The 144,179-nt window shown below is 42.4% G+C and overlaps 1 protein-coding gene across 1 annotated transcript; it reads right to left on the bottom strand.

Moving 5' to 3' along the window:
- Positions 1 to 47,170: 47,170 nt before the first annotated feature.
- On the bottom strand, positions 47,171 to 120,414 carry LUZP1 (leucine zipper protein 1). Its single transcript, XM_075264610.1, has 5 exons — positions 119,921 to 120,414; positions 76,800 to 76,864; positions 54,418 to 57,480; positions 49,690 to 49,863; positions 47,171 to 48,313 (listed from the first exon to the last, which is right to left on the bottom strand). Exons 3-4 carry the CDS (start codon positions 57,343 to 57,345, stop codon positions 49,717 to 49,719), a joined length of 3,075 nt encoding a protein of 1,024 aa, XP_075120711.1. The 5' UTR covers positions 57,346 to 57,480; positions 76,800 to 76,864; positions 119,921 to 120,414; the 3' UTR covers positions 47,171 to 48,313; positions 49,690 to 49,716.
- Positions 120,415 to 144,179: the final 23,765 nt, after the last annotated feature.

Here is a 144,179-nt window from a genome sequence, read left to right as displayed (position 1 = left end):
ATTTTTGCTACTGCTATACAGTGCCATTGTCTCACTGGGAATTCAAAGAATATATGGGGGTTATGTGCACCCACAATTTTTAATACTGGTATACAGTGCCATTGTCTGACTGGGAATTCAAAGAATATATTGGGGTGACGTGCACCCACAATTTTTGCTACTGCTATACAGTGCCATTGTCTCACTGGGAATTCAAAGAATATATGGGGGTTATGTGCACCCACAATTTTTAATACTGGTATACAGTGCCATTGTCTGACTGGGAATTCAAAGAATATATGGGGGTTATGTGCACCCACAATTTTTACTACTGGTATACAGTGCCATTGTCTGACTGGGAATTCAAAGAATATATGGGGGTTATGTGCACCCACAATTTTTACTACTGGTATACAGTGCCATTGTCTGACTGGGAATTCAAAGAATATATGGGGGTTATGTGCACCCACAATTTTTACTACTGGTATACAGTGCCATTGTCTGACTGGGAATTCAAAGAATATATGGGGGTTATGTGCACCCACAATTTTTAATACTGGTATACAGTGCCATTGTCTGACTGGGAATTCAAAGAATATATGGGGGTTACGTGCACCCACAATTTTTGCTACTGCTATACAGTTCCATTGTCTCACTGGGAATTCAAAGAATATATGGGGGTTATGTGCACCCACAATTTTTAATACTGGTATACAGTGCCATTGTCTGACTGGGAATTCAAAGAATATATGGGGGTTATGTGCACCCACAATTTTTAATACTGGTATACAGTGCCATTGTCTCACTGGGAATTCCACAAATAATTTGGGGATTCATTCACCCTACATCTCAGGCTCTTGCCATATTCACCCAGGTTGTCAGTGCTGCACCAGCTCGTTCCCAGACAGCTCGGCCCGAAAAACACGTTACCTATATAGAGGATTTGGACAATGAAGACAACATGTTCTAAATCTAATGTCTGCACCTTCTCCAGAATTAAAATAAAGGCAGCGTTTAACTTTCAAATAGCACTGCACAAAGGAAGAGCTTATCAGCTTGTCTCATGACATGCTACTGAAAAGTTTCATTTGTGTATCTTAATGTAAATATAGTTGTATAAGCTTTTTGGGTTTTAGGCACTGCCAAGTTATTTATTACCACCCGCTCCCTTATAATGATGATGACGCCAAAGTCACTGTGGGTGTTCAGAGCTCACAGCTTTGGGTGACATTTGTCTTGCTCTCTGTCGGTACCAGCTGTCTTTTTGGATACCGTAAAGTTATGTTGACTTTATTAACAGCTATAGAAGCTTTAGCCAGGTTGTGACGGTGTGTAACCCTAACAACACTAAGTGGGATACACATTAATAGTCAGTCTATGTACGCTAAACGTATCACTGAAGTAATTTTTTTTCCCTCTCCCCTAATATAAGAAAGGAACAGACATTAGACCTAGACCGGGGTTCGAGGCTTGAAAAAATCCAGTATTATTTGTTCTTCATGATGTGAAATATGTGTTGAAAAGCAACCCAAGATGAAGTCAGCCATGTGTGCCAGTGTGTTACTTGGCATGCCTTTGCTGGCCCCAACTGTAAGGGTCACTCTCCATTTCCTCCATTTTCCACTCCCCTTCACACCATTTGTGGTGAAGCAATGGGATGTACTGAAGTGCACCCTCTAGCCTCGTGTGGGATAGGGACATCAGATGCCACTCCAACCCCCTCGTCTTCCTCCGCCAGCCAACGGTGCGAAGATGAGAGGAGTGTGCTCTGAATGTTTTCTGCCTAGCAGAGGCTAGTTCTCACTTACGAAAATGGCCCCACTTTGACCTGTATATCAGGCACAATGGTGTAGGTTTCAAAGAAACATGGCACCAACAAGTTGGAAAACGTGGGCCATGCGTGGACCGTGTTTGAGTCTGGCAAGCTCCAGATCTGCTACCAGGTTCCAGCCATTATCACAGGCGCAAAAATGCCAGGCCCCAGGTGTAGCAGGGAAAAAAAAATGCCATCTCAGCCAGGATGGCATCCCTGACCTCGGAGGCACTGTGCTGTCTGTCCCCCAAGCTGATCAGTTTCAGCACGGCCTACTGACATCTCCCCATGCCAGTGTTACAGTGTTTTCTGCTAGTAGCTGGGGTGGAGGTTGCAGCTTCGTAGGGTTTCAGTCTACTCCTGCCATGAATTTTGGCCTGGGAGAGGAGATAGGCCACCCCAGTTTGCACCCGGGGAACAGACTCCACCACATTCACCCTGCCTGTCATTAAAGATAAGCACTGCAGCATCCCTGACCACAGGCGCTTGTCCATGTGTCGGTGGTCAAGTGGACCTTGCAGCAAAGCGCAGAGCTCTGGGCCCGACTGATGTTATGGGACACATGCAGGCGCAAGGCAGAGACAGCACACCAAGAGAAGTAGTAACGGCTAGGCCCAGCATAGGGAGGTGCCCCAGCTGCCATCTGCTGACGGAAGGCCTGGGTCTCCAGAAGCATAAACAAACACCAACATCTCCAGGGCCAGCAGTTTATCGATGAGGCTGTTACAGGCTTGGGCATGGGGGTGGGTTGTATTGTACTTCTGCCTGCAATGAAAAGCTTGGGAAATGTGGAGTGGCTGGGAAGAGGCGCATGATGGTGCAGGCCAAAAGGGCGCATGAGGGTGAACTCCCCAATGTGTCAGAGATAGGTGTGTAGGTGTCCTTACATCATATACTTGCACCATATTTGGCTTTGGAAGTTAATTTTGTGCCAAAAAGTGGTTAAGACAGCGATCCCTCAGCTACTCCCGTTACACTGTCTATTGAAGTTACCATCTGTGGAAGTGGACCACCATTTCTAAGATCCCAAAGGAAGCAGGCAAGAGATGTGCAGTTCAGAAAAAAAGATGAGAAAATAAGTTTAGGCTGTAGAGCACAGAGGGATCGGAGAGGACAGAGCTGGTGTCGGCCAGGTATTCCCACAACATGCGCCTATACTTGTCCCTCCTGGTGACACTAGGCCCCTGAGTGGCAGTAATTTGTCCAGGGGGGCCATTAACGTGTTCCAGACCTAGGAATAAGTCTTCCAACAGGGTAGAGTTTTGCATGCCTTTGCTTCTACCCACTGTTTTTGCTGCTTAGCTTCCCTCCACATCTACTCTGCTTTCACCCCTAAACATCACCCCAGTTTATGCCTTTGCTTCTACCCAGGTTTTTTGTTGATTTAGCTTCCCTCTACATCTACACTGCTTTAGCCCCTAGACATCACCCCTGTCCATGTGGGGTCGGTGGCCTCGTCATCCACCAACTCCTCTTCCAATTGCGCACTGCCCCCTTACTGCAAACCGCACATGACCACAGCTTGCCTTGATGGCAACTGTGTCTCATGATCCCCACTTAGGTCCAGACAAGTCGGTGGCGGGTCCAAAACCCCAAAATTGGAAGGAAATGGCAGATGCTGCAGTATTTCTAACACCTGTTCCTGGTGCTCGGGCCTGGTCTGTGTTGTACCCTGCACCCTGCTTAACGCATCTGCCATATCCGAAGTTGTGCTGAGCGCATGCTAATGTTTCGTGTCCAGTGCAATGGATGGGATGGGATTTCACATAAGTCTGCCACCCATGGCCACTCATGGTTGAGCAACTGAGGGAGTTGACTTTGACGAACCCGAGGGTTTTGGAGTTGGAACTACATCAAAGGTCTGTGCTGCTCACACACTCTGCTCAACACATGATATGTTTAGTGCCAGCAGTGTGGAGACGTCGCACAACAGCCGTTGTTCCAGCAGGTACAGGCGTTGTAGGAGTGCATAGAGGCTAGCAGCGGCAACTATACACTTTAAAAACTATCCGCACAAGCGCCACACTTTCACCAGTAGCTCAGGAACATTGGGGTACCTTTTTCAAAAGATTAGCAGCAATGAGTTAAAAACGTGGCCCAGGCATGGAATATGTTGCAGGCTGCCAAGCTACAGAGCCAATCCCAGGTTACGGCCATTATCACACATGACAACATGCCTGGGCCCAGGTGCAGTGGCAAAAACCACATTGCCGTCTCATCGAGGATGGCATGACTCACTTTGTAGGCAGTGTGCTGTCTGGCCCCCAAGCTGATGAGCTTCAGCACGGCCCGCTGACGTCTCCCCACACCAGTGTTGCAGCGTTTCCAGCTCGTAGCTGGGGTCAATTTAACAGCGGAGGAGGGTGGTGTTTCAGCCCTCCTCCCAGGAATGTTGTGTGGGGAGACAAGTCAGGCCACCACATTTTGCGACCCGGTCCACGCCTCAACTACATTCAACCACTGTGCCCAAATTGAAAGGTAGCGTCCCTGTCCGCATGCACTTGTCCATTCGTAACTGGTCACATGGAACTTTAGGGCTAAGCGCTGAATTTAGGGACCGCCTCATGTTTGGGGGAAAGTGCTGGTGTGGACGGCACAGTGCGGTGGCGCAGTAGACACTCTGCCCAAAAAGGGCAGAGTGTCCCCCAGCCGGGATTCCAACATCTCCTGGGCCAGATTTCTTGAGATGAGGCCGTTGAAGCCTTGGGCATGTGGGTGGGTTGCGCTGTACTTTAGCATGAAATGAAAGGCTTGGGAGATGGGGAGTTGCTGGGAAGAGGCGCATGATGGCGCGGGCAAAAGGAGAAATGGCAGGAAAAGGTGAGGATAAGGGTGAACTCCCCAAAGTGTCAGAGGCAGATGTGGAGGTGTCCTGGCTCCTGGTCTGGACTGCAGCGCCAGCCCTGTCAACAGTGGAAGAGGCAGTGGCCGCCAGGCCAAACGACGATTATCCTGCGCTTGCTCTCACCCACTGAGCCCAGGGCTTGCCTTCCAAATGATGGCACCCGCAAGAGGTGGTGAGATTCCTCTCCGCAGATCTCCAAACCATCTTGGACTTGCAAATTGCACTAAATTTGTCATGTAACTGACATGTATATGATGAGTCTATCCATTGTCTGTTCATTTTGGTGAAAGTCAGCCTGTCAGCTGACAGACAGCTGTGCTTGTCAGTGATGATGTCACCGGCTGCTTGTACCCCCAGTTTTTGCTGCTTAGCTTGCCTCCACATCCACACTGCTTTTGCCCCTACACATCACCCCTATCCATGCCTGTGCCTCTAGCCATAAGTCTGCCACCCATGGAAACTCATGGTGCAGAAAGTGAGGGAGCTGACTCTGAGGAACCCTTGGGTTTTGTAGCTGGTACTCCATCAAAGGTCTCTGCTGCTCACACACCCTGCTGAACATACGGTGTCTAGGGTTAGAGCGTGTGGTGACCTCGCACAACAGTAGGTGCTTCAGGCAGATGTAGGCCTTGCTGGAGTGTATTGCGGCTAGCTCCAGGTACTGTAGACTTGGGAAAGTGGGTGTCCAAGTGCCGCACTTTCACCCTTAGCTCAGCTAATTTGGGGTATGTTTTTAAAAATCATTGCACCACTACATGAACATGTGGGCCAGGCATGGAACATGTTGGAGGCTGGCAAGCTCCAGAGCCCTCCAACAAGCTAAAAAACCTGGCCCCAGGGGCAGCGGGGATAAACAAATTGCCATCTCATCCAGGATGGCATCCCTGACCTCAGAGGCAGTGTGCTGTCCGTCTCCCAAGCTGATGAGCTTCAGCCCAGCCTGCTGACGTCTCCCCACACCAGTGTTGCAGCGTTTTCAGCTCGTAGCTGGGGTAAATCTAACAGCGGAGGAGGAGGAGGGTGGTGTTTCAGCCCTCCTCCCAGGAATGTTTTGTGGGGAAACAAGTCAGGAAAATTCTTGAAACGGGAGAGTTTTGCATCTTTGCCCTTGCTGCCTATGGACATCCCTTTGCCTCTAGCCACCATTTTCCCTGCTTTGCTTGCCTCCACATCCACACTGCTTTTGCCCCTAGACATCACCCCAGTCCATGCCTTAGCTTGTACCCCCAGTTTTTCCTGCTTAGCTTGCCTCCACATCCACACTGCTTTTGCCCCTAGACATCACCCCAGTCCATGCCTTAGCTTGTACCCCCAGTTTTTCCTGCTTAGCTTGCCTCCACATCCACACTGCTTTTGCCCCTAGACATCACCCCAGTCCATGCCTTAGCTTGTACCCCCAGTTTTTCCTGCTTAGCTTGCCTCCACATCCACACTGCTTTTGCCCCTAGACATCACCCCAGTCCATGCCTTAGCTTGTATCCCCAGTTTTTCCTGCTTAGCTTGCCTCCACATCCACACTGCTTTTGCCCCTAGACATCACCCCAGTCCATGCCTTAGCTTGTACCCCCAGTTTTTCCTGCTTAGCTTGCCTCCACATCCACACTGCTTTTGCCCCTAGACATCACCCCAGTCCATGCCTTAGCTTGTATCCCCAGTTTTTCCTGCTTAGCTTGCCTCCACATCCACACTGCTTTTGCCCCTAGACATCACCCCAGTCCATGCCTTAGCTTGTATCCCCAGTTTTTCCTGCTTAGCTTGCCTCCACATCCACACTGCTTTTGCCCCTAGACATCACCCCAGTCCATGCCTTAGCTTGTACCCCCAGTTTTTCCTGCTTAGCTTGCCTCCACATCCACACTGCTTTTGCCCCTAGACATCACCCCAGTCCATGCCTTAGCTTGTATCCCCAGTTTTTCCTGCTTAGCTTGCCTCCACATCCACACTGCTTTTGCCCCTAGACATCACCCCAGTCCATGCCTTAGCTTGTACCCCCAGTTTTTCCTGCTTAGCTTGCCTCCACATCCACACTGCTTTTGCCCCTAGACATCACCCCAGTCCATGCCTTAGCTTGTACCCCCAGTTTTTCCTGCTTAGCTTGCCTCCACATCCACACTGCTTTTGCCCCTAGACATCATCCCTATCCATGCCTCTTCCCCTAGCCATAACTCTGCCACCCCTGGAAACTCATGGTGCAGAAACTTTGGTTGCTGACTTTGAGGAACCCTTGGGTTTTGTAGATGGAACTCCATCAAAGGTCTGTGCAGCTCACACACCCTGCTCAAGATATGGTATTGTAGGGTTTCAGCGTGTGTGAATGACGGACAACAGCCTGTGTTTGGACAGATGTAGGCCTTGCTAGAGTGTTTTTAGGCTAGCAGCGACTCCTGTGCACTTGCAAAAGTGGGCGCACAAGCGCCGCATTTTCAACAGTAGCTTCGGTACATTTGGGTATGTTTTTAAAAAACTTTGCACCACTAGGTTAGACGTGGGCCAAACATGGAACGTGTTGGAGGCTGGCAAGCTCCAGAGCCGCTACCAGGTTCCAGCCATTATCACAGGCGTAAAAATGCCAGGCCCCAGGTGTAGCAGGGAAAAAAAAATGCCATCTCAGCCAGGATGGCATCCCTGACCTCGGAGGCACTGTGCTGTCTGTCCCCCAAGCTGATGAGCTTCAGCACCGCCTGCTGACGTCTCCCCACACCAGTGTTTTAGCGTTTGCCGCTAGTAGCTGTGGTGGAGGTTGCAGCGTCATAGGGTTTCAGTCTACTCCTGCCATGAATTTTGGCCTGGGAGAGGAGATAGGCCACCCCAGTTTGCACCCGGGGAACAGACTCCACCACATTCACCCTGCCTGTCATTAAAGATAAGCACTGCAGCATCCCTGACCACAGGCGCTTGTCCAAGTGTCGGTGGTCAAGTGGACCTTGCAGCAAAGCGCGGAACTAAGGGCCCACCTGATGTTGAGTGACACGTGCTGGTGCAAGGCGGGGACGCCACACCGGGAGAAGTTGAGACGGCTAGGGACGGCATAGTGAGGTGCCACAGTTGCCATCAGGTCCGGGAAGGCGGGAGTTTCAACAAGCCGGAACGCCAACCTCTCCTGGGCCAGCAGTTTAGCGATGTTGGCGTTCTAGGCTTGCGTGGGTGGGTGGTTAGCGGTGTATTTCTGCCGGCGCTCCAATGTCTGAGAGATGGTGGGTTGTTGTAAAGAAGCGCCTGATGGTGCCTTTGATGGTGCAGGAGAAGGAGATAAGACAGAAACAGGGGAGGATGAGGGAGAAGTCAACAAAGTGGCGGAGGCAGATGAAGTGATGTCCTGGCTCGTCCTCTGGAGTGCATCGCCAGCACTGTGAGCAGAGGCAGTGGCATGAACGGCGGGCGACGTTTGTCCTGCCGTTGCTGCCTGCCACTGATTCCATTGCTTGGATTCCAAATGACGGTGCATTGAAGTGGTGGACAGGTTGCTCTTCTCAGGGCCCCTACTCGATTTCGAGAGGCAAATTGTGTAGACGACACTATATCTGTCCTCGGCGCATTCCTTGAAAAAACTCTACACCTTCAAGAAACGTGCCCTCGATGGGGGAGTTTTTCTGGGCTGGGTACAAAAGGGAACATCTTCGGACATTCCGGGTCTGGCCTGGCTTCGGCAAAGCAGCTGACCTCTGCCTCTGGACATGTCTCTGCCTCTAGCTACCCTTTTTGGTGCTGCACCTGCCTCAACATCCACACTACTTTCCCAGCTTGACATCTGCCTTGTCCAGGTGGGGTCGGTGTCCTCGTCGTCCACCACCTCCTCTTCCAACTCCTGTCTCGCCTCCTCCTCCTGCACAATGCGCATGTCAACTGGCTGCCCTGACAGCAACTGCGTCTCATCGTCGTCGATGAGGGTGGGTTGCTGGTCATCCGCCACCAAATCGACCGGAGATGGAATGGAGGAGACTCTAGTGTTTGAGCATCTGGACACAGATACTTGTCTGTTAGGTCCGTGGAATCGCGAAATGGAGGGGCAGGTTGCGGTACAGTCAAAGGAAGGGAGAACAGCTCTGGGGAGCAGGGACAGTTGGGGTTATTGTTCTGGGAAGATTGGGAATTTTGGGTGGAAGGAGGACAAGACTGTTGGGTAAGAGGAGGTAGAGGCTGACTGGCTGGTGGACAATGTGCTTTAAGCGTTATCCGACAGCCATTGCAAGACCTGTTCCTGGTTCTCGGGCCTACTAATCTTTGTACCATTCAGCCTAGTTAATGTGGAACTTTTGTGCAAAGCGCAGAACTTAGGGCCCGCCTGATGTTAAGGGACACACGCTGGTACAAGGCTCAACTCACCCTAAGTGCCAAAAACACTGCTGGTGCAAGGCTCTACTCATGCCAAGGGCCTCAATCTCTGCTGGTAGCTCAGCTTAAGGTCATGTAACTTTGTTTGGAAGGGCTCATGTTAAGGGCTAGAAAAGTGAATTTTGGAAGGTCTTACCACATCACACACACACACACACACACACACACTCAAAATGACAGTTAAGGGTGAGGGCTTTTGGAATTCCCATTGCCTATTCCATTTGTGGTTGTCATGGGGAACGTGATTTAAAGGGGTGGTTGTTACTGTTTGTTGAGCTTAAATTGGGGTTTGTGTCCATCCATTTGGGGAGTAAAGAAGGTTTCCAGGTATTTTCCCATTTTGATAGAGGTTTTTTTGAATGTGGAAAGTGTGTAGTTGTTAGGCAGTGATGTTGGGGTAATAGAGGGTCTTTGGTGTGTTAGATGCCCCCAGGCATGCTTCCCCTGCTGTCCCAGTGTCATTCCAGAGGTGTTGGCATCATTTCCTGGGGTGTCATAGTGGACTTGGTGACCCTCCAGACACGGATTTGGGTTTCCCCCTTAACGAGTATCTGTTCCCCATAGACTATAATGGGGTTCGAAACCCGTTCGAACACACGAACATTGAGCGGCTGTTCGAATCGAATTTCGAACCTCGAACATTTTAGTGTTCGCTCATCTCTAATGAGGACGTCAAAGGTCCTCTTTAAGGCAATGCTTCCTGGGAAAGGTATGCAAAATTAGACTTTCTCCACAAGATGGCACTTGAGAGACAGTTTTCTTTCTTCTGGAGGGCAACTATTTTGCATGCATTGACCTCATTCCTGCTCCTTTTTGAAGATTATCAAGTGAAATAGTCTCAGGCTTGCTTTTGATCCATTTTCCTTAGTCAGAAGTGTCTGGCGACATGTGCAGAGGAAGTTGCTTGATTATTGCTGATGTGACATTATCCTTGGGCAACTGCTGATGTGCACCAACATAAATCCTGGGGGATTGCTGTTCTGCAACCTTACTCCTTCAGCGTGTATGTTCTCTGTATTTATTCATCATCACACAGTGTATAACAACAATCAGCCATGTATCCAAATCCCGCCAGCACAAGATATTAGATTTTAGCATAGTTATTAAGATCTCTGTTATTTTGTTTCCTAGAATGATATAATAAAACTGAATTACAGCACTATATTTTGGGATAAAACAGATAATCGAACAGATCTAAGTTGGTTTTACACTATAGTTTTTAGGTCTGATTTCCTGATCCATCAGAAGAACAGACATTAAAACTGCAAGACATGGATGGATTCAAACGGAATACTTTCCATTTGTATTTCATCACTGAGTGCAATGTTAAAAAAAAAGATGCTACGATCCTTTGGTTTTCATTTTATACGTTAAAAAGTGGAGCATGTTGAAATTCAGCCATTGGATAAAATGTACTAAAAAGTTGTTGATTTATTAAGAAAAGAGAAGTGGACTCAAACAGTCCAAACTGTGAAGTAAAATTAGTGGGGCATTAAGGGAGCGTTCACACTACCGTCGGTCTCCGACAGGCAGTGTCCGCTGCTATTGTCTGTTCAAAATCTTGTGCAGATATTAGCAGCGGATACTAGCTGTGTCCGTGACATTTTGCATTGATTTAAATGGACATGGGGTGTTCATCCTATCATCTTAGGATAATCAATAGCACAGAGGTATCTGAACTCCAGAGGGTCCAAATATGATAACCATTGGTTCCTAGATGTACCTCCCTGTGTGCAAGATACTGGTATCTAGAAAAGACATGAGGTGGAAATCCACAGTTGGTATAGCAGAAGTGCAGTAGTTGGTCCCTAGGTGCTGATATGGGGTCTGTGGGTAATTAGACCACCAGACCGTAATAAACCACCCTGGATCGTTAAACACACCCTGCTGCCCTTATGTCAAATCACAGCTATCAGAGAAGGAAGTGATCATCTATCTCTGTTACAGGGAGCATTTAACACTTAAAGGGGGATTCCCACCTCAAGGATCCTATCTATACTGGTAGCTGATGTAAATTGAAGACTTTTCCTAAATATGTTGCTTTTGCAATGCAGCTTTGTTTTCCTTCTATAGGAAATTATTCCTCCCATTGTTTCAATAACGTTGGACCTGTGTGATAAGCAGGACAAGTGACATCGTTCACTTCTCTCACTGTTATCTACAGTGGGGCAAAAAAGTATTTAGTCAGTCACCAATAGTGCAAGTTCCACCACTTAAAAAGATGAGAGGCGTCTGTAATTTACATAATAGGTAGACCTCAACTATGAGAGACAAAATGAGAAAACAAATCCAGAAAATGACATTGTCTGATTTTGTAAGAATTTATTTGCAAATTATGGTGGAAAATAAGTATTTGGTCACCTACAAACAATCCAGATTTCTGGCTCTCACAGACCTGTAACTTCTTCTTTAAGAGTCTCCTCTTTCCTCCACTCATTACCTGTAGTAATGGCACCTGTTTAAACTTGTTATCAGTATTAAAAAGACACCTGTGCACACCCTCAAACAGTCAGACTCCAAACTCCACTATGGTGAAGACCAAAGAGCTGTCAAAGGACACCAGAAACAAAATTGTAGCCCAGCACCAGGCTGGGAAGACTGAATCTGCAATAGGCAACCAGTTTGGATTGAAGAAATCAACTGTGGGAGCAATAATTAGAAAATGGAAGACATACAAGACCACTGATAATCTCCCTCGATCTGGGGCTCCATGCAAAATCTCACCCCGTGGGGTCAAAATGATCACAAGAACGGTGAGCAAAAATCCCAGAACCACGCGGGGGGACCTAGTGAATGAACTGCAGAGAGCTGGGACCAATGTAACAAAGTCTAGCATCAGTAACACACTACGCCGCCAGGGACTCAGATCCTGCAGTGCCAGACGTGTCCCACTGCTTAAGCCAGTACATGTCCGGGCCCGTCTGAAGTTTGCTAGAGAGCATTTGGATCATCCAGTAGAGTATTGGGAGAATGTCCTATGGTCTGATGAAACCAAACTGGAACTGTTTGGTAGAAACACAACTTTTCGTGTTTGGAGGAAAAAGAATACTGAGTTGCATCCATCAAACACCATACCTACTGTAAAGCATGGGGGTGGAAACATCATGCTTTGTGGCTGTTTCTCTGCAAAGGGGCCAGGACGACTGATCCGGGTACATGAAAGAATGAATGGAGCCATGTATCATGAGATTTTGAGTGCAAACCTCCTTCCATCAGCAAGGGCATTGAAGATGAAACGTGGCTGGGTCTTTCAACATGACAATGATCCAAAGCACACCGCCAGGGCAACGAGGGAGTGGCTTTGTAAGAAGCATTTCAAGGTCCTGGAGTGGCCTAGCCAGTCTCCAGATCTCAACCCTATAGAAAACCTTTGGAGGGAGTTGAAAGTCCGTGTTGCCAAGCAACAGCCCCAAAACATCACTGCTCTAGAGGAGATCTGCATGGAGAAATGGGCCAACATACCAACAACAGTGTGTACCAACCTTGTGAAGACTTACAGAAAACATTTGACCTCTGTCATTGCCAACAAAGGATATATAACAAAGTATTGAGATGAAATTTTGTTACTGACCAAATACTTATTTTCCACCATAATTTGCAAATAAATTCTTACAAAATCAGACAATGTCATTTTCTGGATTTGTTTTCTCATTTTGTCTCTCATAGTTGAGGTCTACCTATGATGTAAATTACAGACACCATCTTTTTAATTGGTGGAACTTGCACTATTGGTGACTGACTAAATACTTTTTTGCCCCACTGTATAGCTCTGCTGGGAGGGCAATCAGTTCAGATAATTACAGTTTGCTGATAAACCATTGGCTTAACATGTATGGAAGCACCATTCACTTTCAGGGGATAGAGCACATACAAAAATCTCCTAGAGTGGGTGATTGGGATTGTGTCATTCTTCAGATAGAGGACCAATGGATCTTTCATTTCAGATCCGTGAAACCTGGTGGCCTGAATGACGCGGTTTCTTTGGCCCCCTATCTTTGATAGTTTTTTCCTTCATCAGTCCCACATTCGTGACCAAACAATGCACTTTTATCAACTACTGCTTCTCTCTTTTGCATATACAGGGTATCTGAATGCAACCTTTCTTCTATTTCTTGATTTTTCAAGAATCTACATATACATAACAGTATGGTATCTGGGTGCATCAGTAATATACATTGAGGATATAATTATTTATAGTCCAAGAGTATGCATGCATGGTTGTTTCCTATATAGCTACACGTTATCTGCAATATATTTGTGGGTCATCATATGTATGCTGGAGTCTTGGTAACTATAGATAGAATATAGCCTGGGTACCTGGGACTGTTATGTGGATCTGCCCAATGTGGATGACATATATTATGATACCAAACTCTTGAGATACATTTGGCATGACAGTGGAAACCTGTATTACTCCCGTGGGTCTCTATTTTTTGATATTTAGTCTCCATCCATGTACATTGTACTTGAACATGTCTCTCCTCCGAAGATTGGGACTGATGTCAATTTATTAAGTGGTTATTTATATACTACTACATCAGCGGTGCCCAATACGTCGATAGCGATCTACTGGTAGATCGCAAAGGACGTATGGGTCGATTGCGGGATGCAGGGATCCCCGGTGTCTGCTTGTTCACAGTGCACGCTGAGAGTCATCTCCGGACACTGGCTGCCGCAGCCCCAGCCTGCCAGTGTCCAGAAATAACTCTCAGCCTGCACTGTGAAGAAGCAGACAGCGGGGATCCGTGGGCAGCCACAGAACGCCGCTGTCTTGCTCTCGCGATCTGACCAGCCCCGCCCACCCCACCCACAAGCCTGTCCGGTCCCGCCCACAGGCCCGCCCCGCCCCCGCCCTAGTAGATGTTTTGCCTTGGTAGCTAATAAAGTAGCTCACACACTGAAAAAGTGTGAGCCACCCCTGTACTACATAGATCATGTCTGTGATGCTGGCAGATGCCTCATCTTTCAGATTCCACTAAATATATATCCATGTACCCCATTGATCAGGTGTTGCCAGTCAGCTTCTGCTCTGGACATGGAGAACTTGTTTTTTGTTTCTCCGATATACATCTGCCTTCTTTTTTTTTTTTTTTTTTTTTTTTTTCTTAAATGTAGATTGTGAGCCCCACATAGAGCTCACAATGTACATTTTTCCCTATTAGTATGTCTTTGGAATATGGTATGGGAATCCATGCAAACACGGGGAGAACATACAACGATGTTTCCACTATCCTGGAATTCCCTGGACACTCCCCCTTCCATGTGTCATATGAAAAGGAGAGACCAATGGATGTGATTGGTCCAGCTGTGATGACGAAAGCGGAGAGGAACGTGGTGCTATGCGGCTCTGAGTTATATAATGCTGCACCATGCCAGTGCCTGGCGTCAGCTATTAAGTATCAACATCATGGCTCAAGGAACTGCAGTTTTGACTGTATACATGTAGGCAATAGGGCAGGGGTCTGCAACCCCTGGCACGCGTGCCGCTCTTGGCACACGTGGCATATCTCACTGGCACGGCAGACAGGAGCTGGAGCAGCGGAGCATCCCTTCAGTTCTCTCAGGACACTCTTCTTTCTCTGACTGCTCTCTGCCCACCAATGAGAGGAGAGAAGTGAGCTCAGAGGCGAAGCTTATCACTGCACAGCTCCCGAACCCTGCCTGCAGTGAGAGCTCCTGCCATGTGTATCCTGCACACAAGAGAGGAAGATGCAGAGGAAGATCCCAGCAAAGTGAAAGTAAAAAAGAAAATACCAGGTACCTACATGCTGGACTTACTCTGCCTATTAATATCAGGCATTTGGAGTTATTAATTTAGTTTTAGTAACGCACTGTGCCTCACATTAATAGCATTTAACCCCATCATATCCCTCACATTAACCCCTGTGTGCCCCATATAAGGGTTACTAACAGGGTCGGACTGGGGTGTCTAGGGCCCACCAGTGGAATTATTTCTAGGGGCCCACTGCCAGGACCCTGCAGATCAGCAGTACCAAAACATGACGACTAAAGGTAATAACATGTTGGGAGCCATGCTGCTCACCCACTATACCATGTGCACTACCTAAATGTACTGCTACACCTTGTATGGCAAGTGAACAGCGCGGCTCCTAGAAATGCTACTATTCCCTGTAGCTGCTTGGTCCTGGAAAAGGCTGATCTGCAGAGGTCCTGGCTGTTGTATCATCGAAGATGTAATATTGATGGCTTATCCTAAGGGCAGACCATCAATATTAGAACGATGAATAAAATCCTTTAGGGCTAGTTCACACGGAGATACATGAACTCTGCATGTGAACATTCTGTCGCAGATGCCAGGCATCCCGTTGTGGCATTCCGCTCCGGATTAGGCCCAAATGAATGGGCCGGAGCCTCGTGCCGCAGATGCTGAGACTGATTCAGCTGCGGAATCTGCGGCAAGATAGGGCAGCTCGCTTCTTTTTTCCGCTACTAGCTAGCGGAAAAAAGAAGCGAGCAGCTCCCATTGAAGTCATTGGGAGTCATTTTTGGCAGCGGATTTTGAGGCGGATTCCACCTCAAAATCCGCTGCCAACTTCGCCCGTGTGAACTAGCCCTTAAAGTGGTTGTCCAGGAATTGGAGCAACTCATGTCCCGGGTGGGATGTGTAAAATGAAAACCAAATAAATAAAAAAGCATACTCTCCTGTCCCCGGCGCTTCGTTGTGCGATGCCAGTGTCCATTCGGTCTCGTGCTGGCGCCTCCTTGCTGGAAGTCCTGCATCTCATGTGATCGCTGAGACTAGTTAGGTAAAAAATTTCCAGAAATGAGACTGTGAGACCGAACAGACACAGACGGGTGACAACAGGGTGCTGGAAACAGGTGAGTATACTTTTTTTTTGTTTTTTTATTTTTACACCTCTACTGCATGTATTTTTCTGCAATGTGTGGATGGGACTGCACACACTATATACCTACAAACTCAGGCCTGGTTCACATCTGCGTTCAGTAATCCATTTGGGGAGTCTGCATGGTGACCCCCGAACAGACTATTGAAAGCATTAGCAAGCGGTGTGCAGTGAAAGCACATGGACCTCATAGATTATAATGGAGTCCGTATGCAGACAGAAAAGTACTTCATGATCTACTTTCCTGTCCACATGTTCCGTACAGAGACCGCGTGGAAAGCACACGGACTCCATTATAGTCTATGGGGTCCATGTGCTTTCACTGCACACCGCTTGCTAATGCTTTTGTAGTTCATTTGGAGGGCCCCCATGCGGACTCCCCGAACTGATTACCAAACGCAGATGTGAACCAGGCCTTATACATATACCATATATACATTATTATAGCATATATACACACATATACATTTATATACATTCATATACCATATATGTCATATATATACTTATATGAATGTATGAATACTATATATACTCACATATATATATACACTCACCCATAAACATTATTATAGTATACTGTATACATACCTGTATACAGTATACATACCTGTATACAAACATACAGTACTCACAAAATATACAAGACACATACAGTAAACAAATGTACACATATATACATATTAAATAGACAGATTTTACCAAAATGATATACTTACATTTTCCAGAAGAGTACAGAACTGCAGCGGTGTAACACTCTACTAGAAAGCCAATAGTGTGCTCAATTTGGCTTTCCAGTTCTGTGCCCCCAGTGAAGAGCTATCGGTGCCTATACCGTAGCTCTTCACTGTCAGAAGGGCGTTTCTGAGCGCAGTAAAAATTACACGTGTATCACATTGAAAGGAATAGGGAAAAAAGCAGCCCATTCATTTCAATGGGGAGCGCACGTATGCCGGCTCCCATAGAAATGAATGGGATTTGCTTTGTACGCACTCATGCTGAACGTGTTTTATGTTCAGAAAGAGCTTAGCTTATTCTCAGTGTGAATGCACCCTAATACTCTGTCGGTGCAAGGCTCAACTCACGTCAAGGGCCTAATACTCTGCTGGTGCAAGGCTCAACTCACGTCAAGGGCCTAATACTCTGCTGGTGCAAGGCTCAACTCACGTCAAGGGCCTAATACTCTGCTGGTGCAAGGCTCAACTCACGTCAAGGGCCTAATACTCTGCTGGTGCAAGGCTCAACTCACGTCAAGGGCCTAATACTCTGCTGGTACGAGGATCACCTCACCCCAAGCGCCTGAAGCTAAATTTGGGAGGGCTCACCCCAAGGGCCTGAAAAGTAAATTTTTGTATGGGTCAGCTTAATGGCCTATAACTTAATTTGGAAGGGCTCACCTAAAGGGCCAAAAAAGTAATTTTTGGAGGTCTCACCACATCATACACATACATAATGAAAGTTAAGGGTGGGGGCTGTTGGATTTCCCATTGCCTATGCCATCTGTGGTTGTCATGGGCAACATGATTTAAAGGGGTGCATGCTAATGTTTTGTTAGCTTAAAATTTGTGTTTCTGTCCAGCACATGTGGGGCGAGCATGTCCAAATGGGCCCCCCAACTTAGGCCCTATTCACATCTGCGTTCAGGTTTCCATTCGGGGGGTCAGCTTGGGGACTTCCTGTACAGAAACCTATACACATTAAAAAGTGGTTATCTGGGAAACCCGCAGACCCCATACACTCTGGGGTCCATGTGGTTTCCGCTCGGTTTCTACACAAAACATGCGGAGAAAAAAAAGTCCTGGAAGCAGCACTTTTTTTCAGATGTTTTGTGCCGAAACTACACGGACCCCATTATAATCTATGGGGTCCTCTGGTTTCCTGAAGATAACCGCTTTTTAATGCATATAGGTCTCTGTTTGGGAGTCCCCAAATGGACTCTCCAAATGTAGATGTGAACCAGGCCTGAGATATACCAATATTATCACCATACGGTGACCTCGTAGTGGTATATATCCATACCTCCTAACTGTCCCAGATTCTGCGGGACATTCCCGGATTCTGGGTTGTGTCCCGCGGTCCCAGTCCATAGGAGGTATGTTCTGATTTCAACTGATCTGCGTTCGGAGGAAGCAGATGTGTTGAATTCATTACAGCGGTGGGAGCCATTATACTATGTTTTGGGCATAAAGAGGGTCATTATAGCGTATGTAGGCCATTTATGGGCCAAAATTCTGCCATGCTGCCGTCTCACTATCAGCTGAGCCCCTGTCATCTGCCTCAGTCAATAAACATTTAAAAACTTATTAAAAGCTTATGATTGTAGTTCACCCTCATCAGGACTCATATAAGAAAATTTAAATATTATATATACATTTGTAAAAAAAAGATGGTGAAAGTTTTTTTGTCCCTCTCTACACCCCCAAAATAAAAGGCAGACAATAATATACTGTATATCTACCACAAAATAGTTAATAGTATCACTTGTCCCACAAAAACAAGGCCAATATGGCTACATCAATGGTAAAAGCAAATAAAAATGTGTGGCTCTTGGATTTTGGTGACATCAAAAAATATTTTTTATTTGAAATGTGCTCTTATGTTGCAAAAGCAGTGAGACAAAAAAAATAACTTATACATATTTATTAATATAATTAATGTAAATGTTCCGACCCATTGAATGAAAGATAGTTAATAAAATATGGTCATTTAGTAATATGTATCTTATGCTGCAATAAACAAGCCCTCATACAGCAATATCTGTAGAGAAATAAATAGACCTTGATGCTAAAACAGTATTGGTGCTTAAAGGGTTAAATCTTCAGCTGCATTTGTCACCATGTCAACTACAGCCAGCGACAACCAATAGGATTGCAGGATAGGAATTTGAAAAAATCAGTTGGCTGTGGTCAGTTAGTAGACGGTGAAGAGAGAAGAAGATCACTGCAGAGGTGATGTCTTTGTGGTAAGTGACCGCGATCTAATCCTAATACCGAAAATCTTAAAATATGACCGATCATTGTGCAGACTTTATTACAGATAACAGCTAGGGGGCGACTGTTTATAAATGACCAGTATTAGCCTTTGTTCTCATGAGCTTTTCTCTAATCTCACACATCATTTATATAACAATAAGAAATATTTCCATGAATGTCTCTTGTCATTGTTAATAAAATTTCTTCCTATGTCCAATGGTATCAGTTGTCATCAGTTGACATATGCCAAGAGCACAGCTGCCATATACTTGCAAGGGGCCGTTCACATTACCGTTGCTAATGATTGTTGCTATTACCTGTCATTATTACTAGCTAACTCACATGGTTTTATCTTTGTTTCCATATAGGATGAACTGCATGAATATGTCAGAGTTATCCAGGTAACATGAATGTAAATGTCCGTGTGAAGGGTGACCACAAGTGTGGTAAGTATGTCTATACATAGTATGTGTAAGGGGTACAGGAGAAAGATAAAAGGTGCAGAGGGGTAGAGGAGGCGGTAGAGAAGTGAGAGGTGTGGAGGAGTAGAGGAGACAGTAGAGAGGTGAGAGAAAGGAAGGGTAGAAACAAAATGCATTGAAGGAGCAAGGCACAAAGGGGTAGAGAAGAGAGGAAAAAAGTGAGAGGAGAGACTGGGAGAAGCGTTGTGGAGGGTAAAGGAGAAAGACACAGAAGTGTAGAGGGGAGAAGTGTAGAGGTGAGCGGTGAGAGGCATGGGGAGAAAGAGGAGACAGGTGCCAGGCACTGAGGGTTAGAGGAGAGAGGTACGAGGTGTAAAGGGGGAAAGGAGAGAGGTTCAGAGGAGAGAGGCACAAGTGTAAGAAAAAAATAGGAAGGTATAGGAAGAGAACAGAGACTGGTGAAGAGTGGTAGCAAAAGAGGAGAGAGGCACAAAGCCTAAAGGGGTAGAGGAGAGAGGTACAAAGCCTGAAAGAGTAGAGGAGACAGATGCAAGGAGCAGATGGGTAGAGAAGAGAGGTGTAAGATAATGATAACATAAGGTTAGGTAGACAAGCATGGGACGTGGAGAGGTAGAAGAGAGAAGAGAGGCCAAGGTACAGAAAGTTAGAGGAGAGAAGCAAAACTAACAAAGGTGTAGAGGAGTGAGTAGCAAGGTGCAGAAGATTTGAAGAAAATTAAAGGAGAGAGATGCGAGCAGTGGAGGGATAAAGTAGAGAGGAATGCAAGGCTATAGGACAAAGGTAAGGGGCATGAATGGGTAAATGGGAGAGGCTTAAGGCATGGAGGGGTAGAAATATAGAGGTATGGAGTGGTAAAGTAGAAGAGACGAATGATGTGTGGAGGGGAGGATAGAGGTGCAGAGGGGAAGAGATAAGAGGTATAGAATGGAGAGAGGCATGCATGGATAATAGAGAAATGGCCATGGGTGGGAGGAGCAGTGGAATAGGCGAGAGAGGCTTGAGGTACGATGGAATAGAGAAGATTGGAGAGATGTGGAGGGGTGAAGGATAGAGGTAACAAGTGCAAAGTGGTATAATAGAGAGGTGAATAGCATGGAGGGGTGGAGAATTTAAGAATGACATAACCCCTTCTTTAATACTTCATACTATAAAACATGTAGAAATCTATGTAAATAGTGTATATATGTATATAAATATGGGTGTTTGTGCTCATTATATATGTAGACATGTCAAGTGTAAGTATAAGAGGTGTAGAGGAAAGAGAAGAAAGGTGTGAGGTACGAAGGGAGAGATGCCTGAGGTGGGAGGAGTTGAGGAGATTGGAGAGATGTGGAGGGGTAAAGGATAGAGGCAAAAAGTGAAAAGTGGTATAATAGAGAAGTGAATAGCATGGAGGGGTTATGAAGATAAGAATGACATAACTCCTCTAATACTTCATACTATAAAACATGTAGCAATCTATGTAAATAGTGTGTGTGTGTATATATATATATATATATATATACATATAATGTGTGTTTGTGCTAATTATATATGTAGAAATCTCAAGTGTAAGTATAAGAGGTGAGAGGTGTAGAGGGAAGAGAAGAAAGGTGCGAGGTACGGAGGGAGAGGGAGAGAGGCACAAGGTGTGGTGGAGTAGAGGACAGAAGCATGAGGTGCGGAGGGATAGAGGAGAGAGGTGCCAGGCCCAATGGGTAATGGAGAGAGGTGCCAGGTGCAGAGTAGTAGAGTGAAAGTGGAGAGTAGTAGAAAGGAAAAAGCATGGAAGAGTAAATGAGAGAGGCAAGACATGAAGAGATGTAGAGGAGAGAGCACATAGGTGACACTCTTGGAAAGGGAAAGGTGCAGAGGCATAGACAAGAGGGGCACAAGGCACAAAAAAATCATGGAGAGAGGTGCAAGACACAATGGGATAGAGGCGCAGAGGAGAGATGAATGAGGTGTGTAGGGTTAGATCTAGGACACAATCAAGAGTTACAGAGGTATAGAGAAGATTGACGCCAAGGGGGAGAGATAAGAGGAGCAGAATTGTAAAAACAGAGCAAAAATCAAGGAGGGGTAGAGTAGAGAGGGGAGAGGCATAAGGTCTGGTGGACTATAAGAGAGTGAAGAGAGGCATGGAGGAATAGAGGAGTGATTTGCCAGGTGCAGACGGCTAGAGGAGAGAGCCACAAGGTACAAAGGGCTAGAGGAGAGAGATGCAAGGTGCAGTGTGTAAGAGGAGATAGGTGTAGAGTGGTAGAACAGAGTGGCACAAGGCTTGGAGGTGTATAGTAGAGAGGCCAGAGGTGTAGAGGAGAGAGAATATTTGTGCAAAACGCAGAGGGATAGAAAATAGAGGATTGAGTCGTGAGGTACAGCAGGATAAGGAGAGAAACGCAAGGTCTGAGGGAGTAGAGGTCAGAGGCATGAGGTGTGGAGTGGTAGACAAGCGAGGTGCCAAGCCCAGAGGGGCAAAGGAAAGAGGTAAAAAGTATGTGCAAATGCACATACCGCTGAAAGCTGTCAGTGCAGGCTGTGGTCGCGCGGCCCACGGCCTGCACTGACTTTAGAGTGACCTCTGCCCTGACGCAGTGCCTGCCAGCGACTAACGTCATCAGCGCTTGCAGCCAGAACATGGAGGAGGACGCTGGCTGCTCTTCATGGGACATGTCATGTGGAACTTCAGGTAAGTATAATTCTCGGGGAGTGGGGGCCCTACTGTGATGCATATGATACTGAGTGGGGGTCTACTGTGGTGCATATATTACTGAGTGTGGGGCCCTACTGTGGTGCATATAATACTGAGTCTGAGGGCCCTACTGTGGTGCATATAATATTGAGTGTGAGGGCCCTATTGTGGTGCATATAATACTGAGTGTGGGGGCCCTACTGTGGTGCATATAATACTGAGTGTGGGGCCCTACTGTGGTGCATATAATACTGAGTCTGAGGGTCCTACTGTGGTGCATATAATACTGAGTCTGGAGGCCCTATTGTGGTGCATATAATACTGAGTGTGGGGGCCCTACTGTGGTGCATATAATACTGAGTGTAGGGCCCTACTGTGGTGCATATAATACTGAGTGTGGGGGCCCTACTGTGGTGCATATAATACTGAGTGTGGGGGCCCTACTGTGGTGCATATAATACTGAGTGTGGGGCCCTACTGTGGTGCATATAATACTGAGTTTGGGGGCCCTACTGTGGTGCATATAATACTGAGTTTGGGGGCCCTACTGTGGTGCATATAATGCTGAGTGTGGGGGCCCTACTGTGGTGCATATAATACTGAGTGTGGGGGCCCTACTGTGGTGCATATAATACTGAGTGTGGGGCCCTACTGTGGCGCATATAATACTGAGTGTGGGGCCCTACTGTGGTGCATATAATACTGAGTGTGGGGTCCCTACTGTGGTGCATATAATACTGAGTCTGGGGGCCCTACTGTGGTGCATATAATACTGAGTGTGTCGGCTCTACTGTGGTGCATATAATACTGAGTGGGATACTATGTGAGGGTCTACTGTGGTGCATATAACCCTTTGTGTGGGGGCCCAAAGTGGAGCATATAATACTGTTTCAGGGACTAAAATGGAGCATATAATACTGTGTGAGGGGCCACTGTGAAGCATATAATACTGAAGAGGGGATGAAACTGGGGGCAGAGATGAAGGGGGGACATGAAACTGGGGGCAGAGATGGAGGGGGACATTTAACGGGGGGCAGATGAAAGTGGGCACTTAAAATGGGGGTGACATTAAAGAGGACCTTTCATGGGTTGGGACACATGCGGTTTTATATACCGCTAGAAAGCCAGTCGGCTTTCACGATCTGTGCCCCAGGTGAAGAGCTATTGGTGCCGGTACTGTAGCTCTTTACAGTCAGTCAGGAACGTCCTTCTTCACAGCAGCATGGGGAGGAACGCCCCCCCAGTACTCGTCCATAGACAAGTATTATCAGGAGGGGAGGGGGCGTTCCTCCCTTCTCTCACAGTACAGTGCTATAGGTGCTGCTGTGAAGAAGGACGTTCCTGACAGAGGCTTGAGGTGCGATGGAATAGAAGAGATTGTAGAGGTGTGGAGGGGTAGAGGAGAGAGACAACACGTGCAAAGTGGTATAGTAGAGAGGTGAATAGCATGGAGGGGTGGAGAAGATAAGAATGACATAACCCCTTTATACTTCACACTATAATACATGTAGAAATCTATGTAAATAGTGTATATATGTATATATATGTGTGTGTGTTTGTGCTAAATTATATATGTATACATGTCTAGATGTAGTTCAAGTTATGTAATTTATATCTGTTATAGTCCACTTATGTAATATTGTAATAGATCTATATGCACATTTATAGTAATTGTCAGGTGTCTGTACGGTATATCTACATATACACATAGTAAAATATATAACCTGTACAATATATATATATATATATATATATATATATATATATATATATATATGCAGTTTACTCCGCACAAAGCACAAGGGCATATGAATGCCCTAAGGGGCAATACAGTTGTAAATAAAACCACCTAATATGATATAAATTTAGAGGTTGTGATACACATTTGATCAAACAGTAAGAAGCCCACCTACCATAACAAGGTTACCTCATTTAGATGGGAACCTACACTAAGTAAAATATCTCTCTTGAACACAGGGTAAGTAGGGTCCAGAGCACACTCCTTTTCAAAATAGCCTAGGGTAGATGTATATATACATACTCTCTATTCCAAGGATCTTGTGCAAGTAGAAGGGAGTACTAGTCAAACCGTGGAGGTAACATACACAGACATACAGTAAAGATGTATTATATAAGTGGACAGCAGTTACAGTCTATTAAACTTGACACTATACAATTTTTATAAATTAAGAATGTGTAAAGTGTGTACTGTATGTATATATTTTTATAATTCGCTAGGGATATATCTTTGAGTCGTGCAATTTACCTAATAAGTATCTCTATATACATGAAATATAAATTGTCTACTGTGTATCTTTAAATATATTGTATTTGATTAAATACATTATATATGTTATAGTTACTTACTATTATTAGTATATTATACTGTAGTATATTAGTTTGTTTTAGTTATAGTGATGTCATAGCAAAAATTTTGCATGACATGTTTGAGCCCATCGACCACTTTGTGGCCTTATTATGATGGGTCCCTACACTAACACTTTACATATAAGACAGGAAATTACATTCTTATAGACTTAGGGCTAGTTCACACGTGAGTATAAGGGGAGGTTTTTGACAGCGGATTTCGCGTCCAAAACCTCCCCTTATAATGGTGGTCTATGGAGACCGCCGGGCTTCTGTTCTCCGCTAGCGGCGAGCTGCTGCTAGCGGAGAAAAGAAAGGACATGTCCTTTCTTCAGGCGGAAGCCGCGCAGTCTCAGCCGCGCGGCTTCCGCCCCCGGCAGCTCCCTCCTATGTCGGCTCATTCATTTGAGCCGACAGCAGAGGGTTAAGCCGCGACAGCGATGGTCGCGGCGGGCGGGTTTTTGACAAGAGAGAGACGCGGCTCGCCGCGTCTCTCTCTGTGTCAAAACCCGCGCGGGCAGTTCACGTGTGAACTAGCCCTTACTGTTACAGAGTAGTCTCTAAGAACTTGATCTCCGGGTCTTATCTATGGGTAGTTGGGTACAGCATTTATTAAATAAAGTCTTAGTGTAGGGACCCATCTGAATGAGGTCGCCGTGACGTGGCAGATGGGCTCGCACAATTCGTAAAACTGTGCGCTAAGAACCTCACAATTATATCTGTAGTCAGCAATACATGTAGTTCATGCACTTTAACTTTTAAAACTCTACACCAGATGTATCAGCTCCCTAAGCTAGGATCTAGTCTGTGTCTAGAGCTGGATCTAGTCTACAGTATGTGTCTAGAGCTAGGTCTAGTCTATGTGTCTAGAGCTGGACCTAGTCTATATGTCTACAGCTAGGTCTAGACTATGTATTTATGTTGACTTTACGTGACTATGTTTCACTTTCCATAGTCTTTTTTCTCATCCTAATAGAGATGTATTTTGAAATTTTGATGAGTATATAGCCCTTCCAGGCAGAGATTTGTATGAGTACCTATATTCTAAAACAGGGGTTGGCAACCCCTGGCACGCGTGCCGCTCTTGGCACACGTGGCATATCTCACTGGCACGGCAGACAGGAGCTGCAGCAGCGGAGCGTCCCTTCAGTTCTCTCAGGACGCTCCTCTTTCTCTGGCTGCTCTCTGCCCACCAATGAGAGGAGAGAAGTGAGCTCAGGGGGTGGAGCTTATCACTGCACAGCTCCTGAACCCTGCATGCAGTGAGAGCTCCTGCCATGAGTATCCTGCACACAAGAGAGGAAGATGCAGCGGAAGATCCCAGCAAAGTGAAAGTAAAAAAAGAAAATACCAGGTACATGCTGGAGTTACTATGCCTATTAATATCAGGCATTTGGAGTTATTAATTTAGTTTTAGTAACTCCATGTGCCTCACATTAATAGTATTTAACCCCATCATTTCCCTCACATTAACCCCTATGTGCTCCATATAAGGGTTACTAATATGTGAGTCATATGGAGGTAATAATAAAGGACCTCAACGATGAAGATACCTAATTATTACCTACATATATCTCACATATCAGTAAATCTTATGTGAGGTACTAAGGGGGTTAATGTGAGAGACATGATAGGGTTAACTGCTATTAATATCAGGCACATGGAATTACTAAATTGTAATGCACATGACCAGACTTTTTATCCACAATTGTAGATAATATTGTGGACTATTATATTTTAATGAGCTCATACACACGGCCGTTGCGGACGTGTGTCTGGGCCAAAATTGAAGAGCTGCAAATTATGGAGCAGGTGCTATATGTGTCTGCATTTGCAACCCTGTCAATTCATTTTTCATGTATAAATCAGTGAAAACTACACTCATCCCATTTTTTTTGTGCGGGAGGTTTAAGGGGTGCAGCACACGACCGTGATTCACATGTGAAACACTGTATGTCAGCCAGATTTACCGGCTTGAAATTCATGCTGAGAGCAGGACTCCTGGCAGTGCAGTCATCTGATACTAGGACTCCCTACCTACTAGTTACATACTGCCGCGTATCAGTTACAATGCGGCACAGTATGTTGCTGGTTTTGTGCTGCTCCTGTAAGGCTGAGGCCCCATGTTGTGGAAACACAGCTTTTTTTGTTTCAGATTTTGCATCAATTTTTTGAGCCAAAGCAAAGAATGGCTACAAAAAGAATGGGAAATATCTAGGAACCTTCTTATATGTCTCCCTTCTGCTCAAGCCACCCCTGGCATTGGTTCAGAAGAAATGCAGCAAAATCTGCAACAAAAAAAGCTGCATTTCTGCAACGTGGGGCCTTAGGCTTAGGTTGCATTTACACAGAGGAAAATGACGCTGAATTTGATGTGTAATCCGCATCAGATTCAGGAGGATTTTTTTCAGTGCTGAATCTGACGCTGATTACACACCAAATTCAGTGCCATTTTCCTCTGTGTGAATGTACCCTTAGGAAGCCTTCATACGGAGTATATGCTCCGCTCATTCTAAACGTAAAACTCATTCAGAATGAGCACGTAAAAACCAGCTCCCATTGATTTCTATGGGTGGCGGCATACGTGCGCTACCCATTGAAATCAATGGGAGGCTTTTTTTCCCTATTGCTTTCAATGTGATATGCAATCCGACGGAGCCTGCTTTCTTTTTGCACTTGTAAAAGGCAATTGTAAGGCCCGAAACGCGTCGTGCTATGTGCTGTGCTGTTTGTTATCCAATAAACAATTTAAGTTTGGATCTTGGTCTACCGTCCTCATCTGTAAACCAGAGAGCGTGGTTCTTCCACAATGGACCTTTGGTCCTTCTTCTCTGTGAATGCCATCTTAGAGCCAGCCTGCCTATGTCTCATTTTGTCACAGATCTTGGTCATATGGTAGAGCCGTATGAAAAAACTCAAATTGAGCCTTCACATAGAGTTACGCTCCGCTTATTCAGAATGAGTGTGTATAAACCAGATCCCATTGATTTCTATGGGTGCTGGTATACGCGCGCTCCCCATTGAAATCAAAGAGAGTAGAGATGAGCGAACACTATTCGAAACAGCCGTTTCGAATAGTACGCTCACATAGAAATGAATGGACGTAGCCGACACGCGGGGGGTTAAGTGGCCAGCCGCTGGCAAAGTCTGCATGCCAGCCGCCTCCATTCATTTCTATGGAAGCGTGCTATTCGAAACGACTGTTTGAATAGTGTTCGCTCATCTCTAAATGGGAGGGTTTTTTATCCTATTGCTTTTAATGTGATACGCACGTATCACATTGAAAGCAATAGAGAAAAAAGCCTCCCATTGACTTCAATGGGGAGCGCGTGTATGCCGGCACCCATAGAAATCAACGGGATCTGGTTTTTACGCGCTCATTCTGAACGAGTTTTACGTTCACAATGAGCGGAGAGCAACTCCGTGTGAAGGCTCCCTAAGGCCTTATTCACAAGACACTGACATTTTTAATGGATCTAATGGCTGTTAAAAAAACAAATATACATTTCCATTTTTGACGGTCGAGTGTCATCTGTTTTGCATCAGTTTTTAACGACCAGAGGAAAAAAAAAATGACATTTTATTGGTCTTTCTTTTTTTGGACCCAACCAACTGATCAATTTTCAATGGATGTAACACGGGCGTTAAATTATTTAACCTAAGTTTAAAAAAAGACCTATTGATTTCTATTGGGTCCACGTGTTTGTGAAAACATATAAAAATGGAGCATCTCAGTTTTTCGGACGGTCATGAAAAACGGTAAGTCACAAAAAAGGACGTGAATAGACTCATTGAAATCAATGTGTTCTCAAAACGGACATGTGCCGACTGCTGCTATTACTCAGAAGTTTTTACTTGTATTAATGCATATGCTGCTTTTTTTATACATCAATGAAAATAACTTACACTGATCAAAAATGCAAAACATATGTGTGGTTTCAGAAAATGGCACGCTGTATACATTATAGGACTGCAGAGCTGTGAGGAAGCATTCTAGCTCATAAATCACTATGATGCTTGGAGTCCGGGTCTCCACACTGGGTTTGGGCCGGGAAATATAGATACTGTACTGCATATACTGTACTGGACTATATGTATATATGTATGTATGAACTGTACATATGTATTGTGGCAGTGTGACTGCTGGAATAGCATGTTTGTGCCACTGGAGGTACAGAAAAATATAGATTTGACCCTGGGAAAGCAGGGTGGAAGAGAAAAGTCTCTGGAAAGTTGGGTAATTCATTTGATCTGCAGAAAAGTCGGTTGTTAATGAGGTTAATTAGCAAACAAGTGGAGGCTCTACAAGTAAATTGTTAACCCTTCTCATAGTTCTCCAGACAGGCTGTGGGAGCCAGAACCATGTCAGTTGGTGAGAACCACTATGTTTGCAGAGGTACTGGATAGTAGGCCCAGGGTCTGATAGTGTGGGACACTGAATGTGCTAGTAGCCCAATGGCTGAGGATTTATTCTTGTGATGAATATGCTGTTTTGCGGTGAAAACAGAAGAATAAAGCTGGCTGAGGTCAGTTTTGAACCAAATCCACTGTGTCAGAGTGAGACTTTTTGAAGGTTTTTGATGTGCCAACCACCTTGATGAAGAGATGGCGATCCCATTTGCTAAATTAACCCCTGAGTTGTCACATATGGTGTAGGTATGCTTTGGCAAGAAAATGGCGCAAGAGCCTGGTTTATGAGAGATTGCTGTGATGGAATTTAAAGGGCCAGAAGCCTGGATTTGAGAGACTGTGTTCCTTGCTGATACTGGAAAAAGAGTCTGTCTCTGAGGGAAGAGAGACACCTGATCTTGTGTTTCTTGATTAAAGGTCTTATGGGTCTCATGCAGAGTTGTCTGGTTACCAAAAGGTTATAACCAGGTCCTATAAAATTGGATGTGCTGAGGAGCATGGGTACAGATACTAGATGCAACTAACCTCAACACTGTATGGCTGACACTAATGTTTTGCATAAGGAGGTATTGTTGGAGGTCCCGACAAGAGAAAGAGGTGCAGCTGTTTGTCCTTTGGTCTGGACTGGAGACCAGAAGAATTGTCAAGAAGATCTGTGTGATGTAAGTGGAAAGAATGTCACTAATTTCTATATCTGAACTGTGACCTCACATGTCCATTGGGCATTCAGACATGTTGCCATACATTCAGAAGAGCATGGAGAGCGGTAAGACTGTTCCAATTACTTTTGGAAATGTGCAAAACAGACTTCTAATATCTGAGGAACTTGGTGCAAGATTTGTGCTGGACAACGACTTCCCTTCTGGCAGTTGTCGGAAAAGGCTGCTCAGGTTCCTAAAAAGGGACAGGCCCCTATAGAGACTGCACATGATGAATAAAAATGGGTTTTGTGAAGTTGTACATCCTAAAAATGCCACCCATGTACTTGATACACACTTGCCAACTGATGCAGTGAGTGTTGTGTGGGGAAGGTAGCTCGGTAGCAGTAATGGTGCAGACCCAAACAGTCAAAAACCGGCAAAAATAAATAAACCTTCACAGTACCCACGGTCCAGACCCGCCCTGGAGCACACGCATGTCAGAAACCAGGTCATATATACCATGACTACAACACTCTGCCTGTCACCTTCTCACATACTCCCCTTTCCTTTGTTCGGACCTGTAGAGATGGACACTTTTAGCCAACATACAATAGGTCCTGGATAGGGCATCAGTATTCCCCTACAGCTTGCCTGCCCTGTGTTCCACAGTGAATTTAAAATTTGGTAGAGTCAGAAAACATTTGGTGACTGGTGTTTCTTTCATTGGCGCGGCACATCCATGTAAGAGGGGAGTGATCAGAGATCAGCTTAAAGTGTCGGCCCAGGAGGTAGTACCTTAGGGACTCTAGGGCCCACTTAATGGCTAAACACTCCCTCTCCACCATGCTGTAGTTTTTTCAGGTGGTGTAAGCTACCTACTCAGGAAGGTGACTACATCAGAGGCCCAACTTGCAAAGTTTCTGGACCTCCCTGACCTGGTTCTCCCAGACTGGTTGGACTATCCATTATCGTATGCACCACCTGATGGTCATTCCTCCTCTACCTTGCCTTAGCAGCAACGTTGGTGGAGGGTACTTCGCAGTCCCCTCCCTGAAAAGGTGTATCCTTTTACTACTGACTTTTAACCAGAACTCTTTGCCATTGTTGACTTCTGTTGTGCCTTATGTCTTCCTCCTTTACCTGTACTCTTGCAGAACACCATTAGAGCGACCTATCTCATTCCATTTACTCTTCTATTTGAAGCTCTCTGTCCTAATGGAGGCCTTTGCTAGTGAATCCTACCCCCATGCTGCTGTGGTGAAACCTTGTGGCTTTCCCTACTGTTGAGGTGCTGGTGCTCGTACTTGTTGGCCCCTCCTGAAAAACTCTGATCCCTATCTTCATTTACATAGCAGCCCCCCCCCCACCCCCACTTACCAATGCAATTCATCTCTACTGCTCAGGGAATGGATAGCTACACTCTGTTCTACCTCTTCCCTGATAGTTTTGATTTGGCAGTTCTCTGGGTGTATACTGCGGTGTGCATCTGAGACCTGCTTAAGTGGGTTTTCCCACTGTTAGTGTTTTACTGTTCTTAGATTAACTTTGATTGGGACTAGCTGTTGTTTTCTTCTCTGTTTCTTCCTTCCCTCTATCCCCCTCTTTTCTACTCCCTCTCCCCCTTCGACCTTGTGTGTATGCTCCACTCGTACTTTCACTATATCATTTGGCGTGGACTCACTCTAAGGCTAAGGCCTCACATTGCAAAAACGCAGATTTTTTTGTTGCTGAATTTGTTGCGTTTTTTTTTTTTTTTTGAGCCAAAGCCAAGAGTGGCTACAAAAGGAATGGGAAATATATAGGAAGTTCTTAGACTTTGACCTTTTGCCCAATCCACTTCTGGTTTTGGCTCAAAAACCGCAATAAAATCTGCAACCAAAAAAGCTGTGTTTCAACAACATGGAGCCTTAGCCTAAGGGTTACTATGGCTGGTATCATGCTGAGCTCCCTCTAGTGGTTGCAGCAGTCAGTGACAGGTTAGTCACTCACATGGAACGGGTGCTCTCTACTGGTGACGCGTTCACGCAATAAGTTGTTTTACATTATGGAATTAGCTCCCTCTGGTTGTGATAGTGGCGTTTTACTATATTCTATAGAATAGGCTCCCTCTAGTGGTGCTTGTGGCTTGCGCTATGTTAGGCTCCCTCTAGTAGTCACCACAGCCATAGGTACGTTACTATCTCATATGTCATAGGCCCGTTGTATGAATAGGTTCCCCCTTGGGGTGTCTGCGGCCGCCGGCGGGTTACTGCACATTATGACATAGACAGGGTCTTTTTTTTTAGCTCTATTTTCACTCTACTTTCTGCTTCTAAATTTACCACGAGTGCCTTACACCTTGTCCTTTTGTTTGTTTGTTATTGACCCTCCTTAGTGTGGTTTAATGTCTCCTGTTTGTTTGGAGATTGGCTTTATATTTTTTTGTATTTCTTGTGTCTGTGTTTGCTTTTTTGCTTATAGGTGTAATCAAGTTTAATTGAATCTTTACAAATGAAACAAAACAAATGCAAAATGTAGAGCTCAGGAAAAGGTGTGAATAACGTCATTAACAGGTGCTTTTTTTGCTTATAAATAAAGAATTTATAACAAATAAAAAAATAAAAAAATAAAAAAAAGAATCAGAGGATTGGGGCAATTTTTCTAAAAAGGGTGCACTGCCTTTTGAGGACATTGGATTCTTGGTGAACAACCTAGATAGGAAAGCTGATGCGTTTCTCTGGCACTCCTGGGAGGCTATGGCAGGTGGTCTTAGACAGAGTATCTCAGATATATGCATGGCTAGATTAATGAAGGTCTGTCTAGCTCAATTGGACTCTCACATTAAAGACAATACTCTATGGAGCAGCTCTATTCTTTCGCTTATGAAGGGCTCAATCTTCATGGCTGATGCCTTGGCAGACTCTTTCTACCAGTTCTTTGTTGTTTTTTTTTTGTTTTTGTTGTTTTTTTTTTTTAACTCTGCATGAAGAGCCCTATGGCTAAAAACCTGGAAAAAGGGGAATAATGGATCAAATAATAGGTTGTTTGAGATTCCAAGTGATGGCAAAAACTCTTTGGCTTTTGTCTAGATGACCTACTTGACAAAACCTCAGACAGCAAGAAGGGTTTCCCAACTTTTTCAGCTTTCTCCTTTAAGAAAAATCAGAGACCATTTTTAGAGGGTAAATGTCAGGGGAAAGAAGAACCCCCAGAATAAAAGTAGTAGGAGATTTATTTTTTACCAACACAATAAGCATAATTAAAGAACCATAGCAATGACGCCAGGTCCCCAGTGGGAGGGACATTGTCCCAGTTCCTTCAGGCCTGGAGGGACATTTCGGGTTGCCCCTGGGTTCTAGAGGGTATAGCCCAGGGTTTTATTTTATTTTAAATATGATTTTTATTGAAAAGAAGAAAACTTTTACAATATAATAGAAAAACAGTTACAAACATAAGAAGAATCGGCACAAGTCCAATCAGTGGAACAGGAATTGCAAGTTGGAACTTCGGGCTACGACCCAAACACATGGATGACACAAACATGACCAAATAAACATAGACCAAAGAACCAGATATACAAACTCTACAAAGACACCAATTCTACGAGAGGGAAATGAAAGAATGAAGAAGGGAACACAACCAGAGAGGTACAGGAAGGGAAAAGGGAAGAGAAAAAGTAGAAGAGATGGAATAGGGACAGAAGAGAACGAGAAAACCAAACAATAACATAAACAACATAACCACATACCTGAATACAATACTGAAGAAACACATGGTACATCCAAAAAAGAAAAGAAAATAAAGCCACCTGGGATACCAACATAGTAGGTAAATAGTGATCAAGGAGACCCCACGGGAACAGCCTGAGTCCGAGGAGAAGGAACTCCCTTATTAGACTCCACATACGAAATCCAGAGGGACCACTGGGATCGAAACTTGGCGTAAGTATGGTTTTTGTTAGACAACAAACGTTCCAAGGTACATGCCAAGTTTACATGGTGGAATAATTCAGCTACGGTCAAGCAGAGAGCGGACTTCCACTGACGAGCAATCATGGCCCGAGCTGCGAGCACAATCTGACCCAGAACGACCTGCGACTCTGTGGGAAAACTACCAACGTCTAAGAAGCAAAGGGCGAGACCAGGAGAAGGACTGATATCAAAACTGGCTATGGTGGACATGAAGTGAAATACCGCTATCCAGAAGGCTCGAACCGGAGGGCAATCCCACCACAAATGCAAGAAGGAACCTACTTGGCCACATCCCCTCCAACAGAGTCTGGAGCAAGAAGGATCAATATGCGCCATTTGGGTCGGAGTCCTATACCACCTCAGCATAATTTTCAAGGCCGTTTCCCAATGAGACGCCCCCCTAGATACACGCTTAACAAACCCAGCTGCCGTATACCAGTCAGACAGAGGGATGGTTCTGGCAAGATCCGTTTCCCAACGGAGCAGGTGAAGAGGCTTGACCCGCTCCGGAGGGACAGAGAAAAAGCCATAAAACACAGATAACCCACCTCTAACAGGCGAGGATCTATTCCACAGCTTTAAAGCTAGTCTGGGAAAGGTCAATCTAGAAGGCTCGTAGGAATGGAGAAAATGACGCAACTGTAAATATTTAAAGAAATCTGTTTTAGGGAGCTGAAACTCTTCTTGTAACATGGAGAATGACTTAAACCCATCATCAGAGTACAGATGGGCCACTTTATAGAGACCCCTAGAGACCCATCCCCGGAGTCGCAGCTGGGGGAGAAAAGAGGTCAGATATAATAGAGGTAACTTCGACAAAGGGACCAGGTCTTCCCTAGAGGTATATGACAAAAAGTAACGCCAAGCAGACACTGAGGCCCTAATACTCAGCAAGGGAGGGGAAGTAATGGGGGGGCCCAAATCCTTAGGACATAAAATACTCAAAAGTGGGGCATCTAGAAGGCTTTCCTCAATTTCAGCCCAACGCCATTTAGAAGTCTCATCCCACCCAACCTTAAGTTGATCAAGGATAGACGCCATATAATATTTTCTAACATCTGGGACACCCGCACCTCCATGGGACCAAGGGCGTGTCATCACCTTATGTCGGACCCTGGACCTCTTACCCTCCCATATATAATTGGAAAGAATAGACTGAAGCTTAGTAAAATATGAGTCAGGGAGGGGGATGGCAACTGTACGAAACACATACAAAATTAGAGGTAACATCATCATTTTGACAATGGCGATTCTGCTAGCCCAAGACAACATCGGTTGTGAGAAGGAGGCAAGGAGAGAAATAATTTTGCTCAGAAGGGGGATATAATTGGCAGAGAACAGATCCGAACTAGGGGCCGTCAGAGAGATGCCAAGGTAAGCTATACAGGAATCATTCCATTGGTAGGGGAATTGAACACTAAGGTCCCGTCTCAACGAGGGAGAGATAATAACAGGCAAGATTTGTGATTTGGAGGAATTTACCTTATAGTACGAAACTTTACCAAATCTCTCTAGGACCTCCGTAGCAGCACTCAAGGAGGGACCAGGGGAGGTCAGGGCCAGTATGACATCATCAGCGTATAGGCCAATTTTGTGCTGTTGGCGGCCCACAGTAATACCCTCAATATTTTCCGCCGACCGAACGGACTCCGCCAGGGGCTCCATCACTAGCGCAAAGATAATAGGGGAAAGAGGACAACCCTGGCGGGTACCATTCGAAATCCGAAAGGGCTCAGACAAAAAGCCCGATGAGAGCACACGAGCGGACGGGTGGGAGTACAGAGCTAGAATAGCAGACTTAAAGACTGGCCCCATACCAAACCTATCCAAAAGGCAGTCTAAGTATTCCCAGTGGACCCTATCAAAAGCCTTCTCAGCATCCAAAGCCAGAAGCAAAGAAGGCGCACCATCTCCTTCGGCTTTTTGAATAAGGTCTATGAACCTCCGTGTGCCGTCTGGAGCCTGCCTACCGAATACAAAACCCACCTGGTCAGGACTAACCAACTGGGGGAGAAGGAGGAGCAACCGCTCGGCAAGGATTTTAGCGTACAATTTAATGTCTGTGTTTAGAAGGGAAATAGGTCTAAAATTAGCCGGGACAGTGGGAGATTTGCCGGGTTTAGGGATGGTCACTATAGTGGCCGACAACATTTCTTCCGGGAAGCATTGCTCCTCCGCCGCCTTCCTAAACACAGCTAAAAGATGAGGGGATAAAATATCTGCGTATTTCTTGTAGTAGATCCCTGAGAAGCCGTCAGGGCCAGATTTATAGCCCAGGGTTTTGGATAAAATTTTCCTCCCTACTAATGTAGAGGTTTTTCCCTACACGTTGCCTAAAGGATCCCAACAGTATACAGGCACTTCAGGAAAAAGTGAGGTGCCTTATTCAGAAGAGGGTGGTTGTCCCAGTTCCAAAGGAGTAGTTGGAGATAGGTTTCTATCCTCCTCTATTTATGGTCAAGAAACCAAATGGAAGATTGAGGGTATTCCATTAATTTATTTTCCAGAAATTACTGCATAACAGAGAATAAAATCACTTCCTTATACATCACGGTATAGGGAGGTGATATACCAGGGCAATTAAATTCTAAAAATAATAATGCATGGATGTGTGGTACAGTTTGAAGCACTCCATGCACAGGCCAGGTTTTTCAGGACAGATGTCACACTGATAGGGGGTGTCTTTCCTTATCTCCCTTTTGAAACACACTCTGCACCCTTTTTGGGTCTTCTTTTTCTTTTGCAGTTTGTGGGAATTTACTGGGGAAGTGTTGACCTGGTACAATACGGGTACCTCCAATTCCAGAAGTACTGGGGCTCTGCCCTTCCTGGTCCCTAAATACAAGTCTTAATAACTTCCTCCTAACACTCAAGAAAATTTCCTGTCTTGCCATCTTATCAATTGTTCTGAGGCACCTCCTTTAGGGTTTCTTAAAACTTGATGAGGATGAGGAAGGGAAGGAGAAAAAAAATAGAGAAGCGGGGCATTTTCCTCTTTTCTCTTGCTGACTGTATTAGTTTCAGAGGCCAGTACAACAAACGCCTCTGATGCTGAATACCTTTTTGGGACGTATGGGAGCTGTGGGACGTTTTGTATTTGCTGTGTTTTTACACGTGTATATAAACTTTATTTTTTGAAACCTTAAAGTGTGGGTTGTATGTTATGCTTCTAAATGTGTATATGTAAAGATGTCAAAATAAAGAATATAAAGGGACCTAAAATTTAACTGTACATATATAAATTAACTGTACATATATATAAAATATATTTAGTATAAAAATAGTATATACACAACAATTGAGCACAGATATGATCAGTATATGTCACTGACCAGCGCTCTGTGGTGACAGAATGTGCTAAAAAGATAAGTTGTGCAGTAAGAGATGAGCGAATTGAAGTTCACGAATTCCAGAGATACCAAATTTATATAGTTTTATTTACATTCTAACCCCTAGACCCCAATGCATTGTATAGTATTGACCCTTCTATTACAAGCTCCATAGAGCACCCTGCAGTAGAAGGTAATGCCAGACAAGCCTGGTAGCCTTCAATAGGCTACTGGCTGTCATGGTAATGGTACGCTAGCACTGGAGCTTGCTCCGAGTGTCTGTGTTCCTCAGCAAAATCGCGATGCCTGTGCACCACCGACAAAATGGCACCTCAGTTGGTTGGCATTAGTGCTGAGCCTCTGCTGTATAATACAGCAGACACCCAGTGGCTATGGCAGCCATCATATTTAAATACCCGATATCCGTTCCGTCGTAATAGTTTAATGAAGAGTAAACGGGTTAATGAAGCCCACCTGATCAGTATGAATCAGGCCTGGCATCAATGGGAATAGCTGATTAATGATGACCTGATGAGGGAAATTGGTTGGTAACTGGCACAGCTAGTAGCATATTTACGGGATTTCAGAAGGAATTTTAAGACCTCTACTGTTAAGGGAACAGATCTGTACCAAAGCCATGTCTAAGGTAGGGGACAGTTGGAGGAAGGAAAAATATATACGAATGGCAGCAAACACTAGGAGGAAGACAGACAAAGCAGGACAAGCATTAAAGGAGGGAATAACAAAAACCACTAAGTGGGCTGAGGAAAGGAAAGATGGTACACAGCAGCACAAATACCTCAATGGAAGACGAGGTTTCTAACGGCAGAGCTGCTCCGACCCTGGGCCAGGCTGATGAAAAGACTGAAGAAAAAACAAAGCAGCTAACCAGTCTGAGAACATAATAACACATAGGTATGTATTACTAATATTTAGAGAAAAAGTTGAGCTAAAGAAAATAAACGTGACAAACCACTTTTTTTTCAGAGTGAAGGAAGATGGAGATGGATATTAAGGGGGCATAACAACACCCTAGGTGTGTAAAGAAATGTTGATGACTATCACTACCCCAGGTGAATTCAGCGGGCCAAAACAGCAACAAGCAGTTTCGGCCATTCTCATCCACCTACAGTATTTAAGGTGGGGAGACCTGAAGTTCCAAAGGCTGATCACCCAGGACAGGGGTTTGGCCACGTTGGCGACATCTAGGCGGTGGGTGCTCCAGGCAGAGAAGGCCAGTCTGAGATAGCCAGAGAGGAGAGGTCAAGGGCAGTTGTGAAGGCAGGTACATCACTAGGTTGAATGAACATATTGAGGCAGCCCTCACAGCGGACTTGTGCCTTGAAAAAATCCCCAAGAATAGGAGATGTAGTTTTGAATCAATATGTTCAGGGCTTTAGGGCTCTCTGTTTAGCCAAGATGAGATGTGAGAGGTCAGACAGAAGAGATATCAGGTGACCTTGAAACAGCACTTGGTCAGAATCGCAGGTTTTACGCTTTATAGCTTTTTTTCAGCTGGAATCTGTGAACTTTGCTTATGACGTCCCTGAGGTTATTATGGTCAGGTAAGTGAGGGCATAGAGAAAGGTCAGATATTGAAGTTTAAAAGAATGAGCCAGTGAAGTAGATTCCTGTGTGGAAAGGTATTTGAAATGGTATTAGAGGAAGCCTTGATGGCGTTGACTCTGCCTTCTAGCCTTCGATCGTTAGCGCATACAGTTCATACTTGTATGACTGCTCCAGGCGGGTAACATAGGCCTCCGTATTGGCTTTGGTAGGTGCTGCACTAAGCTGGGCGCTCAAGCTACCTAGTTTCCCCAGGGTGTCAGCTAGAGGAGCGGTGGGGAGTTCATCAAAGCAGGATTCTACTGGACCATGGGATCCCACTGTGTCAGGAGGGCTGTCCTATAGGCTTGTAGCAGTGCCAGGAGGAGTTATCTTGATGATCTGGTAGTGCACAGGATTAATATTGGCACCACCTTGAGGAGGCCATGCAGTAGGAGCAACCGTTGAGTTGTCCTGGAGCTGGTGCCTTAAGTCCATTAGAGCTTGTGGGTGCTGAATCTGTATGCTATGGCCAGATGGTGCAGGCATCCTGGGCATAGAGATGGCCAGAGACAGTCATTCTATTCCAAGACTGCTGTCACTAATGTCACTTTTTGAAAATAAACTATTTTCCTAGGATCACCATATTCTGATGCCTATAACTTTTTTACTGTTTTGCTGACTGAGATATGTCAAGGTTCTTTATTTGCGGGGCCAGTTGTACTTTTGATTGGTATCAATGTTTGGTATGTATGACTTTTTAATCACTTTTCATTGCTATTTATTGGGGAACGTGAGGTGATCAAAATACATTATGGCTTGGCCTCCTTCTGCCATGGTAACACCTCAGACCCTGAAATCTTATAGTGGGAAATCCATCGTGTGGCAGGAGACGTGCAATCTTGCCCCTGAAACCATGTTTGCTATTGATCATGTCATCCAGAGCAATAATCCACTGGAGTCGAAGCACCTTCTGACTCTGACAGCTAGGCCTGGGCTAGAAGAAATGCCAGACACAGCTCCTGTTCCCACGGCATGACAGTGCCGTACTATTACGTCGTTGAGAGTTAACTATACGCTCAGCACGAGATAATAGTACGGTGCAAAGCATGAAGGGGTTAACATTTTTACCTCTATTATATGTTGTAGGTTTTTGAAGTACGGAAGTTAAATGTTAGAACTTATAAAGTAGGATGTGTATATTTGTTCCTTTAAAGCCGTCTCACACCAACCCACAGCCCCCAGCCCTTTGCCAGCTCTGTTATATAGCTAGTAATTACAGTCTTGCTGATTGCCTAAACTCTGCTGACGTTTCTACATAGCAGATGTGAAAAATACAAGAACTAGCATTCTCAGTAACATAATGGAACTGGACTTCTCAGTTACCTGTTCAGACATGCTTGCAGACATAAGACTAGGTTATGCTTGAACATGACATTCCTTACAGCTGAGTAACATCTGAAACCTTCTTCCACGTCAGCGCAAACTTGTATTTGCAAAAGAAAAAAAGGAAAACGAAAATATATATATAAATTACATAGGCAAAAATCATAAAACAGATAAAATTCTACAAGGTCCACAGTAGATTTCAGCCACGTGGAAACTGCATCTTATCCATTAATCTGATCTTCTAAATTTTTGATCAAAATGTCTCCACATAATCCAAAGTAATGTGTTCCTTGTGTTTGTGTGAATCTCCTTCAGGTTCTCCATTTTGATCTTGGACATAAAGCCTGAGATTGGGACACCTGTATGTCTGCAAGCAGGCTCTTTTACACAGTGTGACTGTGTAGCACAGCAAGTTGTTTCTGTAACTTGTATTCTATTCTATGACGTTTAGAAAACCACGTAAAGCAGCTCACTCGACTTTACCCATAGTTCTAGCCACCTTAGCCTGCCCCAAACGGATGACTATTTCAATTTCAGACATGAAGGACTGAGATAAGAAAATTCCTTTAATTAGATTTCTATAAAATTGGCCCCAGTGCATGTACAATCATGAGAAAAAACCCAAAGCCTTCCTTCATTGAAGTCTATGGTTTTATGTATCAAGATAAAATAAAAAAAAATAATAAAAAAAAAAAATCCTTAGAAGGTCTTAACCCATCATGGCTAAGGCCCCACATAGTGCCCCACAGCAAAAAAAAGCGCAGTGAGAAAACCGTGGAAGCAACGCATTGCGGCTCTTTCCACAGCGCCTTGCAAAGAAAGTTCACAGAGGTTTCCTCTGCGGACTTTCTGCTTCCATTATACCTATAGAGAAACCACTGGGGTTTCTGTAGCTAAAATTGACAGGTCTCCGCTGTGCATATTTTACTGCATAGTGGGGATGGGATTTGTTAGAATCCCATCCAATTTGCAGTGACTGTAAAACGTGGTAATTTTTACACCACGTGGAGCCCCAGCCCCAGCCTAATGGGCTTGTCTAGGCTAAAAAATTTTTTTTTATTTAATTCAAATACACACATTTTTCCCAGTGTGATCTGGTAGTGCAGGTCTCCCTCATGTAACCACTGAGGCCAATCAACAGCCTCAGCGAGAGGGGCCTGGGATGTCACAGCCGATGAGGACTTCAGCCACAATAAGGCAGCCAATAAGCAGGACCAAATCGCAATGGGAGGACACCTGAGCACTGGGGACAGCTGAGTGGTTTGTTTTTTTTTTCACCTTCCAAGGCCAGTGTCATAAGTACCTCCACAGCGGCTGCCACAGGGCCTGGTTCTCCCCCCCCCCCCCCTTTCTTTTTTTTGTATAGGCCATTACCTTCTGGAGTAACGGACCCATCTTCAAACCCCAGAGTACAATAATTGGAGGGCCAGGGGAGGAGAGCAAACATAAAAAAAGTGTTACTCAATTCTAGGCTCCAAGGCACTCCCTGCCAGCTTCGGGCCTCTTTAGTGATGTCACATGGGCCAGGACAGCATTCCAACGCATAATGATGCTGGCGTAACACACGTCTATGCCAACACTGAATGCCAACATCGAAGAGGGCTGAAAACAGCAGGAGCTGGAGCCTAGGAGAAGATTTTATGTTCACTCACCTCCCCTGGACCTTTGATCATTATACTATGGGGTCTGAAAAAGACCCCAGTGTATAATAATAGTTTGCGGATGGTCCATTATACTGTATTGAGGGGGCGCCATGGGACATTATACAGTGTGTAAATGGTGCGATATATTGTGGGAGCCAGGAAAGAGGGTGCTAAAAGTTCGCTATGGGGCCCAGTCTTTTCTAGTTACACCTCTACCCCCGGTATAATTAAATATTTTAACCTGGACAATCTCTTTAAGAACATAGCCAAAAATTGTCTTACACACTGATGACAGCCGCTGCCACAGCTCCCCAAGATCTCAACGATCCCATCAAAGATGACAAATAACATCGAAACGAGATCATCCTGTCTGAGGTATCCACTGCCAGGTGATCTCTACCTCCTGCTTGTTCATTGTTAGGGTCCATTCACACGGAGTAAACGAACGCTCATTTTGGCAAAATACTCGTGTAAAAATAAGACTCCCATTGACATTTTACACGCGTATTTTGCCAAAATGAGCGCGTGTTTACTCCGTGTGAACGGACCCTTACATTGTTCTTGATGACTCAATTGGCTATACCTCACTCATACTGTCTCTCAATGCCTACACTATTACCAAAGTTTACTCACCCAGCACTGTCCAGGTACCTTTCCTTCTCTCTACCTTATGTAGAGCCAGTGCCAGTAAATTGGAAATCCTCAAAGTGACCCTATTTTGTATGGGTAACTTTAGGGTCTCTGCAAAAACAATATGGAGTGTCAAACGTGACATGGCATCCAAAAACTAAACAATCTAAAAGCCATATAGCTCCACTTCATACATGCACCCTGTTGAGTGCTCAGAGGAGTTTATGCCCACTCCAGAGGCCATTGGCTCAGTGAGCAGGTAGAAGGCTTCTGCCGTAGCAGTATGGCAGTTTGCCTTAAGCCCTTGTTGGCTGTGCTCTTACGACCACTGTCACTCAGGGGTTAATATTGGTGGCTCAGTTATTAGCACGGTTACCTTGCTGGAGTCCTATGTAGGTTTACATCTGATCTAAGACCAAATCTGCAAGGAGTTTACATGTCCTCCCCATGTTTGTGTGAGTTTCCTCCCACAATACAAGGACATACTGATAGGGAATGTAGATTGTGAGCCCTATAAGGACAGTCTGCAAAATGCTGGCTAGATGGCCTCAGATTTGACTCTAGAAAACTTTGAGTTTACCCCAAACTCTCCTATACACCAAAGACTGCAAGGTGCCCAGGTCCAGTATCTGCAAAACAAGCTCAATTCATTACTCCTTCACCACCATGTTTGGCCGTTGGTATGAAACGTTTATGCTGATATGATGTATTTTTTTCTCACCAAAAAAATATGTTCACTTTGGTCTCTCTAAAGGACATGGTTTCAGAAGCCTACTGGTTTATTCTGATGCAACTTTTCAACCATGCTCTCGTAAAATGAGGATTTTTCCTGGAAACTAGATATTGGGGTCTTAAAATTTTTGAGAATTGCATGGTCTGGAAAATTTTCAACTTGCGTGGAAATGATCTAATAATCCTCCCCAGATTAATGGGCAACACAAACCACTTCTCCAAGATCACTGCTGATATTATTTCCTTCATTGTGCTGAATGCTGTAGACCAGCAAACTATCAAAACTTCTGCTTTTATAGAGGTGGTCACACTTGCTGATGATCCATTAATCAAGCATTTTATTAACAGCACCTGGCTGCTGCGTACAGTCATAATTCATATGGAAACCATAATGGGTTAATTCCTTACACAATTCTGCATTTTGGCCTAGTTCTAAAATAATGGCATGTTGTAAAAGGTCATGAGTTGTTTAATTGAATGCATACTTACCTAATTTTAAGACTTTCTAAGGACCAGATTTGTTTTTATGTCCTGTGTAAAACTATAGAATTCAAAGAGAATGTACTTTGTTTGCTGACCACACTCAGCACATGGGAATACAGCTTCAAAATTTACATATTAACATTTCAACAGCTGACATATGCACATCAGAAGCATGCTAGATCACTACACATGTATTTCAGTGACTGCATAGGCCAAGAAGCCGCATACACTAAAATGTGAAGTATAAATCACAAGTTGTGATCACATGTGGCAATGAAAACACTTTTATTGTGAAAAGGTAAAACAAAATAAAATGCCGGCATCACTATAATTATTTCAATAATATGTTCACTTAGCCCTAAAATTTACACATTCATATAAGATAAAGGGAGAAAACACATCCACAATGTGTTACAATATATCTCCAGAGAGAAGGAGCGCCGCTGGGCTTTTGTAGGGCAGATTTTCAAGTGCTATGTCTCATTTGCAGAGATACTAAAGGACCAGTACAACGGAACAACATTGTTCTGTATCTGCATTCACACGGAGTTATTTAGTCAGGAAACAATCAAATTCCTCCTCCAAACAGCACCTCACCATACAGTCCTATGGTGAAGCATTTTTAGGAGGAGGAATTTGAGTCAGTTTCCTGACCAAAAACTCAATGTGAACGCAGCCTAAGGGAGCCTTCAGACGATGTAATGCTGCGCTCATTCTGATCGTAAAAACACGTTCAGAATGAGCGTGTAAAAAGCAGCTCCTATTGACTTGAATGGGAGCTGGCATACGTGTTTTCAGTGATACGTGCTTTCAGTGTATTAAGCACGTATCACATTGAAAGCAATAGGGAAAAAACCTCCCATTGATTTCAATGGGGAGCACACGCATGCCGGCTCCATTCAAGTCAATGGGAGCTGCTTTTTACACGCTCATTCTGAACGTGTTTTTACAATCAGAATGAGCGCAGCGTTACATCGTGTGAAGACTCCCTAAAAAGAAAAAACATTTTCTTTCTAAGAAAATGTGACTAAATGCTTGTGAAAATGAAAATTCGGGGCTAAAAGGGAGGAAAAAAAAGGCACTCAAAACTTTATGTAATTTTTCCTGAGTATGAAAATACTCCATATGGAGCTGAAAACTGTTGGGTGGGCATATGGCGGGACAAGGAACAGATAAAGCATTATTAAGATTTTGGCAGGCAAAATTTGAAAGTCCTGCAAAACCCCTTTAAGCTGAGGCCCCACATTGCGAAATCGCAGCTTTTTTTTGTTTCAGATTTTGTTACGGTTTTTTGAGCCAAAGCCAAGAATGGCTACAAAAGGAATGGGAAATATATAGGAAGTTCTTCTACCTTCTGCTCAATCTGCTCCTGGCTTTGGCTCAAAAAACCGCAAAGAAATCTGCAACAAAAAAGCTGTGTTTCCACAATGTGGGGCCCCACGTTTAAAAAATGCTATGTTTTACATTACCTGCAAAGTGGATTAAATTCTGGCTAATTCCATCCACATATTGCAGAAAACAATTCTGCAGCGGAAATAGCAGCATGTCAATTACACCTATGGAAATGCTGGCATTTTTCCAAATCTGTATAAGCGGGGCAGACAGGCCGCAGAAGAAAACGGCAAACTGTGAAAAATGCTGCAGCAAAAACAAAAAAAATGTGATTAGTTACCGCTGCTTTTTTTTTTTTTTTCTCACTGCAGCTAGCTATGTGGGGCCTTAGCCTGAAGCCATTTGTATAGTACAAATTAGTTATGCAAAGAAAACCACATATGTAAAAACTATTTTTTTTTTTTTATTATCAAAGATCGATAATGGACATCTGTACAGGAAAATTCCAGAGAAACAAACAATAAGCAGAGGACACTGGTTAATAGAGATCTTATATGAAAATAGAGTTTTATTGTTTTGTATGGAATACATATGGCCATCACAATATTGAGCTTCAAGATGCACCTGGGTGAAATGATGAGTGCATGTGAAGTAATGAGGGGATTTATTTGATAATCTATGGAGATACATTTCCTAATAGAAGCTTAGACAGAAATCACTTGGCAATCACTTGATGTGACACATAACCAGAAGCCTTGTGCATAAAGTCCAAGGAAGCAACGTCCAGGTTTCCTTCAGTAACTGTTAGTGGAAAACCACAATAAAGTGTGCAGTATACAGTTTAGTCCATAATACTTAGGTATCAGAGATCATGTGCAAGAATAGAAACGGTGTGGGTAAATGATCCGAATGCTAAGCACCAACCGGTAATATTTATTTTACTTGTATCGCACCATCATGTTCTGTAGCAGACAACCAAAGACAAAAGTGGAGAAAACCCCCCCAAAAAATCTCCACATAATGGTAGAATAATTTGTACTGCACTGGCAATGCTTTGCGTTTGCCATCGATGTTATTGTTGGGCAGCCATTGTTTTCTGGTGGGGATTAGATTACTGCCCAAGGAAATCATTTACAATTACAGGAATTTTCCACTTTTCATATCACATATCTGTCACAGCTTCCACCACTTCAGAGTTTCCCCTTTAGAAGAAAAAAAATCCAAAACCTGCAAGATTCTACTTCTTCAGTTCTTTATAAAAATATAGTGGAGATACAACACTTCTATATGTACAGAGTAGACTTTAGCGCTTACATTTCCAAAGCAACAAAAATAAACCGCCCTGACAATATAAAGCAGCGCTTACAGCAAGTAACACTGTCATCTGAAGGTGCCGGACCCCTCAGATATGATCAGGAAAGACTCCCCCCCCCCCCCCCCTTACATGACTGATATTACAGCTGGAGATAAATTATGCTTCTATACAATATAAAAAGGGGAGGGGAGAGGTTGGATTTTTTCTTTTACATTACGCTAAGACTAGAACATTTTTAATGTAAAATTTTTTATACTAAAGATATATGTAGGTTGAAAAATGTAAGCAACACCAACACTTTATGCATGCGACATTACTACTCCATGATCACATACAATTATGTACTCTATTACTAATGTTTAGATGTGCTCTTTAACGATGATCCGTAAACATCTGCAAGGTCCAATGGTTTGGTACTACAGGACAGTTTCTAAAGCAATAAGTCATCAGGTATTGACTGGTCAAATTATACATTTACATTAAACAAAATTGAAGTTTGCCGAATATATCATAAAACCCCTTACCAAGCTCTAAGCAGGAGGTTTCCTAACATAAGGAAACCATATAAGAGTGATCCTTTGCACTAACTAGATGGGCCACTTAAGAAACAATGGTTGCAATGGAGACACTGCCTAAGCATTCCTAGTAACCAGCCTCTCTCAGATTAATATTCAGTCCTAAGTGAATTGTAACTGGGTTCAGGGCCGAGACAGCTTGGCAGTGTATTCTTGGTCCCACCATTTGGGCAAAGGCCCCACATAGCAGCCTGCAGCAAAAAACTGCAGTGGAAATGCATTGCAGTTTTTTTCCGCAGAGCTTTTCACAGAAAGTCCACAGAGTTTTCGTGTTATATACCTATAGGAAAACTGTTGGGCCGGGTTCACATGGAGTTTTTTTGGTCTGGAACCTAAAAATGGGTATCTGCGACTGAATGCCAGTGCACTGCACCGTCCGGCATCCAGTCGCACCCTCCGCTCTGGATTAGGCCCAATGAATGGGCCTAGTCGGGAGTGTCTTCAGGCCGATTCATGAGGCGAATCGGCTTGAAGAATGAGCATGTCCGTTATTTTTTCCAGGAGCCGGAACAAACGGCTCCCGGAAAAAAGACCTGACTGGCTCCCATTTCAATGGGAACTGTCTTTTTGGTCAGGATTTTGAGGTGAATGTGACCTCAAAATCCTGACCAAAATACCCCGCGTGCACTTGGAGTTTTTATATATATAATTGACACGCTGCGGTTTCCAAAATCACAACGTTTTGGAAATCGCAGCATTTGCGCTATGTGTAATTTTCTGCAATGTGTGGATGGGATCCGCTAGAATCCCATCCACTTTTCATTGACTGTAAAATGCTACGATCCTAGATTCCTAACTTTACATGATGAATAAATGTAAGAGGAACGAAAAAGAAGATATTTGTCAATAAAGCAGAAAAAAGAATTCTAAATTTCTAAAGACAGATAATAAATACCCATTTGATTTGCCAATCTTTTGTAATACAGTTATTAGAACTGATATTGTACAAATAAATACTGCATATATTTTCTTAGCAAAAATGTTGTGTAATGACACTTAAGACTATCTGCTGGTTTAAGGGAAAGTCTTTTTGGGCCTGTGTGAGATGACCCATCCCTTTAAAAGCTGCATTTCATGGCTCAATCATCAGTCATGAGGATGTGTCCATCCAATTCTGTAGGAATTAATGACCTCTGTTATTATATTCCAAGTCACAAAACTGCTAATATCTAATATGTGCTAGTCACTCAAAACAAAAAAAACATGATCAGTTTTGCTATACACCGTAATCTCTAAGTGCATAGGACGCGAACTTTGCGATTCCTTTGGTTTCTTTTCCCACTGCGACAATCTTAAATATTGGTACATAAGAAAGAATACATTTTATTTAGTAGTCTCGTATACAACTTCGATTTTCATTAAAATAAACCAAGTTTAAAAACAAAAAAATTCCTTTTTAAAAACCTTTGAAGACAGTAAGACCGCATATAGACAAAATGTAAAAATGCTGGATGGGGATCAATACAAGGGATTTCACATGCTCATGAGATTCAGTTCCTTTCTCCTATATACATACACAATGTGCTGAAAGAAACAATACATTTACCTGCTATTTATACAAAAGTTATACATGCTTAGCGTTTACTTACACAACCAGAATGTACAGAGAAAATGCTTGCACAATTACCTACTAGCCCTGCACATTTTTTTTGCTTTTTGCTTTTTTTTTTATAAGTTAAAGTAGATTTGATAACATTGTACTCCAAGTACCTACACAAATAGAAGCAGTAGCCATGCAAGACAGGTTTTCAATATATAAAATTATCTCTCTATAATATATTTATATATCCAGCAAAAAGCCATTTCTGTACTTCGTATTATATACAGCTGCAATATATGTGCCCTACGTTTTACCCTGAGAGATCATGCATTCATTCCCTTGCCAATTTTATGAATAAAGCTGAAAAAAAAATAGGAGTGGGCAGAGCACAATCAAACAAGATGGCTGAGGTCTTTTTTTAGTGTTAGGAAGTGCACATTGATGGGAAACCCAACAGGTATACACAGTGTCATCTTCAGACAAAGTCCATTTCTTGTAGAACGTAGACCTGAAATCAAAAGATAGTAAAGATTAGACAAGGACGTACAGAGTGGGGCTATGCAAAATATTCATTCTTTAGCCTCTCTGTATTGGCCCTGGCCCATAAAAGGGTGAATGTAAGCAGGTTCATTGCCATGATCAGAACAAATTTCACCTTGAGAAGTTTCTCCAGTTAGTTCATCACTTACAATGGGAAGATTTAAAGCTATGGAGTATTATAGAGTTGAGACAGGAGTGGGAGGAGGGGATTCTGTCTTCTAACAGCTAAGGGCTAGTTCACACAGGGCATGGTTTGGCTTATTTCGGTCCTGATTTTGATGCGGAAAGCCGCATCGGAATAGGGCCAAAATGCGCCTACCATGACTGTCAAAGGCTTCTGACAGTCGCGACTTCCCGCTCCGGAGTGGACCCAAATGAATGGGCCTAGTACGGATGGTGCTGCCGCGAAATGGATGCCGGGGCTGAATCAGCCGCGGAATCGCCTGAAGAAAGGGCAGCTCGCTTCTTTTTTCTGTGAGTGGCATGTTGTCGCTCACGGAAAAAAGTAAGCTAGCAGTCTACATAGACCTCTATTATGAGGGGGTGGATTCTGATGTGGATTCAGCGCCAAAATCCGCCCCCTCTTGCCCCATGTGAACGATTGCTAATATCAGAGAAAAGTTGGGAAGCCCCATACACATTAGTTGGTCAGCCAGTCTTACCAAAATCAGCAGTTTGGCTAACATGCATCTAACCTATGAGGCCACATACAACTAACAGAAACAGGTACATGGGTAAACATTTCAGCATGAGACCTGATGTAACCAATAAGTTGACCCCTTAAGGACTAAGTTTAAGACTTGGGCAGAAAATAGAGTGGAAACCTCGGCAACGTCAAAGGGTCTATCAGTGCGATTCTCTAAGCCTGGTTTCTTTGGAACAAAATGCCACCCCAGTTTCTAATGCACTCTTGTTGAGCCAAGGTCAGGATTTATGTAAAATGTCACCGTGTTCCTCCCTCTGGAGTTGTTTCTATCAAACCACCTTAATAAAGCTACACTTGTGACTAATTGAATGCAAAAAGCAATCCCCAAAAGAGAATCTGGTAGGTAGCCACTAGTGAACTTCTTTGCCTGATCAACAAGTCTGCTCAGTAAAATGACTAGAATGTGATAATTGTACTGCAGTGAAAGGGTTACATAAAAGTCAAAGAAAGAATTCCATTCCATTCACAATGTAATGGCAAAAATGCTGGCCAGCCAGTTCATGTAACAATATAGCTTACAGGAACCAGCTGACATAATAGATTAAACATTACACATAACCTCTGGTAAATCATTAAGCAGAAAAGACTAAGTTTAGCCTAAAATGTATTGTGTTTAAGTTGAATATAAAGTACCATACCTTCTCATTCCCTTACATGTAGATAACTTAGTGCTCTAACTGTCGGATCCGTTCCTCCACCATGCTCTTTTGATGCCTCTGGTTGGTAGTTGCATTTTGCCTCCATCCTGTAGAGTCTGCTCTATACAAATTTTCACTGGAATATTTTCTTCTAGAATTGAAATTATCATCAACCTGAATAGAAATAAAAACCATCATTACCAAAATCTTGAAAAGACAGCCTTGGAGCTTCCAGACATAATATAGCAGTCAGTAATCTTAGGCTGAGGGCCCACGTTGCGGAAATGCAGCTTTTTTTGTTGCAGATTTTGTTGCAGTTTTTTCAGCCAAAGCCAAGAATGGCTACAAAAGGAATGGGAAATATATAAAAAGTTCTTATACTTCTCTCTTTTTGCTCAATCCATTCCTGACTTTGGCTCAAAAAAACGCAACAAAATCTGCAACAAAAAAAGCTGCGTTTCCGCAATGCGAGGCCTCAGCCTTACACATGAAAAGAAATCCAGGACTATGTGGAAATCACTGTAATCTAGGGGCCTGCAGATATTCCTTCTTTTGCAAGTCATCCTTAAAGGGGTTGTCCACTTTCAGATCAATAATGAGAAACCTATGTTATTGTTTGTATAATAAAAAGTTGTACAATTTTCCAATATACTTTCTGTCAATTCTTCACGGTTTTCTAGATCTCTGCTTGCTGTCATTCATTCTACTTACCTCTAGTGGATGAAATTCTGACCATGGTCATGTGATGAACATATAGGTGCACAGATCTTCATAGTCACAGCACAGTAATCAGACATCTGCCTGGTAACGAAATGTACACCCGTGTATCTATCACATGATCTTGGACTGTAAATCACATGGCCATGGTCAGAATTTTTTCCACTAGCAGTCCATGAGGGATTGATACAGAAAATATATTAGTGTTTGTATAATAAAAAGTTATACAATTTTCAAACATTTGTCTCTCAATACTGGTCTGAAAGTGGCCAACCCCTTTAATCACTTCCTGCTCTGTGCAGTACTATTACATTATGCTAACTAAGGGGGCATTCACACGGAGTAACGCCGGGCGTGTATTCACTTCAATGGGAGCGCTCGTAACAGCGGCGTTTACGAGCGCTCCCATTGAAGTGAATGGGAAGTGTTCGACAGTCTGCCGTAACGCCGGCGTGTACAGCTGTGATACACGCCCGGCGTTACGCCGTGTGAATGCCCCCTAATAGTACGACATTGTAACGCCACGGGTATAGAAGAGGCGCCTGTGGCATTACTTCTGGCACTCTATGTAACACAGACCCAGGACTGGCTGCGGGAGTCGGGAAATACAATAGCAATCATTGCATCTAGGGGGTCTGGTGGCAAGACGGACAGTCCCCCGAAACCCCGGTGATAAGATTGTGTGGTCTGAGTCATACATAGCAAACATTGCAACCAATAAAAACTACTACTTGCCCTGTAATTAAAATGTCCTTACATCTTCATCAACAAAAGAGTTCAAAAGTTATACATGGTTATCCCAAGAAAATAGTTCATTTTCGAAAAGTGATGTTTTATTTGTAAAAGTTTTAAAACCTGATAAAACCAATATAATTATGGTATCACTGTAATGGTAGTGACCTGCCGGACAAAGCTGCCATGTTATTTCTAACGCAGAACAAATGCAGTAAAACCAAAGTGCAAAAAAAAATCATGACAGAATTGTTGGGTTTTTATTCACATGGACCCCCCCAAAATAATAAAAGCTAATCAAAACATTCACCAAATATCCCCTAGCTAAAACTTAACATTTAATAAATACTATTACAAGATGGCGCACAGCCAAAGTGGAAACCAAAAGTAGAATATGTAATATCAGATAGTAGTTATAGCTGTGGGCATACTCCCTGACAACTAAAAAAATCTCAGTTCCCCGTGCTAGCATCCATGGTATCTAATAACTGTTAACAATTGTCTCAAAGCACCCACCATCCCTATAATTCCCATAAAGATGGGGCTCATGGGAACAAAGATAAAAGAGGACAAACCTACAAGTGACAGATGATAGTCACGATACTACAATTCTAAAGACCTGACTCAGTCCTCAAAGGAAGCAACTAAAAGTATCAGCCTGCAGGAAATTCAGCACCATTGATCAAGGGGTTAACACTGTTGCATGTGTATCCCTACCCTATTGCTCACAATATCTGCCTGCCTGTGCTAGGTAATAAAATATAAATTTGTCAGAGTCACTGCTTATATGGCCATGACATCTAATGAAACATCAGCAGTGTCCCTTAAAGATTCTTGCATGTGATTAAACTGCAGTATAATAACTGCCCACATACACACCACTGCCAGCTCAGTATATTGACTAGGCTAGCAGGCACTGACACTAAAGGAATGGATTGCATAATTAAACTGGAAAGAGGCATAGCCCAAAAGAGAGCTCATAATTCCTCCCAGCATAAATTCACACCGCTCAACGCACATTTCACCGGTTAGGATTCTCAAGAGCGCTATAACAGGATAACAAAGTTGCAGTAATAACTGCATTTCCCTATCAACTTTGTTATCCTGTTATATCGCTCTTGAGAATCCTAACCGGTGAAATGTGCGTTGAGCGGTGTGAATTTGTATTGTTGGATTATCTATTTATCAAAAAAATTGATAAGTCAAATAGTCAGCATGTGATCATGGACATCTAGCCAGAAACTGATAAGTTGCTTGGGTCAGAAAAGATCAGAGAAACAAGATTAAAAGGGATCCTATCATTTAAACACTTTTTTTTTTTCTAACTGACATGACGGAATAGCCTTAAGAAAGGCTAATCCTCTCTGGCCCACCGTTGGGTAGAAATACTGTATTTTACCGGTATGCAAATGAGTTCTTTCGCAGCACTGGGGGCGGGCCCCAGCGCTTATTCAGCACTGGGGGCGTCCCCAATGCTGCCAGTGAACTCTCTCCAGCGATGCCTCCATCTTCAACAGCAACCCCGTCTTCTTCCGGCTGGGGTCACACTCTGCTTTTGCGCACATGCGCAGTACGCTCCTGTAGTTCTCCGTAGAACTACAGGAGTGTATTGCGCATGCGCGCAAGAGCGGAGAGTGACCCCAGCCAGAAGAAGACGTGTCAACTAGAAAAAAGAAAAAAGTGTTTAAATGATAGGATCCCTTTAAGGTTTGGGGTATATGCACAGAGCTGAATTCTTACTCAATTTCTTCAAATTCAGCTTAAGGAAATAATCAAGTCCCACTGCAGATTCTGCATTGAAGTTTGCAAATTCGGCACGGACCAGGCTATATTTTTCCACCTCCCATTCACTTCAATGGCAGTTATCAGGCAGTATACAGTTGAGGATCGAGCACGAGAATCAAAGATTGAACATGACCCCTAAGCATGAAAAAGAAAATCAGATAGCGGTAAAAACTGCTGTGCAGTTAAGCACACAGAGACCATAGACTATAATGGGCTCCGTGTGCTTGCCACGCACTGCCCGCACAATTCATTCGTGCGGGCAGCGCGTGGCAAGCACATAGAGCCCATTATAGTCTATGGGCTCCATGTGCTTTGCAAGCACATCGCTTGCAATTGCTATTGCATTCCGTCAGGGGAGAAGTCTCCATGTGGACGGAATACAAGCGCTAGTGTGAACCAACCGTAAGGCTAAAGCCCCATGTTGCAGAAAAACTGCTTTTTTGTTGCAAATTTTTCTGCAGTTTTTTGAGCCACTCCCAGGCATGGCTGCAAAAGTAAGGGAACATTTACTCTTCTCCTGTCTGCTTAATCCTGGCTTTGGCTTTAATAAACTGCAGCAGAATCTGCAACAAAAAAAGAAGCATTCCGACATTTTGGAGCTGGTTAAAATACTAGTCCAAATGGGTCTAAACAGTATCTTAAAATTTAAATCAGTTTTTTTAACGCATTTATTTGTAGGTAAAAACACAACAGTCAAACGTTTTCTGTGATTGTATTGAAATATATAATGGGTCCAATTTGTAGTATTTTTTAATACATATTCACACACAGGAAACATTCTCTAGCTATAGCATTTTAAAGCAGATATTCTCTCCTCAATTTTAAGTAAAAAAGGCCTGGGATTTTTCTACCAAAGACATTTGGCATTTTCATTGAAAGCCCTGCCTATATGTCAAACAGTGAGTTGAGTCCCCTGAGGTTTGGCAAGGCAAGCATATTGAAAAACAAACTTGGATGTTTGTATAACTCTCAAAAACTTGGAGAGAGTAGAACAGCCACCTTTCCAATTGGTCTGGGTTCATTAAAAAGTATTCTTCCAATAGGTATGGTTCCCAAAGGGGGAAAATCTTACTCTAAATGGTAAAATATTTAAAAACAAATTCTGTAAGGACAAACTCTATGTATGCTCCTTATACGGTTTAACTGAATTATAGAAAAAAATAACAATAATTTTACAATTTTGCAATGTCAACAATTTAGATCAAATATCATTGACACTGGAATATTGAGGTTTGTTCATATTTGGAATGTCCATGGAGAAGGCATGCACTTAAAAGAACTCAATGTTGACCATAGGGTTTTTTGACCATATTCTCGTCCCCCCAAAAATGTGAGATTTGCCTGCTGTTAGGTTGTAACAGTGAAATCAGTCATTTGGTTTGAAAGTTAATTTTGGTGAATTTTTTAAAAATAATTGGCATATAGACACTTCCAAGTTTCTAATATTAGTATTTTATAGCGTTAGCAAAATACAGTATTTAAAAAACTACCTACCTCAAAATTAGAACGGGTCCAAGAGGCTTGTTTTGAAGTTACAGATATATTTGGGGAGTTTCTTCTAGATATAATTTCTGTTGCGCTTAAACTACTTTGGCTCCGTTTTGAGATAAATTCTGGGGTAGCACTATAACTGTTCATGCTTGAACTCTTACTTCTTGAATAAAACTCATTAGTACGTATCCTTGATGGATTTTCATCATCAAAACAAGATTTTCGTCTAATCTTGGAATCCAGGTCATCCTTTTCATTACCAAGTATATCTAGTTCCTCTGTGGACCCAAAAGCTCCTTTCCTCCAAGAACTTTTTTTTGTATAACGTTTACTTTCAAAATGATTTGTTCCTCCAATGTCATGACTTTTCCATGAAACTGCTACATCATTTTCCTTGATGTTCTCCTTTTTCTTACTTTGGTCTAGATTTTTACCCACTTCCCTTTGATTCAACGGTAAATCCTTATCTCCCACCTTTAAGATCAGGTCATCTTTGTTCAAAGAGATTTCAAGTGGAATACTGATGTTGTTTTTCAGCAGTGGCTGATCATTTGCCGACAGTCTAATATTACTTGTGGACGTATGTCTTTCTCTTGTGATCTCATCTGTATTTGTACGAGAGGTTTCAGATGGGTAAATTTTTATACTGCTCACTTTGTTGGATGTTCTGTTGACATCGGAGCTTGGCCTTGCTCTATAGTCACTCATAATTTCTTTCATATCCCTTTCAACTATAATGGGCTTTATAACCACAGTAGACTGTAACGCTTCGCGTGGACTGCATGATCTTGGTGGTACTACAATGTGAGAATTTGTTTCTGTATTGTCAAAGCCATCAGATGACATTTTCCTAGAACTACCTGAATCTTTTTGACTGGAGTAAATGTGATTCTCAGAAGAGAAATGTCTAGTACTATCTAAGATTTTTTCTCTAGAATTTGAATGTCTCTTGGTATGTAGTCCTGAAAGTTTAGTCCTTTTCTCAGGATCTCTGTGGTCTGGCATTTCTAAAATATGAGGCTTCTCAGCAATCTGTGGTTTTGAGGCTCTAGATCTGGTTTTGTCCCTACTATAGTAAGATCTGTGGGTGCTTGAGGACTGACTTGTTTGTGGATCAGCTTCCTCACGATTTGAAACTGATGTTTTGGGGTTCTGTTCAACAATATTTGTGAAACTATCATCTCGACTTAAAATACCTTCATATCTGTACGGTGTATCCTTAGAGGATGTTTTTTCCATATCTCCTGAATTCATCTGTAACTTGGATTCTAAAACCATATCATGGTTTGCTTCAGCATTAAGTTGTGGGCTGAGGTTACTTGTTTCTTGGTGCAGTGCTGAGGTAAACAAGCTGTTGTCAGATGGAACAGTATCCTCATTAAACACTGTATTTTCTGAAATGTCACCAGAAGTTCCCTTTTCAACTTCGTTTTCCAATGTAATTTCCTTCTTTGGGTAAGCTTTAACAGAATAATCTGAACCAAAAAATCTCATAGATCGGTCTGTCTGCTTTGATGTAGGACCTTTCCAGGACTTTTGGGGGGCTTGTTCTTGAACTGCTGGTGGATACCGACTTAAAACTGATGGCTGGTCTTTCACTTTTTTAGCATCATTATGCACTGTACTTAAATCTTTACCACTTGAATAATAAGAGGACACTAACTTCTCCTCTTTCTTTAAATTTCCTGTTGTATCAAGAAGAGTGGCCCTTGAGCTTTTTCTACTGTTTGAACTAGAATTAGAAAGTTGTCTCTTAAATTCTGAATTTCGAACCCTTTCACTTCTCAGTTGTTGCGGTGATAAATCTTGTGAAGTATACTTTGAAATCGAAGCTCTGTCATTTTTAATTCTACTTCGTGTAATTAGGTCTTCACTTTCAAGAATCCCATTTTCAATCTCTTTATACCGATTAGCTTGCCTTTTTAAAGTCTGTAGTTCTTCAGTGACCAGTTTGTTTTTATTCTGTTCACTAAGATAGTTTTCTTGTAGTTCACAGTGTTTTTCTTTAAGCTGCTTCAATTCTTCCTCAAGTCCCTCATAATGTTTGAGCTGATTCTTAAGTTTCTCAATTTCTTGGTTAAGTTCTTTTATTTTGTTGTCTTCTTGGTACTTGTTTTTCTCATTTTCGTTGTTGCTGCTTGTCTGAATTTCTGACTGTTTAATGTAATCAAATCCAACTCTTTGCGTTGACTTAGATGTTAGACCATCTTCAATTCTAAATTTGTTATGCTCTACATGTTGAGCAGGAGATATTTCCAAGGCATTTCTACTTTGTTCCCCTATGATTTTCCCATTAATTTCCAATTGTTGTTTAAGTTCCAAAATTAATTTTTCATTTTGCTTTTCTCTTTCTAAGAAGAGCTTCTTTTCATTAGCAAAACTAAGGCCTAATGATTTAACTTTCTCCAGCTCACTTGTTAAAAACTGTTCAGCTTTGTCCAGTTTGCTTTCCGAAGATTCCAGTTCTTTAACTTTGGCTTTAAGAATTTCCAGTTCAGATGATAACTTCTTTGACATATTTTTTTCTTCATTCAAACTAAGACTTAGTTGAGTACAGTCACTTTTGCTCTTGTTGAAAGCCTCTTCTAGCTTCTCAAGCTCACCCATTCTTTTTTGGAGCTGCTCGATTTCCAGTCTAAGCTCTCGAGTAATATTTTCCTCATTTTCCAGCTTCTCTTTTATCAGTCTACACAAATCTTCTGCTTTCTTCACTTCTTCATCTTTTCCCTCAATCTTTAGCACTCTTTTTCTCAAAGCTTCTACTTCTGCCAACATGCTTGAATTACTCCCCTCTGCTTGTATAATTTTATCTTGGAGGTCAAGAACTTCATCTTCAGCTTTTTGAAGATTTTTGGTCGCTTCTTCCAAGTCATCCAAACGTCGACTAAGGCTTTGTAGCTTAAAACGTAAATGACGACTTGAATGCTCCATTTTTTTTTTTCACCAAAAAGGGCTCTAAGTAGGCCTAAATAGTTCCACAAATAAATTTAGGTTCTACTAGTTCCAGAATTATCCTTTTTCTTCTTGATAAGCACACTTTGTGGGACATCCAGTGACCATCTTAACCTGTGGTACAAAATAAAAACAAAACAAAAAAGAAAACTTTGTTATGAATCAGGTCAATAGTACATATGTTTTATCTAGTATCATATAACCAAAACTTAAGTATATATTAAAAGAGTAGCTAATACGTTTTAAAACTAGAAATATATATATTTACATGGGATGCGTTTAAATGATCAAGTTTTCGTTTGCCATAGTAGGAGCCATTCTTTGCCATGGCTTCATTATGGCTCACGGAGGGAGAGGGAGTTTAAAATAGCGCTATAATGTGCAATAATAGAGTATATGAATATTTGATGCAACACCCACTTTTAACCAACTTGTGGGAAACACGATGGAGGGAATTTATTAATCTACCTACCCCGATTTTTCACATTACTTGCACCAAATATGTGCCACATCCCTAGTTCTGCGCGTTGCTCACCACCTTCTGAGCAAGTGGATGGAGCAGGGATACCTCTGTCTAGCAAAAGGATTATACCTCATTCCAGAAAACCTGTAGTTACAGAAGAATACTACACCAGTTTTTAAGTGGCAAAAAAGTCATTTCTGGCATAAGGGAATACACCTCTTAATAAATCAGGACAGTGGCTCTTAACCCTTTCTCTCCCATACATGCCGACAGAGAGTTACTCCAGAAACCATCTTAGCTACTAATGCTGATTTCTTGAGATCAGTTAGGGCTATGAAGAAGATCTTAGATTTGTTTTAAAGATTAGAATCACCTATCCCTGCTTTTCCCTGGAAAATAGTACTCCACAGCGCATGATGAAAGGTGAATATGTAAACTGTGCACATTCACATCTGGAAAACTAACTGCTCACTAAGTTCCTTGAAAAAATTTTGAGGGGTGCAGTCACAAATTAAGGTCACTTTAGGCTTCCACTTTATCTAAGGTACCTAAGGGACTCTGCAAACACGTCCAAAATATCAAACATCTAAATCCAAAAGCCATATATTGCTCCTTCACATTAACGTCCTGCTGGGTGTCCAAAAAAACAGTTTATGTCTACATGTATCACATTGTTGGACCCAGGATAACGTACTGTGTGTCAAATGTGCATATAAACTGCTGAAGGGAAGGTGTGCGATTTGTTTTTTTTTTTAGCACAGACTTAGATTTGGTTTGGTTCACAGACAACATGCAAGTTTTGCAGAACTCCTGAAATTCCAGTAAGTTGGAGTCCCCTGACACGTGAACCCATTTTATTATTTTCGTTCTACTTCACAATTATGTGCTACTTTGTGCTGGTCTATCATTTAAAATCTCAATAAAATACATTTAAGTTTGTGGCTGTAGGGTGACACAATGTGAAAAAGTCCAAGGGGCATGCATACTTTTGCAAGCCACTATAGGTGTAGAAAATCTTAACTGGCCTACACAGAGCCCTGATCACTGCCTCAATTAACCATTTTGTAAGGAACAACTACCAGCAAAAAAATGAAAAACAGTTAACATGTAACTTTTAAAAAACAATCATCACACTAATAGAAATAACAAAACAAAAATTTGGTCAAATTATATAAAACAAAAAGAAAAAAAAAACCCACACACAAGAACTTAGTCATATCCAGCTACAATAACTAACATGTAGAAAAATTGCTACATAGTACAGGAGCCAGAAAGCAATTAGCGCAGCAGTAAATAAATATGTCTGGTCTTAAAGGAGTTTCAAAAGTGGAGATCAGCCCAGGTGTTGCGGTTTGCAGAGGGCAGATAGGTCCCTTGTGGATCTTCTATTTCTCACTCTGAACTGTGCCTAAACCTGATGTCACAGTCCAGGAGATTCCTTTATTGAGCTGTGGGCAGGTACAATTTGCTGAATCACATATTGGAAAGGTGTGACCGTAACCATCGACAAGTGGAAGCAGCAGCCAGAACGAAGGACAAATAATCAATTGTTGATTACTTGACCTTTGTGTCAGCTATGGGCAATTTGTCAAAATGACCCTCCTGTTTCCTCCAGTACAATGATACGCTCCTTATCAAAGTCTATTAGCCGAGTAAAATGGCTTTCAGTGCAGTCTTGCAGTCTACAATCTCGCACCAAGAGGTCCCACCCAAAAATAGTCTCGGAGGACTATAGGGCAATGGGACAAGTACCTTTACACCCTATTGTGGCAAGACCTAACCAGACCACACCAGCTATCATTTACATATCTGCCTGAAACATAACTGCATAATGGGTTTTGCAGAAAAACGTTACATCTGATTAGAGATGAGCAAACACTACTCGAAACAGACGTTTCGAATAGCACGCTCCCATAGAAATGAATGGACGTAGCACGCGGGGAGTTAAGCGGCCGGCTGCCAGCAAAGTCTGCATGCCGGCCACTTCCATTCATTTCTATGAGAGCGTGCGAATTAAAACAGGTTCTAATGTATTTTTTTTTTCTCAATGCGAATATATTATCTATATAACAAACATATGCATATCTGTGTATTAAAACATATACACACACACACACAGTTTAGAATTGGATTTTTTCAGTTACAGCATTGCCTGCAAACGAACATTTTGTTAAGTAATCAGAATTTGCTCTCAAGCACATACACGCAGATGACTGCATGACCTGAATCAGCAGTTATAGGACACTGTAAACCCCATCTGTTTAAACTAGTGCTGAGAAGAGGAAAAATAGCTCAAGCTTACAATTTTAGTAAGGCATACATATTTGTTGGAATTAGAGGTAGATCATGCCTGGGACTATTACATAGTACATGAAATTTAAAGCAAAATATGACATAATAGGAATTTTATTGTCATTTTCTTGAGATGCACCCATACATTTGATAGCAATGTTTTGGGCACAGTATGATGAGCCCTTTTTGATGCTTATCGGGTGCACCAGCAGATGCACCTCAGAGGATTTCAAAGGGTCTGTTACAGTCCGCTTGAAACATTGCAATAAACATGTATGGGTGTAATTCAAAATACTAAATACTACAAGAACATTTTTAAATTGCATCAGAATTCAAGATGTGCCTTTCTTTAGTAGAAGAACCTACAAGTGAATTCTCCCTTGTATTCATTCTCTGTTCAGATGCAGCACTAGCAGCTGACTCGCCAGGCAGAATGGAGGTGAGGGAATTCCCTGTTCTGGAGATATAAGGGTAAGGCTCACATCTTTGAGATGCTTTTGGTGTATACCGTGGACACACTATAGATGTCTAGTTTGGGACACCCCTTTAAATTTAGAAATTTTTTTGGCAATTTTTTTTTTTTATTAAAATTCATTCTTATGAAGAGTTAAATTTCCTAAAGGATAAAAACCAAAACAAAACTTGTCTATAATATGGTCTACAGTGTTTTTTTCATCATTGAAACTCACATTGACTAAATCATTATGTATTCTGCAAAAAGGAAAGGAAAAAAAAAATAATGTAATGCCTGGTTACATAATACAGTACACACTTCAGCTCTTTCTAATTACATGTCATTTTTATCCCTATAATCTAGAAGTGAAAATGGAGCCAATATGTTTGTGGTTTTTATATGAATAATCTGCAAATGTCATTTAACCAGCAACCAGATATTTGCTATGAGCCAACTTCCCTAATATATTTTACAGGGCACTGCACATTTGTGGCGAATTTAGGAAACTACAAGTATTAACAGTCGAGCTTAGCCAGGTCACTTACATGGCACTATGATGTGTCAGTGAGTAATCCCCATTACCTGTGTGAAGAGCGCTCCTCTCTAAAGGACAGCAGAAACTGGCAGCATTGTGCACTCGAAGAACACGTCAGAATGCAGTTATTAATTCCCATATTGGCAATTTGCATCACATACTGAATTCATGAAGTTGAACCGGTTTTTAATAACCAGCGAAAGGTCTGCCAACATAGTTCCTTCCTACTCAAATGTTGGAAAGGCTAAGAGTCATTGTGCCTAATGCTGATCAATGGCATAAAACAAAAAAAACAAACAAAACAAAAAAGCAAGAACATCCTACTAATATTATAAGTGTGAAAGTTTGTGTGTTTGGATGTTTGTGAGTTTGGATGTTTGTTCCTCAATCACGCTAAAACGCCTGGACGGATTTGCGTGCAATTTTCCACAAACATAGTTTTCCCTTAGGATTGAGTCACAGGCTACTTTTGGTGCCACTAAACAACATGGCTTCCTAGCAGGAGACTCACAAAAGCAGGACTCCGAGCCCCAGCTATAGACTCACACACTGCCTGGCAATTCCTGCCTCAACCTGCCTGCACACTCCTTACTGTCACCTCAGGAGTAGCCCTCACTCTACTCACTCACATAACACATCACATTGTCTGTATCACTACATACACACTCACAGACACTGCCTGGCATTTCCTGCCTCAACCTGCCTGCACACTCCTTACTGTCACCTCAGGAGTAGCCCTCACTCTACTCACTCACATTTTACATATAGCTTTCCACTATACAACACATCACATTGTCTGACACAATACAACACATCACATTGTCTGACACAATACAACACATCACATTGTCTGTATCACGACATGCACAATACAACACATCACATTGTCTGTATCACGACATGCACAATACAACACATCACATTGTCTGTATCACGACATGCACAATACAACACATCACATTGTCTGACACAATACAACACATCACATTGTCTGTATCATGACATACACAATACAACATCACATTGTCTGTATCACGACATACACAATACAACACATCACATTGTCTGTATCACGACATACACAATACAACACATCACATTGTCTGTATCACGACATACACAATACAACACATCACATTGTCTGTATCACGACATACACAACACATCACATTGTCTGCATCACGACATACACAATACAACACATCACATTGTCTGTATCACGACATACACAATACAACACATCACATTGTCTGTATCACGACATACACAATACAACACATCACATTGTCTGTATCACTAGATACACAATATAAACACATCACATCACATTTGCTAGCCCACCAAACTTTTTAAAGCACTTTTACAGTTTCACACATCTGTGTCCGCCCAATTCTCAAATCACCGCAGACGAAGTCGCGGGTAAAAGCTAGTCTGCTATGTTTTTATTATATTTTTAGACCCAAATCCCTACCACTCATATTATTTATTGAGCTTCATTCATTAACTTGGGAAGAATATGCAAATCTGTCTTCCATGATGTAATTAGGAAGTCAATGCTGCCTCAGTATTGCAAACCAATAGAGGGCGCTCACTGGAATGCACAAGCCTGTCTTCCCTAATGTAGTTAGGAAGACAGAATTCCAGTCAAATAACCCAATAAAGGCTGCTCCCTTTTGCATCATGCTCGACCTTCCAAGAGGCCTTTGTTTTGCAATGACGCTGGGATTATTACCAGGTATAGTCTCTCAATCGAGGACAGCCGTTTCCATGTACTTGCATCTCATCAGCTCGATGTAGAGAGGACTATAACCTGGTAGAGGTGAGAGGCTTAGACAGATATTGTCACTCCTTAGGGAGAGACCACCATATAGGTGTGTGGAGACTTATTAAGCCTTTAGCACTCCACTTCGCAAAGGACCATGGGAAGAATATGCAAATCTGTCTTCCATGATGTAATTAGGAAGTCAGTTGGTGCCTCAGTATTGCAAACCAATAGAGGGCGCTCACTGGAATGTGTAAGCCTGTCTTCCCTGATGTAGTTAGGAAGACAGAACTCCAGTGAAATAACCCAATAAAAGTATTGACCCTCTATTGGTTTGCAATACTGAGGCAGCAACTGACTTCCTAATTACATCATGCAAGACAGATTTGCATATTCTTCCCATGGTCCTTTACGAAGTGGAGTGCTAAAGGCTTAATAAGTCTCCACCCACCTATATGGTGGTCTCTCCCTAAGGAGTGACAATATCCCCTTAACCCCTTCATTAACTTGGACAAACTAAAATAATTGATCCACAGCAGAGACCCTGGGTCAGTACTGCACTGTGCCATCAGCAGGACTAGCTGATATAGCAAGTCCATCTGTTCTATTTTCTACTTTCATTTTCAGAAGGGGTTTGAACAAAGATCTAATCATTCAAGCCTTCTCAAACATTTATATTACTGACAGCAGAGTGAAATGGAATGCAGTGCATCATAAGTACCCAGCAGCGCTAATAGACTCTGATCCCAGTGGATCACGTGACCGCCAGAGTCAGAGGGGAGACGCATCATGGCGGCACCCATAGCTGTGTATACAGCACTCATTGAGTGCTGTGTACACTGATAGGAAGGCAGGGACGGTAATAAACCTTCCATGCCTTTTCTATGGGAGCTCCGTCTCTAGTTACAGCCAGCTCCCCGTTTCAGCAGCTGCATGACTTCATGCAGCTGCTAAAAACTACAAGTATGTACCGGAACGTCCTTACAGAACAAGGAAGCCACTATCCGGATGCAAAAGCCCAATGGGCGGTCCGGAAGTGGTTAAACCAATTTCTTTATTGAATATAAGTGAAAATGTATGAAAAAGAAAGTTATGGGGAAAAAGAAGGATTCTACATGCAATTGAGGCAGCTGCTGCACTGTGGACGGGCCTTTAGCACCCAGAGCACAGATGTTGCCACTCAGACCAGTACCATCTTCTGCCTCAGGCCAGATCTAGTTGTCTTTGTAAATAATTATTTACAAGCGCTGGTTCTTCGGTGCTGTATTGTAGCCTGACTAGTACAAATAGGAGTAGTAGATATCTGTCGTATACTTGTTATAGATAGTGAATAGGAGGTTTTTGTTTGCACATTTTATTTATTTCTTTTTTTTTACTAAATTTTGATTCAATATGTATTCCCTTTAATCTGGGGTCCTTGTCTAGATTTGAATTGGTAATTCACATTTCAATTCACATTTTTTTACATGCTTGCTTCTATTAGCTGCATTGAATTACTACCAGTTATGTGGGTGCGTGTTCACACTGCGCATGCATGACATGCAATATATGGCTATGACGGCAATATATGAGCATTCCTTATTAAGTATTGATTCTACTTCCTGCCTTTGTTTTATACGTGTAACATGCATGGGGCATTATGATTGGACAAGGACCCAGTTAAATACTTGGGTACACACACTTATTCTGCATTCCCCCAGACAAAGCCTTGGTAGCAAAACGTGCATTGGGGAACGGACAGTGTGCATGGTCAGTATTGTCTCATGTCTTGTTGATACTAACTTACTATGCTTTGGATTGCCTTATTGATCTTGTCTGAATTGCAGGCCTTTTTGGCAGCTTTATACTAGTTTGTTTATACTTATCTAGGCACTCCTCTCTTTTGAGCACGATATATTGACTTAATTCACATCTATTGACCCCTCATGATGTTTTTGTGGTTATTTTCTGCTGAATTCCTCCCATCACTTATTATAGTTTTACTTTTAATTCATTAAAAGTGTGTTTCATGTTTTCTCTTGTGACTTTTCTGATTTGGTGTAATTATTTTCACTCTCAGATCCAGGTGACATTAAGCAATTTGTGCCCACTTTCTAGCAGCATTTAAAAAGCAAAATGTAAAAGTGAAAAATGGCTGCAGTAGGATGCGGTTAAAAGAAAATCTCTCACCACCTCCACCAAGTGCAGCCACTGCGCCACCGATTAAGGCACAGTTAGTAGTCTCTCTCTTGACCCTACCGTTCCCGAACAATAAGTGCTGTTAGTTTTGGTGCCAAATTTGCTATTTCAGCTCTGTACTGTCAGGTGGGCAGAACAGGCAATAAGTGAAATTCTGAGGTCTGACACTGTCCCCCTTTCCTGTCTCTGCCTACCCAACAGAGCCTATGAACAACATATCAGGCTCCAAAACTCACTGCACCAATTGCTCAGGAATGGTGCGAGTGAAAAACCGAATTCCAACTGAGATGAAATGATTAGAGCAGTGGCGATTAAAAGATGCCAAGAACTGAAGTTTGTGGAGGGAGTGAAAGGTCCTCTTTAAAACAGTAAATATACTGTAGGCAGAAGAAGCCTGGTACTATGAAGCAAAATGGCTGCAGTGGGAAGGTGTTAAGACCGGAAATAAATGACAGCTGTTATCACTTTACAATGTAAATGCCAATATATTTTCGATTGATAGCGAGACAGTATTTTTTCCAATACACTCAACCTTTAGAGTACAATGGTTACTTGTCTTCTGGGAGACCCATTTGAACTCAACAATAGGTAATATTCTGGAATCAAAAGCTTTTGTATAATGGACTTAATATTTTATAAAGCCCTAAAAGGAGTTCAGTGACTAAAATCATCACAGAGCAATGCTAAATTCTCATTAAGGCAACCTTTTTAGATATGAGAGATAATAGGATTAGAAGGGATGTCCATTTTAGGAAGCCCACGTAAAAAGGTTTCTGTTTCTTTCTCTGCTCCAATAATGCATAAGATTTATAAATTGCAATCATTTAAACATGTAAATACTTAAGTTTGATCGCAAGATCCCCAAATCACTGCGTGCACATGAGATTGCTCTATAGAACTGCAATTAATCGCAAAATTAGAATGAGACTTTCTGGTAATTCGCCGCCATGACACCACCACAGGAGTTAGGGCTCTGCTTCTAACAGGAACAAGGAGAAGCACTCAAGGTTAAAAAGCTAGCCCCTTCCTCTCCCACACTTCAGTATTTATCAAATTACTATTAGCACAGAAGAACAGATCTATTACTTCATAAAACATGTTCACTTTAAACACTGGTCAATAAAGATTTTGCTTCCTGAACACTTTTGAGTGTTTCTTATGCAAGTTGAGCTGCTGATCATGAAATTCGCCTCGAAAATTTCCTGTCACGTACCGTTTTTCAGAAATCTTCTGTTTTACAAATTTTATTTTATTTTTTCATATTTTTTCATATTTTTAGGCTGTTCAAGAATTAAACACAATATATACTCAGTGGCCAAAAGTCATGGGAAGTCGTGTCCCAGTGCTGGTTGTGTCAGATATGAAGCTCAAACGGTGTGACGCGATGCGGCCTATGACACTAGTGTCGCCAGGATATCTGAGCAGTCTGATGCAGACAGGTGTCTCGTGAACAGGGAAGCATGTCGCGAGTTAAGTGATTTTGAACGTAGGATGATAATTGGTGCAATACACATGGGGCATAGTATTTTGTAGTTTACCCGGGAATTTTGGTTTCTGAGGTCAACAGTGTCTCGGGTGGACCTGTAATATCACAGAGACAACGTTGGCAGCCGCGTAAACCGGCGCACCGGTCGACCACGAGTGTTGGACGTAATGGACGTAACATCACCTCTACAGAATTGTACGGTGCTCTCAATGGTCTACTGCAGGGGTGCTCACACTTTTTGAGCATGTGAGCTACTTTAGAAACTGACAAAGGGATAAGATCTACTACCCACTTCTTGTGGCGGGGGTGGGGCAAGGCCGGGGCGGAGCGTGAGAGCAGGAGACAGCTCTCCGGTGTCTGCTTGTTCACAAAGCAGGCTGAGAATCATCTCCGGGCGCTGGCAGGCGGGGCTGCCGCAGCCCTGACTGCGAATGAGTGCAAGGCCCCGGCCTGCCAATGTCCAGAGATGATTCTCAGCCTGTGCTGTCAACAAGCAGACACCGATCCCGCGATCGACCCATTCATCCTTCGCGATCGACCGGTAGATCGCGATCAATGTATTGGGCACCCCTGGTCTACTGTGTGTCAAATCCCCGCCGATTTCAATTTGGGGAGTCAGGACCCCATTTACACCAGGATCCTGCATGCCAGGCGGGAGGTGGCTCCGTCATGGTCTGGGCCGTGTTGACATGGTCACAATTGGGCCCCATTGTCCACGTGCTGGGATCAATGACGGGTGCTCAATACATGCAAATTATGGCAGACCATCTTCACCCCTTTCTGGTGTTGGAGTTCCCAGATGGGGATGCTGTGTACCAACAGGACAATGCAACATGTTATCGCTCGTTGGTGGCACAGTACTGTCTTAATGAACACAGCAGTCACCTCATGACCCTCGATTGGCCTGCCCGCTCACCGACCTCAACCCCATAGAGCATTTATGGGATGCTGTGGATACCAGTGTCCGCTCCATGGAGCCAGCGCCAACTACACAGGACCAAATGTGGGCTGCAGTGCAGACTATGTGGATCAATAATCAATATCCCTCCAGAACTCTTCCAATACCTCATGGAGTCTATGCCTTGTCTTGCTGCAGTTATCAGGGCTCGCGGAGGGGCGACCTGCTATTAATGGCGCATCCGGTACCTTCCCATGACTTTTGGCCACTCAGTGTATGTGCTGTGTGGTTATGTAATTTATAGGCAAAGGCATGAATTCTTTGCACTTCAATGAAGTTGCAAAACTTCAGTAGAATTGTTACAGACTAGACACAACTACACATGTCTAAACAAGTCTGGTCGCTACCTGTGGAGGATGTAATGTCTTCTTGCAAAGATTCTGCGAGTTATTTCAAATGTAAGCAGCTATAAACTACTCTAGTATGATCCCATATAGCTATAATGTCTCATCCTTGTTGGAACAGTCACAATACCTTCTGTTACATTTGTGGAGAGTACACGCTTAAGCCTCAAAGACGCACAATGATAGCTCTCATCATGAAAATCTATGAGCTGTAATTTGGATGCAAAATGGGTGATCAAGACAAATCCTGGGCTCCTCGCATCTATTGTGCAAGATGTGCTGTTTATCTTAGAGGTTGGCCGGTTCTCGCAAGTCAATGCCGTTTGCAGTTCCAATGATATGGTGGGAACGGAATGATCATGGGACCAATTGTTACTTCTGTCTAACCAATGTCCCTGGTTTCTCTGCTAAGAATAAAAGATGCATTGAATAGTCCAATCTGCTTTTAGCTATGAGACCAGTGCCACATGATGACACTCTTCCAGTAGCAAAGCCACCAGAGACATAGAGCCTAGAGGAGGCAGCCGATTAAGCTGTTACAGTCCATAGTTCAGAGTTGGGGAAAAACGCTGATTCAGGCTGAGCTGTGTGTGTCTGGTGAACCTCATCTTATAAACACAGCCAGAACTGAAGGACTTGGTCCAGGACTTAAGTTTGTCAAAAGCAAATGCAGAGTTACTGGTTTCAAGACTTTAAAGATAGCATTTGCTGTTACCTGGTACAAAAGTTTTTGTCTTTCTAAGCCGCCAAGATAACTTAACTCAGTTTTTTGAACACATTAACAACCTGTGTTTCTGCACAGACATTGATTGGTGGTTTGGATCTTTGGGTTGTGTGCATGAGCCGAATCATTGGCGTCTGTTTATTGACACATGAGTTTTAAAGTCTCAAGGTTACATAATGGTAATGTTCACCCTTCGATACCTGTTGGCTATGCTGCACACATAAAAGAAAGACCAGGGAACTGTTGTTGAAACACATCATATACAGTAACTACAATTGGATTGCAGCTCAGATATACCAAGTACTGCTGTTTCATTTGCGAATGGAACAACGGTGTTAACCAGTCACATTACAGTAGAATCCTTAACCAATTGACTCCCGGGCAGAAAAATATTGCACATAAAGCACTTGTGGACCCAGGAATGATATTTCTGCTTCATTTCACATAAAACTTGGGCTGATGAAAAATTTTGTGAAAGCAATGAACAATGAAGCAGAAGGTTTTAGTTATTTGAGACCTATGTCCCCAGGAATAACTGATGCCAAGAGTAAGAAAGGCATTTTTGTTGGTCAACAAATCAGACACATCATGAACGACAAGCACTTTGAAGAGCTGCTGGTGGGGCCTGAGAAAGTTGCTTAGAAATCTTTCAAGGATATTTCAGAGAATTTCCTTGGCAACTATCGAGCACCAAACTACATCGAATTGGTTGACAACCTTCTTGAAGTTTACAAAGTGATGAAGTGTAACAGGTCACTGCAAATTCATTTTCTGCATTCTCATTTGGATTTTTTCCTTGCAAATCTTGGTGCAGTCAGTGATGAACATGGCGAAGTTTCACCAGGATATTGCCATGATGGAAAAGCGTTATCCATCAATGCTAGCTGACTATTGCTGGACACTAATACAGGATGCACCAGACATTAAGTACAAAAGAAAATCAGCAGCAAAACACTTTTTGTTCATTTGACGTAATGCTGCTGGTAACATTTACATGCTTCATAATCAATAACACAGTCTGTATCACGTAAAAAATTTGAGAAACATGAGATTATCTAAAATTATATTTCTGCTTAGCTTAAATGGGTTTATCATAATCACCTAAAATTTTCAAGGAAACAAAACTTTTGTAAAAATTTCTTGTCCAGTGTGATCAAATAAAAAAGGGAAGGAAATACGGGTGCTGTCATGGAGGGATTCCCAGAAACTGAATACCAGTAAGTCTAATTCTATTTTCTCAAAATCAACCCTTCATGAAAGCACCACAGGAGACTTAAAGGGGTATTCCCATGTACGTAGTTTTTTAAAAATTTAAAGTTAAACATTTTTGCAAATATAAGTAAACATTTTGCAGAGTTTTAGAGATTTTCCCTAAATATCTTGTGGTCATGGTCTGTTGTCTTGATCGGTTGGCAGTGGATACGACCATGAATGCAGGAACTTTCTAAGGTCAAAAAATCAGCCATGATATCTTCTGATACATGTAGTGTCCCTGCCTGATAACCCGGCTACAATAAGAAAATCATAGCTGGGTTCCTGACAAGTCCCAGACCATAAATATTTCTGCATTAGTGGTCGTAACCATTGACAACCGATCAAGACAACAGACTGTCACCACTAAAACGTTAGAGAAAATCTTTAAAACTTTGCAGAATTTTTAATTACTTATATTTGCAAAAAAAATTTAACTTTTAATTATCTACAAATATAGATATGGTTATGTACATGGGAATACCCTTTTAAATACAAAACTTTTTATATTACTTTTTTATTATTATTATTATTTTATTTATTTATTTTTTTTTAATCCATAGGGCAATGCACTTTTTTTTTTTACCCCTTTTAGACCCCCCACCCAGAATTGTACAAATAGAATAGATTCTAACTTAAGGTAGCTTGTAATTTTAGACAGTGTAATCCCTTCCCGATTTAGTTTTTAACTCCTCAGCTTTCAAATTCCATTTTTGAACTCTGTGCATAAGGAATCTTTTTTGTGTGTGGACTTATGCACTTTTTAGTTATTCCATTTTAGAGAATCTTTGATGGGAAGTGAAGCGGCAAAAAAAAAAGAAGTTTGGAGTTTTTGATATTTTTCCCCCCAATATGGTATTCACTGTATTAGAAATGTATTTTTGTATATTTTCAACTAGGCATTTTAGGACACTTTTTTATTCTTCGTTTATTTAAAAAAATTCAAATCTAAGGAAAGGATGCAATATACATAGAAGTCCTACAAACCTCATCAATATTTACAGTGTTCCTTCTCCTCATCTCTCCCCTGTCTCTTTTAACTGCTCTCTCTGGAATGCCCCCTCAGTGTGTAACAAACTAGAATACATTAATGACTTATTCCTTAGTAAATCCCTCGGCCTGCTCGCCCTTACTGAAACTTGGATCCAGCAGGCAGACACAGCCTCCCTTGCTGCTTTGTCTCATGGTGGCCTACAATTCTCACATACCTCTAGGCCTGACAACAGGCAGGGTGGTGGGGTAGGCTTACTTCTGTCACCACAGTGCATTTTTCAGGCCATTCCACCGGTACCATCACTCACTTTCTCCTCATTTGAAGTCCATGCTATCAGACTTTTTCGCCCACTCTCCTTACAAGTAGCCGTGATCTACCGTCCACCTGGCTCACCCTACCAATTTTTGGACCACTTTGCTTCTTGGCTTCCCCACTTTTTATCCAGTGACATTCCTACCCTCATCATGGGTGACTTTAATATCCCTATTGACACCCCCCACTCCCCAGCTGCCTCACAGTTTCTCTCATTAACCACTTCTCTTGGTCTTTCACAATGTTCTTCTTCTGCCACACATGTAGGTGGAAACACGATTGATCTTGTCTTCCATCGACTCCTCACAGTTTCTAAATTTACTAACTCTGCTCTGCCCCTCTCTGATCATAACCTTCTGTCTCTCACCATCAGTGCCCTCTCCCCTTCACAAGATACACCTACCCAACACACATATAGGAACTTGCGTACTATCGACACCCAGCACCTCTTAGACACTCTACAGTCCTCTCTGTCCCCCATCTCCTCAATCTCCTGTCCCAATCTGGCCACCAGTCACTATAATGAAACCCTTAAAAATGCATTGGATGAGGTGGCTCCCCCCTCCACTCGTAAAGTCCCACGTAGGAGGCAGCAGCCCTGGCACACGCCACAGACACGATTTCTTCAGCGGTGCTCTAGGTCTGCCGAACGTCTCTGGAGAAAATCACGCTCACCTGCAGATTTCCTCCACTTCAAATTTATGCTTAAAACATATAGTTCTGCCCTTTACCTCGCCAAGCAAGACTATTTCACCGCCCTCATTTCTTCTCTCTCCAGCAACCCTAAAAGGCTTTTTGACACTTTTCACTCCTTACTCACACCCAAGGTGCAGACGCCATTCACAGACCTTAGTGCTGATGACCTAGCCACGTATTTCCATGCTAAAATTGATAAGATCCGTCAGGAAATTACTGCCCAAGCCCCAGGTGGCATTGATCCCACCACCTACCATAGCAATGATCCCCTCACCAACCGCACTTCAGACTGTCCATTCTCATCTTTTGAACCTGTTACAGAAGAGGAAGTCTCCCAACTACTTTCTTCATCTCGCCCTACAACCTGCAGCAGTGACCCCTTCCCCTCACACCTTCTCCAATCTCTGTCGCCTGCTGTCACTACTTACCTTACTAAAAAATTTTAACCTCTCTCTCTCTTCTGGAATCTTCCCATCCTCCTTCAAGCATGCTGTTATAACCCCGCTATTGAAAAAACCCTCCCTGGACCCATCCTGTGCTGCTAACTATCGACCTGTCTCTAACCTCCCCTTCATCTCTAAACTCTTGGAACGCCTGGTCTATTCTCGTTTAATACGCTATCTCTCTGCTAACTCTCTGCTGGACCCCTTACAATCTGGCTTCCGCGCTCTGCACTCTACTGAAACGGCTCTCACAAAAGTCTCCAATGATCTTCTAATGGCTAAATCCAATGGCGACTTCTCTCTTCTTATTCTTCTGGACCTCTCTGCAGCTTTTGACACTGTTGACCATCAACTCCTCCTCACTATGCTCCGCTCAGTTGGCCTCAATGACACTGCGCTCTCCTGGTTCTCCTCTTATCTCTCAGACCGCACCTTCAGTGTATCATTTGCGGGCTCTGTTTCCTCCCCTCTTTCCCTTGCTGTTGGGGTTCCTCAGGGCTCGGTCCTAGGCCCCCTCCTCTTTTCTCTCTACACAGCCCCCATTGGACAAACATCGCCAGATTTGGCTTCAGGTACCATCTTTATGCTGATGACACCCAATTATACACATCTTCCCGGGACATCACCCCTGCACTCATACAGAACACCAGTGACTGTCTCTCTGCTGTCTCTAATATCATGTACTCACTCTATCTGAAACTAAATCTTTCCAAGACTGAACTACTACTGTTTCCACCATCTAATAAATCTGTCCCTGATATATCCATTGCAGTCTCAGGCCTTACTATAACTACTAGGCAGCAGGCCCGATGTCTCGGGGTCATGTTTGACGCAGACCTTTCCTTCACCCCTCATGTTGAATCACTCGCACGTTCATGTCACCTCCACCTCAAAAACATCTCCAGAATACGCCCTTTCCTTACAAGAGATACATATTGTCTCTCTGATTCATTCTCGCCTTGACTACTGTAACTCCTTACTAATGGGTCTTCCCCTCACTAAACTCTCCCCTCTACAATCTATTCTGAATGCAGCGGCCAGGCTCATCTATCAGGCTAGACGCTACAGCGATGCCTCTGGTCTGTGCCAGTCGCTACATTGGCTGCCTATTCATTATAGAATAAAATATAAAGTTATCACTCTCATCCACAAGGCTCTCCATAATGCCGCACCTCCATACATTTCCTCCCTCATCTCTGTCTACCGCCCAACCCGTGTACTCCGGTCACTCAATGACCTAACACTTACATCCTCTATTATCAGAACCTCCCACGCTCGTATACAAGACTTCTTCCGAACTGCACCACTTCTCTGGAATGCTCTACCCCGGACAATCAGATTAACTCCCAATTTCTACAGCTTCAAACGCAAACTAAAGATGCAGCTTTTCAGACAAGCCTATCACAATTCCTAACGTAAACCCTTAACCTTCCTCTGTCCCCGCTCCCACATTTCCCCACATGATATCATATGAGGTCATCTCAGGATAACTGTATCTGTCCAAGCTCCATCCACATGTTAAAGGACACGACTGTTGACAGCTCATAAAGTTTTATGTTTGTGTAATGACAGTCACCTCTATTACAAAAGTGTCTGACCTCTGCATAAGCAATGCCGCCCCTGCTACCTCTTGTGTCACCCCCTCTACCTCATAGATTGTAAGCTCTTGTGAGCAGGGCCCTCAGTCCCATTGTGTGAAATGACTTTCTTTGTAATGTATCTTTCTTGTCTGTATTTGAACCCTACAAATTGTACAGCGCTGCGGAATATGTTGGCGCTATAGAAATAAAATTTATTATTATTATTATATACATTGTGTGTGTGTGTGTATATATATATATATATATATATATATATATATATGTATACATATACACTCACCGGCCACTTTATTAGGTACACCTGTCCAACTGCTCGTTAACACTTAATTTCTAATCAGCCAATCACATGGCGGCAACTCAGTGCATTTAGGCATGTAGACAAGGTCAAGACAATCTCCTGCAGTTCAAACCGAGCAACAGTATGGGGAAGAAAGGTGATTTCAGTGCCTTTGAACGTGGCATGGTTGTTGGTGCCAGAAGGGTTGGTCTGAGTATTTCAGAAACTGCTGATCTACTGGGATTTTCATGCACAACCATCTCTAGGGTTTACAGAGAATGGTCCGAAAAAGAAAAAACATCCAGTGAGCGGCAGTTCTGTGGGCGGAAATGCGTTGTTGATGCCAGAGGTCAGAGGAGAATGGCCAGACTGCTTCGAGCTGATAGAAAGGCAATAGTGACTCAAATAGCCACCCGTTACAACCAAGGTAGCCAGAAGAGCATCTCTGAACGCACAGTACGTCGAACTTTGAGGCAGATGGGCTACAGCAGCAGAAGACCACACCGGGTGCCACTCCTTTCAGCTAAGAACAGGAAACTGAGGCTACAATTTGCACAAGCTCATCGAAATTGGACAATTGAAGATTGGAAAAACATTGCCTGGTCTGATGAGTCTCGATTTCTGCTGCGACATTCGGATGGTAGGGTCAGAATTTGGCGTCAACAACATGAAAGCATGGATCCATCCTGCCTTGTATCAACGGTTCAGGCTGGTGGTGGTGGTGTCATGGTGTGGGGAATATTTTCTTGGCACTCTTTGGGCCCCTTGGTACCAATTGAGCATCGTTGCAACGCCAAAGCCTACCTGAGTATTGTTGCTGACCATGTCCATCCCTTTATGACCACAATGTACCCAACATCTGATGGCTACTTTCAGCAGGATAATGCGCCATGTCATAAAGCTGGAATCATCTCGGACTGGTTTCTTGAACATGACAATGAGTTCACTGTACTCCAATGGCCTCCACAGTCACAAATCTCAATCCAATAGAGCATCTTTGGGATGTGGTGGAACGGGAGATTCGCATCATGGATGCGCAGCCGACAAATCTGCGGCAACTGTGTGATGCCATCATGTCAATATGGACCAAAATCTCTGAGGAATGCTTCCAGCACCTTGTTGAATCTATGCCACAAAGAATTGAGGCAGTTCTGAAGGCAAAAGGGGGTCCAACCCGTTACTAGCATGGTGTACCTAATAAAGTGGCCGGTGAGTGTATATATATCTATTTTAATTAGCCCCCTCTTTCCCCCACACACATGCATCCCAGGATGGGTTGCGCACCGGAAGGAGGTTCTCCAACAAGGAGAATTGCAGCTGTAGTAAGACTTCAGCCGGCATGTTCTGAGGACCGCTTGGTCTGAGGACACAGGTAGGCCCCAGGACAAAATCGATGGACTGTGCACCGGTAAGTGAAAAAGGTATTTTTCTGCTGCCAGACTACTGGCAGTATCTTCTGGGATCCCTAATATGTACAGGAAGAACACTAAGATATGGGAGTTGGGTGGTATTGTGCTTCTTCCTGCCCTGTCTCTATTAGAGGGAGAGCCCTAACTCCTATGATGCGGTCATGGAGGATTGATTTTGAGAACACCCATCTAGACTTCAATGGCCTCTCCTTGTATAATGGGTCTATAATTACAAATTTCATCCTAATATAAATAAGGAATTGCCACTATATTGTATGTAAACTTTACTGAAGAATGCAGAGACACCCTTAAACAGGTCCCCTCGTATACAGTTACTATACTGAAAGATTCTACCAATAGTATCCAATCATGTTCAGATATTATTGTTGGAAGCATAAGCAGCATAACACATTCAAAGGCTGAGCAGGATCAGGTATGTCATGGTTTTAGAAAAAGGGTTATTGTACTTTACAGACAGCCATAGTTCCTTTGTTGTTTAACATGTGTATAGTTCATGCATATCACTTCAGCCTACACCTGCATGCACATATCTTCAGAAAATAATCCAAACTGAAAAGGAACAAAAAAAAAAAATCTGCTTTTAGGCCGGGCACCCACATTGTGTGAATGCTGTGGCAAAACCCACTGTGTTTTACAGTCATTGCAAAGTGAATAGGATTCTATGCAGTGTCCATGTTACCCCTGCCCTTGGAGTCACAAACAGTTTATGCAGAGACAATGATTTTTCATTCTAGAGAACTCCATGCCCACTTTGCGGTAAAAACGGCGCTGCTAACATGCCGTGGTTTTGGAAACCGCAGCATGTCAATAATACCTATGAAAACGCCGATGGTTTCCCCACAGGTATAAATAAAACAAAGCCAGCAGAGGAAATGTCTGCAAACTTTTGGTCTAAAGCACTGCGGAAAGAATTGTGATGCGTTGCCGTCGCGGTTTTTCCCACAGTGCGTTTTTGCTGTGTGATGCTACGTGGAGCCTTGGCCTCAAATTTTTTTTTTCTACCTCAAGCAGAATGATATACGAATTTGGACCAGGTCAATTCCTTGTTGCAGATTTTATACCTTTCATTAAATAGGTGAAATTTGCTGTAAAAAATGTATACAGAAACAATTTTACTTGTCTATCCTAAACATATCACATTGTTGAATAGAGGCAAAATGAGAAAAAAAAAAAAAAAAAAAAAAAAATGAATATAAAACCCCCCAAAAAACAACAACAAAAAAAACAACATACCTGTCAAGAGTTATACATTCCAGTTATGAGCAGGGCTAACACACATCAGATTTCTGTATCTCTATCTGCAAAAGATGAACGAAGCATATATCAAGCTGAGAGAATTATTAGAGCATTAGTTAAACATACAGCACCAGGTAGTGACACCCATGTAGACAAAGGTACTAACAGTTACAAAGCACATTATTATTTCCCTCTGATGTATCTGGAGATACAGCATTTCTGTCATTCTAGGAAAATGTCTGTGCAACATGAAAACCAAGACTCAAGTTTGCCTTATCTACAGCATGTAGTAAATTCATAGTAATAGGATTCAGTGTTTTGCATACGTCATCATGAGATCACCTGGGTTTTCACTTCAGATTTGTCTAGCAACACAATTGCCACACCTACACTACACTACACTACACTACACTACACTACACTACACTACACTACACTACACTACGTATTATGCTGGGAAGCTGGAAAAAAAAAATCTGAACAAGGTACAATTGGAAGAAAAAACAAACAAACCCTAAAATGTGCAATTGTCCTATTTTGTTATGCATTTTTTTCATGGTGTTCACTGTGCAGTTACATGTTCTTTGGGTTGGCAGGGATTCAAAATTTATATATATAGTTTGTTTTTGTTATATGTAAATACATATTAAAAAAGAGGAATCAAAATGCACTGACACACGTATGTTTCCATGCGGGGAGGGGGGAGACCATGTAACACACAAAATGATTCACTTAATTTTTTCCTTGTAGCAGTCAATGTACTAGTCGCCCATCCTCCACTGAATACAATTTAAAACTTCTTACAACCCCCCCCTTCAGCACTGCCCCACCCTACAACTCCTACCTCATCTCTATCTACCAACCTACCCTTCCTCTCTGTTCTTCCAATGACCATAGACTTGTATTCTCTGCTATCCGAACATTCCACTCCATTCGCCAAGATTTTTCTCCAGCTGCAGTGGTGCTTTGGAATGCTCTACCTCGGATAATGAGATAAATACAGCAGCTTCCAACATGCACTTAAAAAAACCCCACACTTTTATTAGGGCTAGTTCACACGTAAAAACCTCCTGGCTTATTTTGGTCCTGAAAAAAACCGCTTCCTAATTAGGAAGCTTTTTGTTTACCTTGCCAAACTTTTTTTGGAGCTTTTTTTTGTAAAAAACAGCTTCCAAAAAAAAAAAAAAAAGCCAGGCTGTTTTCCCCTCCCATAAAGAGAATGGGCTGAAAAAAACGCTAGCGTTTTTTTCCGCGCAGTTTTTTGCAAAAACAGCGTCGCTTATTTTTGCAAAAAAACGCGCGGTTTTTGCCTCCCATTCACTTCTATTGCTTTCTTCAGGCGTAAAACGCCTGAAGAAAGGTCATGTCGCTTCTTTTTTCTGCTAGCAGAAAAAAAAAGCAGAAAAATAACCTAGCAGAAAAAAAGCTAGCTGTTCACATAGGGCTACATTGTAAAGGGGCTGATGTTGAAGTGAAATCCACTGTCAAAATCAGCCTCTTTGCCCACGTTTGAACTAGCCCTAAATTAGGCAGACATATCATATTACCTATTCGTGCTATGAAAATCAACCTTTTTTTTTTTTTTTTTTTTTGACTCTGGCCTCACCAGTCAATCTGTTACAATGTTGGTGCCACCACCCCTGTGTCACACTGCCAATGTAAAATGTTATAGACAGGGTTAAGGGGATATTGTCACTCCTTAGGGAGAGACCACCATATAGGTGTGTGGAGATTTATTAAGTCTTTAGCACTCCATCAATCCCAGCGTCATTGCAAAATAAAGGCCTCTTGGAAGGTCGAGCATGATGCTAAAGGGAGCAGCCTTTATTGGGTTATTTCACTGGCGTTCTGTCATAAGACAGGCTTGCACATTCCAGTGAGCGCCCTCTATTGGTTTGCAACACTGAGGCAGCTTCTGACTTCCTAATTACATCAAGGAAGACAGATTTGCATATTCTTCCCATAAAATGTTATATAAATGTTGATTATAAAGTAGATAAGTTTTATTGCACTGGAAACTCCTCCTTTCTATGCACGTTACTATCCCAGATTCTAGCTGTAGTGCAATGTCAGGAGCATTCTCCCAATAGGAATCTTCCACAGTTGTGTCAAATGAATCCTCAATCTTCCACTGTCTGAAGCACCCTCACAATATAGAGTGGAAGTAGGGGAAGAACCTCCAATAGAAGTCTATGATGCCAGCATTCAGCCTGCAGAACAAAGTTTTTCAGGGTGACGGACCTGTGCTGATATAATTGCCGGAAGATCACAGGTCTGTCGCTCTGAAAAAGGTTCTGTTTTTCTAGCTTCAGAGACCATTAGCTTCATTATTAGTGTATCTACCAAAGAATAACCCAGAGCACAAAAGTATACTAAAAATAATTATAGTTTATTAATAAATATCCAAAAAAATAACAGAAACCTATACAAAATACGGGAAGACAAACAGGAGAGGTAAATCTCCCATAATGTGGCAGTTGGTAACCGCAACCCTCCCACGGATGAGGACTAAGTGAACCCCAAATAATAAATATATCAGAATCAGAAGAGTAGAAAATAGAACTCTATATGTAATATCACCATACAGATGCTACATAAGCGATAAATAGGTAATAAGTGGCAATCCAGGAACAACCCAAAAACTGGCTAATCCCACCACTATATATCTAATAATCAAATAGATGACATACTATTGAGAGAAATGTCCCAATAGGAACACCAGTAATACTAATAAATACCTGTCGGTGCAGACATACTTCCCATTCATAGAATACGACAATAGAAATATTGGGACACTCAATACATCTCCAGTGAGACAGATGAAAAACGCCTGATGCGCGTTTCGTCTTCACTCGGCTTCGTCAGGCGAAGGCATTGCAGCGATTGTGTTTCTATTATTCGTATTCTCACACAATGAGCTCACTGATATGCTTTCCTAGCTATATGCTTATAGTTAGGAAGGAGAACAGAGAGAAGGATAACTACATGTGCCCAGCAAGTGAGTATAGTAAAACCAGGGGGTAGCTATAGGGATTGCAGAGGTAGTAGGCTCTGATGTCTCAGTAGGCCCAAAGGACTCTCAAAACATAAGGGGGAAAACAAAAAACAGTATTATAGATAACACATGGTAAGTGGGGCCCTACTGCAGATTTTGAGCCAAGTGATACCTCTGATTATAACATTTAGCTGCTCATGTGATGCTGTACTAATGCATTATGGGATTGCTAGAGCAAAGAGAAGGAGTCTGATCAGGAGCTGAGGAGAAGCTGAATGGCAGGGATAGTGCAGTATACATGAAAGAGGTGATAATAAAATGTTTTCCCACAGTGATTTTTTTCTTCTTGCTTTAGATTCAGAGATATACAGAAAGAAACGGCTAGTACTGGTGATGTTTCGGAAGTAGTGAAACAGAACGTCACCCGATTATCAGAAAGTGCCCTTGGGGTGGTCAGGGATAGAAGTAATTACCGTATATACTCGAGTATAAGCCGACCCGAATATAAGCCGAGGCCCCTAATTTTACCACAAAAAAACTGGGAAAACTTATTGACTCGAGTATAAGCCTGGGGGGGAAATGCAGCAGCTACTGGAAAATTTCAAAAATTAACATGGTTGGAGTTTTTGGGTGCAGTAGATGCTGGGAAAGGGGAGGGGGTGTTTTGGTTGTCTGTCTGCCTCTTCCCTGAGCTTGAGGACTGTTTTTTCTTCCCCCACTTGGAATTTAGCCTGGCTGAATATAGGGTATCTGCAGTGCTCCTAACGAGTATAAGCCGAGGGGGGCTTTTTCAGCATAAAAACTGGGCTGAAAAATCCGGCTTATATTCGAGTATATACGGTATATATATATTTTTTTAATCCAAGTAAATTAGAAGTTAGGCAGGGGAAGGAATTTAGTTTAGGGGATAATTTGTAGTTTATCTTGGAAAACCCTTTAGGAGCGTATCTCCAGTTATAAACAGCTTTTCATAAATGAATAGTCAAACTGAATGCAAGAAACTTTTTAGTATATCTCATTAAGGAGATAGTTTTCTTCTCCGCTTATTAAACTGTTCTCCTGTTCCTTATATCCAATCTGATTGGTTGTGTACATTGTATCTCCTTATTCAGACTCTATGGAGGGGGAAGGTGTGGAGTAGAATTCTGCTGCTGGCTGGTTAAGTGATTTATTGCCTCATTTTGTGTGCTAGTAGCCACAAGAATTATTCTTAATTATTTGAGTGTTCTTTACAGCAGCATCTTCTTATCCCCTTCTCCTCTCCATAGGACACAATGTAGAAAGTAACTCTTCAGTATATACTATTTTTTTTTCTCCTATTTTTCAGGCAAAGTTTATTTTTTCACCAGTACTATTAATGTATGAAAAGTATTTATAATATAATATTATAACTGGAGGTATGCTTTAAAGGGGTTGTCCCACGTCGCATACTCACCAGTCTTCGTTTCTTTGAAATCTTCTGTCTTCCGGCTTTGTTTCGTCATTGGTGGGCGGGGTCACATATGCAAAGCCAAGCGGCGAGATGCCGCCGGCCCTGCGTGCGCGCTCATAGACCAGTCTAGCCTTCACAATGCAAATACAGACCCGACAGGGTGCCGGGTCTGTATTCGCATTGTGAAGGCTAGACTGGTGTATGAGCGTGAATGCAGGGCCGGCGGCATCTCGCCGCTTGGCTTTGCATATGTGACCCCGGAGCGGAATAACAGCATCGCTTCTGCAGCTGCTGGCTTCATGCAGGGCAGAAGCATAGCGATGTTGATGGCTTCACCTGTGCCGGCGTCTAACCCTGTGCCGGCGTCTAACCCTGCATTGGAGGCTCCTTCCCCCAAAGGGTAAACTACCCCCCCCCCCCCCCAGGCTCGCTCCCGTGCACTTAGCCCCTCCTCCCTCCCCCTGAGAGCAGCAGATACATCACTTGACTCAGGAAAAGTCTTACATTCACATTAACAAGCATTATAGATAGGATCCTTCTGACGGGACAACCCCTTTAAACAACCCCTTTAAACATACAAGTGTCAGAATGAATGCCCTTTTACAGTAAGTTTGACCTCATTTGAGCTTAAAGGTGAAGTCTATACCAGGCAAGCAGTGGCTCATACTGTAGTTTCTAACTCCCTAGTCATACTTTTAGCTTCCAGATTTCATCACTTTTGTTCCATTGAATAAGAGGGTGGAGCTGCCTAAGCAAGTCATATACAAAGCGTGAGTCACAAAATAACGTCACGTCCCCACTTCCAGTCACTGCATGCCAGAAGGAAATGGTAACAGGAGTTTTTATAGTCAAGTTGTAAGGTACAATTCCAGGTATGTAAAATTAGATTATTGATTAGCATTTAGTAATAACAAAAAAACGGTCTAGACTGAAAAACAAAAACACAAACAAGCAAAAGAAGCATTGTGAAACAACTTCATGTGAGGACCCTTGTAATCGATTTTGTGCAAGTCTTCTTTACTAGAAATCGTGACAATATCTAGGAGTCTGATGAATGATGGCTTACTGTATTGAAATATATTATTGTTATTACTACTACAATTGCTTAGGAGATAACTATGGGGATGGTTTACCATGGGTTGTATGGCAGAAAACAAGCATAAAAGCCAAATAAAATTGGGGTCAGGTACACAAATTCTGGTAAGGAGGATACCGTTTGAGGATAGCATAATTCGTGGACAACCCTTTTAAGTGAATTTTGGAATCCTTACATAATCTATCCATAGACTCTACAGTTATTTAACTTGATGAACTGAACTTATTTAACGGTTATATAACGGACTGAAAATTACATTGCTTGCAAAAAAAATACCAATTACAGATTTTAATAAAGACAAATCACCCGATTTTATGAATAATTTATACTACGCAAAAATAGCACCATTCTAAAAACAGATTTAACCAACATCCCGTCCGTCCCAAAATCTTGTGACATAAAATATTACATTTATGATTCACAAACTCTCCCTGCTCCCCCATTCCTTTTTTGTCCATTTGTTAGCAAGCTATTTCAATATCTTCGAAGCGGAGACTTGGCAGTGCAGGAAGTTTCGAGGTCTGGTCAGAATGATTTGTCTGCATATTTTTCCAGCTACTAAGCTTTGTTCTAGAAGTGATTAATTTCCTCTTAAAGGACTGAATGTGTCATGTTAACAGATGCAAGGCTGGCCAGGCAAGGAAAACGAAAACGGGCTTATGAAGTTAGGCCACATTCTATTTACACACATTATGAAAAATTACAGATAGCAGTAGCAACTCATACAAACCATTAAAGTTTGTGACCATGTTCCTTCCCTAAAGGCAGTCATACAAATTAGACTAAAGGCCCTATTAGACAGAGAGTTTTAACAGTCAATAGGCCTATCTAATAATGGCAAGTCAGGCAATGATCAAGTGTTTGCTTGTTTTGAGAGTCAGATCGCTAAATGCAGCATTTACAATATATTGTTCGTTATTACTGTACATTTTTTCTGTGCATACTCAGAAAGCAGAAACAAAAGCAAAAAACAGACTGTATAAAACCAGACACTAACTTATGCTAACGTGTCAGGTTTTTTTTAACTGATACATTAAATGGATAATTTAAAAAAACGAACACATTAATGTCTTAACGGGCACTATCATAATGGATATCCAACGGTAGTGTGAACCCACCGTTATTGTTTATGAGAATTAAGACGACGCTCGCTCCTCAGAGAAAATAAAAAGGGGACAGTATAAATCAGAGCTACATGGTCCCATCAGGTCACAGCAACACTGCATTTCACTAGTTTGCAAATGTATAGGATGCAATGGCTATACCAAACGTCATGCACAATGCCAAATTAAGAATATCTTACATATTCGCAACAATGCGCATAGATAAATAAAATACATTTTTTTTTTTAAAAAAAAGCATCTTTTTGACATGCTGCGATTATCAAAAAACACAAAGGTTTTTGAAAACACAGCTTTTCTGCTGCAGATTTTTTTTCCTGCAATGTATTGATGAGATTAGCCAGAATCCCATCCACGTTTTTTTTTTTTTCTCCTGTATATCCCAGGAGCTCAGTGATGACCAGCCCCCAGACTCCTTATAAGTTGCTATGCCCAGGCTCACGTGAATAGGTCCATGCCGGCACTAGCAGCATACAGATACCATCTATTGAGTTTTATGGTTCACATGTAGCCTTATCCTGTGTCTGGCTGCAAGACAACCGGATGAATCAAAACTTCCCACTGCTGCTCTCTGCAGTAGTACAAAATATTCCAAACACAGCAGTGATCCAGCATTTCATTAAAGTCCATCATTTTATTAGTAAGCAATTAAAATCCATATATATGTATAGAAGCAAACAAGCACAACATATAAAATCAATACATCTCTGGGGAGTGCTGGTTTACGCATCTACTGTTCTTTAGTCATAACCATGTGTCATTACCAGGGCAGGTAGGAAATCTATCAGGGCAGGTACAAACCACACCCCCTGCACCTTGGAATGACTTTGCAAACTTTCAAGAAAATGTATATAAAAATACATACCACAATTAAAAAGCAGAATAACCAAGAGACAAAACCTCACACATACTTTATATTACTATATGTTACTGGACTCTAATCCTAAACTTTCTGGTAGTGACACCAATATATCCCATACTGCAGATGCTGCAATTTGCATAAGAAATTATATATGTGCTCACAATTAATAAAGCTCTTAATATTATATATGTTACCATTATTGTCATTACTGATAGTTTTTGTCTTTTCAGCATATCTGCAGCGTGTGCATTTATGACAACCATGTATTAGTTGCATGTTCAGACCTTACCACACTGGGTGACAAAATACTTCCCAAAGATGGGGGAATGAGTGTGTAAAAACTCCAACCCTCCTTCAATATACTATGTAGGATGTCATCCTGTTGTAATATCTGTAGGTGTTTTTTGATAATGGTATTTATTGCTATAAGTGGTCACAAATACTGTCTCCTACTATCCCTCTGCTGCTATCTAAAGCCTGCCTGGAAAGAATTGGGAGCTTAATCTGCTATTAAGGGTCCACTTAGGATAGCTGTGTGTCCATAATCTTCTATACAGCTCCTGTTATGACTGCAAACCCAATTCAGTGGAACAGCTGCACTTTATACATGGTAATTCTCCTAATGGGATGCTTTTAATTGTGTGCCTGGGGTGACATGATTCCGCATATAAAACAGTATTTACCTGCAGTTACCTTGTAATTTTGGCAGTATTATTATCACATGACAATGGAAAATCCAAAAATGGAATGCTATTTTATCCCCAATTATGTGTAAATTGGAGGTTGTAATTATTAGTATTCAGGTATTTCATAAACTGTCAGGGCAAGTTCACTCAGGGTTTTTTGGTCAGGATTTTGAGGCCGTATCCACCTCAAAATCCTGACCAAAAAGATGGCTCCCACTGAAATCAATGGGAGTCGGTCAGTTCCTCTTCCGGGAGCAGTTTCTTCCGGCTCCCAGAAAAAGAAACGAGGTGCTCATTCTTCAGGCCGATTTGCCTTGCACCAGCATTCAGTCACGGCTACCCGTTTTTTGGTCCGGAACCTGAGGCGGCCTTCCGGGCCAAAAAACCCTGTGTGAACCCGGCCTCATGGCTGCTTCACCTGAAGTCCAGATAATGACGACGACCGCATCATCTATAAAGCAGCCGCACCATGTTATGTCATGTTAGGGGGCGTTCACACTACCGCCGCTGTCCGCCCCGGATTTCCATCCTAAACCCCAGGCAAACTGGATAGGGGACACTTGTTGGCAGTCAGTTTTAAAACATATTCATTTGAATGGGATTTTAAAGGTGGCCGCCAGTGTCCGTATGTGGACTCTCTGCCTGGAAACTTTTTTTTTTTTTCTTTGCACGGCACAAAGTTCTGCATGTATGACTTTGTATCATGCAAAAAAAAAAAAAAAAAAGGACAGGCAGTCAAAAGGGCATGGTACCATGAATCCCTCTGAATATAGTGGGCAGGTTTAAAAAAAAAAAAAAAAAAAAAAAAAGGGCTGGGGTTCCACGTGGCGTAAATGCCTTGGGGAAAAACCGCAGCATTTTACAGTCACAGCAAAGTGGATGGAATTCTAGCAAATCTTGTCCCCACTTTGCATTAAAAATATGCAAAAACCATGGCGAAAACCAAAAACGCGTTTTTGGAAATCGCCGCATATGAATTATACCTATAGAAATGCTGGCGGTTTCTCTATAGGTATAATTGAAGCAGAAAGTTCGCAGTGGAAAAACTGCCAACTTTCTGTCAAAAGCGCTGCAGGAAGACCACAATGCGATGCCACCGCAGCTTTTCCATCAGTGCTTTTTACAGCAAGATGCCACATGGAGCCTTAGCCTAACAGTCACATCAAAATTGCAAACACTTTCCAGTTAATTTTTCTTTTTTTGCATATTTGCAAATTTTTAATATATGGCTCAGATAAAGATTGCTGGCATAACTCCGGCATAACTCCGCTGCCGTATGTACAATTTAAACCTTTAGCCTTAAACCATTAAAATTGTATCCCTCTCTGCATTCCTGCTTTCATAACTTTTACATTTTATTTCAGTATAGCTTTATGAGACCTTGCATTTTTTAGGTATCCAAGCGTCTTTTTATTTCTATACAAGGTCTCAGAATTGATAAGGGTTTAAATGGCAAGTATACTCTCTGATTGATAATGAAGGGGGAGGGGGGTTGATATCATGTACCCATAATACCCTCTCACCTGGGCTTATCTGAAGTCTCAAGAGACTATGAGGAAAAATGAATGAATCAAATCAATCCCAACCTTCTTTTCTTACTGCACACTAGTTAAATTACAAAAAAAAAAAAAAAAAAAAAAAAAAAAAAAAAAAAGTTGTGAGTAGCGCTTCACTTTCAGTAGTGGTATCGCAAAACCTAGGTGGTGGTGTTTTAGAGCCATTTAAATCGACTGCTATCACTGCAGTCTCCCTGGACATATCCTGCTAGGGGTGAACTCAACTGTAATGCACTTTGCTCAAACACCAAACAGGGTTCATCCAAAACAGTGGGGAGGTTCACATAAAAACCTTAAAAAAATGGGTTGTCAGCGATAGAAGCTGATCCCTACACTGATCTAAACACCCCACCTACTTTCTAAATAACAATTTATCAAGACCCCCCCCCCATACACTCCATTATACTTCCTGGCTCCTCTCTCTTTTTTGACTGCTGGCACGCGCAATAGTCTCAGTGCTGCTCTCTGCAGAGCTCCTACGCCTGCGCAGTGGGGTGGGTGGGGGTCGTTGATCATTGGCTGCAGAGCACAGAGCAGCAATGGGACTATAGCGTGTATTGGCAGAATCAGAAAAGAGGGAGGGGCCGTCCTGCAGGAGGAAAACTGGAAAGAAGACATGGAAGTATAATGGGGTTGGGGGGTGGGTGGGAGAACTAGAGAGACAGGGAGGGGGTGTATGGGATGGAGGAAGAGACAAAAGGATGGAGAGGGGAGAGGAGGGGAGAGGAAGGAAGGAGAAAGGGAGAGGAAGGAGGGAGAGAAAGGAGGGGGCGTGAGGAGAGGGGGAGCTAGTGTGGAAGCTACGTAGCAGGACGTTGAACCCTGTAAATAAATGCAGAACATGCCAGGATTCCCCAGAGACACCAAAAAAATCACTCAAAACACTGCTAAAGGTATATGGGTGCTTTTATTAAACCATTAATAGCACTAACAGTCCTTTTTTTTTACAAATAAATAAATAAAAAAATCCCAGAAACCCCCTTTGGGCTAAAACCCCACATTACAAAAACAACATTTTTCAGTGCCAGCAAAGCGATTGAGATTCTGGCTAATCCCATCCACACATTGCAGCATAAACCTGTAGTGGAGCTTTTTTTTTTTTAAAAAAAATAAATAAATAAATAAATAAATAAATAAATTAAAATTAAAATGGACATGTCAATTTTACCTGTGGAAAAGCTTGTGTTTTTGATATAGATCTAATAAAGGAACAATTAAAAATAAGAACAGTAAAAAAAAAAAAAACCTGCAGAAAAGAAAACAAAATGCTTTTCCATTATTTTCTGCATCGCTTTCTAGTCTAACAGCAGGATGATTTCTCATGACGCATCCCCTTTTAGTATAATATATAAAACCAAATTGGAAACAAAGCTAGAGAACCATATATATTTGATGTCAGAACAGACAACATCCTGCTTATTATCCAGTTTTGGCACGTTATGTCACATACACTACAGCAAGTTATCCAGGTTAGAGGTTAGTCCCTTGTCCAGTGAACAATAGCCATGTTAAATTATCCCCAATTCTAATAACCTTGGCAAGGTAACAAAAGAATAGTTCACATATGTGAATAGTTCTATCTAAAAGCAGTGTCTCACCATGTGGACAACAGGCAATGAGGCTAGAGGAAGTCAGGCCACTCCCAAGACTCGGCTCATTGTTTGCACAGACATGAAGTAAAAAACAAGTAACTGTATGGTTTGTATGTAACAGTTTGATTAGAAAACAGTGCGTCACAGGATAATTAGGAGTGGAGTCATTCCTTCACACCTTTATTACCGCATCCTTCTATTCTCTGCTACCATAGCCTAACAAACTTACATAGCCAGTGTAGGATCATCATCTGGTTGGACAATTGACCTGACATTTAAACAGCGGGTGGAGGACTTTTTTTTTTCCCCTGCTCTAACCTTTACATTCCTTCGCCATTAGTGTTTATAGAATAGTCCACCCTGTTACTAGCAACAAAGGGTTACAAAAATGGGTGCCCTGATGAATGTCAGTAGAGAAGACAGTTCAAGACACTTTTGGTTTAATCTACTGCCTGAAAAAAGAAAAACAAATAAAACCAAACCCAAAACAAAAATACACTACATCAGACACAATATTATATGTATAGCTTACATTACTTTTTAGAATTAATTCTTGCTGATCACTCCTGACAAATCTGGTTCACATCTGCATTGTGGTTTCCATTCAGGGAGTCCACTTAGGGGACCCTTCCCCCCCCCCCCCCCCCGAATGGAAAGCTATATGCATATAAAAAAAAAAAAAAAAAAAAAAAAAAAAAGCAGTTGCCTAAGGAAACCCGTGGACCCCATGTGATCCGTGTTTCTGCAGCGAGAAAAGTACTGCAAGGACTATGGATACCCTAATACAGCCTAGTACAACTCAGAAGGTGCATGGATATAATACAGTCATGTTCATGTGGTCTTAGCCAGACAGTGGTCTCACTGAAATGTTGTGTGGCCCAACCCAAGGCGGACATTGTGTGATTGTACAATTTTAAGTAAAATATAACCCAAAACCTGTCAAAACAGCGCCTGTAGGAATAAAACAGCGCCTGTAGGAATAAATCATTGTTCCAGTCTTACTGTGGGGCACAGGTGTAACCATTAGGTACATACCATTAACCTAGACCACCAAGAAGCCCCCAAACAGAGCGTTAAAACCCATCCATTTACGGGAAAAGCACTTTAAAGATAATGGAAACTAGACGTGCTATCTGTGAGGTGCCCGGAAATAGGACCAGGTGGTGAACATAGTTCCATTTTTTAATCTTTATCTGAACGGTCCTTCATGTTTATGGTATGGCCATATTCAAACACATTATCACCTGGAGTACTTGGACCCAGAAGAATATTTTCATATATGACAGCGTTAAAGGCTAATCTTTAACAGACAGAGGGTGGGGGTAGTCAGTGACTCAGCAGACAATGGATGTGCTGCAAATTGTGTGACAACATAAGGGCAAAACTTTCAGTGACACTTGTAGCTAGATAAAAATCAACAATGCAGAAAAGCCATAAGAAATTTTTTTTTAGTTAAATATTTCCTTACTTTTAGACAGATAAAATTATTGAAATTTACTGCCAAGGAGAAGGAGGGCTGCAAATTTAATTCTGTGCTCAAAGTCTGCAACCATATCAAGACATTTCCTTTTTCACAGACCAAAATAGAACAGTTTATCTAAATGAAAACAAAGTGAATATTCAGACGGAGCCAGACAATGTCCAGACCTCTTTGTATTTCAGAGGTTTGGTTTAGATTTTCGTTTCGTATATTTCTACAGGATTAAAAAAAAAAAAAAATATGTGAGAACAAATTTTGTTTGGAGACCATATGGGATGGAGTACTGGAATAGACATCCATTAGCACTCAAGTACCTGGGATGAAGTTAAATTAGTCGAGATGACGCTGACTCAGAATTAGTAGCTTAACTTCTATTAATACCTGTAGTAAGTCAATATGTCTGCAAAGAGTATTTCACAAGCAAATTACACAGAGAAGGCGGTGACAGTAAACAGCTGACCCAAGTTCTGTTAAAGATAACTATTTTAATATTGTGGAAACGCTATGAAAACGGCCTATGCCCCAAACTAGCAGAAATGCATAGGAAGCGATAAAACATTTCTAGTTTCAGCAACTACACTGATCAATCTCAAAACATGTGAACTGTGTACAAATAGTTTGGTCGACACTTGGTACCTATGTTTAGTGCATTCTAAGCTAACAAATGTTGATGGTCTCCGTTCTGGGTCCCCCACTGGTTTCTTGTCTTTCTTGACACAAAAATCTCCTTGCTGCACTGAAATCGGGTTTCTGTAGAAGGCTATTGCAATTTTATTTATTTATTTATTTTTGAAGAGGGGTAACAAAGCCCCCCATTGATTTCAATGTGTAGTGCGCGTATGCCGGCACCCATTGAAATCAATGGGATTTGTTTTGAAGCACCACGCTCCGACACGTGTATACGTGTCTAAATGAGCGGCGCGTTACTCTGTTAGTCTCTATTCTCACGGAGTAAGAAATAAAAAAAAAAAAATATAAAGGTACTGGAAGGGCTTTGCGGTGAGCCAAAACAGCAGGGAAGACGAATTGTGAAAATTAAATTTGACCCCCAAAAAACCAGGCCACAATACACTCAAAATCAACATATATATATATATATATTGCATATATTGTATGGCAAATCTGTGCAAGCCAACATTTACAGTCATGTGGAAACAAGGTTGGCTATAATGAGAATGAAAGTTGCTTTTACAGCTTGGATAGATATAGATATAAGATAAGATAATCCTTTAATAGTCCCACCATGGGGGAAATTCAGTGTGTTACAGCAGCATGGATAATACAGTAAGGCTGGGTTCACACTACCGCCGCTGTCCGCCCAGGGGTTTCCATGGTAGGCCCCGGGAAAATTGGACAGGAGATGGCTTGCTGACCGCTGACAAGCCGTCCCCTGTCCAGTTTCCCAGGGTTTACCACGTTCTTTTCCCAGTACTCCAAGTACTGAAAACATTTAGGCAACAAAGCTCTGTTTCCGCAGGTTAAATTAAATAGGTTTACAGAGAGACATTCTGGTTATTGTATTCCAAGTCTGTGTCAGTGTATATGTATTCATTCTGCTCCTTATCTGATAAATACGGACTCTTAGCCCATCTTTAGATGTATCAATTTGTGTTGGACTACTGTTATATACACATATTTCATTGTGGTAAAGTTTCCTTACTGTAGAACAGAGCAAGTTTGCATTATATTCCATTTTTCTATTCAAACGATCAAAACTACTGTATGCAGAAAAACAAAAGCAGATAAATATACTATAGGTCAGACTTAAAGAACTTCATTTTTGAGCATACAAAGAGTATATGTAAACATTAAAAAGGTAAGGAAAGATCCCAGACTTCAGATTCCGCTTCTCTTATCAATAATTCATTATTTGAAGATCTATTATTAGACCAGTGAAAGAAAAGTCAGCGGCAAGAGGTGAGAAGGTAAAGCCAACCCTAAACACATCCACTGAGACTGTTTAGTAAACATGGCCTCTAATACCTTGAAGAGGGATGTGGCAGAAAAAGGAGACGCTAGACGGCAAACAGACGCTAACATAACTGAGAAAAGCAAACACAGGCAGCCCATGTGTACATGAAAAGCTCAACATTTTGAAGTATCGTATGTCAAATCCACCTTACAGCCAGGAGGAATCTTCCCACCCATCAATATCCCGAGTAATGTTAAATATTTTAGTAACTAGGATGGTCCCTTACCAACATTTGTTAAGTATTCCCTCTATGGTTCAAGACTTTCACTATCTATAAATGCTAAAAACCATAAAATTCATGAGCAATGTGTTACCTTAAGAAAAAAGTATATCATACCAATATGTTACATGAAGCAATAATATATCTGACAAATTCTGGCCTTGGGAGAGAGGCATAGACCTACTACTGTTCAGATTGGCTGGGGACTGGACTGGGTGGGGGCCCGTGGGATAGAGGAAAGTCAAAGAAAGTTTAAAATCTGTGTGGCCAAGCTGGTATGTTACCCATAATCTGTCCGTCAACTATATTATATTACAGTGAGAAATTGGATATAGTCTTGGTTTCAAATACCCTTAAAAAAACAAAAAAAAAAAAAAACAAATTGTCAAATTTGGAAAATAAATTTGCTATATTCTGGCACCTGAATAATAATAATAATAATATTTCTGTATGTGGGACTGCATACCCAGTACTATATATTCACATCATTTTGGGGAATGTCCGGAAAAATGCAAAAAAATAAATAAATGAAATCTAGGCTCAGCTAGCATATTTGATCTCATTAGGGGACGAGACATATTCCTCAGTTTTTATAGTTGAGCAAACTGCTAGTCGTCTATCTAGAAGTGTAAATACGTGTCAGCAAAGAACACAAAAGAAACTGCAGATAATGGCTCTGGGTAAAGAAAAATAAAAGTATTGGAAAAATTGAGTCAAAGTCCAAACTTGAAACGCCCCTTGAACCATTTAAGCCTGATCCAGAAGCCTCAAGTTTTCAAGCTTCCATCCATTCACTAGAATGAATCTAACATGCAGATTTGATCTAACCACTGTGAACATAAGCCACATATTTCACTTTTTAGTTCATGGAAAAACACAGTACATTTACTTATTAAGCATAATAATATAGCCCTAAGGATCAAAAGCTTATACCCTAAATCCCATCTACATGAAAACCAGACAGACATCTTTCATAAAACATTACTTGACGTCCTAGCCGAATGGCATATGTGCTTTTATTACAAACCCCCCCCCCCCCAAACAACCCCCCCCCCCAAAAAAAAACCCACAAAACAAACCAACAACACATTTTCTGCTGACCACTGCCTTCACAAGCATGCTCTCTTTCCTTCTGTATTCCTGTGCTAACAGTCCCTTTGTGATCAGGATAGATCATATTTATATTTAATGGGGTGTCCTACTCCATTTGATTTCCTACTGCAGCTCAGCCTCTTCCCACCTCAGTCATTTTTATTTTAGTTGTTGACTCCCCACTTCCAAACGCCACAACTTTTTTTTATTTTTCCATTCACATATGAGCACTTAATTTTTGCTGAACCAATTGTACTTCCTAATGGTACAATTTTATATTCCATAAATTCAGTTAAAGTTTTTATCACCAGAGGCCAGTGATTGACTGCAGTGGTCCCCTATCACAAATGAGGCGTCACTTGTGATGTCAGCAATGGACCTGGATACATGAGAATGAAGTGGGCGATGCTGTAAGCGGAGGCACAGGGCCAGGAGACTATGGTTTGTTATGTTTAAGGGTCGCTCAGCTGCAGTAAAATAAAACAATGAGTTGGAACCCCGTTTTAAGCTAAGGCCCCACATAGCGGGCCGCAGCAAAAAAAAGTGCTGTGGGAAAAATCATGGCGTTTTACAGTCAGGGCAAAGTGGATGGGATTCTAGCGAATCGCATGCCCATATGCTGGGAAAAAACTGCACTGCAAACATACTGCAATTTCCAGTTTTGGAAATTGCAGCATGTCAATTATACTTACACAAATGCTGGCAGTTTCCCCATAGGTATAATTGAAACAAAGTCCGCAGAGGAAAGCTCTGCAAACTTTCTGTCTAAAGCGTTGTGCAAAGAACCGCGATATGTTGTCGCCGTGGTTTTTCCCCCTGCCCTTTTTTGCCGCAGGTCGCCACATGAGCCTTAGCCTTAAGTAGTTTTCCACGATTATAAATCTGATGACTTATATTTGGCCCCTTCACTGATTTTCAAGCACATTGTTAAACATTGTATAGCAGCTATGCTTGATATTACAGTTCAGACCCATTCACTTGAATGGGAGTAACCCGCAAACTGGTTATGTAACCCATTAACGTCAGTAACTGACCAGTGAAGCAGAAGAAGTGTAGAATTAGAATATATCAAAGTTTTTTTGTTTTTGTTTTAAAAAAAAAAAAAAGAGAACTATGTGCTAAAACTTACTAGACTACTTTCAGTTAATTGAACAATGTGTTGGAACATGCAACACTCCTTAAAATATTCGGAATAATTACTGGCGCACAGGTCGCCAGTAGACAAAACATGTTAAAACAAGATTTATTTTTTTTTTGCCAGCTTTGAACAACTTAACTCATTAAGAGCTTTAAAAAAGAACTGTGTAATACACACAAGAAAGCAGCAAAACAATATGGATATAAACATACATTATGGTCATATACTGTACCAGGGTTTCTCAACCTTTTTAAGCCAAGTAATCCATAGAGAGAAAAACTCAGTGACGTTAAAGGAGCGAGTGGTAAGCTGCATTCATTACTTACCACTGGGGAGGTCTAAGGATACCAGGAATCTGGGGCTATTCCAAAACCCTGGGGACCCCCTGTTTTATGCCAAAGATCCCTGTGAACCCTTTGATATTTTTACTCACCTCCACGGGACCTGCACTATTTATACTCTGGGGTCTCGAGACCCTAAATTATAATAGTAGATTGTGGATGGCAAATCCCATGAACTACCATTATTAGGTGGGAGCTTTCATCACAAGGCACATCCCCAGAGATAAGCATACTGCAGGGTGAGAACCACTACCAGATACAATACAAGGTAGCCATAGGAATGACAGACCTACGGTTTTGTACACACAGAACAGAATAGTTCATATGAGGCTGTAATTCCAACATAATAATATTGAGTTATGATGCAGTAAGCTTCTTAGTGTATAGACAAAACTGGCCACTTCTTGCTGAGTACAGTACTGCTCAGGCCATTCAGGCACTGACTGAATCATAACTATTATGACGTTAGTTCCAGTCACATAGATGTGTTCAGTCCGTGAAATATGGCAGGCACAGACCATATCATTGGGACAAAGTAGTGTCATGTGAATAAAATCTTCTACTAAACTAATGGCCAATGTCATCATTGTTCATACAGTAGTGCCATTGCCCACCATTTCTCCAAAATGTCCTACCAGCTCAGGGGTCTCTAGACTTAGACATAAATTTGTAAAGCCTTTTAAAAGGAGTATTTTCTTCAAAAGAGAAAGCAATTGCATAGAGACTCTCCCTCTCTGTAGGTCGTGGTATCTATTACTCAGACAACATGTAAATTGAAGTAGGTACCATGTAGTGCTTAAAATTCTCTCTGTGGCACTACAGGGAAACACTGCAAGATTACAGCTAACCACAGCAAGTCTTGTCAAACAGGTAGAGTCTGTCCAAAGTGGACAATCCCTTAAAATATTCTACCAGGCCTATGGAGTCAGTAGGTCAAACCACTAAATCAGACTCCATGTTTCCAAAGTCAGACTGACACCTTCATAAATAGTTGTCAGCCACGGTCAGTCAGAAGCAGTTAAGCTTCTAATACACTGAAAATATGTAACAAACGATGGGGGTAATTATTATAGAATATTAAAAGTTTTGCAATGTAAACTAACCCATTCTATTTTGAAGTTGGAGTCGGAGACTTTCAGACTCCACCCAAAATTGGTTCCCTATACTTTACTGCCATTATTGGCTTAACAGCATATACTTTTTAATTATATTATGAAACAAAAGTTGTTTTTATCATAATCATAACCATTTAAATTTGTAGACAAGGAAAAGGTAATATTATTGAACAGACAAATAGTACTGTGTTGTTTTTTTTCCTAATTTTATGTAATTCATGGTCATATGCATGGGCCAACAAAAATGAATGGGTCAGTGTGCCAAAACCCAAACAGCACACTGACCTAGCTCATGGTCGTGTGCAGCGGGCCTAATCCATACTTGGTACTAGTGTTGCTATGTTTTCCCTCAGGTGTAACCCAAAAACATATGACCTACACAGTAACAGGGTTTTGTATCATTTAGCTGCTGGGTTTTGTCAAGGCTCTCTATGAAGGCATAGATACTTAGAGATAAGCGAACACTATTCGAAACAGCCATTTCGAATAGCACGCTCCCATAGAATTGAATGGAAGCGGCCGGCACGCAGATTTTGATACCCATTGTAAATTTCCAAACATGCAGCCGTGTCTTTTCTCTGTTGTGACAAACCATCACAAAAAATATAAATATATACACTCACCGGCCACTTTATTAGGTACACCATGCTAGTAACGGGTTGGACCCCCTTTTGCCTTCAGAACTGCCTCAATTCTTCGTGGCATAGATTCAACAAGGTGCTGGAAGCATTCCTCAGAGATTTTGGTCCATATTGACATGATGGCATCACACAGTTGCCGCAGATTTGTCGGCTGCACATCCATGATGCGATTCTCCCGTTCCACCACATCCCAAAGATGCTCTATTGGATTGAGATCTGGTGACTGTGGAGGCCATTGGAGTACAGTGAACTCATTGTCATGTTCAAGAAACCAGTCTGAGATGATTCCAGCTTTATGACATGGCGCATTATCCTGCTGAAAGTAGCCATCAGATGTTGGGTACATTGTGGTCATAAAGGGATGGACATGGTCAGGTAGGCTTTGGCGTTGCAACGATGCTCAATTGGTATCAAGGGGCCCAAAGAGTGCCAAGAAAATATTTCCCACACCATGACACCACCACCACCAGCCTGAACCGTTGATACAAGGCAGGATGGATCCATGCTTTCATGTTGTTGACGCCAAATTCTGACCCTACCATCCGAATGTCGCAGCAGAAATCGAGACTCATCAGACCAGGCAACGTTTTTCCAATCTTCAATTGTCCAATTTCAACGAGCTTGTGCAAATTGTAGCCTCAGTTTCCTGTTCTTAGCTGAAAGGAGTGGCACCCGGTGTGGTCTTCTGCTGCTGTAGCCCATCTGCCTCAAAGTTCGACGTACTGTGCGTTCAGAGATGCTCTTCTGGCTACCTTGGTTGTAACAGGTGGCTATTTGAGTCACTGTTGCCTTTCTATCAGCTCGAACCAGTCTCGCCATTCTCCTCTGACCTCTGGCATCAACAACGCATTTCCGCCCACAGAACTGCCGCTCACTGGATGTTTTTTCTTTTTCGGACCATTCTCTGTAAACCCTAGAGATGGTTGTGCGTGAAAATCCCAGTAGATCAGCAGTTTCTGAAATACTCAGACCAGCCCTTCTGGCACCAACAACCATGCCACGTTCAAAGGCACTCAAATCACCTTTCTTCCCCATACTGATGCTCGGTTTGAACTGCAGGAGATTGTCTTGACCATGTCTACATGCCTAAATGCACTGAGTTGCCGCCATGTGATTGGCTGATTAGAAATTAAGTGTTAACGAGCAGTTGGACAGGTGTACCTAATAAAGTGGCCGGTGAGTGTATATTATAATAAAATAAAAAGAATGGCACCCTGAACCTGCACAGATCCACTTATCAGACTGCCTCTAGGTATCATGCTACAGCAGTGGATAGGGACTGGAAGTAATCTGTTTCTATTCCTGTAATAGGAGCGGAACTGCATCCCAGCCATTGCATAGCAGTGGTGCATGGGAATTGTAGTTCTGCCCCTATTACTAGAATAGGAGCAGACTGTTTGCACTCCCCATCTATATACTGTAGGTTTCAGCACCCAAAGGCAGCCAGTATAGTGGTGCTGTGCGGGGGTCTGGGTTTTGGACCCCATAGATAAGATACTGATGGGCCATCCTGTGGATAAATCATCAGTCTGCACAATGCATTTGAGGCCAGAAAAACCCTACACCTCCAAAAACTGACAGTTTACTTGCAGCTAGGGGCTTAGCTTTAGGGGATGCAATGGCAGCAGCTGCTACCAGTTCCTGGAGCCTGAGGGGGCACCAAAAGTTCCTCTAACACAAAATATACCACTGTTGTAAATGGCATGAGGTAAGGAGTGGCCCCATTACAGATTTTGCATCAGGGCCTAGGAACTTTAAGTTACATCTATGTTTGCTACCTAAAATATCACTTTTCTTTACAGGTGACATTTTCACCCATCACTGGTTTTAATGCAGTGGTTGACTGGTGCACATATTTTAGACCAAGAAGTATTTAAGAGGAGTTTGTTAGGTCCAAAGTGACTTGAAAACCAATAATCGTGTTGTGTAGGAACAGAAACATTCTTTTATGGCCACAATCTGATGAAGCAATGGAGAGGTCATCTTTTCACGCATATGCATTTCAGCCTGCAAGGGCATTGGGTTGGGGCAAAGAGTGAAGATATCCCAGATTTGCCTACAGACAGCAGGTAAAGGCTGAGGATATCAATCACTGCTGAAGAGACTGCATTGGTTGAAGATTCAAAAGGAACGCCAAAGCACCTATAACTAAGCAAAGCTGAGAAAAATTGCTTCCACCTCCTATGCACCAGGCCCATAAGATTATCCATAAAAAGGTGAATATTTTTGAACTGATTCATCATTTTGTGGCCCCTATATAGCATTATAATTGGTTTAGGAGACATTTTGGACTTAGCTCCCACCGCTTTAATAAAAAAAAAAATTAAAAAAATGGATATGCTATGTTCTACCTAGTACAAGGCTGCAGAGATACGCTTGGTTCTTACTAGTGTTCGGGGACTCTGTCCCCCATTACGCTTAAAATCTCGAATTGGCAGAAACCCAGTGCAAACCATTATAGTCTTTGTGGTCCGTGAGTAACCACTTTTTAAGCGGATAGGGTTTCCATTTTTTCGGGTCCCGAAGAACGCAAAGCCAAATGCTAGTGCGAACCTAGCATTAGTACATTAGTTAGAATAAGAGAACACAAAAGGAGAGAAATGCACTGCCCCCTCCACCAAGCATAACATAGTGGTTTACTTTGAACATATATTTAGTTAAAAAATCTGGACTATTAGATATATGCAATTTATATTTAGAAAAAGACTATATTGCACATAGTCTTAGAAGGGTTGGCCACTATCAGATCAATATTGAGAGACCCATGTTATTGTTTGTATAATGAAGTTATATTACTTTTCCACTTTATCAATTCCTCATGGTTTTCTAGATCTTTGCTTGCTGTCATGCTCTCTTCTTATTTCCAGAGGATAAAGATCAGTCCATGTCATGTGATGTACGGGCCATGATCATGTGATGCACAGCTCGTTACCAGGCAGATGTCAGATTACTGTGCTGCGACTAACGAGCTGTGCACCTGTGTGTCTGTCACATGACCTTGGACCATATATCACATGACCATGGTCTGATCTTTAGCCACTGGAAATAAGAAGAGAGAATGACAGCAAGCAAAGATCTAGAAAACCGCGAGAAATTGAGAAAAAGTATATTGGAAACATTGTATAACTTTTTACTATACAAACATTTGTTTCTCAATATTGGTCTGAAAGTGGACAACCCCTTTAACTATGCAAGAGAGAGTCTCGACACAGTTTAGTTACAAGATTCAGAGGTCAGGCAGATGAATTATTGACTTTGGTGCACTTCAGCCTATGTGATATTTACAGAGTCATAAATACCTCAGTAATAAAAGAAGACTACCTGTATTTCAGAGGGATGACATGATGTGCCTTTATCTATATTCACACGACAGGGAAAATCGGCCGTGTGGTGGTAGATTTTTAATAACTTTAATAATTTCAATGTGTGTGAAGGAAAGCTATTCACATGACTGATGTTTTCATGGTGCATTGTCAGGGACCAGCAAAATAAAGCCCATGCTCTATTTTTATCTGTTTTCACGGATCTCTCCATATACTTTAATGCATATACTTTGTACCGGGCCAGCAAGCCACTGTATTTCAGTAGCTTACACTAGAACAGCGGTTTCCAAACTGTGCTCCGCGATATGGCGATAGCCAGTTAAAAAAAAAAAAAAAATAAAATGTGAAGGGTTTTAAAATGAAAATATTGGTTCACACGCACTCCTAATATTCTACCGCCGTGGCACTACAATCTGTTCGGCAAATATACAAGGCCGGTAGATAAACGCTTCACAGTCGGACAGCACTTCCAGACTAGTCTCAGACCGCCCTTTCCAGCTTAATACGCCATTCTCGAATATTCGCCGAACAAACTGTACCTACAGACGGAAGTGCTTTAGTCGTCTTTCACCCTCGTATTGTGCAGTCACTCGATCCTTGCTGTGTCAGTTTAGTTTGCGCAGTATTTGCAGTTATTCGCCACGTGTTATTGGAAAAACATTCCTAATTTGGTTGTTCAGCAATGAATCGCTGGTTGAAGACCAGATCCTTCAGAAAAGCAGTTAATACCATGACACAGACCCTCCAGTAGGAGCAGCAGGTATGTTCAAATGTTATGTTAAGTTTTTTAAGATTTAAGAAATAGGATCTGTGTTTTCAGGATTTTTGTTTTTCGTTATATGTAGTTAAGTTCCTTATTTTTTAATGGTGACTGTAAAAGAAAAAAAAAATGAATAAAGTTAATAGAAAATGTAATATCTAATATCAACTTGTTAATATCGCTCATTATCTTTGGCACCTATGTAGGTTTTAGGTAAAATATGTTAAGTGCTCCCTACAGAATCTCGGTCCTGAATAGTGCTCCTCGACTCAAAGTTTGGGAAACGCTGCTCTAGAAGATCACTAATGCAACTCCCAGGACCTGTTCTTAAGCACAGTATGTGTCTTCTATTCTGCTCCCAGAACCTTTGCTATGGTGCTGACCTAGAAGAGGAGTAGAAGATGCACACATTCTGCATTTCTGACTATAATGTAATGATAGTAACAGTATGTTGGGAGAGCTGGGTACTATTACCCATGTGGGGCTGGTAATGTTATTACCTGGGGGAGATTTGGGCACTTTTACAGTAATAGTGCCCCACAAGCAATATTACCTAAGAGGGACTGAGTATAGAGCACTGTTATAGTTATAGTGCCCCACCCCACAAATAGGGTATGTTCACACAGAGTATTTTGCAGGCGGATTTTGATGCAGAAACTGTGGCAGCAATACATCGCCGTTTTTCCCACGGCATTTTTTCACAGAAAGTAAGCAGTGGTTTCCTTTGCAGACTTTCTGCTTTCATTATACCTATAGGGAAACCAATGCAGTTTCCAGAATTAAGATGCTAAGATTTCAAAAACCTCTGTGGACTTTCTGTGAAATTGCAATAGAAAAAACCACGCTGCGTTGCTGCCATGGTTTTTTCTGCAGCACTTTTTTGCTGAGGCCCGTTACATGGGGCCTTAGCCTTATGGAGCTCTCTCCATATCACTCCTAATTGAGCAAAGGCCTTCATCCTACCCATACTTTTATTAAAGTTCTCCATACCTCCAATAAGTTATGCATGATATTGAGAGAAATCTCCATTAATAAAAGTACAGGTATATGTAACTATTATATATGCAATGTATTGTGTTTTCTTATGACCCACCACTTATCCTGTTTCCCCGAAAATAAGACATCCCCCAAACGTAAGGCATGGGGGGAGGTTTTGTTAAATTGCCTAATATAAGACACCCCCCGAAAATAAGACATCCCCAAAAACACTGCAGCTGGCAGAACCCTGTGCACGATGTTCCATGTGCACAGGTATGCCGGCTACTGCCTCTGCTGTGATACCACTGTTCCTGCTGCTGTAAGATGAGCTAAGAAAGCATTGTATGCTGCGGGGAGTCCACTCTCCCAGCTCATCTCACAACAGCCGCTACAGTGGTATCACCGCAGAGGAGGCAGCCAGCTTTCCTGTGCACACGGAGCACAGCGTTCAGCCAGCTGCAATGCCCACTAAGTGAGGCTCTCCGGCACAACTGCCGGAAGCCTCACTAATCTCTGCTAAGCCCCGCCAACCACTTCCACCACCGCGACCAACAGCAGCACCAGCGCTGCTATGAAGATGGGGAAGGTAACTAGCATACCTCTCCACCACCACCTCTTGCACCACCTACAACCGGCAGTCATGCCGGCACTCCGTTAAGGAAGCGCCGGCATGACTGCCAATTGTCTCCCGCTCCATAAGACATCCCCCGAAAATAAGACAGGTCATATATTTTGGAAGATAATTTAATATAATATACTGTCTTATTTTCGGAGAAGCAGGGTAGTACATGCCCGCGGCCATGTGCAGTCGGCTCTGCCCGAGGCCCGATGGCAGAGCCGACTAAGGATGCGTAGAGGTTTGAAGCTAGGGCTGGAAGAAGACGTGGAGAGAGGCCGTTCCAGACGAAGATAGAGACGGCGCTGGAGATTTCTCTCGCGGCATTGGGGACTCCCCGGCGCTCAAACAGCACTGGGGGCAGTACAAGAGGTATGCAAATGAGTTCGAGGAAAACCAGGATTTCTAGCGAACGGCGGGGCGGAGAAGACATCTAAAGGTAGGAGAAGAATAGCATTTCTTAAGGCTATTCCTACGTGTTCGTGAGAAAGAAAAAAAAAAGCTATTTAATGATAGAATCCCTTTTTTGTATGTGTGTTCCTTTCCTTTCCTAACTGCGAAAGGGTTTACATAAGGAATTGTGATAGGCCTGTCTGAAGAGATGTGTCTTTAGTTTGCGCTTGAAGCTGTAGAAATTGGGAGTTAATCTGATTGTCAGGGGTAGAACATTCCAGAGAAGTGGTGCAACCCAAGAGAAGGCTTGTATATGAGTGTGGGAGGTTCTGACATTAGAATATGTTAGACTTCGGTCATTGAGTGAATGGAGAGCGCAGGTTAGATGATCGAGATGAGGGAGGAAATGTAGGGAGGTGCAGCATTGTGGAGAGCCTTGTGGATGAGGGTGATAAGTTTAGATTGTATTCTGTAATGAATAAGCCAATGTAGCGACTGGCACAGACCAGAAGCATCGCTGTAGCGTCTAGACTGATAGATGAGTCTGGCCGCTGCATTCAGAATAGATTGTAGAGGTGAGAGTTTAGTAACGGGAAGACCAATTAGTAAGGAGTTACAGTAGTCAAGGCGAGAATGAATCAGAGAGACAATAAGTGTCTTTATTGTCTAGTACTTATTTATCTTTTCCACCAATTAAGTCTTATTTGAATATTTCTTACACAGAATTCTTAGCAGAGCATGTATGGTCCCTGTACAGTCTTTCTCTAAGGGTAAGTTCAGACAGAGTTTTTTGGACCGGAGACTGCTCCCAGAAAAAACTCCTGAGCGGCTTCCATTGATTTCAATGGGAGCAGTCTTTTTGGTCAGGATTTTGTGAACTTACTCTAAAGAGACAGCATCTCTTTTGACTTTTGTCTAGATCTCTCACACTGCTAGCCAATACACTGCTCTGCACTAAGAGACAATAACTTCAGTTGCAGATGGAACCCTCTTCCTTTTGGAGGAGTTATTCTGGATTGTCTGTTATTCCCAGAATCATTCCTCTTTTCCAGCACTGAGGTCTTATTTACATATTCCTTACACATCAATGGTTAAAAGACTGTTCCTTCAGCTATAAGCACATTTTACACAACAGTCATTCTTTATAAAGCCACTATTAGTCAACACATCCTTTAATTCTGCAGCAGTCACAAGACAATGGAGTTCCAAATACAATGCCACAGTTGCACCATATAAGGCAACACTGTACATGGTCATGTGTACTGCCCATACACATGACCATGAATGACACTGACGTGTGCGTGCCAACAGTCTGAGCCGAAAAATAAGGAACAGGTTCTATTGTGGTCCAATTTTGCGGCCCTGCTTCTATAGCTCCTATTATATTGGATAAAAGTGGCCGCGGAAGCACAGCCAGTACACGGGTGACAGCCACATGTCGCCCGTACCGTTCATTCATGGCAGCGGGTTAGCACACGGTGTTGTACAACCAGCTTAAGGGAGTTTTACAGGCAAATTTTTTTTTTTTAAAAAAAGTCTGTTCGTGCTATCAGTGGGTTAATAAGGGTCCCCCAAATACCTTTCACAGCATTTTGAATGATTTCTGGCTATGTGAGCTCCTGGTGTCCTCTGCATTTGTTTACATTAATAACTTCCTGCTGTTTTAACCTACGACTACCATGATGCATTGCAGTTCACTCAGATATCCCCTCTCACTTCCTCCCTCACAACTCCCTTCCCCATTTCCCTAGCCAGCCCCTGGAATACTAACCCTATCTACCTAGCTAGATAACTAACTCAGCCCCCCAACCCCCCTTTCCACCCCATCATACTTACCAGTCTAGTCTTCCTGGAGATGACTGAGGTGCCGCTGTCCCCTCTTCTGCCCACACCTGGGATCCGGAACTGGCACCTGCGCAATGAAATGCCAGCAGAAGCCGCACACGCGCAATTGATTGCTGTTCTATTGCGCAGGCGCCAGCTCCTTGTGAAGGAGGCAATGCCCAGCAGAAGAAGAGGAAGTCAGCATTGGTGAGTATGAAGGGGGATGGGGGGAGGGAGATGGAGAGAGGAGTACTAGTGGCCTCTGTCTTCAGATGAAATGGGACGTCACCAGGAAATCAGACAATGTGCCTGGGGTGGTCACATGACTACCCCAGGCATATGGGTAAATATACATTTTTTTATTGTTTAAAAGGGAGTAAATTAGAAATTAGTTGGGTGGAGGGGTAAAGTTGTAATTTATCCCGGATGACTCTTTAAGCCTCAGTTGTCTTAATATGGCACAGCCATGGCTCTAGAATAAGACATCTGCCAATTGGTGAAAAGCAACAAAGTGGATTTTCACATCCTCTCATCCCTAGCATTTACTGTATACATAAATCCACATTTTTGCCATGCTATTTAGTCTTAACTTTACAAAGCATGGGTGGGTTGTAGAAATTGATATGCGTTTTTGAAATTTAAGCTTTTTAAGCTAACAAATTGGGAATTTAGGAGAATAAAGTTTAATGAATGAAGATGAAAAAAAAACCTAAATAATATAAAAATATATATATATATATATATATATATACATACACACACTGTATATATATATATATATATATATATATATATATATATGTGTGTGTGTGTGTGGAGAGAGAATTTCTCATACCTTTCTGACAGTGGCAAAGCCTCAGAATAGGAAAAGTCTATGTATTTCTTGCATATTTCATACCAAATGAAAGACTGCAAAACATTCTTTGGGTGACACCTAAAACATAATTCTTAAATGACTTGCTTTCAACTTCAAATAATTGAGACATTCCTCTGAGTCAACTAAAGAAACAAACAGTACCTGCCCGGAGGGGAATTTCACTATTTTACGAACCACAAGAATCTTATGGTTTGTCTGTAACTGTGTTTAGAATGCCATCTGGTAACCACTAGTGAATCTTCACCTTCACAGGTACTTTAAAATAGCACATTCCTTTACATATAGGATCAGTACTACACCTTTACAAAAGCCCTGCATGAGCATTTTAAAGGTTCTGGTCAAATTAGTTTTTTTTTGTTTTTTTTCATTCATGCCAGGGCCCCACGGGACATACCGTAAATGCCGTGTTTTACAGTCAGGACAAAGTGGATGGGGTTCTATGCCCACTTTGCGGTAAAAACGCCGGCAGTTTCCCCATAGGTATAACTGACACAAAGTTTGCAGAGGTTTCTAAGGCCCTATTCACATCTGTGTTCGGAGTCCGCTTTTCTTTCCACGTGATTCGTGCAGAAACCACACGGACCCTACTATAGTCTATGGGGTCCCTGTGGTTTCCTTAGGTAATCGCTTTTTAATGCATATAGGAGTCCACTTGGGGACCCCCGAATAACAACCCGAACGCAGATGTGGACCGTGTCTTAAATGCAGTGGGAAGAACCGTGATTCGTTTCCGCTGTGTTTTTTCCCGCAGTGCTTTTTTTTTGCTGCAGGACACCCCGTGGGGCCTTAGCCTCAATCTGGGATTCTAGTGTTTCCAGTATCCAGAACACACTGCCAACAACATTAGTTAATGGGAACTACCAGGACAATTGATCAGTCATGATTTAAGAACAGTAGTGTGTACAGAGCCTAGAACAGGGGTCCTCAAACTTTTTAAACAGTGGGCCGGAGGCAGAGCAGGTCGCACAGACATTGGGAGCGGTGCCCTCCAATAGGTAAAGTGAAGTGTGCTCCATGGCCTGGCCCGAGCTCCCCAGGAGCTTCATTATAAATGCACACCTGCCGGCGTTGTCGGCGGGGCCAGACAGAAGTGCTTGGCGGGCCGCATATGGCCCACGGGCCGCAGTTTGAGGACCTCTGGCCTAGAAGAACATAGCATCTACTGGATAGGGAAATAAAGCTATCAGATTGTGCGAGAATGGATAGGACATAACTGAAAGCCTACAGTGACAAAGTTACAATACCTAGAGTTTCATTTCTTAACAAAACGTAGATGTAGATGGTTACTGCAGAAAAGAGAAAGAAATAGAACAAATATGGCAACAATTCAGCAACAAAAACCATCACTGCAGTAGGAAATTCAGATCTCCAAACCGAACCAAGAGGGACAACCATAATAGGCTGAGCACTAACCCAAAGAAGATCTAAATGAAAGAGGACATTGCAGATCATGGTTGGTGATTAAAACCGTTTTATACACTACTGTGACATGACAAAAAAAAAAAAAGTTTAGGAACTAGTGAGTCATAGTAAAGATTTCATATTTAGCGATAAGGAGAGGAGGATAACACTTTGAGCAATAAGTATCAAAATATGCATATGTATTTATGAAGTTAAAATGCTGAACAAAACAGCCAGCAATGGGAACTTTGTAGGCATCAGTATAAGGAGGGCTGTGGAGTCAGAGTCGGGACCAAATCTTAGGGTACAGGTGGAAGAAAAATTACCGACTCACACCCCAAAATAAATTATTTTTAGTTCCAGTGTACAATTTTTAATATTGTATAATTAATTAGCAAATTCTATATATGTGATAAACTGATGCTCAGTTATAGCAATAATCAAAAAAAAAAATAAAATAAAATGTAGTGAAACTGTCACTCACTAGTGAGGATATCCAAAACTAGATATTATTGGAACCATTAAAATACTACACTCCTAATACTGAAGCCACACTAAAATTCTCTAATAGGGATAACAATTTTTCTAAGTGAATAGCCTTATTAAAGAGAATAACTGGTTCGCACCAATTATAGTACGCAAACACTGAAGAGAAAGTACACGAGCTAAATTTGGTAGGCTCAATGCCCTGGTGTAGTTTAGAAAGATGGCCATGCATCAGTGTTGCGGGTGGGAATGGGGGAATACTATGCTACTCTGCTAAAAACGCTTTCGCTGTACCTACAAATTTACCTCTGATGATTTTAGTCATACCTATTATGACTAAATCATAATAGGCCAAGTGTGGCTTTAGTATTACGAGTGTAATATTTTAATGGTTCCAATAAAATCTAGTTTTAGATATCATCACTAGTGAGTGACAGTTTCATTACATTTTTTTGATTGTATAATTCATTAGATGCATCCTTTGCTATATTGCTTTTTAATGAATTGCAGGAGCTTTACTGCCTGTGACTGACTATAGCGGTCAGCCATTTATGAAGAAGTCAGAGCCGGATTCTGAATTGGGCTGTGGAAAAATAGAGGAGTTTGAGTCAGTGGCTTGGCTTACCAACCCACAGCAAGAAAAAGCAAAACAAGACAAAGCAATATTTGACATTATTTCATCAAAACTTGTTGACTTTCAGCAGATTTCATTAGTTACATACTTAGTAAGAACCACATATGATGCAGTGTATAAAATATATAATATTTGTAGTATTTGTCGACCTTCACCAACAACCTATACATATCCCACGTGTGGGCCTAATAATTTCTAGTAGTCAACAGAAGATTCATCTAGTACTGTAGTTCACAATGAATATTCCAGGATGGCAATTCATTATTCATGGGGAGGACTCTGTGCAGTTCCCAATTCTAAACAAGATAAGGAGTTTCTATTGTACTGCATGCATTGCAGAAACTCATCAGCAGATTGCTTGTATCACCAGGTTATATTCATTATGGTAACACACAAGATGTTAATACTCTCTCCGACAACATATACTTGTATGGATCTCTCCAGTAACTCATCAGGGAGTCGGAATATCTGTGCAAACAGTGAACTTAGATTATGTTTAGGAGGTCCAAACAGAGATAATCACTATTCTGAGAATTTTATTTAATTTTTTTACACAAAAAACACACAATTCTGATTCTTAGGCCAGGGCTCCACGTGGTGTAAATGCTGCGATTTGCCCACGGCAGAAACACTGCAGAAAAAAATTGTAGCGTTTTACAGTCAGTGCAAAGTGGATGGGATTCTAGTGAATCCCATGCTCATTATATGCGGTAAAAAACACGGTGGGAAGACACGCGGCGCTTTCCAAAACCAGCACAGTTTTGGAAATCGCAATATATCAATTATACCTGCGGAAACACTGATGGTTTCCCCATAGGTATAATTGAAACAGAAAGTCCGGAGAGGAAACCTCTGCAAACTTTCTGTCTAAACCGCTGCGGGAAGAACCGCGATATGTTGCCACTGCATATCTTCTCGCCGCACTTTTTTGCTATAGGACACAATGTGGGGCCTTAGTCTTAAAGAGGGTCATGAAACTGATGTTACCCACCACCTGATCTGTTCCATACAGGATTATCTCTCTCATCACGAGCATCAGATCTGATTCGCTGGGTCACTTCGCTGTGCTTTTTATTTTTTGAAAAATAAAATAAAATCCCAACAAGAAGGGTAAAAGGCATTATCCAGTATAACTGGAAATCCCCACACTAATCTAAACACCTCCCCCCTCCTACTTTCTAAATAACAATTATTCAAAAAAGGAAAAAAATATTTACCAATCTGATCTTGTCACTTGTACCTGTACCCATGTTGCAGAAAGTCTTCTATTTACTAAAAACTTTTTTAGTTTGAAGGAGTCTGTAATGTTAGGGCTTAGGTAGATAATGTAGAACACTATATAATCATTATAAAGTGAAACTAAAAGTTTAAGCAAATCTATAGGACACCTCTAGATGTTGACTGAGATGTCAACAAGGTGGTTCACCTTTTAATCCCTAATACTTTTGTCCACCCTTATCATTTACCGTCAACATGTAGGACAAATCAGGCTTAAAAAAAGTTTGATGAGTAATAAACCAACAATCATGTTTGTGCTTTAAGAAACTAACCTTTCCAGTCATTGTAGGAACCTGTCTGACAGGATTAGAAGTCTTCATGCACTTTCTTAGGATGAAAATGCATTAGCAAATTAAGTACTTACTATTGCTCCTCCCCAACACCAAAAAAAAAAAAAAAAAAAAAAACATATATTACTTAACCTGTTGGCAGGTGCTGCAGCTAATACTTTTATAGCGAAGGCTACAGGCCAGAAGAGTTATGAATGTTTGCAATGTACAACGCAGTCATGGCGAGCACATCAGCTCAGCCACATAGATCAGTTAGGGTCAACATATCAATTAGTTTAATGGAGTAATGAGAGAGTTGCCATTGCTCCAAAGATAAAAGTGGCAACTACTTCATTGCTCCAAAGAGGTTATTTACAGATTAACAATAAATAATGATATGTCAGTAACGGAGACACAATTTAAAAGTGGAAACCAGGGCGGCCTAGAGATGAGCGAGTAGTATTCAAAACGGCAGTTTCGAATAGCACGCACCCATAGCAATGAATGGAGTCGGCCGGCATGCAGACGGCTGTGTCCATTCATTCCTATTGGTGCGTGCTATTCGAAACTGCCGTTTCGAATACTAATCGCTCATCTCTAGAAACCAACATAGGACTCAAGTGACTAACCTCTCCATCTGCAGGGAGGTCTGGTGACAGACTTTATTTAAGCTGGCCATACGTCTTTTGTAGGCCGAAACAGCATTTTGTTAGGAAGAACATTTTCCAGATAAGTTTGTACGATCATGTAATGCCACTTTCTAGTATGCGGTAGGTAGAAGCTCTCCACCAATTCCTGCACTCTGAAGGATTCCACATTGTTTACTCCGCTCCGATGTGCTTACTGTACAGAGATCTAGTAAACATGGCTATTCACGGAGGGTTATACGACCTGATCAGTATCATCATCAGCCTTCACTGAAAGGCACTGCTCATGCTATAACTCCCTAACTGAGCAGAGTAGATTTCAATGACTAGGCACATTTCAACTAAATTTCTGTACAGTCAATGCAGTGAAGAGGAATAAACAATGTGGGCTCATATAAAATATAGGCATCATTGCAGAGCCTCTACTTACTGTCTACTAGTATGTGCTACCACAAGAACACAACGGAAAAGCAATGCTAAAGTGGCCAATTACTTCAATGTTGGTGGGATTTTTTGTACGAATGATCCATTATCGATCGGACAACATTCAATCTAATGTATGGCCATTTTAAAGGGGCACCTGAGTTTATGAAAAGTAGAAATGTGGAGGGTCTTGCTGGGCAGTCTGTTCTATGTTATATAAGTCTTCATACAAGGTTTCCCATCCGTTTTTCTGCTGCCAATATCCCTATTATGGCTGCAGCACATTTTACATTTGTCTCTGAGGCTGTGAGCATGTACCATAGCAGTCTGTCCCTTTCTCATATACAATAAAAATAGTTTAGTTTTGTATTTTGTATAATTCTGCCAGAATCCTCTACAAGAGCAAACAAGCAGTTGAGAAAACCCTCAGTGACCATCACATAAGAGATCAGAGGGTCAGAACTGAACTGCAAATATACAGCAGATAAATTCAGATACCTACTCAATTCTAGCATGTACTATGCAGGCATGACAATGTACGGGTGCATTCACACTACGGAACGCCGGGCGTGTATGAGAGCCGTACACGCCGGCGTTACAGCAGGGCTGCCGAGCACTTCCCATTCACTTCAATGGGAGCGCTCGTAAACGCCGCTGTTACGAGCGCTCCCATTGAAGTGAATGGGAAGTGTTCGGCAGTCTGCTGTAACGGCGGCGTGCACGGCTCTCATACACGCCCGGCGTTACGTAGTGTGAATGCACCCTAAAAGAGTAATATAAGAGCAGTCAGTAAAGTTGATTGATGTGTGTAAGGATATGAGGAGAATCAGCCCATCCCTTCTGCATGCAGCGTGTGAAGAGAAACAAACCCCTCCCTCGTACGTCATTCCCTTGTTTTAAAAGAAGTCAACTGTAAATTAGCTAGAAGGGAGACCCCTAGTGGCGGGAACATTAGGAGTTTTTTCAGACAAAAAGCAGCAACATTAAAGTGCATTACATGTTGGTCCAGAATTACATACTCTATGAAATGAGACTAAGTTTTTGGAAAAGTTAGTGATAATTTAAAAGAAAATTACATTCAATAGTCTCAACATTTTATTCTACATTCATTTTCTTTTACCTTGCTTCTTTTTTAAGGGGTTCATTCACACTGAGTTTTTTGCAGAGCAAAAAATCCGCTTCAGGAATTAGGAAATGTTTTTTTCCCTCCAGCACAGTGTATGGACCTTGGAAAAACCACTAGCGTTTTTTCCCACATGGTTTTTGCCAATGCCACGTGGATTTTCTTCCTACCATTGACTGCGTTGGTTTTTGCAGGCAGAATCCACCAGAAGGAAGCTTTTTTCCCCACCAGCAGAAAAAATAAGCTAGCGGAACACATAGAACTCTATGGGGAGGCGTTTTTTCCACGTGGATTCTGACACGGATTCAGTGCCAAAATCCTCGCCAAAAAACTCCATGTGAATGGACCCTAACATCTTTCATAAAAAGAATAGGTGGGTGGACCTACACACATCAGATAGCTGCTGGTGTTGCCTGGACCATCCGACTAAGACTACATTTGTGTGACTGAGGTAAAAAAAAGTTAATTTTGAAAGGCTGTCTTGCACATGAGGGGCATCTGTTTTCATGTATCCCCATACATTTGGGTGTATGGAAGGATCCATGAAAATGGACAAAAGTGGGACAAACTATAATTTGACGTTCCGTGACAAAGTCAAAATAACGGTTATAGAAATAGCCCCATTCACTGACATTGAAATTAATGCTGCCGTGTGATGTACCTTAGAAAAGAAAGTTATACTGTATATATTTTATTATTATTATTGTGTTTTTTGGTAGCTTTTTCATTCTGTTACAAAGCATACAACAACAAAAAGCCATTAAAATGAAGTGAAAAACTGTGTTTGTCTCTCCAGTCTAATGATAGCCGCCTTAACTATTTATATATTGCCAACATATTCCATAGAACTTTACAAATCAGAGGGTACATGAAGAGACAGTATTAAACATTACAGTGTGACAAAGATGATAACATATCAAACAATAGGAGCGAGGGACCTGCTTACAATCTATGAGCTCACACTTGTCTCAATTCTGACCATCATTGTTTATGGCCTTCTTATATTTTAATAATGTTGTATAATGGTCTACTTAAAGGCCAAGTAAAGAAACTTTGATAAATTAAGCAAAAAGAATACAACCAGTGAAGCACATGAGCGCCATAGCAATTGCATCCCCTGAGTCAATGATGGTTACACCCTAAGACATGCACATTTTTTTTTTACTGAAGGCACAGGGTGTGTATACAAAGGTGGAATACCTAACTACCTTAGTCGTGTGTGAGTGAATCTGTGAGCACGCAATATAAAGAAATTCATTCACTGTCGCTCAGTATCTAAAAACAAACAGGAAGCATTATCTCTAAGAAGTCTGCTGTAAAGGCCTACACACCTGGAGATGTTACAATCCATACAAGAGTCTGACACGCAGGTGCAGGCTACAAAATAACTAAATAATACACTGTATACATCGGGAGGAAGCACTGGCACCAGATATATCAAGAGGAAAAAAATTTCTTTGGATGCAAGGCGATTAAAACAATACACATTCCAAAAATGGTAGAAAATAAGTAAAATAAATAAATATTGAGCTGCTTTGTGCCACTTACCTGGCATAAAGCAACAAAAATCGTAAATTTCTATATCATTTTATTCATATTTTTGAGTCTATGTCCAACATGATGGTAGCTAGTCTCCATCTTCCAGCTCAGGAAAAATGTAAATCAGTAAGAGCTTGCAGAGGGACAGTCTACTTGGAGCAAACTTCCTGCAATAGGGAAACCTACAATAAGGCTAGGTTCACATCTGTGCTCCATCATTTGGCTCCCGTGCTGCGGATTCCATTGGTCTATAATAGAGTTCCCAGGTGTCTGCTGTTTTCATACTGAAAGCAAAGAAAACAAAAGTCCTCCATGCCTGAGCTAAATACATGTCTATCGTAAGATAAAATGGTAATAACCCAATAAACATCCTTTATGGTTTCTAGATTTCTACTTGGAAAGCAAAAAAAAATTAAAAAAAAATGCAACAGTGCCATTTTCTTACATCTTTTGCTTTTACGGTGTTCAGTACACTGTGCAGCATAAGTGACATGTTATTTCTATATTCTCATAGAAAATATGATCACAGTGATGCTGAATAAATAAACAAACATATTTTTATAGTACCGGAAATTTGTTATGTAAGGATGCCTAACACGATATGCGGAAGGGTTATTTGAATTCAAAAAACAAACAAACAAAAAAAACAAAACAACCCACACACAACCCATACATCTGAAACAGGCCAATTTCTGTGGCTGAGGACAGACACGTTTTTGGGTTAATTCTGGACATGCAGTTTTGAGGGCTGTCTGGTTAATCATATAGTTAGGGTGCATTCACACTGAGTAAACGCTAGCTTATTCTGTAGAGTAAAATTACACTTGTAAATTTTGCTATCCCATTGACTTCAATGACATTTTACAGGCGTATTTTTACAGGCGTATTTTTTACAGGCGTATTTTTACACTTGTAAAAAAATATCATTGAAGTCAATGGGATAGCAAAATTTACAAGTGTAATTTTACTCTACAAAATAAGCTAGTGTTTACTCAGTGTGAATGCACCCTTAAGTCTTTATTTGGCGATACATAGTGCTTTATTTTTTTGGTCTTCCCCTCCTCCGTTACAGTTATTGATATGTAGTATTATCGTAAAGGGCTGGGCTAAAACTAGTGGCATAAGTATGGTATTTTTTTTTTTATTTTTTTTTACCTTTAGGCACAGCTACTTAAGGGTGCATGCACACTACGTAACGCCGGGCGTGTACGAGAGCCGTACACGCCGGCATTACAGCAGACTGCCGAACACTTCCCATTCACTTCAATGGGAGCGCTTGTAACAGCGGTGTTTACGAGCGCTCCCATTGAAGTGAATGGGAAGTGTTCGGCAGCTCTGCTGTAACGCCGGCGTGTACGGCTCTCATACACGCCCGGCGTTACGTAGTGTGCATGCACCCTAAGGGTGCATGCACACTACGTAACGCCGGGCGTGTATGAGAGCCGTACACGCCGGCATTACGGCAGACTGCCGAACACTTCCCATTCACTTCAATGGGAGCGCTCGTAACAGCGGCGTTTACGAACGCTCCCATTGAAGTGAATGGGAAGTGTTCGGCAGCCCTGCTGTAACGCCGGCGTGTACGGCTCTCATACACGCCCGGCGTTACGTAGTGTGCATGCACCCTAACACTGCAAGGATTTACAGGTACGTCCTTGCAGGGTTAGAGTGTATAGAGTCTATGAATCTATGGGCGATCAGGAACTCATTCTTTGCCCCTGCTGAAGAGCTATCGGTGCTGGTACCTTAGCTCTTCACTGCCAGAAGGGCGTTTCTGACAGTCAGGAACGCCCCTCCTCACAGTAACATCTATTGCGCTGTACTGTGAGAGGGGGCGTTCCTTACCACCCAATCAAGACGCTGAGCAATGAGGACTACCCCATCCAAGTACTCGTCTATGGACGAGTACTATCAGTAGGTGGGGGTGTTTTCAGCGCACTGTCAGCTTTCTAGTTTTGTATTACACTGCATGTGCCCTGAGGATGTGAAAAGTCCTCTTTAAGTACCCCTAGGGGGTTTGAACTGTTGATCATCAGACTGCTTGTACCACAGACAGCAATACTATTGTACTGTAGTCTAAAGCAAACCTCTCTATAATTATTGCAGTCTAGCACTAGTTCGCTGTTATACCTCTGGGCTCTCTTATTTTCATATGTAGGCATACAAAAAAGAAAAATGAAGAAACTCCATCACAAGTGATATGTATGGAGCTTTTCTTGCTTGAAGTATTGCTTCTAATTTTGTCACACATGTGGCTTAGCATTATGAAACTATACACTCTCTGCACTGCGCGTACAAGCCTTCACAGAAGGTAAAGAAAGGAGAACCTGCCTCCGCCAAGATCTCAATCTTAAACCCAAGATAATGTACTACTTTCATAGAGGCTAGATATATTACTTTGGTATGATGTAGCACACTTCCACAGTGTGCTTATTGCTATAAATGAAAGCATCTGAATGATATGATACATTTGATCTGCTTTACTTAAATTGTTAAATTCGGACTTGTAAATGTCCACTGGCCTGACAAATATATTTTCACAGTATTGGCAGATATGTAAATTATCACGTACAATTACACCTGTAGAGTACATTGCAAACTATGTAACACAAGAGGCGTTTCACTGGTGGAATTTCTTCTCCAGTTAAAAACAAGATTAAAAAAACCTGAAAAGAACTGTATAAAAAAAAATTATATAATATTCTTATTGATTTCTTTATTATCATCTCAAATATAGATCAATGGTTCCAAGGTTATACACAGCATCTAAGACTGGTATTGGAAAATTATTTCTTTTCAGCTAAGGCCCCACATAGCAGGCTGCAGCCAAAAGGCGCTGCAGGTAAAGCCACGGAAGAAACACATTGCAGTTTTTGCCACAGAGCAAAAATCTACATCCACAATCAGAAACTCACCAAATTAAATAGAATCGGAAAATACATGTTTATTGAGATTAAAATAAAGAGAACAATGTAATAAGGAGGAAAAACATGGAACACTAGACACACATGAACGTAACCCTGGATGGAGGGCAAGTACAAGCACCAGTGGAAAATGATGCAAAAGCTGGGTGTAACAAACAGGCCTATGTACCACCAAGATATGCTGCAATGGTAGGACAGAAAATTAGTCTGCATGAATATAAATATAACGTAATTATAAATATACATATATGGTATTAATTTATAGAATTAATAAAAGGAACAAAGGCCAAGTAGTAAAGCCTCAAGCACGAATAAACACATATATGCTGATGAAACAATAGAATACAACAGAATCACAGGATAAACATAAATAAAGGTGGAAAAAAGGACATTTACAAAGACTATAAATCAGGCAAGTGCATCAAAGTTAAAGGGGTTGTCCAGATAAACTAAAATTAATCTCTAAACTAAAATACCCATATCCCTGGAGTGGTCATGTGACTGCCCCAGGGATACTTTCTGATAATCTGATTCCGAAACGTCAGCATTACTCTTCCCCCCTCCCCCATCAATACTTTCCAAGCCTTCCTATGCCCTGGAATGGCTCCTCCCCTCTTCTTCTCTGCTAGTAGCCTGCAGATTAGGTTAGCTAGAGAGACAGGGAGAGGGTGGGAAGGACTAGTAATGGGCAGGATCACTAGGCTAGTGAGACAGGGAGGGGAGGGTGTTACGGAGTGAGAGAGGAGGGGAGGCTGAGTGAGAGGGAACTGCACAGCAGGAAGCTAACACCACATAAGCAAATGCAGAGGATGCAGCAGCAACCAGAGACACTCAGAATCACTCCAAACACTGCTGAAGTCACTGTGACCCAAAGGATGTGTGCCTGAGAGTTTCATTCGCCACCCCACCCCCCTTTCCCAAAGGAAAAAAAAAGTACTTAATGCTTCTCCCACCACAGTCATAGTTCCCTTGTGGTCGCAATGTAACTTCATTCATGTAATTTGGTGAAGGGATAGCAAGGCGACACAGCGATCTTGGGTCATGTGGTGGGAGTCGTTCTCAAAGTTACTGTGTAGCACTAGCCAAAAAGTCATTACCCAGCTTTCGTAAAACATCATCAAGTGATATATCCCCCATATTGCTGAAAAAATAGTAGCCCTGCAAAATGCCAAAAGACTGGCGACACCCCCTGTGGGATCTAACACAGACAACGTTGGATTTCACTCAGCTTTTCAAAAATTAACAGAATTTGACATGAGACCAACTTAAAAAGGTATTATCCAGTTTCAGGAAAAATTATCCAAGAGATAACTTAAAACAAAAACAGAGCAGTGCTTACTTTTAGAATCCATTGCTGCACCTCCAGTACTGCTAAGGCTTGTTCGTCCATAGCTCTATACTGTCAGAGGGGGCATTCCTTACTGCCCAGCGAAGACGCTAAGCTGTAAAGAACATCCCCCAGTGCTAGTCTAGGGGGGGGGGTAGTTTCTCACAGCTTAGCATCATTGCAGGACGGTAAGCAACACCCCCCAGTACAACTCTATGGACGATTACTGTTAGTCTAGATGGGCTATGAAGAACGCCCCTCCTGTCAGGAAAACCCTTCTGACACTGGGCAGAGATCGGTGCCGAAACTAACAGCACCAATATCTACAGTCTGGAGGCACATAAGGGGAAAATCGACTGCGTTGAATTCAACGCATTGTTGGCTTTCTAGCGGAATATAAAACCGCATGTTCAGGAGGACATGAAAGGTCCTCTTTAACCAAACCTATTAATTGTTTCTGAAGGAATGAGAAATACCTAGGATGCTCTTACACTTCTCCCTTTTGCTCAACCCACTCCAGGCCTGAGTTGCAACAAAACTCTACATAAACTAAGAGCATTACTGCAAATACCTATTCTTTTTAAAACTATAAATGAGGTTCTTGGTTAACATTTTTGGTCAAATTACACAAGCCCAACTACCAAACACAAATAAGTCTCTTTAGCTGGGACCCTACACTATAACGACTAACCTCTCTCTGGGCCTTGGTCTCCAATAAATTAAGGAGTATGCAGTTCAACTATATTATGCGCTAACTAAAATCAGCCTTGGGAAGATGGGTGGAGTCCAATACTGTGTTGAGGCAATGTCCCCACTGAACCCTACTGACAAACACTAGCATTGAGAAGTGTAGATGCTGCATTAGCGTGGCTGCCTGTGGGCAAATTTTTCATAAACCAGTCATCCCCTTCAATGATCAATATACAGGAGTGACTTGCTATTTTAATAACATTGTAAAAATGCAGACTACCGGCCCATTAGTCCTTCCTCCTGTCAGCCGAAGCCGATAAGGGGGTCACCCACTGAATTCTACAGACAATGCCTGCTCTGCTGTTCCTTCCACGTGCCCTGTACATTCCTCACCTAGCCACACTACACACACAATGTAAGGTGTCCCCTTCACCTCAATGTCGCCAAAGATCTTACCCAGGACTTGGCTTAGGAACATAGTGGGAAAGATAACAGAAGCTTAGGGCCTAGCATAGTATCCCTTTTATTATCAGTGTTTTGGCTTCAGAAAAAGGTTGTCTTGTCACAAGCTACTTAGCCATACTGTTGGCCACTTGGAATGGACTTCATCCTTCCTCACCAAGCTAGGGCAGAGCGTGGTGACGGAGCCATAATGGGCAGGAGAGTATAGACTCTGCAGTAGACCCCATGCTATATAGTAGTGCCACTAAGATCCTTGTCTAGGACTTAGCAGTAGTCATTTATCCATTTCCCCTGTATTCATACAGTCTTCCCATGATCCACACATATATCACATGTGCTTTATATGAAATCAAGGTACTCCAATTCATGATGCATCACATTTTTGCTGCAGCAGCACAGGGTCTTATCTTCGGCCTGCAGATAAATGCTTAGTAGGCAATCTGTGAGGAATACACTTTCAGAATTCATATAAGCATTACACTGCTGAGCAGATTAAGGATGATGTGCAGGATTAATATCCAAATGACAGCTGAAAACATCAATAATTATTTGAATTCTATTTGAATATTTAGAGATACTGGGTTGACCTTTCCCTGGAAACAAAGCTACAGATCTACTCAATGAATACCTATTACTTGAAACTTGTCATTATTTCTCTGCTGAAGCTTACTGCAGCTGTAAACTAGAAAGTGACCTTGATGCAGTATTTTTTTTTTTAACTCAGGGATTAAAGAAAAAAAAAAAAGTTTGAAACCCTTACATGGATAGGAAGTCACCTATAGACAGGCGATACATATATATCCTCAGGAGGAAAAGCAAATTAAGCGAAACAGTTAAGCCTGCCTTCTCGTTTTACAAAACAGGCCTTAAAAGCAGCATAATGGATTAGCCGGAGAGGATAATGTATTGGTGCACACCTTCATTCTTGAACTTTTCTTCCAGGCTCCCCTGCAGGCAATGAGCAGTGAATCACACTGCAAACGGAGGATTCAAGCAGCGCATACAAATCTAACCCACAACATTATTGCGGCAAATGTAACCCAACAACCAAAAGCGCCATAAACAAACGCACCACATCTAGCTTCCATACACAACATCCTGACACTTCTGATCCAACCTCAATACAAAAATAAATAACTAAGAAGAAAATAAACCGACTTTATACTCTTACTTACAACGTTTAGTCTTCTAGGTTGCCAAAGCCGGCATAAGGAATTCATAATGGTCTTTTAATGTTCGCCAGGCCTATTCTGGGGGGGATTAACCCCTTGTGCGTCTCCTTGCAACTGCAAAGTGCCACCATAGTTAATTAGTTAATGGTTAAATGGAGTAGCCTGGTGATATATTTTTCATCAAATGCCTTAAATTCCTCCATCCACAATGAGGTCTCCCTGCAGCCTTGCCTGCCATAGGAATATTAGTGCAGGCAGCTGTTAGCAGCCACCTGATCTCCCCCACTGCAGATGAGGTTACTGCAGTCATTCTCCCCCTACTAACCTCTGCACATACCACAGGATACATCACATTCCTTCACACCAACCACAAAGGCTTCTCCATTAATAATGGCTTATGCTGAGAAAGCGATCTCTGCCACTGCGGCTCTCCCGGATCGGTTGGAGAGCCACAGTCTATGCGATCATGAATGGCTGGCAAGACAGCCAGGACTGCAGAGCAAAGGAGGACGAGCATGGGGTCTGGTAGTTCCCGTGACAGCACAAAAAGAAAGTTATGTGGTCCACACAGTAAACTTACACAGGGGCGATCGAGTAGACAGGCGAAATCCTATACAGAGCCCTTCTCCTTACCTCGTCATGGGGCGATCAACAATCCTAAGGCAGAAAGTGTAAAGTCCCTTAGAGAAGCGATTTCCTTTCCTCAGATCCTCTCTCTCCCCCTTCTCTTCCCTTCCCTGCAGTGCAGGGCTCAGACATCACATTCCAGGCAGGGGATAGTAACAATGTAAGGTGGGCTTCCCTTCCCTCAGACCAACCTCCACATTGCTGCCGTCAGTCCTCGGCCATATAAGGAGAGGCTGGGCCGAGTTCTCGGCTTTACTCAGCAAAGGCGGAGCCCTGGAGCGCCCAGGGGAAGGGATAGACCGGGGAGACAGGGAAATGAGCTGAGACACACTTGGGAGTGAAGACGGGAGGGGTGAAACACGAGATTGTTTCGTGAGGGAAATAACATGAAGACAGGGAGAAATGGACGTGATGAATTAGGCGGCGACGCTGATTGGGGAAAGGAGGGCTGAGTGTGGCGAAAAGCGCGGGATGCCGAGGAGAGGAGCGCGGGGAGACTTGCCGGGAGCGTGTGCTTTATCTGAGGGGTGCTATCCAGGCAGCAGGGGCTCACAGGACATTTGGAAGTCATTTAATTTTGGCGCCTGTTAGTGGTAGAACAGGGCATTGACGAAGTCACACATGTGGCAGTGTAAAATATGGATGACTCGAACACTGGGATTACTTTAGTCCTATTCAGCAGTCTTCATACTACTCCATGTAGTAAGACCCATATTGGCCTACTCTTGGTTTAATGGAGTCATTCGTATAACATCTAGTGATGTGTATTAACCCCTTCCTTCAATTTTTGTGTTCGCGTCCTCGCCTTCCAAACCCTAGAAGTTTTTTTATTTATTTTTCTGTTCACAGATCCATATAAGGGCTTAATGTTTGCGAGATAAACTTTTCATCATAGTGCTACCATTTATTATTCTGTACTAAGTGCTGAGACGCTGGAAAATAACTCAGAATTGGGTGGAGTTGAAAAAAGTACATTTGCGCAACTTTCTTAGGGCTCGTTCACATGGAGCAAAAGCGGGCAGATTTTGACACAAAATCCGCCCCCTCACAATAGAGGTCTATATAGACCGCTAGCGTCCTTTTTTCCTTGAGTGGTTTGTTCCCACTCAAGGAAAAAAGAAGCGAGCTGCCCTTTCTTCAGGCAGATTCAGCCACGATGTCCGCCTCGCAACAACACCCTACAGACTAGGCCCATTCATTTGGGGCTACTCCAGAGCGGGAAGCCGCGGCAGGTGCATTTTGGTCCTATTCTGACGCGGCTTCCCGTGTCAAAATCAGGACCAAAATACGCGCTCCCTAGTCCCGTGTGAACTAGACCTTACACGTTTCATTTTTACGGTGTTCACTCTGACATGACATGTCTTCTTGTGTTGTTGTAGACTTGTATTCTATGCTTTGGTACAATTCCAGGAATACTACATTTATATAGTTTTATTTACATTTTAACAGCTTAACAAAGATCTAAAAAATTTTTTAAAAAAAAAAAAAAGTTGCATATTGTAACACATTTAACTTTTTTATATTTCCGTGTATGGGGATGCTGAAGCATCTTTTTTTGTGGGGCCTGGTGTTCTTTTTAGTTACCGTGTATACTCGAGTATAAGCCGAGTTTTTCAGCACAGTTTTTGTACTGAAAGAGTGCTCCTCGGCTTATACTAGAGTCATTACGGTAATTTTCTGCTAGCAGGCCAGAAACGTAGACCCCGCCCCCTTCCCCCCCACACACTGCTGCATCACACGCCGGGTGACATGGCCACGTAAGCTCAAGCCCGCACCCGCGTGTGTCTGCTTCCTGACGTGCTAGCAGAAGTACCGTAAGTACTTCTGCAGTTTGAAATGTATAGCATTGCCATGCTCCTGGCAGTAGCGTGGCGATGCTGCGGGCCCCGGTACCCGCCCCGGTGTCTGGATGCCGAGTCTGTAAGGGGCGGTTCACACATGCTGATGTGTTCCATCCGTATGGGTACGCAGGAGGACCCTCCCACACGGAATATAAGCACAACTGCAAGCGCACGGGCCCCATAGACTATAATGGGTTCCGTGGGCTTGCCGTGCACTGCCCGCACAAACAATTCATAAGTGTAATGGCGCCGCTACAGAGCGGTCGCCATAGAAACCGGCACTTCCGCTGTAAGTTCTTACAGTGGGTAATGCCGGAGCTGCTTCGGCATCTCCACTGTAAGAGTTACAGCGGAGGTGCCCTCTGGAGATGTCTTCACCCCCTCCAAGTTTAAAATTAGCCCCGGGGCCGGTCCCCACCGGCCCCATACCTTTAAAGTTGCAGGCCGGCTCTTGCACGATGACAGCCGGGAGCCTAAAGAAGGCTCCCAGGCCTGTCATCGCTATATTACTATTGCGGCTGGTGTATGACCATCAGTAATAGTAATGTAGAGAATCTCCCATAGACGGCAATACACTTCTGCCATCTATGGGACTTGCAATCAAATGATTGCAGGTTCAAGTCCCCTAGAGGGGGCTAATAAAATAGTGAAAAAAAAAAAAGTTTTAAAAAATATCATATAATAATTAGAGATGAGCGAACAGTGTTCTATCGAACACATGTTCGATCGGATATCAGGCTGTTCAATGTGTTCGATTCGAATCGAACATCACGTGGCAAACTCCAAAAAAATTGGATTCCCCTCCCACCTTCCCTGGCGCTTTTTTTGCACCAATAACAGCGCAGGGGAGGTAGGACAGGAACTACGACAACGGGGGCATTGAAAAAAATCGGAAAAAGTCATTGGCTGCCGAAATCAGGTGACCTCCATTTTAGACGAATAATGGATTTCAAATCCGGGTCATATGAGAATGTGAACTTTGTGACTAAGAGACAGGGATAGCTAGGGATAACCTTTATTTAGGTAGGAATGTTATTAAAAATAACTTTTTGGGGCTCTATCGGGTGTGTAATTGTGATGATTGTGTTGAGCCAGTTCTGCTCAACTACACCGTGTGCCGGTCAGCCCATCAGATGTAGCAGAGCCGAGGGTGCACTAGAACACTTATGCACACTCGGCTCTGCTACATCAGATGTAGCAGAGCCGAGGGTGCACTAGAACCCTTATGCACCCTCGGCTCTGCTACATCTGATGGGCTGACCAGCACACGGTGTAGTTGAGCAGAACTGGCTCAACACTGCTGAGTCTCTGCATACCCATAGGAATGCATTGGCCAGCCTTCGGCCAATCAGCGCTGGCTCTGCCGGAGGAGGCGGAGTCTAAGGTCGGACCTGAATGGAGACTGGTGTGGAGCGATCTTAGACTCCGCCTCCTCCAGCAGAGCCAGCGCTGATTGGTCAAATTCCGTACTCTGGCCAATCAGCGCTGGCCAATGCATTCTATTAGCATGATGAAGTAGAGCTGAATGTGTGTGCTTAGCTCAACTACGCCGGTGGAGTAGTTGAGCTAAGCACACACATTCAGCTCTGCTTCATCAGGCTAATAGAATGCATTGGCCAATCAGCGCTGGCCAATGCAAGGGTTCCAGTGCACCCTCGGCTCTGATGTAGCAGAGCCGAGTGTGCACAAGTGTTCTAGTGCACCCTCGGCTCTGCTACATCTGATGGGCTGACCGGCACACGGTGTAGTTGAGCAGAACTGGCTCAACACTGCTGAGTCTCTGCATACCCATAGGAATGCATTGGCCAGCCTTCGGCCAATCAGCGCTGGCTCTGCCGGAGGAGGCGGAGTCTAAGGTCGGACCTGAATGGAGACTGGTGTGGAGCGATCTTAGACTCCGCCTCCTCCAGCAGAGCCAGCGCTGATTGGTCGAATTCCGTACTCTGGCCAATCAGCGCTGTCCAATGCATTCCTATAGGAAAAAGTTAGCTTGCGAAAATCGCAAGCTGACAGGGATTTCCACGAAATAAAGTAACTTATATGCCCCCAGGCATGCTTCCCCTGCTGTCCCAGTGTCATTTCAGGGTGTTGGTATCATTTCCTGGGGTGTCATAGTGGACTTGGTGACCCTCCTGAGACGGATTTGGGTTTCCCCCTTAACGAGTATATGTTCCCCATAGACTATAATGGGGTTCGAAACCCGTTCGAACACTCGAACAGTGAGCGGCTGTTCGAATCGGATTTCGAACCTCGAACATTTTAGTGTTCGCTCATCTCTAATAATAATAATAAATAAAAGTTTCCCTAGAATACATATAAGGGCGGGTTCACACCAGCACCTGATCTCTGTTATGCAGGTTTCCGTTTTCTGTTGGCAGAAGACGGAAACCGACGTTCATTGTCCGCCGGTGAGCGTCTTCTGCTCTCTGTGGCGAAACCGTTTTTACTTTTACCAGACACAAAGTCCTGCATGTCCGACTTTGTGTCCGGTTAAAAAAAAAAAACTGTTTCGTCACGGAGAGCAGAAGACTCTAACCGGCGTACACTTTTCAAACGCATGAATGATTTCCGTCTTCTGCCCAGTTTCTTGGGCAGGAAATGGAAACCTGTAACGGAGATCGGGCGCTGGTGTGAACCTGCCCTCAAAGTAGAAAATGACTGTGAAACACATACATATTAGGTATCCCTGTGTCTGAAAGTGCCCGGTCTACTGAATATAGGGTATCTGCAGTGCTCCTTTTCTGTCGGGAAGGGGTTAATAGGAGCACTGCAGATACCCTATATTCAGCCAGGCTGAGTTCCAAGTAGGGGGAAAAAAACCCAGTCCTCAAGCTCAGGGAAGGGGCAGACAGACAACCAAAACACCCCCTCCCCTTCCCCAGCACCCAGCAACTACTGCACCCAAAAATTCCGGCCATTTTAATTTTTTAAATTTTCCAGGCTTATACTCGAGTCAATAAGTTTTCCCAGTTTTTTGTGGTAAAATTAGGGGCCTCGGCTTATATTCAGGTCGGCTTATACTCGTGTATATACGGTATACCATTTTGGAGAATGTCTGTTGATTTGATCACTTTTTATTCCAATTTTTATCATAGGCAAAACAGTTAAAAAAACTGCATTCAGCATATGGGAAAAATATTTTAATAAGTTTGTAGGGCCCGGGCCCCGATCAGTTCCTTAACCAATGCATTTGCATTGGCAAAATGAGGCACGGAGCACAGGACCTTCAAGGACCTGCATATATTAAGCGAAAGGGGGAGTGTCCTTCAGTGGTTGCTACAGCAATGCAATAGGACACTCCCCCTTCTCTAGCAAGAGAGATGAAAGCCTGGGAGGCCCCTGCTGCTGTGCCTGCATGGAGGAGAGAAAGTAAAACACACAGGTACATGCTGGAGTTACTATTCCTAGTAATGTCAGGCATTTGGGGTTATTAATTTAGTTTCTGTAAGTCCATGTGCCTCACATTAATAACAGTTAACCCCATCATGTCCCTCCTATTAACCCCTGTGTGCCCCATATAAGGGTTAATAATAATAAATTTTATTTATATAGCGCCAACATATTCCGCAGCGCTATACAATTTGTAGGGTTCAAATACATACAGAAAGATTCATTACAAAGAAAGTCATTTCACACAATGGGACTGAGGGCCCTGCTCGCAAGAGCTTACAATCTATGAGGTAGAGGGGATGACACAAGAGGTAGCAGGGGCGGTATTGCTTATGCAGAGGTCAGACACTTTTGTAATAGAGGTGACTGTCATTACACAAACATAAAACTTTATGAGCCGTCAACAGTCATGTCCTTTAACATGTGGATGGAGCTTCGACCTATAAAGTTAGCATGAGATGACATCATATCATGTGGGGAAATGTGGGAGCGGGGACAGAGGAGGGTTAAGGGTTTACGTTAGAAATTGTTACTAGGGTTACTAATATTTGAGACATATGGGAGTACTAATAAAGGACTTTAATTATGAAGATACCTAATTATTACCTTCATATGTCCCACATATCAGTAACTCTTATGTGAGGCACACAGGGGGTTAATGTGAGGGACATGATGGGGTTAACTGCTATTACTATGAAGCACATGGAGTTACTAAGCTGTAATGCACATGACCAGACTTTTTATCTGCAATGAAGGATAAAATTATGGAGTATTATTTTTCCATTGGGCTTGTACACATAGACACCGTCACTTGTGTGGCCGGGCCAAATTGAAGAGCTGCAACTTATGACTAAGGGCTCGTTCACATCTGCGCCCGGCACTCCGTACTTCAGGTTTCCGTTTCCTGAATAAAACAGAGCAAGAGACGGAAACCTGCAGGAGTCTTTCTCACCCATTCATTTGAATGGGTGACAAAGATGTCTGGCCGTGAGAGGCGGTGAGCGTTTTATACTCTCCGCCGCGAAACCGGGTTTTATAATCCGGACACAGAGTCGGACATGTAGTACTCTGTGTTCGGATAAAAAAAAAACGGTTTCGCGGCGGAGAGCATAAAACACTCACCGCCTGTGGTTTCCGTCTTCTGGCATGCAGAAGACGGAAACCACAGAACGGACAGCTGAACGCTAGGTGTGAACCTAGCGTAAGCTTATACTTTTTTTTTTATGTAGATTGTGAGCCCCATATAGGGATCACAATGTACATTTTTCCCTATCAGTATGTCTTTTTTTGGAATATGGGATGGAAATCCACGCAAACACGGAGAGAACATACAAACTCCTTGCAGATGGTTTTTTGCCCTTGGCGGGATTTGAACACCAGGACTCCAGCGCTGCCAGGCTGCAGTGCTAACCACTGAGCCACCGTGTGGCACCGAATAAGCTTATACTTGAGTCAATAAGTTTTCCCAGTTTTTTGTGGTAAAATTAAGGGCCTCTGCTTATATTCGGGTTGGCTTTATGGAGGATGTCAGCTTGTGTAACCTCCATTATGTATTTGAGATGTGTGCTGACGGCAGCCATTTTGTGAGACCATGCCATGTGGTCACAGACTCCATTTTGGATTTTGAGACACCTTTGTTCAAGAGCTAACATCCCCCATCAGCCCTCAGGGAGGTGTGACCTCTCTCCAGTTTCTTATCCAATAGACATGCATCAGGGCTACTGTTACAACTGTTCCACCAATCATGTTATGCTAATTATGCAGATCCAACCTGCTTTGTCTATAGCATGTGTTATATACTGTTGTATTTGTTACCATTAAACAGAACCCACTTTACACACAAGCTGTTTGTGGAGTGAGTATCTCTGAGCCTGGCTTATAGAAAGGGAAAAGACAACTTTATTAATTTGGACTTCAATACGGTGATACTTAGAGCGATTTGCGCTCACAGCTTATACAGTATATACAGTACTTTTATATGTGTTATAGGGAGTTTTTAATATACAATACAGCAGAGACCCAGTGACAGCCATATTTAAATACCCAACATCCGCCGTTAATACCAGTGTTCCGTTGAGCTCTTCAGCAATTTGTAACTTTAGCGTGTGCTGTGATCATCATGTTGACCCTGTTTCATGAATACTGCACAAGTGAGTTATAAGTTGTAACTCACAGCTCTTTTACAGCTATAATAGCTTTTTGTTATGTCTTGACGAACACGGGTCAGACAAAACAGTGAAGGGCTTGATAAATATATTTTTCCTAAATGTCATTTAATTCAGCTGCACTGATGTAAGTGTCCTATTGTTTTTCTGTATTGAAAAATCTGTAAGATATTTAAAGCAAACCTGTTGGGTGAGTTTCACAGCTGCGGCCATCGTTGCATTTTTCTTTCTGAATTCAATCAAGACAAAATCGACAACCTATGTCAGGAGATAATCCATTCTCCAGGTAGTAGCATTACCCTTCCCTCCCTGGATTCTCATTGTGAACTCTCAATCTTTGACCCAATAACTGAAAAAAATTGTGTCCCAGCTCCGTTCTTCTTGCTGTACTACTTGCGCAAACAATTCTATCCCATCACACCTCCTCCGGTCTTTGTCCCCTTCTGTTGCAACTCACCCGACTAATATTTTTGCTTATCTCTCTCTTCTGGAATCTTTCACTTCTCCTTCAAACATGCTGTCATAACCCCACTACTGATAAAAACCCTCCCTAGACCCATCCTATGCTGCTATTTACCCGTCTCCTTCTCTGAACTCAGAGAATGACTGGTTTTCTGGTCTAATCCGCTATCTCTCTGCAAACTCTCTTCTGGACCCCTCTTAATCGGGGTTTCATGCACCACACTCTACAGAAACTGCCCTTACAAAAGTCTCCAACAATCTCCTGACTGCAAAATCTAAAGGGAACTATTTACTACTTATTCTTCTGGATCTCGCAACAGCATTTGACACTAGACCACCAATTTCTCCTCACTGTGCTCCACTCTATTGGCCTTAGTGACCCTGCTCTCTTGGTGTCTTTCTAACTTTCTGATCCCTCATTTAGTGTATCATTTGCTGGTTCTACTTCTCTGATTCCCCCTGCTGTTGGGGTTCCTCAGGGCTCTGTCCTAGGCCACCTCCTCCTCACTCTTAAACAGCCCCAATTGGGCAAACTATCAGCAGATTTTGCTTACAATACCATTTTATATGCTGATGACACCCAGCTATATACCTAATCCCATGACATCACCCCTGCACTACTACAGAACACCAGTGACTGTCTCTCTGCTCTCTCTAACATTATGTCTTCTCTTTATCTGAAACTAAATCTTTCAAAAACTGAACTTCTTGTGTCCCCTCCATCTACTAAATGACCTAACCCTGATATCTCAATTTTTGTCTGTGGTCTTACTATAACACCAAAGTAGCATACCCGCTGTTTTGGGATTGTATTTGACTCTGATCTCACCTTCACCCCACATATTCAGACACTTGAATACTCTTGTCACCTACACTTCAAAAACATCTCTAGAATTTGATCTTTTCTTCCTGTGGAAAAATCAAAAACCCTCATTGTCGCTTTGATTTTCTCTCGTCTTGACTATTGCAATTCTCTACTAAATGGGCTTCCTCTTACTAAACCCTCCCCTTTACAATCTGTACTGAATGCAGCTGCCAGAATCTTCCTTCTGTCAATCCTGTACAGAATTGCAACAAAAATTGCAAAAAGTCTTAATAAACTGTGAAAATCCAAAAATACATAAGAGAAAAATTGTCCAAACAACAGGATCACCATAAAATAGATACTTATTGATATAAATATAATATAAAATCAATATAATATTACTTGAATAATAAAAGAATTTTTAAAAAATTGAGAAAACCAATGCTATCAGTAATTAACCAGTATGCGGAGGTATAATAGGGCAATAGTAATAAATAGTAAACAATGTGCTAGTGTAAAGAGTGTACTACCAAAAAGATCACCAAATCATGTGCAAGCACAAAACATTAATAAATAAGTGAGAACAGATCAAATAACAAGCAATCAATGTGACCACAATGTGAAAGAAAATCAAGCACAAAGATTATACTGATATAAGTGAAACTAATAAGCCTACCCGCAAAGCACTGGTACGCCCGACGCGCGTTTCACCACTAATGGCTTCGTCAGTGGAAGCCATTAGTGGCGAAACGCGCGTCGGGCGTACCAGTGCTCTGCGAGTAGGATCGGTGGATCAGACAATCTACTGGTGGTCTGTCTGCGGCCTTGTTCACATCTGCGTCGGTAATCCGTTCGGGGGAGTCTGCATGGGGAATGGACTACCGAACATGTTGGCAAGCGGTGTGCAGTGAAAGCACATGGACCCCATAGACTATAATGGGCTCTGTGTGCTTTCTACATGAGTCATGTGAACAGGAAAGTAGATCATGAAGTACTTTCTGTCCGCATGTTCCGTGCAGAGACCGTATGGAAAGCACATGGATCCCATTATAGTCTAAGGGGTCTGTGTGCTTTCACTGCACATCGCTTTCCAACGCATTCAGTAATCCATTCAGGGGGGTCCCCATGCAGACTCCCTCGAACAGATTACCGACGCAGATGTGAATGAGGCCTGAGCGATCTGGAATCTGTTCACTGTGTGTGTGCTCTCATGTAACCACTGCTTCCAACATCTAAAAGATAGGACTGCTTACAGTCCTATGAAAAAGTTTGGGCACCCCTATTAATCTTAATCATTTTTAGTTCTAAATATTTTGGTATTTGCAACTGCCATTTCAGTTTGATATATCTAATAACTGATGGACACAGTAATATTTCAGGATTGAAATGAGGTTTATTGTACTAACAGAAAATGCGCAATATGCATTAAACCAAAATTTGACCGGTGCAAAAGTATGGGCACCTCAACAGAAAAGTGACATTAATATTTAGTACATCCTCCTTTTGCAAAGATAACAGCCTCTAGTCGCTTCCTGTAGCTTTTAATCAGTTCCTGGATCCTGGATAAAGGTATTTTGGACAAACAATTCAAGTTCAGTTAAGTTAGATGGTCGCCGAGCATGGACAGCCCGCTTCAAATCATCCCACAGATGTTCAATGATATTCAGGTCTGGGGACTGGGATGGCCATTCCAGAACATTGTAATTGTTCCTCTGCATGAATGCCTGAGGATTTGGAGCGGTGTTTTGGATCATTGTCTTGCTGAAATATCCATCCCCGGCGTAACTTCAACTTCGTCACTGATTCTTGAACATTATTCTCAAGAATCTGCTGATACTGAGTGGAATCCATGCGACCCTCAACTTTAACAAGATTCCCGATGCCGGCATTGGCCACACAGCCCCAAAGCATGATGGAACCTCCACCAAATTTTACAGTGGGTAGCATGTGTTTTTCTTGGAATGCTGTTTCTTTTTGGACGCCATGCATAACGCCTTTTTTTATAACCAAACAACTCAATTTTTGTTTCCAAAATGAAGCTGCCTTGTCCAAATGTGCTTTTTCATACCTCAGGCAACTCTATTTGTGGCGTACGTGCAGAAACGGCTTCTTTCTCATCACTCTCCCATACAGCTTCTATTTGTGCAAAGTGAGCTGTATAGTTGACCGATGCACAGTGACACCATCTGCAGCAAGATGATGCTGCAGCTCTTTGGAGGTGGTCTGTGGATTGTCCTTGACTGTTCTCACCATTCTTCTTCTCTGCCTTTCTGATATTTTTCTTGGCCTGCCACTTCTGGGCTTAACAAGAACTGTCCCTGTGGTCTTCCATTTCCTTACTATGTTCCTCACAGTGGAAACTGACAGGTTAAATCTCTGAGACAGCTTTTTGTATCCTTCCGCTGAACAACTATGTTGAACAATCTTTGTTTTCAGATCATTTGAGAGTTGTTTTGAGTAGCCCATGATGCCACTCTTCAGAGGAGATTCAAATAGTAGATCAACTTGCAATTGGCCACCTTAAATACCTTTTCTCATGATTGGATACACCTGGCTATGAAGTTCAAAGCTCACTGAGGTTACAAAACCAATTTTGTGCTTCAGTAAGTCAGTAAAAAGTAGTTAGGAGTATTCAAATCAATAAAATGATAAGGGTGCCCATACTTTTGCACCGGTCAAATTTTGGTTTAATGCATATTGCGCATTTTCTGTTAGTACAATAAACCTCATTTCAATCCTGAAATATTACTGTGTCCATCAGTTATTAGATATATCAAACTGAAATGGCTGTTGCAAACACCAAAATATTTAGAACTAAAAATGATTAAGATTAATAGGGGTGCCCAAACTTTTTCATAGGACTGTATTTCAGCCCAATGATTCACCTCTTCTCAGAGTCTGTCATCTGGGCAAAATGTCTTTGAGGTGTGTCTCTGATTTCTCACCAAGATAATACACTACCCAAAAGTAGCCCCTGAGAGCCTTTTGTACCCTCTTGTAGCAATACTTAGTCTGATCAGGCCACACTTAAAATCATCTGCTTATCTACCTGAAATATAACTGTGCACAGAGGTTTTTTTTGCAGCAATACATTTCTATCTGTGTGCTTTATTTTTTATCAATGATTGTATTTTTATTTTACGGTTTGTTTGTTTTTTTGGTGTGTGTGTGTGTGAGGGGGGTGCTTTCTGGGCAACCTAAAAAAGATTTCCCAAGAACCTAACCATTTTTAAATTTGTAGATAGTTAAAAGCTAATTATTTTTGCAAATATAAGTAATTAAAAGTTTTGCTGAGTTCTAAAGATTTTCTCTATATATCATTGTGTCTTGATTGATTGCCTGTGGATAAGAAAATACATGCAGGACCTTACTAAGGTCAGAAAATAAGCCATGATTTCTACTACTAGCTGGCTGTTTTACATGAATAATACGGATATGTTGTTGTTGTTGTTGTCTTTTTGGGGGACAGTCGGGCATTTAACCTTCATAGCATCACTCCGACTGCCTATGGGTTCACATATTTATCCCCATGAGTGAGTATGGGATATAGCATGTAGGTTCTTATAGGACTGACCACTGCTATTCTTTGTACTTTAGGGCATTGCACCATGTATATTTTATATTGTATATTTTATATTGTATACTCTATGATGTCTGAGTATAAATGAAATTTGGGATATGTGACTATTAACTTGTTACTACTCTCTAATATAGCCAATTTAGCACGGCTTTTCTATGTGACTATGACCTCTTGAACCTTTTTCTTCATTGCTTGACTGCTGCTTTTTATATGTATTTTTATATGGTTTTATGTGTTTTGTTTTAAAGAAATGTATGCACTTGAGAAAGGGCTGTGTGGCCCGAAACGCGTTGTGTATCAATAAAGGAGTACCTATTATTTTTATCGGGCGAGCGCTGTTTTCCTTCTTGGCCGAAACCTACCAGGGGGCTGGTCCATATTTTCTCCGCATCTCTACGTCTGAGTGACGTCTACAGCAGCTGCCTAGACCCTCGATTTAGGGTGTTACGAGCTTCTTGAGTGTTGTGGTTTACACAACCTCCTCAGGTGAGGGGGCATTTGTCCCAACCCATATTAGTCCAATTTTGTAAATTTATTACACGAGGATCCGCTCGGTGTGGTCTCTTCTCTTGTATCTACAGTTTTCTCCTGTACCCTGTGGACCCAGGCATCAGGCGATTGGGGTTGTGAGATTGTGGAGTGTTTCACCCCGCACCGAACAACCCTACACCTTGAGAGATCCTCAGAAAACGGAAGATGGATTTCATCAGACTAAGGAACGATACCAGGGAGGACCTTGTGGAACAATATACCAAACCATATTCCTCTAGTGGGCGGGACCATGATGTGGAGCCTACCAGCTCAGATACTATAAAACCCACCATTAACCGGGAGGAATTGAGTACCCTGTTTTGGGAACTGGAAAAAACTCTGGACAATGAAACCAGACATTTTTTAGACCATAGGTTTCTATTGATTTACTTGAAAGAAAACATTATCCCAAGGGGTTTACGCTTGAAAATGTCATGTCCATTCCCCAATGATGCGTCCTTCAAGGACGAATGGGAGAAATATCTACATACTAGTACGATGGGTCTAATAGATAGACTATCCCAAAAGAGACTGACACTAGCCACCGAATTAGGGGCCAGGATTAACCAACAGATAGTCCAGTTGGATGAATTTAACTACTATTCTGATTTTATCAAAATGTGTAGAGTTTTACAATCACGACAGCTTAATTCTGAAAGGAGGTTATTGGAGCTAAAATCTCATAAACTTAACCGCGATAGGCACGATTATGCTAACGCAGGTCTTAAATTCTGGGAGTACCAACTGTCCGCTACAGTGGTTGGGGAGGATCATTTGGATTACCACCTATCCACACCGCGAAGAACCAATACCGCTAGACATAAAGCTGCCCCACCATCACTCAGGAAGAAGGTCCTAAAACAAAAATTGGTCAAGTCTGGACCCTCCCTTGTAAATGAATCCACTGGCAGCTCGATGATGAGGTCCAGACCGGTGCCGGCCCCTCGACGTGTCAACAATCAGCCAGCTGCAGGGCACAAGGGGACCCACTTACCCCCGCCGGCCCCTCGACGTTTTACCAATAGGTCGACGGTAGGTCATACGGGTACTGGTCTATCTCAATCCACCACACAAGGACTCAACTTACAAGCAGTACCTTACCAGCAGGCACACACCAATAGGGAAGGAGGAAAAAACCCCGGAGAAACGAATAATTTGACCTCTGGTGCTTGTGAACCATCTACATTGGGCCTTCCACCAACTGAGTTTGGTAACTCCCAATCCAAACCAGTACTTCAGTCGGTTATTACATCTTTGACAGGACCCTCACGGCCCATGACATCCCCTGAAGGAGAACCCAGTACTCCAAGGGTGGCTCATACTCCAGTTCCATCCAAAGTCCTAACCACACTGGATTCTTCTGAAGAATTTGAAGACTCACTTTATCACTCTCCACTATCAATGTCTCAAATAGAGGAAGTAATGAAATCACCTACAAAAATCACCAAACAAAAACAAAACCAATCTGGGTCTTTTTTAGCGCTTCCTACCGTGCTGACACCGATCAGCGCGGTACACACAAAGGAGCAATCACTTTACACAAGGATCACAAAAATGTCGGACTACTACAGCCCTATGTGCTCCATCAAAAGAAAAAATACGGAACCCGAAGGGGCTGCCGAGGAGGAGCCAAATACAAAAAAAGACAACACGAACCAACTGAGTCCGAGCCCGAAGCGCAACAAGCCATAAAAAGATCCATATTTAATCTCTCCAACCATGTTTTGACAGAAGCAGAAATTGCTGTACTCACCAAAGGTCTATCCTTTTGCCCGGACCTGGCTCTGGACGACTTACAGCTCTTCGTGGATCTTAATGATTTTGTGCGAAGGCTAACACTGACCAGGCATTTTAATCTTAAACCAGCAATAACAGGGAGAGAAGTGGGTCTACCGGATCAGTCTACCAATAATCCACCCACGATCGATAAAGCTCTGGACGGACGCAATCCGATAGTCCATACAGGATTGAAACCTAAATCGAACTTCTACCCTATCATAAAGGCTGTCACCTGGAAACCTTCTATGCCCTGGTGGCAAGTGAATTTAGGAGCCTTGGTCACAATCCAGCAATTGGGAAACAAAATTTGAGTATAAAGGAGAAGAAAGCTATCCACTCATTAAGTTCAAACGCTGACATTGTGATACGATGTGCTGATAAAGGTGGGGGGACTGTCATACAAAATAAACAAGACTATCTTAAGGAAGCATAGAAACTATTATCGGACGACAAGTATTATACTATTCTACCGTCTGACCCGACGGCCGATCACTCCACTGAATATCATAACTTCATCAAAGAGGGTTATGAACAGAGGATCCTGAATAAGAAAGAAAAGGAGTTCTTGACTATTAATAATCCATCAGTGGCATTATTTTACCATCTGCCCAAAGTTCATAAGTGTCTGATTGACCCACCAGGGAGACCGATAATTTCAGGGATGAAGTCCTTGACCCGGAATTTATCACAGTATGTCGATACTCACCTACAGAAACTTGTGACAAAACTTCCTTCCCATCTACGTGACACTTCACATTTGTTCACCGATGTCCTAGAAACACCCTGGGGACCAAACTGCCTATGGGCCACACTGGATGTTACATCTTTATACACGAATATACCACATGACAAGGGGCTAGAAGCTATACGAGAAAGCCTGAGTAACGGTTCGGACCTCCCACCTTGCCAGTGCCAGTTTATTCTTAAAGCCATCCAGTTTATTTTGGAGCATAATGTGTTCGAATTCCAAGGGAAAATTTTCAAACAACAGCGGGGGACCGCTATGGGCACACGTTTTGCACCCAGCTATGCCAACTTATACGTGGGACGCTTTGAGGAAGAGTTCATATATGGTCATGACAACTGGCAATCCAAAATCCTCTATTATAAGAGGTACATTGACGATTTATTGTTTATTTGGAAGGGTACTGCTGAAGATTTTGTATTATTTACGGAGTACTTGAATCAAAATGATTGGGGCCTCAGATTCACCGGAAAGACCAGCCGGGAAAGTATTGAATACTTAGATTTGGTCCTCATGTCTAAAAACGGCAAAATCTGTACCAAAACATACTTCAAGGAAGTGGATTGTAATGGCCTACTGGACTTCAAAAGTTGCCATTTGAGAAAATGGAAAGAGAATGTGCCCTTTGGCCAATTCAAAAGAATCCGCCGTAACTGCACACGATCTTCAGACTACCAACTTCAGAGCAGTATTCTATCTGGTAGATTTGGAGAAAAGGGGTATCCTAAATCTATTGTGGCTGCAGCAGAACAGAAAGCTTCTAAGCTATCCCAGCGGGAATGCCTACGGTCTAAGCCTAAGAACACCACGGCGGACTTTAAGTGTAATTTCCTTACCACTTATAATGGAGCCCACAACAGGATCCGAGGTATTATCAAGAAGTATTGGCCTATACTGTTGAATGACCCCCATTTAAAGGAATCATTACCAAGCATGCCACGCTTCACATTCAGGAGGGCAAAGACCCTGAAGAGTTTGTTGGCTCCGAGTAGGTTGAAAAGCAACACCACCTCCAGCTCCGTACCTACTGAACCATCCAAGAAAGGAAGCCATCGTTGCAACAAAAGAAGATGCAAATGCTGTTCCTGCATTGCCAACAACGTCAGCCAGGTCACCTGCCGGTCGACAGGCGAAAAGTTCCAACTTAAGACCTATTTGGATTGTTCCACGTCCTTCGTGATCTATCTCTTGGAATGCCCATGTGGGCTTCAGTATATAGGCAGGACCACTATGGCTTTAAGGGTACGCCTTAACAAGCATAGGTCCAATGTAGTGAATGGCTTTATGAAACATAGTGTTTCACGGCATGCAGCACAGTTTCATAATAAAGAATTTACTGGTTTTAAACTAACACCCATTGATCTCGTACCATCCTCTCGCCATGATAGGTTTGAAACACTCAGGCGCAAAGAGATCTACTGGATCTATAAGTTTGACTGTCTGACACCCAAGGGATTAAATGAAGCACTGGAGGACATTACGCATTAACCCCTTAACGCTAAATCACGTACCTGTACGTCAGGGAATGTGGTTAGTTCCCGCATTCCCACGTACCTGTACGTGATTGAGATTGCACGGGCTCAGAAGCAGAGCCCGTGCGATCTCCACGGGAGGCCGGCTGTATCTGACAGCCAGGCTTCCCCTGTAGCAGCAGGGACGGTGATTGCACCGACCCCCACTGTTTAACCCTTAAGGTTCCATGATCCATAGTGATCATGGCACCCTAGGGGTTTTGGCCGGGCTATAAATCATGTTGCCGGCAGCAGGAGTCTGTGTGAGCTGTAATTTACAGCTACAGCTGCTCCTTAATCCCTCCCCCCATCGGAGCAAGCTCCGATGGGGGGAGGGTTAACCCCTTGGATGCTGGGACGAGAGAAAGCTAGTCTATGCATCTGCATAGCTAGCTTCCTCTATAGACTGCAATACACGTGTATTGCAAGTCTATAGTTAGTATAGAACCAGTGATCCTCTCTGATCGCAGGTTCTAGTGTGCTTACAGCACAAATGTAAAAAAGTTTTTAAAAAAAAATAAAAATAAAGTGTGTAAAACAAACAAACAAAACAAACATAGTTACATTTCTTGTAAATCTGGAAAATCGCTGTTACACTTGTAAGCCTTGTAACGTTCAAAATAAATTAAAATACAATCAAAAGATGATGCCGATATAAAGCAGAGATATGGGAGATAATATTTATTAATGTATTTGGGTGGTATGACTATCTGCCTGAAAAGCAGAGAATTTCACATTTTGAAAATTGAAATTTTTTTCCAAATTTCCATCAAATTTCCTATTTTTTTAATAAGTAAATACAAAAATATTGATTAGTGTTTACCACTAACATGAAGTATAATGTGTTACGAGAAAACATTCTCAAAATCACTTGTGTAAGTTAAAGCGTCTCAAAGTTATTGCCATTTAAAGTGACACATGTCAATTTTGAAAGAACAGGCCTGGTCCTTAACATACTTTTGGGCTGTGTCCTTAAGGGGTTAAACCCCTCCTTCCTCCACTTCACTAGTTTTTATCTGTGGGGCATGTAAATATCCCAATCACCCAATATTTAGGGTTCATCACTGCTCGGTTTGCCCAGTTGTATACAAGCAGGTTATTTCATTAGAACGGTTTGTTTGCATATTTGGTAGTAATTTGATCCATTTAATGTGTTTTATCCAATTATATTTTACACATTTATATATATTTATTTATTTAATTAATCCAAAGTCTGAACTTGCTTCTTTTCCATCTCCTATGTATGTGTGTGTACGGGTAGGTGTATATCTATGTGTATATATATATATATATATATATATATATATATATATATATATATATATATATATGTATGTGTGTGTGTATCTATTTGTATAGTTGGTATTAATTTTGCTCCACTCAATATGTTTTACTTATCTACATATATTCATTATATATATATATATATATATTTACTTCTTTGGTATACTTCAAAATATTGGTTCGGTATATCTTTTTTATTTATGAACTTGCATATATATGCCATCTCTTATAAACTCTTATGTGTGTATATATATTTATTTATTTATGTTAACATCCCTTCTCTTGTTATATATTTTGGTCCAAAATATCTATTTCCATTTGTGCTTAGCTTTCTTTTCTCTCAGCCAGGTGGTATACACTAGCTTTGTACCACCTGGCAGTCTGGGGCTTATAGTATCGGGAGACAGCACTTTGTCTCCTCTGCCGGCGTCTCCGGCAGCCGGGCATGATGATGTATTGTCAGCCCGGCGTGTCAGAGTATTCTCTATCGAGTGCGCATGCGCGCGGCCCGTTAACCCGCGCATGCGCAGTGATGAAGTTCCGGACGCGGCCCGCGGACGGCACGTGTGAGCCGCGAGTCAGTTTTGGCGCGCGGCTCTCACTTCCACTGAAGCACCAATGATTATTTAATGGGGAAACATCCACAGTGGAGTCATGCATGAACCCACTGGGGAATGGTAAGTAACCCCCTGACATCTGTATCCTTCTTTATTTTTGTTAATCTTGTTACCTTTTATTATTATCATTGGCTGAACTACTGGCTGTTTTACATGAATAATACGGATATGTTGTTGTTGTTGTCTTTTTGGGGGACAGTCGGGCATTTAACCTTCATAGCATCACTCCGACTGCCTATGGGTTCACACATATTTATCCCCATGAGTGAGTATGGGATATAGCATGTAGGTTCTTATAGGACTGACCACTGCTATTCTTTGTACTTTATGGCATTGCACCATGTATATTTTATATTGTATATTTTATATTGTATACTCTATGATGTCTGAGTATAAATGAAATTTGGGATATGTGACTATTAACTTGTTACTACTCTCTAATATAGCCAATTTAGCACGGCTTTTCTATGTGACTATGACCTCTTGAACCTTTTTCTTCATTGCTTGACTGCTGCTTTTTATATGTATTTTTATATGGTTTTATGTGTTTTGTTTTAAAGAAATGTATGCACTTGAGAAAGGGCTGTGTGGCCCGAAACGCGTTGTGTATCAATAAAGGAGTACCTATTATCTTTATCGGGCGAGCGCTGTTTTCCTTCTTGGCCGAAACCTACCAGGGGGCTGGTCCATATTTTCTCCGCATCTCTACGTCTGAGTGACGTCTACAGCAGCTGCCTAGACCCTCGATTTAGGGTGTTACGAGCTTCTTGAGTGTTGTGGTTTACACAACCTCCTCAGGTGAGGGGGCATTTGTCCCAACTCATATTAGTCCAATTTTGTAAATTTATTACACGAGGATCCGCTCGGTGTGGACTCTTCTCTTGTATCTACTTGAATACTCTTGTCACCTACACTTCAAAAACATCTCTAGAATTTGGTCTTTTCTTCCTGTGGAAAAATCAAAAACCCTCATTGTCGCTTTGATTTTCTCTCGTCTTGACTATTGCAATTCTCTACTAAATGGGCTTCCTCTTACTAAACCCTCCCCTTTACAATCTGTACTGAATGCAGCTGCCAGAATCTTCATTCTGTCAATCCTGTACAGAATTGCAACAAAAATTGCAAAAAGTCTTAATAAACTGTGAAAATCCAAAAATACATAAGAGAAAAATTGTCCAAATGACAGGATCACCATAAAATAGATACTTATTGATATAAATATAATATAAAATCAATATAATCTTACTTGAATAATAAAAGAATTTTTAAAAAATTGAGAAAACCAATGCTATCAGTAATTAACCAGTATGCGGAGGTATAATAGGGCAATAGTAATAAATAGTAAACAATGTGCTAGTGTAAAGAGTGTACTACCAAAAAGATCACCAAATCATGTGCAAGCACAAAACATTAATAAATAAGTGAGAACAGATCAAATAACAAGCAATCAATGTGACCACAATGTGAAAGAAAATCAAGCACAAAGATTATACTGATATAAGTGAAACTAATAAGCCTACCCGCAAAGCACTGGTACGCCCGACGCGCGTTTCACCACTAATGGCTTCGTCAGTGGAAGCCATTAGTGGCGAAACGCGCGTCGGGCGTACCAGTGCTCTGCGAGTAGGATCGGTGGATCAGACAATCTACTGGTGGTCTGTCTGCGGCCTTGTTCACATCTGCGTCGGTAATCCGTTCGGGGGAGTCTGCATGGGGAATGGACTACCGAACATGTTGGCAAGCGGTGTGCAGTGAAAGCACATGGACCCCATAGACTATAATGGGCTCCGTGTGCTTTCTACATGAGTCATGTGAACAGGAAAGTAGATCATGAAGTACTTTCTGTCCGCATGTTCCGTTCAGAGACCGTACGGAAAGCACATGGATCCCATTATAGTCTAAGGGGTCTGTGTGCTTTCACTGCACATCGCTTTCCAACGCATTCAGTAATCCATTCAGGGGGGTCCCCATGCAGACTCCCCTGAACAGATTACCGACGCAGATGTGAATGAGGCCTGAGCGATCTGGAGTCTGTTCACTGTGTGTGTGCTCTCATGTAACCACTGCTTCCAACATCTAAAAGATAGGACTGCTTATTTCAGCCCAATGATTCACCTCTTCTCAGAGTCTGTCATCTGGGCAAAATGTCTTTGAGGTGTGTCTCTGATTTCTCACCAAGATAATACACTACCCAAAAGTAGCCCCTGAGAGCCTTTTGTACCCTCTTGTGGCAATACTTAGTCTGATCAGGCCACACTTGAAATCATCTGCTTATCTACCTGAAATATAACTGTGCACAGAGGTTTTTTTTGCAGCAATACATTTCTATCTGTGTGCTTTATTTTTTTTTTATCAATCAGGACCGCCATCAGGAATTTTGGGGCCCCATACAGCCTAAGTGTCTGGGCCCCCCCCCTCCCCTGCCATTTTTGCTTTGCGCGCCGTGGGAAATTTAGCCCCACCCACTGTTATGTTGACTCCGCCCACTCATTAATTTTCCATTTGCCCGCACACTGTATAATCCTCCTACAGTCACCCGTAAATTATATGTCCCCCTCCGTCTCTCCCCTAGCTTCATATACACCCTTCATCTGCCCCCAGATTCATGTCCTCTCCATCTCTGCCCCAGATTCATGTCCCCACATTTCTGCCCACAGATTCATGTCCCTCCATCTCTGCCCCCAGATTCATGTCCCCCCATCTCCATACCTCCCAACTTTTGAAGAACTAAAAGAGGGACAAAATGTGTGGCGCGCTTAGCGCGCCGCAGCAGATTTAGCCCCGCCCACTTTTGTGTTGACTCCGCCCACTCATTAATTTTTCATGTGCCCGCACACAGTATAATCCTCCTACAGTCACCCGTAAATTATTTGTCCCCCCTCTATCTCTCCCCCAGTTTCATATACACCCTTCATCTGCCCCCAGTTTCATGTCCCCCTTCCATCTCTGCCCCTAGATTCATGTCCCCACATCTCTGCCCCCAGTTTCATGTCCCCTCCATCTCTGCCCCCAGATTCATGTCCCCCCTCCATCTCTGCCCCCAGATTCATGTCCCCCATCTCTGCCCCCAGATTCATTTCCCTCCATCTCTGCCCCCAGATTCATGTCCTCTCCATCTCTGCCCCAGATTCATGTCCCCACAGTGTCATGCCGTCCTCTCCTTCATCTGCCCCAGTGTCATGCCGTCCTCTCTTTCATCTGCCCCCAGATTCACGTTCCATCTCCACATTAAACTTACCTTCTCCTCCGCTCCCTCGCCGCTCTCTGCGCGTCTCTTTCGCTGACACATGCGGCTGAAGGAAGGAGCTGACACGGGTCAGCTCCACGCTACGCCGCTGGGTGTCTCTCTCGCTGACACATATGCGGCTGAAGCGAGGAGCTGACCTGTGTCAGCTCTTCGCTTCGCCGCTGCCGCCTCTGTCGCTGACGCTGACATGTATGCGGCTGAAGCGAGGAGCTGACCTGTGTCAGCTCCTCACTTCGCCGCTGCCGCCTCTCTCGCTGACACATATGCGTCTGAGCCGGGTTCCGGCTCAGCCGCATATGTGTCACCGAGAGAGGCGGCAGCGGCGAAGTAAGGAGCTGAAACAGGTCAGCTCCTCGCTTCAGCCGCATATGTGTCAGCGAGACAGGCGGCAGCGGCGAAGCGAGGAGCTGACCTGTGTCAGCTCCTCGCTTCAGCCGCGTATGTGCTCAACTCAGATCTGCGTCCTCCGGACGCAGATCTGAGTTGAAACAGGATATACAATGACTGCTGCCGGCGCCAGGGGGCCCGGGCCCCCCCCATTTTAAAATTTGGCCGGGCCCCTGACGCCAGTAGCAGTAGTACTGGCCTATCGGCGGCCCTGTTATCAATGATTGTATTTTTATTTTACGGTTTGTTTGTTTTTTTTGTGTGTGTGTGTGTGTGGGGTGCTTTCTGGGCAACCTAAAAGGCATTTCCCAAGAACCTAACCATTTTTAAATTTGTAGATAGTTAAAAGCTAATCATTTTTTGCAAATATAAGTAATTAAAAGTTTTGCTGAGTTCTAAAGATTTTCTCTATATATCATTGTGTCTTGATTGATTGCCTGTGGATAAGACCATACATGCAGGACCTTACTAAGGTCAGAAAATAAGCCATGATTTCTTTACTGTAGCCAGGTTATCTTCTCATACATGTAGTGTCCCTGCTGATAACTAAGTACAATAAGGAAATCAAGACTTGGTTTCTGACAAGTCCCAGGCATAGAAAGTTCCTGCATTTCTGGTCAGTTTTAACCACTTATATTAGCAAAAATGTAAAACTTTTATGCATCTTCAAGTTTAAGTATGGTTTTGTCTGTGGGAAAACCCCTTTAACCTTTACTATCACCTTTTAGAGAAACATAAGCCCACATTTAGGCTTTCACGCCTGAATAGTGGCACAAATTGAGACCAATTTTTAAATGATTTGTACCAAAGACAATTGGTGCTTGCGCCTTGGTAGACAGTTTTAAAAACTAGGGGGGCTAGACTAGGTTTTGTCGAGTTGTAAAACTTACCAGTATTATTACCGACGTGCCAATTTTCTGGTGCAAATTAATGATCTATAAAAAGGTATTTATTTCCATTGCTAGATGCAATAATTCTACCACCCAGTGTGTGTCACTGTGATAAATTTGACATATTTTGTGACTTGTATGTTTAAATTTATGCTGTTTAACAGTGTAGTTAATTTGGCCATAATGGCCTTCATAAATATTATGTATAATAGCTGGCAGTTTAAAAGTGGCACTCTGCACTCAGAGGTGGACTGTATTCAGTCCTGCAGATTGAAACACTAGATACCATAAAGTAAATGCAAAAGTTTATTGTTGTAAAAAATGCCGGTGGCGTGACTTGGAAGATGAAGCATACATTAAGGCTGCCTTCCAGGAAATTGCCTTGAGCAAAGTTCACTTTCCTATTGTCTCTAATGATTACTATGTTATGGATGTGCAGCCCCGCAGGAGACCTTATAGCTTTACTTTATTATTATTATTATTATTATTATTATTATTAATAGTATTGTATTATTAAGTAATCTTTAAAAAACTGTTGATTCTAGATTATATGCAATGAACATTGATTACTTTTTTGCCAAAAAAATAAATCTCTAAAAGACTAGGTAAGGATACTAATAAGGCTTGCTTATAATTTCCCATATAAGCATAGCTACTTTCATCTATAGCTCACAACATATCTTGAACTACACAAGTACCGAGAGAATAAAGCTAGATGCACATGACCAAGGTGCAACATAGCCGAGAAAAAAATCTATTTTTCATGGCTGTATTGTACCCTAGGGACCCCCATTGTCATGGATCCCAACATACTGTACATTTCAGTATACGGAGGAATATGTGAAAATAGCCAAAAATAGGTCCTGACCTATATTTTAAAGGGGCTCTATCAGCAAAATCATGCTAATAGAGCCCCACATATGCGTGAATAGCCTTTAAAAAGGCTATTCAGGCACCGTAAAAGTTATATTAACCCCCCGTCTCGTTTTTAAATAAAAGGATAAAAACATATATGCAAAACTTACCTGAAC

The sequence above is a fragment of the Leptodactylus fuscus genome, chromosome 2 (genome assembly GCF_031893055.1).
Source record: "Leptodactylus fuscus isolate aLepFus1 chromosome 2, aLepFus1.hap2, whole genome shotgun sequence".
NCBI lineage: Eukaryota > Metazoa > Chordata > Amphibia > Anura > Leptodactylidae > Leptodactylus > Leptodactylus fuscus.
Note: the sequence above shows the minus strand (reverse complement) of the source record. Positions and strands in the feature narration are given on the sequence as shown.

What these genes read in the sequence shown, in the direction of transcription:
- LUZP1 (XM_075264610.1), bottom strand. Translation starts at nt 57,345, where the DNA reads ATGGAGCATTCAAGTCGTCATTTACGTTTTAAGCTACAAAGCCTTAGT. An exon ending in GGACCCGTTCTAATTTTGAG is followed by an intron (nt 49,864 to 54,417) that starts GTAGGTAGTTTT and finishes ATTTCTATTCAG; the next exon opens with GTTGATGATAATTTCAATTC.